This window comes from Alosa alosa, chromosome 11, assembly GCF_017589495.1.
Source record: "Alosa alosa isolate M-15738 ecotype Scorff River chromosome 11, AALO_Geno_1.1, whole genome shotgun sequence".
Lineage (NCBI taxonomy): Eukaryota > Metazoa > Chordata > Actinopteri > Clupeiformes > Clupeidae > Alosa > Alosa alosa.
In genome coordinates this window covers 320,299-464,477 of record NC_063199.1, presented here as the reverse complement: position 1 = coordinate 464,477, position 144,179 = coordinate 320,299, and the positions used below count along the sequence as shown (strand labels likewise).

The 144,179-nt window shown below is 40.4% G+C and overlaps 2 protein-coding genes and 3 long non-coding RNA genes across 10 annotated transcripts; 3 read left to right on the top strand and 2 right to left on the bottom strand.

Annotated features, from left to right (window-relative positions):
* Positions 1 to 40,409: 40,409 nt before the first annotated feature.
* snupn (snurportin 1) lies at positions 40,410 to 102,731 on the bottom strand. 2 transcript variants are annotated; one of them, XM_048257080.1, is made up of 9 exons: positions 102,648 to 102,731; positions 75,555 to 75,719; positions 68,296 to 68,479; positions 67,567 to 67,671; positions 67,275 to 67,371; positions 49,981 to 50,078; positions 43,526 to 43,603; positions 41,468 to 41,548; positions 40,410 to 41,174 (listed from the first exon to the last, which is right to left on the bottom strand). In XM_048257080.1, the coding sequence occupies exons 2-9, from the start codon at positions 75,710 to 75,712 to the stop codon at positions 40,845 to 40,847; spliced, it is 1,131 nt and encodes a 376-aa protein (XP_048113037.1). In that variant the 5' UTR covers positions 75,713 to 75,719; positions 102,648 to 102,731; the 3' UTR covers positions 40,410 to 40,844. The 2 variants fall into 2 exon arrangements, with proteins under 2 accessions (XP_048113037.1, XP_048113036.1); XM_048257079.1 differs by lacking the exon at positions 102,648 to 102,731 and adding an exon at positions 76,118 to 76,518.
* Positions 102,732 to 111,891: 9,160 nt separating this feature from the next.
* Positions 111,892 to 115,916, top strand: LOC125303784. 3 transcript variants are annotated; one of them, XR_007195107.1, is made up of 3 exons: positions 111,892 to 112,325; positions 115,016 to 115,060; positions 115,504 to 115,916. It is a non-coding gene; the product is annotated as an uncharacterized LOC125303784 (long non-coding RNA). The 3 variants fall into 3 exon arrangements; XR_007195105.1 differs by having other exon boundaries at positions 115,016 to 115,076; XR_007195106.1 differs by having other exon boundaries at positions 115,016 to 115,080.
* Positions 115,917 to 119,095: 3,179 nt separating this feature from the next.
* On the top strand, positions 119,096 to 120,197 carry LOC125303742. Of its 3 annotated transcripts, XR_007195092.1 has the most exons (4): positions 119,096 to 119,240; positions 119,320 to 119,373; positions 119,458 to 119,519; positions 119,722 to 120,197. It is a non-coding gene; the product is annotated as an uncharacterized LOC125303742 (long non-coding RNA). The 3 variants fall into 3 exon arrangements; XR_007195090.1 differs by having other exon boundaries at positions 119,458 to 120,197; XR_007195089.1 differs by having other exon boundaries at positions 119,320 to 119,519.
* A 769-nt stretch (positions 120,198 to 120,966) lies between these two features.
* LOC125302913 lies at positions 120,967 to 123,138 on the bottom strand. The gene is made up of 3 exons (XR_007194983.1): positions 122,964 to 123,138; positions 122,301 to 122,400; positions 120,967 to 121,043 (listed from the first exon to the last, which is right to left on the bottom strand). It is a non-coding gene; the product is annotated as an uncharacterized LOC125302913 (long non-coding RNA).
* A 4,917-nt stretch (positions 123,139 to 128,055) lies between these two features.
* On the top strand, positions 128,056 to 139,219 carry LOC125303610. The gene is made up of 2 exons (XM_048257447.1): positions 128,056 to 128,656; positions 137,424 to 139,219. The coding sequence occupies exon 2, from the start codon at positions 137,448 to 137,450 to the stop codon at positions 138,651 to 138,653; it is 1,206 nt and encodes a 401-aa protein (XP_048113404.1). The 5' UTR covers positions 128,056 to 128,656; positions 137,424 to 137,447; the 3' UTR covers positions 138,654 to 139,219.
* Positions 139,220 to 144,179: the final 4,960 nt, after the last annotated feature.

The following is a 144,179-nucleotide window of genomic DNA, read 5'->3' as shown; positions in this document are numbered from 1 at the left end:
AAAATTATGTCTGCATTTTTTTTTACCTGTTTCAACCCTATTTTTCTGAAATTGTATATTTCACTGTAATTAACACCATACATTTTGCCTAAATCACTGGCTATGTTGAATAAAGTTCACAAAACAGTTATTTTCAACAGTATTGTTGTATGTCAGTATTATGATTGTATGTCAAACAATAAGAGATAAGATCAATAACCAATCAGTTTCACCAAATACACATACTCCATTGCTGAAAGATAGCGAAAACAACAGAATCACAGATGAGACCTCGAACAACATTTAATTCATTTACATATACACAACATATTAGATCTCACCTCCACAATTTCCTCATCAAAATCTACAACTAGTCTACTAGACCCTATTCATACTCACCTTCTTAAGACTGCTCTCCCCTTCCTGGATAATGTTTTGCTCTAGATCAGGGATTCCCAAACTGAGCTGCCACTAATTCAATGCTATCAGGGCATGTACCGCAGTCGTTTAAGACATCTGTTATTAAGCCCTCCCTCAAAAAAACCTAGCCTTGTATCAATAGATAGATAGATAGATAGATACTTTATTGATCCCCAAGGGGAAATTCAAGGTCTCAGTAGCATACAGACATCACACACAACATGTGTAACGGGAGCAGGAATTATGCTACTGACCCTTGAGGTACAACAACAGACACACTGGATATATATAAAACTCAGTTTTATTACAACATTAAAAAAAAAAGGCATATAAAAACACACACAATACATATATGTATAAGTCACTAGGTCCTGATGCTTCAAACCAGTGTGGAAGATCTAGAGAAAGTAGCTAGTTAACTACTTCAAACCAGTGTGGGAGATCTAGGGATGGCAGCTAGTTAAATGTCAGCAGCTACAAAATACTGTTTAAAACCAGTGTGGAAGATCTAGGGCTAGTAGCCAGTTAACTACTTCCAACCAGTATGAAAGATCTAGGGATAGCAGCTAGCTAGGTGCAAGTGACTAAACACTACTGCTTCAAACCAGTGTGGAAAATCTAGGGATAGCAGCTAGTTAAGTGCAAGCAGCTACACAATACTGCTTTAAACCAGTGTGGAGGATCTGGCGCCCTCTAGAGGGGAGAGAAATCATATAGTCACAGTTACTCTAACGCAGGTAGGCCTATTACTAGTGATTCACACTCGTGCACAAAATCACATCACACGCACCCACAAAAGATCACACTATTGTGAAAACAAGGGCAGAATAGCCACAAATGTAAATAGTAGAAGTATTCAATCGAACTAGCACAACACGTTAATCCAAAGGGTGACACGCACACACAGTTAATTGCTACTACGTTAAAGTCCTGTTTACACAATGGATTCCCCCACCCTGCACACACTTCTAAAGAAACTGTAGCGAGCAGCCTGACATTCTATCTTAACTATAGCCAGCCTAGTAACACACAATTGTTTGTACAGAGGATGAATGAATAGCCCAGCAGCCACTCACGACCCAGCCCACAGTTCCAGGAACACAGAACCAGGAAGTCGCCGCCGCCTCAGCCTCCTTGCCTCTTGCACTGAAACAGGGTAGCTTGCGCCTCTCGTCGCCAATGCTCCTTCTTGAATGTCAACAGTCGGCACTCCACCAGGAACTGCGAGGAGGAGGAAGTGAATCAGCAAAGTAGCCACAATAAATCGCGGGGTAAAACCCACTCACAAGACAACGGCACAATTACTTTCCTTCACGTGAAGAATCGGGTGCGTTGGATAATCCTTTCGCGGCCCTCACGGTGTCCGAGCGGATGTTTGGTCAATTCGCCGTTGTAGCTGGGAAGTCAGAGGCGGTAATCCTGACGTCTCGGCTCTCGTGGGTTGCTGTGCGTAAAGTATCCGGGCGCCTGTTGCAGATAAAGGGAACGCACCGATGAGAGGGCCCAGTCAGCTTTTATCCCCTCCAGCCACCAATCACGGGTCTTGTCAATTGTCTCCATTATCGGCAGCACCTGTGGAGGAACGTCTCACAAGCATACACACACACATGCACAAACCCCGCCCCCAGACAGTTCATTCAACATTTTGACTGTAGAGCCCCGCTACACATGCACTTACAGCAGAAAGGGTACATATAAGTATATACATATAACAAAACTCCACTGTACAATAGAAACAGTAGAAGATAAGAAAAACTAACAAAACCAAATACTAAATATACTCAATAAATGAAATAAAAAAATTCCACAGTGTGCTTGAGGGTGAACAAGCATGAGACGCTTGCAGTGACAGGGCCGGGACTGGCCTGTAGTTCTGTGTGCATGGTAAGGTGCTCAAGAGAGTGAGTGTCATGGTGAATACTCGTCCTCCTGGACCTCAGAGCTGCCTTTGATACAATAGACCATGACATACTACTTAGGCTTGAAAATTTGATAGGCATCAAAGACTCAGCACTCACTTGGTTTAGATCATACCTAAACAATTTGTACAGGTCCATAATAAACCATCTACCCAGAATATGGTAAAATAGGGAGTGCCTCAAGGCTCAGTACTGGGCCCCCTGTTGTTTTTATTATTCTTATGCAGATGATACACAACTATACCTCTCCATAAAATTAAATGATGAATTAACCCGTTAGCCAAACTTGACACATGTATAAGAGATATAAAGACATGGATGACGAATAATTTTGTGCTTTTGAACTCAGATAAAACAGAAGTCATTGTTTTAGGTTTTAAAAAGATGAGGGATATCCTATCCACATCACAGGCTACATATAGTGATCTTCCACTGACCTCATCCACAAATGTTAAAAACCTAGGAGTTATAATTGACCAGGACCTAGCACTAAATAATCACATAAAAAACAGATCACCAAAACTTCATTTTACCATTTAAGGAACATTTCAAAGATAAGGAAGTCCGGTAACACTTTATAACTACACACAATTCATAATTTATTAAGCCTGTTACTTATTAGTTAATGGTTTGTTCATCATTAGTATTTTTTTGTTCATACATAATTTTTCATCAGTAAAGCATTTGTTCAAAGCTTGAAAAAAGCTTGGTGAACAATGGGGGGGTCTTCTGGACAGCAAATGCACCACTTGCACAAAGTTGTGAATAGCTAGCCAAGTGTGGCTGCAAATGAGAGTGCCGTGGAAGATGTAATTGTTTTAGATTGGGGTTTACTTGCACAGAACTGTTCAATTGCAAATGTGAATAAAAAAGTATGTTTGCAGTGGGCGAGAGCCGATTTCCTGATTCTGGACCGTGATGTAAATGTACACCGTCCTGGATATGTTGCCCCCAATGCAACACTTGCTGACTGCCAAGCAGGGAGGCATTGGCTACCATTTTTAACAGTCTTTATTATGACTCGGCAGGGCACAACCTCTCAATCTCAGGCTGGACACTCTAACCACAAGGCCTTAGAGCTGGTAAAAATGTGAATAGAACTTATGTTATTTTTTCAATCCTTCCTTTTAACTCAGTCCCAACAGAGTATACTATTAAAGCAACACCCACCTTGAAAAATGCCATGAATTTTTGCGATTGCCTTTTTCTAAAAGTGTGGCCGAATATTTTTGCTAACATGCATGTGTGCATCAGGGTACATACTACCGAAATGATGGCCATCTTGGAAAAGGTCTCCATCTTGATTTTTCTATTGGCCATCCAGTTTTTCCAAAAAGTGGCCTTAACAGAATATTTGTGGCATATTTTCTGTATCACTTTTTGGAAACAGTGGCAATGAACATAAGACAGGAATGGCAGCCATCTTGAAAAATGGTTTCCATCCTGAATTTTTGAGTGGCACATACCTTTTTCCAAAAGAGTGTTCCTTGAAGAGTATTTCTGCTTAAATTTAGGCTTGCATCACCATTTGAACAATTGAAATAATTAATATTCCACAGGAACAGTGGCCATCTTTAAAAATGGCGGCCATCTTGATTTTTTGAGGGACAAACATCTTTTTCCATTAACATGTCCTTTAGAGAGTATTTGTATCAAATGTTATGCTCGGATCACTGTTTGAGTAGTTGATATAACTAGATGTACCGCATAGAAGTACAAAATATGACCGCCGCTCAGTCCTGTACATCCGTTCCGCGAAAAAAATTACACTAATCAATTTGTTTCTTTTACTCCATCCCCCACTCTTGAAACTTTTGTGTATGCTTGTTTGGCATGCCTGTGTGTGTGTGTGCGGCTGCACAGAAAGTAGCCTACTGGCACTGCAAAGGTGAATAGATTGTAGAATAGCCAAAAAAGTTGTAGCATTGTTATAAAACCTTTAAAATCTCTAAACAATCACAAGTAGGGCAGTTCATCACAGTTCATCCATTGCAACTGGATTGATGGAAGGTCACTTACACCTGTAGGCTAAATTTTATTTGGGAAAAGCAGAAGGTATCAGCATGATGTTATATTTTTATTTATTTCTTCATTTATTAATAAACAAAAACATCTCTGTCAGCTCCATGCAGTTTTCAACAGCTATCAAAAACATAGGTCATTTTTGGATGGATGGATTTTTTGTGAATGTTTTGGATGGATGGATTTTTTGTGAATGTTTCTTCTTCTACATAAGATTTTAGTCATCTTTAGTTCATGTGATACTTTATTGTCAATGCACAAATTAAGTACCAGTAGTCTGAAACGAAATGCAGTTTTACATCTAAGTATATAAGTATAAGTATAAGTATATATACTCTTTTGATCCCGTGAGGGAAATTTGGTCTCTGCATTTATCCCAATCGGTGAATTAGTGAAACACACTCAGCACACAGTGTACACACAGTGAGGTGAAGTACACACTAATCCCGGCGCAGTGAGCTGCCTGCAACAACAGCGGCGCACGGGGAGCAGTGAAGGGTCAGGTGCCTTGCTCAAGGGCACTTCAGCCGCTTCCTACTGTTCGGGGTTCGAACCGGCAACCATCCGGTTCCAAGTCCGAAGCGCTAACCAGTAGGCCGCAGCTGCCCCACGAACAAATAATGGTATGGCAGTCTCTGTGCCACGGCCCAGCAGACAGGCTCCAGCGAGGAACCAGTGGTGCAAATAACTAACATGTCCAAATGGGCCTTCATAAAATGCGTCGCTAGACTGTTCATACACATTTTAACGGGCCAAGTTGAAGAGCTGTTGTCCGTTATTGTTCGTGCAAATATAGGCTGATTCATGTTCCCTTGCATTGTGTAACTGAGGTCCATGGCTAGTCTGGCTTTCACCATACCAAGCTCAATCTTTTAAGAAATCAAAAAATAAATCGCCGGCAGATCTAGTCCATGGTAGGCGCCCGATATTGTTTAATTTTCCGATTGAGATATCCACGCTCTGGCTATTCTAAATGCAAAAATGCATCAGGGAGTTATGACAAAACCGTAACAGTTAACAAACTAAAACCTAATAGAAAACTGTTAGCTTCCCTAAGCTACAGGTATATGGTAGGCCTATTTACAACATAAATTGTCAATAGGCTATGTTGGCGACACAAATAAAATCGCCTTTGGAAACCAATGGCTTACGACTTACAGTATCAAGCGGACTTAAGCTGCCACATCGTGGCAAACAGTTGTAATAAAATTCACGCAGCTCCGTGAATCACGGAAAGCGTGAATGAAGTAGTCACTTCTAAATGGGACCCACTACACAGTAGCTTAAGGTTTGTTGCTAAAGCAGCCATAATGAAAGCCATAATGAAGGTGTCATTGTTTGGATAGGCTACTTCACACACACATGCTTTTTAATCTCACAGACTACAACTACCAGGCTGGAATCAAAGCACATCGATTCCCCTCTCACACCCTGCACGCACTTAAAACAAATAAACAGGCGTCTCAGTCTCACGCATGTATAGGCAAAACTGTATCAGACCGGTGTAACGTTAGTAAATCTTCCATTGCACAGAATGATTTTTGTAGCACGTGCAACAAATAATATTACGATTATGTGTACAGCCCTGCCTTGGATACATCTCTCAAAGTGCGCTCTAAAATATTTGGTTTAGATGTAGATCATCACGGGTGCATTCATTTTGAAAATAGAGTATTGAAGTAGCCTAGTGGGTGTTTGGGAATGAACGTTAGCTCAGATGCTTTTTGAGACTTTTTGTGGTCTTCATGCAACACTTTACACAGCTCTGACAGGGCCACCAAGGACTGTGACCAAATCAACAGCAGAAAAAAAACTATTTAGCAAGCAGAAATGTCCCAGCCCGGTGTTTGCATCATAGACAGGTTATCTTTCAGGTATATTTTCCATTAGAAAACCATCGCGTTAGGGAACGTTGTGGCTAACTTACTTAGCTTGTTAGTAGGCTAGAATGAGATGACAGTCGAAAGATACAATTACAGTGCTGCTATCAATTTGCTTGGTATAACCGCATTTACAGTTTTCTACAAATGCAATCAAATTGGCCTCCATCACTCAGCCAATGCCAACGGTAACATTATTGTACCTAGGTCCTTATTGATATTATAAGATTAACGTACCTGCAGTAAAAACCAAGCATGTCCGATAAACATTCTCAGATTTATTTCGGCTTCAAGAAAAAATGGGAATTACATTTCATGTGAAAATCGTCCTATCCTTATTAGACGTTCTCTGCGGTAAACTACAGTCCATTGTTTTTCCAACCCTCTTTTAACTTCCAACAAAGTTACGTCTCACTGCAAGGATGCGCCATCTAGTGGACAAACAACTACATATCGCCAATACTGGAAATGCAGCCATGATGATGATGATGAATATTTGTCTTTCCTTTAATCCTACTGAATTTGTAATTATGTATCGGCCGTTCTAATTGCCGATACCGATAGTATGTGCGTGCCTGTGTGTGTGTGCATGTGTATATGTGTGCACCGCCATCTATAGGCCAATGAGTGTGCAGATTAAAGCAGAATGATATTACATTTTCATTTTTTACCGGGGGAGGGGGGGTGCAAATCACAAATGAGTGATTATGGGCCAGGTTGCCCTTGAGACCAACATACCATGAAAAATTCTTCATCCTCAGTGCCACGGTTCAGGTAGTTATTTAGGAAAAACTGCATTTTTTGGGTGGGCCCACAAGGTGGGGGAGTGGCCCCCGGGGACCAAACAAAATTTTTCCGTAAAAGTCTAATGGGGCTACATACACACCAAATTTCATGTGCCCCGTTGTTTCGGTGTCCCGGGTATCGTTGACCAAAATTTCAGGAAGTAGATGATGGGGAAAAAAAAAAAAAAAAAACGTTGACAATCCCTAAATGACTGCTTCGCTAGCGGCGGTCATAATAAGCATTGAATAGCAATGGCGGCCATCTTGAAAAATGGCCACCATATTGAATTTTTGAGAAAAGTGATCCTTTTACCCTTTCTTTTCTTCACACTTACATAGGCTACGGAAGGCCTTACAGACTTCAGCTGGTACTAGCTATGTAAAAGTGTATTAAACTTGATTTAACAGACATCTCTGCTCAGAGATCTCAGAGATCTTTGTGCTTTGAATGGGTGTAGACAAAAACTGGCAGAGCAGGCTAGGCCTACACTCAAGCATAGGCATGAATTGATAGTATTGATATTGAAATATTATTTTTTTAAGCTGACAATTTTAAGAATTTTAGGCACAATTTCTTGTTAAAGAGATCAATCATCAGCCTAAAAATGTTTTATAATGTTGTGTTGTTTATGTGGTCCACTTTTGCACACTACCTTGTAGAATATCATTGTTTTTGGTACCAAACCCTATGCTATAATACCAGCAATGTGAGGTTTATGGACAAAACACCAAATTTGACCTTTTCTGAATTTGACCTCTGATTTGGGTCCTTCAAACCAGGGCTCCGAACCGGTTCAAGGAACGAAAACGAAAACCGAAAACGAACGGAATTTTACGAGGAGCGGAAACAGAAACGAAAACAAAATGGTCTTCAACTGTTCCGGAACAGAAACGTTGTTCTGAAATCCACAAAACCGGTTAATAACGTTTTTTTTCGTTCTCTATATATTTTATAAAATTTCACAAAAGCATATCCTATGTCAGGGAGACTATTTCCGGTTGTGCGTTATCTACACTGATAATGTGAGCTAACAAGCCGCTATGTAGCCAACTACTGTAGGCGAACAGCCTAATAATTTGATTTCTGCAGTTTGAAAAAAAAAAAAAAAATAAAAATGGACCTTTGGTCCAAATGTGTATATTTTGTCTTGCTGTTGTAATGTAACCTATCCGTCTGCCACTTCGGATCTTAGGCCAGCTCGTAGCGTAGGCTACTGAAAATGATTTGGAAATTGTTTGTAGCCTATGCGTAATAGCCTATTTTGCCTGTCCACGCCTTTGTCGTTTTAAAGTCGGATTTGAAATGTTAGCAATTATAGCCTATTCTATGTAGAAGAGTTGAGCGGGGAAATTTGAGATAGGCCTTGTCAGTAACAGACAGGTTCGTTTATAAACAGGGTTGGAATTATAGCGCAAGCCTTTGAAGATCTCCATATGGATAAAACTTAGGCTACAACCAGGTAAGGAGTTTAGAAATATTTTTGATCCAGAAATATTTTTGATAAGAAATTATTTATAGGCATAGGTTAGGCCTATAGTAAGTCTGTAGGCTATGGGATGGATAGCCCATCTGAATGTTTTTGGATGCCGCCTGTGATTTATTATTTTTGGGCATAGCTACGGTATAGGCTAAATCAAGGGGAAATAATGAGTATGTCTATTCTAAGTCCACAAAAATAGACTTGATAGGCCCGCCAAACACTGCCAGAACTTTAAGAACGAACGATATTTTGCGTTCCGAACCGGTTCAGGACCGATATGTTGGTGGCGGAACGCATGCAAGAACGAAAACGTTAAACATAGGCCTACCTGAACCGTTCGGAACGGAACGTTTGAAAAATAATTTCGTTTTCAAGCCCTGCTTCAAACCCTTCAAAAAAATGGAGACATGTTTATTTTGATTTTAAGAACCCCTAGAACAAAGATATAATACTCTCCAAAAATTAAAATGCAAATCCCACAAGCCCCCAAATTAGACATATAGGCCCCCCTACTACTGTTCAGCTCAGGATCAGGCAGAAAATCTGCATTAGCTAAGACTAATTACGGTTTGCGGCCCTTGGGTAACAATGACGTAACAGTGCATACCTTGACAGCTCAACATGCCGGTCTATTAGCTGCGCCATTTTTCTGACCCCATGCTGCGCGCACACCCAACCTAGGCTTTGGATGATTACAAACATTGAAGGGGTCTATAGGACAACTGAAACAAGACAAAATAAACAGGGTAACTTTATTGCCTGTTTCTGGAAATATTCCTGTAGGCTATACTACCTACCTATTCTGGTACATTGAACAACATGAACATACAACATGAACTTAAACTTATTCATTACATTACATTACATTACATTACATTAGGCTGACACATTTTTTACCAAAACGACTAACAACATGGTTGTTTAAGTTTTAAAGCAATTCTCTCAACAATTATAGGACAATTTAAAAAAGGTAGAGTACAGTAAGAACTAGAATTGCAGTTCCGAGGAACTGCAAGAGTGGGTTTGATCAGGGGCATGGAACTCGGCCTCATCCAAGGATTCCAACGGTACCTCATTTATAAAAAAAAATCGGACATACGGGTCAAAAGTTACATGCACACACCTTCATATACACAGACAGCCCAGCCCAGCCCATTAGACATTGCCAGATGGCTTAGAACTCTATCAGGTGCAAGCTTAAACAATTAGAGCTGTAATGTCATAATCGAAATTAGAATCCTGAACATTCCGCCATTCATTTCAATGGGGCCGAAAAATGCAGAAAAACGGGAATAACGTGAAAACGACAAGGGCCAGCGACACGAAAGTAACAAGCTCCCTACACCGGTTTGGGCCTGAATTTTTGGAGTTTGAACCGCGTCGATAGCTCAAACGGTCTAGGAGCAGTAGTTAGTACAAAAAGTGGGTGAAAAAGAAGATATAATAAGTAAACTTAAGAAGAACAATAGTGGTCTTGCTGGTTCAAACCCACTAATAAGTGCATCATTGAGTGCTGATTTTAAACAGTTGAGTGATAGCTCTAGACGGGTGGTAAGTAGGATCAGTATGACTATTTGTAAGTAGTGCTATGAGAGGAGATGTTCTCTAAAGAGCTGGGTCTTCAGGAGTTTTTTGAAGATGGAGAGGGATGTCCCTGCCCTTGTAGGAACTTGCAGTGCGTTCCACCAACGAGGAACAACAGATGAGAAAAGTTTGGATTGGCCTGAGTGTACTGGTGGCAGAGCTAGACGTTGTTCGTCTGAGGAGGGCATTCAAGTAGGTGGGAGCAGAACCGGAGACTACTTTGTGGGCAAGCGTTAGAGCCTTGAATTTTATGCGGGCAGCCATAGGTAGCCAGTGTAACTGGATGAGCAGCGGAGTAACATGTGCCCTTTTGGGTTGGTTGTAGACCAGGCTCGCCGCCGCGTTCTGGATCATCTGAAGGGGTTTCACTGTGCAGGCTGGGAGTCCTGTCAGGAAGGCGTTGCAGTAGTCAAGTCCAACTGAACCAGGAGTTATTCCCCACTGTCTTCCAGTAGCCTATTGTATAGGTTATAGCTTAGTTAGCTTGTGCATGAATATGACTTGATGTTTTGTAGCCTACATTTCCGTCAGTCTTTTATCCCATCTTTACCAAGAAAACCCTTTCGACACCCTACTTTAAGAGACCAACCACCACTCATGCTGTTGATGTTGAATTATGGGTATCTGACAGAAACTGATCAATCTGACCAACAATTAACGTCGATTTGACACTTTTTAGCTGTCCGGGTTTGCAAATCTTTTAATTATAAAACTTAAGTTGCGCTATTTGTTATTATGATCACAGCACGGCCTTACTATGATATCATTACATTATCACAATTAAAAAGTCATCATAATCATCATCGTCAGTATGGTATGTCACACATACTGCCCCATCATTTCTTGTTATCATGTAGACTCAACTAGACTACACTCTCCACCACCTGCTCACTGTCCCTCTGCTCTACATGCTTGCTTACTGTACATCTCCTCGTTCAAATTCAACGAACTTCAACATGGGTCGGCGTTGTAAGTGTCAGATTGTCTGTAGTAGCGCAAGTAGGTAGATAATAGGTTATCATGAAAGCAGTTTAATTTAGTAGGGGTTTGACACCCAGGTGGAGTTAATATTAGGCTATTTAGGTATTTATTTATTTGGTGGCATATTCATGGTCCAGTGCATGTAGCCTACTACAGACAATCTGACACTTCCAATGCAGACACATCGCCAGACACCAGACATAATTTCACTGCATTTCTTACTTCCAGTAACTATATGCATGTGACAATAAACTTCCTTGTATCCTTGTAAACCTTTATGAAAAGTGGAGCATCACAAACATTTCCACTTGAACTGGAGTTAAACAGACAAATCTGTGAACAGGCATTAGAGGCTCAACCATCAGCTGAACACATTTGCAAAAAAAGGGGGCAGTTATGTTAACTCCAGTGCCAAAGTCAGCAGTCCAGCCAATTAACATGACAGCCAAATACTGTATAACACTGGCACCTGCCACAATTTCAACATGTAGGCTACTTCCATTAACTATTTTGTTGCGCTCACATAATCCTGGCTCTGAGTCAAAATGGTAGGGGTGGGGCCTGACAAGAGCTGTTATTAGATCAGTCCAGTGTCAGTATTGAAAATGAACCAATTAGCCGCTGACTGTCCTTCCTTTAGTCCGATCGTTGGCCAAATGAATCATAGCCTATTCTATCGGCCCAAAAGGTGTGTTGGCCCACCGGAAAAATGCTAGAGCCGGTATGCCAGAGCCGTTACACTCTCAGACTATGCCCATTCTGTATATTCGTTTAGAAAGACAGGGCAATAACTTCACAGAATCCCCCTTTGCCCAGTTAAGGACAGCAATAGTACTACAAGGAACAATAGTACTCACCCGAAGAGAAAAGTTTGATCTTGAGTCTATATTTGAAACTAGCTACAGTTGGGGCAACTTTGATGTCATCTGAAAGTTGGTTTCAGAGCTGAACTGCATAACAACTAAAAGCTGCTTCACCATGTTTAGTTCTAACAGCAGATTTTACTAAGAAATATTTCTCCTGAAACCTGAGAGGTCTGAAAGGTGTGTACTGCTGAAGCGTGTCTGCTAGGTAATTTGGTCCCATTCCATTTAGTGATTTATAAACAAGCAGAAGCGCTTTAAAGTCAATTCTGTGACTTACTGCAAGCCAATGCAGTATTGGAGTAATGTGGTCAGTCTTTTTAGGAAGGCCTGTGAAAAGGCTGTTGCAGTAATATTGGAGATTAATGCATGAATACGTTTTTCTACATCATGTTTTCACATTAGACCTCTAAGTTTGGTTTTTGAATTGGTATAAAGAATCAGGGAACTGTCCCTAGTAAATAGGTTACATTTCAAAACTTTATACATATGGTTACCATAAGGGCTGCTATAGACTCCAAATGGAATATAAGCAGAATAATGAGAAAAGCCTGGTAAAGGTAATGAATAATAAGTGCAAAGGGGAGTTAAAAAGCTTTGCTGCTTGGCCGCTAATTAAAGAAAATGGTCATGACATTAGTTAGATGGTAACGATTTTTGACAAACATATAACCGATAAAACAGATAGAATTGAACAAAATGAATGTTATATTTATTACATTTTTACCCTCCCACTAACGTAATAACTTTGTAATTATTAGATGATAATGTAAGAATGATTAGAAATTAAGTTATTGCGTTGGTGGTAGTCAACAGTTATTATGTTTGTAGGAAATTATTACATTGGTTCTAATGTAATAATTATAATAATAATAATAATAATAATAATAACTAGAAAAGCATTTCCTGAAGGAAATACAGTGCATGAAAATGCAAAAATATGATGTAAAATATCATACAGAGTAAAAACAAACTATATTGGTTGCTAGGTAGATGAGGTTTAAAGGGGTACTTGGCAACTATTTCAACGTAATAAACCCATTTAGAAATCATTTGGATGGTTAAATGACCTGTTCCGGTGAAAATGGTGACTTTTCCCGCTGCCCCTAGCGTCCCCAGGTGAAAAAACCAACCTTGCAACATTGAGACTACCGTCCCGGAAAGAGAAGTGAGAAACAAGAAACTCGTTTTAAATCGTGTTTCTTACCTTGTAACATCCACATTGTCTGCCGAACTCATGCTAACCGTTTTGCTAGCTTGTAAACAAATCCATGTGCTTTATCGTTACCTTTTTCCAAAGTTTCAAATAGCATAATGCACAATTTCTCCAGCAGAGGGAGTGCCAAGACTGCCAAGTTTCCCTTTAATATAGTTGGAATGACTGAACAGTTAAATAGGTGGATAGTTTATATGGTTAAATTATTTGCTTGGTAGATGAGGTTTAATATAGTTGGAATGAATGAACAGTTAAATAGGTGGATAGATTAAATGGTTAAATTATTTAGGTAGATAGTTGACGATAACTGACAGTTAACAAAGATAATAATGCTAACCAAGTTAGTTAACTTAGTTAATTTAGCTAATGTTTTCTAGCAGTTTTTTAAAAAATTTTAATAATGTTAATGCTGTTAACTATGTTAACAATGCTAACTATGTGACTTAGCTAACTTTGCTAATGATTTATAATAGTTATGCTAAAATATTAAAAATGCTAACATGCTAACCATATGACTTAGTTAACTTAGCTATTCATTTTTAGCAGTTATGCTAACAATGATAACTATGTTAAAGGAGAATTCCGGTGTGATATTGACCTAAAGTATCTTGAAACATGATACCGAGTGTGAACGTATGTCTCATAGCCCATCTCGGCTTGTCCCCTGCACTCCAAAATCTGGCGCTAGTTAGCCGATGCTACCATTTTTTGAATTTAGTCACGATAAGTCGAGCAACGAGTAAGAATGAACAGGTATGATAAGGGATCAGATTCCAAAAATAATTCAGTGGAAATGCATGGATTCCAGTTGCTGCTACTGGAAGAAACTGGAATCCATGCATTTCCACTGAATTATTTTTGGAATCTGATCCCCTTATCATACCTGTTCATTCTTACTCGTTGCTTTCGACTTATCGTGACTAAATTCAAGATGGCTGCAAACGCTAAACTTATTGAAAGATACTGTCTGTATAAATCGTCTTGTAAGTAAACTACCAGTGCTTTTTCAAAGTTCTCAATGTCTCGTTTTTAAATGTCAGGGCCCTCGGAAGTCTACCAATGAAGTGTGGAGATACATTGAGCCTCGTAAATGGGTGTAAAACAGTGATTTATTTGCATGGCTAGCCCGATGCGAAGCACCACTATTGAAAAAAAAATTGGTAGCATCGGCTAACTAGCCCAGATTTTGGAGTGCAGGGGACAAGCCGAGATGGGCTATGAGACATCACGCTCACACTCATTATCATGTTTCAATACACTTTAGGTCAATATCACACGAATTCTCCTTTACATTACATTACATTACATTACATTACATTTGGCTGACGCTTTTTAACCAAAGCGACTAACAACATGGTAAACAGTAAGTTTTAGAACAATTCTCACAATTTTAGGACAGTTTAAAAAAACACATTAGAGTACAGTAAGAATAAGTGCGTCGGTGAGTGCTGTATTTTAACAGTTACTTGTCAGTTTAACGGCTGGTGAGTGCTAGGATCAGTAAGACTTGTTGTAAGTGTTGCTATGAGAGTAGATGTTCTCTAAAGAGCTGGGTCTTCAGGAGTTTTTTTGAAAGTGGAAAGGATGTCCCTGCCCTTGTAGGAACTGGCAGTGTGTTCCACCAACGAAACAACAGATGAGAAAAAAGTTTGGATTGGCTTGAGCGCACCGGGTGGTAGAGCTAGGCGCCGCTCGTCAGAGGAGGGCAGCGGTCTGGAGGTAGTGTAAGTCTGTATGAGGGCATTCAAGTAGGTGGGAGCAGAACCGGAGACTACTTTGTAGGCAAGCGTTAGAGACTTGAATTTGATCTTGGGCTGCCATAGGTAGCCAGTGTAGCTGGATGAGCAGCGGGGTAACATGTGCCCTTTTGGGTTGGTTGTAGACCAGGCGGCGCCCCCGCGTTCTGGATCATCTGAAGTGGTTTCACTGTGCAGGCTGGGAGACCTGTCAGGAGGGCATTGCAGTAGTCGAGTCGTGGAGATGACTATTGCCTGAACCAGAAGTTGGGTAGCATCTTGAGTCAAGTAAGTCCTGATTTTCCGTTATGTTGTAGAGTCGCGAAACAGCATGACCGGGCGACTGAGGCAACATGATCTGAGAAGTTTAGTTGGTTGTCGAGAACAACTCCTAGATTTCTTGCAGTCCTGGTCGGTGAAACAGACAGGGAGTCAAATTTGATGTTGATGTCGTGGGTGTATGGTAGGTTTAGCTGGGATGACCAGCAGTTCAGTCTTTGAGAGGTTCAGCTGGAGGTGGTGTGCCTTCATCCATGTAGCTATGTCTGAAAGGCAATCCGAGATCCGTGCTGAAACCAGGGGGTCGTCAGGTGGAAAGGACAGATAGAGCTGTGTGTCGCGTCTGCATAGCAGTGGTATGAGAAGCGATGCGAACGGATAATCTGTCCCAAGGAGGTGGTGTAGATAGCAAAGAGGGAGGGGCCCAGCACTGAGCCCTGGGGGACCCCTGTGGTGAGATGGTGAGGTGCAGATAGTTGACCAAGCCATGATACGTTAAACGAGCGTCCTATGAGGTAGGATTCAAACCAGGAGAGAGCAGCTCCGGAGATTCCCATGTCAGCGAGTATAGAGAGAAGGATACGGTGATTAACCGTGTCAAAGGCAACCGATAAGTCAAGCAGAATGAGTACTGATGATCGGCGGTGCCCTGGCTTCTTTTAAGGCTTCTGTTACAGACAGCAGAGCCGTTTCGGTAGAGTGGCTGCTTTTGAACCCAGACTGATTTGGATCCAGAAGGTTGTTCTGTGAAAGGAAGTCAGAGACCTGTTTGGAGACTGCTCGTTCAATGCCTTTGGATAGGAAAGGCAGTAGTGAGACAGGGCGGTAGTTCTCGACTTGAGCAGGGTTGAGAGAAGCTTTCTTAAATAACGGTGTTACCGGGCCATTTTGAGCAGCTGTTGGAAATGTGCGGAGGTTAGCGAGCATTGATCACATGTGTGATAGCTGGAGCGATGGTCAGACTAATGGACTGAAGTAGGCTCGTAGGGTATAGGGTCCAGCGAGCATGTGGTAGGACGGCTGCATGTCAGGAGTCTGGACACTTCAGTCTCGAGAGAAGCGTGAATGCTGAAAAAGATGTTCCAGCAGTCCCTAGAGGTTGTAGGAGTCTGCGGTATCTGAGTCAGATCGTTGAGTGGGCATGTAAGAGAATTGACTGCTGATTGCCGCCACTTTGTTTGTAAAAATGAGGCGAGGTATCTGCAGTAAGGCTGGATGGAGGAGGAGGCAGCTGAGGGTTGAGTAGCGATTTGAAGGTTGAGAAAAGTTTTCAGTGTCTGTAAGCTGTTGATTTTGTCATTGTAGAAAGCAGTCTTAGCAGCAGTGATGCTGGCTGAGAAGGAGGTCAGGAGTGTCTGGTAGTTTTTGAGGTCGTCAGCTAGTTTGGATTTGTGCCATTTCCTCTCCGCGGCTCTGAGTTTGGTGTGCTGTGATCGGAGGGTATCATTTAGCCATGGATGAGAATGTTTGGATCGAGCTGGCCTTGTGGTAAGAGGGCACAGCTTCGTCTAGACACGAGGTCAGTGTGGAGCAGAAGCGAGTCAGTGGCTTCATTAACCTCCAGAGAGGAGAAGGTGTTGAGTGGAGGTGGACCGGAGGCAACCACAGAGGAGAAGTGCGTTGGAGACAGGTTCCGGATGTTGCGGGCGGAACGTGACCATCGGGCTGAGGAGCGGAGGCTGTTCTGTCAGGCTGACGTTGAACTGGATGAAGAAGTGGTCAGAAAGATGGATGCGCTGTGATCGGAGGGTATCATTTAGCCATGGATGAGAATGTTTGGATCGAGCTGGCCTTGTGGTAAGAGGGCACAGCTCGTCTAGACACGAGGTCAGTGTGGAGCAGAGCAGAGTCAGTGGCTTCATTAACCTCCAGAGAGGAGAAGGTGTTGAGTGGAGGTAGACCGGAGGCAACCACAGAGGAGAAGTGCGTTGGAGACAGGTTCGGATGTTGCGGAGCGTGACCATCGGCTGAGGAGCGGAGGCTGTTCTGTCAGGCTGGCGTTGAACTGGATGAAGAAGTGGTCAGAAAAAGATGGAGAGCGTCACCATGAGGGTGTCTGTGCTGCAGTTCAGTGAAAATCAAGTCAAGCTCTTTGCCAGCTTTGTGAGTCGGTCGGCTTTGAACCAGTTCGAGGTCAAAGGTGGACCAGGGCCAAAAAGTCCGCTGAGCCTGGGGCATCTAAGTGGATGTTCATATCACCGAGAACAAGAAGCGGACAGTCATGCTCAGGGATGGAGGATAGCAGAGTGTCAAGTTAAGTCAATAAAATTAAGCCTAGTTGGCCTGGAGGCGGTAGATGACCAGCCGCGTAGAGAGTTTTGCTGGGCGATCACTGTGATGGCATGGAATTCCGAATGAGACATATTTGTTTGAAGGCAGTAGCGGGGTGAATTTCCATTTGTTGGAGATCAGCAGGCCCGTCCGCCTCCTCGTCCAGATAGGCAAAAAGGGGTGTGGGATAGTGTAAGGTTAGTGGAGAGTGCAGCCGGGGTGGCAGTGTTCTCTGGTTTGATCCAAGTCTCAGTGAGAGCAAGGAGTTCCAATGAAAGGTGGTTGGCATAGCCAGCTATGAAGTCCGTTTTGTTGACTGGGCGGATTGACAGTTCCACAAGCCCATGGAGAAGGAGGTTTCTGTCAGTGAGGACCGTTTAAGTTCCTGGAGGTTAAAGGATTTCTGCCCCTTTGGCATAATGCCGTTTTTCTGCAATGGCGGTGATAACAGATATGGTGGAACGGCACATTTTGCCTTTTTGTCGGTGCCTGTGCTCGGTGAACTTGCACAGGTAAACTTGCTTGTCTTGACGGCGTCCGTGATAAACGATGCTGGCTGAAGCGAGGGCTGCGCTTATGCTGGCGCTTCAGCAGCAGCCACTATTTTTATGCTGCTAGGAATTGCATGCAGCTGTCCTCCTGTCTCACTAATGATGCATCAGGCGTGGGCAGCCCTCTGACGTTCGCACAGCTTAGATTGTTCAAAGGGTGTTAATTACTGTCAACTGAAAGTCCGGCTCGCTCACACCGACCCGAAACTCACAGTTTCAAGTAGCCTCCTCCCTCAGCTGTTCCCAAACGCCCAGAGTCCAATTCTAACAATTGGAGAGGATTGGCCAGTAGTAGCCTATGTGTTCTTGCTTTCTCTCTCCCAACTCACTGCAGTTGTTGCCTTTAACTATATTAACCATGTTACTTAGCTAACTTAGCTAATCATTTTTAGTAGTTATGCTAACTATGCTAACAATGCTAACCATGTGACTTAGCTAATCATTTTTAGCAGTTATGCTAACTATGCTAACCATATGACTTAGCTAACTTAGCTAATCATTTTTAGCAGTTTTGCTAAAAATGCTAACAATGTTAGCAATGCTAACTAGCTACAGTGGGTAGGAGTCATAGTTGATGACAAGTAACAGTTACAATGGCTGAACAGTTAAAAAGTTCAGTAGTTTAAAGGGTTAAATTGTTTAACAGTGAAATATTGTAGTGAGGACTTTTATTTTGAAACAGTTTTTTGGCAGAGGAAGCAGTTGAACAGGATGTGTAGTCTTAATAGGGCCAGTTTGTATGCTTAAAGATGAACTGAACTGAAAGAATCAACATTGATAATGTGTTGATTATGACAATTAAAAATAAATTACACTAATTTTTAAAAAAAAAAAATCAATACGTAGCCTTTTTTAAGCAACACCAAAATTGTGTTTGTTAGTATTAGAACGCTGCCAGTTTCAAAGTTTCATAGTTAAACTCCCTCGCATCAACAATCTGCCCTGAGACGGTGAACAACTGGCTTCAGGGTGAGTAGAAAGGGACATTGAATTCTGTTTACAGACCCGCTGTGGTTTAGTTACCAGCTAGTAAAAGCATTATTATCGATCTGTGATATCGTCGGAGTCATGGTTTATACTCTCTATGGTCGGAGTGCTAGCTTGTGGAGTTTGACATAAGAGTGTTTCCAAGGTGTTTAGCTGCTAGCCCTTTCCTAGGTTGGATTGTATGGTAGCTTATCTAACACTGGACCTCATCTGAGGCTATTTCGAGATATTATTCCAAAGGGGACAGATAGGCTACTGCACTTAAAACTTTAAACGATTGAACGAACCTGCCCGGACTTTGTAATTGCGACCAGTGACTGCATTGGCTGAACGAAGCCGAAGTTGAAACTTAGGCTCCATGGCACATAGACTGTGGGCTCGCCCTTCTATGAATTGAAAAAGACTACAAGCTGCCCCACCAAGTTTGCGATAAAGTAATCAAGAAAAGGGTTTTTTAAGTCAGGATATGGCAAGTCAATGGCATTTATTCGTCCAAAGTTACAGACCAGTTTCCATAGTGCACATCTTATCAATAGTTTGAATGTCGTGTGTGTTTCTGCTCATTGACAAAATAGCGTTCAGTATGATTCATGCCCAATTAATTTCCCCTGTTAAAGTGTTCGCCTTTGTTTCACTAGTTTGCTTTCATTTTGTATGAGATTTTGTGATGTAGGCTAGCCTATGATAAATGGCTTATGGCCAATATGTAACTCAGCTAGGCCTAATGTTAGTTTCCTCAGCCATGTCCACTAGCCTCAGACTCATTATCTGCTATGGCTGCTAGTGCTAGTGCAGAGTAGCTTACCATGCCAGTGACGTAGCCGATTGTTGAAATCCAACATGGCGGCGCCCGTGTAACAACACCACCACTTTCAACGCATAATTTTATCCCTTTTAATAAATTCAGCCATTTTAATCATTGTACCAATGAGAAGAAATAAAATACATCTGCTATATCACCTTTACTTCAAATTCCAGTTCAGTTCATCTTTAAAGCCTGAGGCTGGCAGTTGATCCAGGTGGCCGGAACACCTGCCATAGGATTCTAATTGCTTAACGGCTCTATTGTGATGTCATCAGCCAATGTTAAGTCTATGGGGAAATTTTGAGTAGTTTTTAATTAATAGTTTAAAAAGTATAAAAGTTACAAAGATGAAAAATACATTGCCCGGGTGTCCTAAGTAAGATCTACGTGACAAAGTTTGAATGAAGTTTCTACGTTAAGCGGTTGAAGCTGCATTAATTGCGTTAGAAGAAGAAGAAGAAGAAGAAGCCTAGGAAGAACAGTACAGTGCATTTTCATGCACTGTAACTAGAGAATGTAATTCCAGGGAATTACGAGTGCATGAAAATTAAGCTAGGACAGACATAGCATAGCTTAATAAAAGTTGATAGTTTAGAAGTAGACAGTTTAAAAGTTGAATGTAGATAGTTTAACAGTTGTTAATAGACAGATAGTTTAATGAATGTTGAAAGTTTAAAAGTTAAAAAAAGATAGTTTAAAAGTTGTTGACAGACTGAAAGTTTAATGCATGTTGATAGACAAATAGTTTAAAGGCTCTATATATGTAGATAGTTGAATGGCTCTAATGTTTGCTAGCAGTTATGCTAACAAAGCTAATTATTCTGACTAAGTTACTTAGCTAACTTAGCTCATGTTTTCTAGCAGTTTTGAAAAAAAAAGGCTAACAATGCTAACATGTTAACTATGCTAACCATGTGACTTAGCTAAATTAGCTAATGCTTTTTAGCAGTTTTATTAAAAATGCTAACATGCTAACTATGTTAACCATGTGACTCAGCTAACTTAGCTAATCATTTTTAGCAGTTATGCTAACTATGCTAACCATGCTAATGATGCTAACTAGCTAGTGAGGACTTTTATTTTGAAACAGTTTAAGGCAGAGGATACAGTTGATGGGAGTCATAGTTGATAAACAGTTACAACAGTTGAACAGTTGATAACAGTTGAACAGTTAAAAAGTTGGATAGTTTAAAGGAACAGTTGGATCGTTTTTGAAACAGTTTTGGGCACAGGAAGCAGTTGAACAGGATCTGTAATTAATCTGTCTTAATACAGCCATATTGTATGCTTAAAGCCTGAGACAGTTGCTCCAGGTGGCCTGAACACCTGGCATAGGATTCTAATTGCTATTGTGATGTCATAATCTAATGTTAAGTCAATGGGGAAATTTTAGTAGTTTTTTAATTAATAGTTTAAAAAGTATAAAAGTTAGAAAGTTGAAAAATACATAGCTGAAGTCACATAAGTAAGACCTACGCAACGCAGTTTGAATGAAGTTTCTACGTTAAACAGTTGAAGCTGTATTAAACGCACATAAAGCGTTAGAAGAAGAATAACTAGAAATGCAATTCCAAGGAATTAACAGTGCATGAAAATGCTAAAGTTGTGATGTAAAATATCATGTATAGTTAAAACAGATAATACAGAGATGGTTACTACGGTGATGCTAGGATAGACATGGTGGTTGCATAGCTTAATAAAAGTTGATAGTTTAAAAGTAGACTATTTAAAAGCTGAATGTAGATAGTTTAAAAGTTGTTGATAGACAGTAGATAGTTTAAAAGTTGTTGATAGGCAGCTAGTTTAATAGATAGTTTAATGATAGTTTAAATAGATAGTTTGAAAGTAGACTGTTTAAAAGTTGAAGGTAAATAGTTTAAAAGTTGTTGACAGACTGGAAGTTTAATGAATGTTGATATTCAAATAGTTTAATGGCTGTGTATAGGTAGATATTTGACGATAACTGAAAGTTGGAATGGCTCTAATGTTTGCTAGCAGTTATGCTAAGATTTTTAACTATGCTAACCATGTTACTTAGCTAATGTTTTATAGCAGTGTTAGCAATGCTAACATGCGAACCATGTTACTTAGCTAACGTTTTCTAGTAGTTTTGCTAAACATGCTAACTATGCTAGCAATGCTACTTAGCTAACTTAACTAATGTTTTCTAGCAGTTTTGCTAAACATGCTAACTATGCTAGCAATGCTTTACTTAGCTAACTTAACTAATGTTTTCTAGCAGTTTTGTTAAACATGCTAACTATGTTAACAATGCTAACATGCTAACTATGTTAACCATGTGACTTAGCTAACCTAGCTTATCATTTTTAGTAGTTATGCTAACTCGCATGCTAACAATGTTAACATGCTAACTATGCTAATTATGTGACTTAGCTAACCTAGATAATCATTTTTAGTAGTTATGTTAACTATGCTAACTAGCATGCTAACAATGTTAACATACAAGGTACAAGGAAGTTTATTGTCACATGCATATAGTTACTGGAAGTAAGAAATGCAGTGAAATTATGTCTGGTGTCAGCCTATTTGTGCATTAATGGGGGGTAGTAGAAAGTGCAGTAGAAGAGGGGTTTAGTAGATTAAGTGGCAAGGGCTGCATAAAAAAGGTGGGGGAGGATTGGGATTGGGTGGGGGGGCACCAACAAGGAGCACCCAAGAGCAACAGGGGCAAGGAAAAACTCCCTTACCAAGGAAGAAACCTTGGGCAGATCCACGGCTCAAGGGGCTAACCCAACTGCCAGGGGTCTTGGTGTGTGTGTTGGGGGGATGACAGGGGAGATGGGATAGTGTGGTGTGTATGTGGGGATAGGGCAGTGTGCAATATGTGTATTGGAGAAGCTTCCTCATGAGACAATGTTCTGTGTATTGGGGGCAGTGTGCTGTAAGTATGTTGGGGATGTGTGTTGGAGAAGCTTCCTGATGAAATAATGTGCTGTGTATGTAGGGGGCAGGGACTTACTATTGCAAGCAGAGTACTGTATGTAATGTATGTGAGTGATGACAGTGAAGATGTGTGTGTGGGCGGGAGGGGAGTGGAGCAGTGACTGTGTGTGTGTGTGTGTGTGTGTGTGTGTGTGTGTGGGTAGGTGGGGGCAGTGTGCTGTAAGTATGTAGAGGATGTGTGTTGGAGAAGATCCTGAAGACAATGTGCTGTGTATGTGGGGTGGGGGGGGCAGTGTGCAGCAAGTATGTAGAGGAAGCTTACTGTAGCAAGCAGTGTGCTGTATGTATGTGAAGTGATGACAGTGATGATGTAAGTGTGTGTGTTGGGGGTGGGGGGGGCAGAAAGTCTAGGCAATCAAGGACATGGGTAGATGGAGGAGAAATCAAAAATAATAAATAAAAAGTGTGCAAAAGTTGGAGAAAGTCAGATATGTGTGTGTGTGTTTTGACGTGTGATGAAATAAGAAAATAAATAAAAGGTCTGTAGCATAGGGAGAGGGATGTAAAAGTGCTAAAAGTCTTGTAGGTGTGTGTGGGTCATGAGTGCTGAGGAGTGAATGAGTGCAAAGTCAGTATAGTGTGAGTTCAGAGTTGGGAAATGTTTGAGAGTGCTGAGGAGTGAATGTGTGCAAAGTCAGTATAGTGTGAGTTCAGAGTTCGGATGGCCTGGGGATAAAAACTTCTCCTGAGTCTCTCAGTTCTGGCTTTGTGACTACATAGGCGTCTTCTTGATTTCAGCGGTAGGAATAATCCATTGTTAGGATGAGAAGAGTCCTTCAGAATTCTTTTGGGCTCTTAGGAGTACTCTTCTGGAATAGATATCTTGTAGAGCAGGGAGTTGAGTTCTTATAGTACGTTCAGCTGAGCGCACTACTCTCTGCAGAGTACTACAATCTCTAACTGTGGAGTTCCCATACCAGGTGATGATGCTACCAGTTAGAACACTCTCAACCGCTGAAGTGTAGAAGGCCTTCATGATGGATGTAGAAACTTTGAATTTCCTTAGCTGACGAAGGAAGTAGAGTCGATTGTCTGGACTTCTTCAGAACATATTGAGTGTTAACAGTCCATGTTAAGTCTTCAGTAATGTGGACACCAAGGTATTTAAAACTTGTGACTCTCTCTACAGGTTGCCCGCTGATCATTAGTGGGGTGTAACTGTAGTTCTGCTGCTGCCTTCTGTAATCCACTACCATTTCCTCGGTTTTATTGATATTCAGTGTCAAGCTGTTAGATTGACACCACTGTGCCACCTCATCAACCTGATCCAAGTAGAACTGTTCATTGTTGTTACTAATCAGGCCCAAGATCACTGTGTCATCTGCAAACTTGATGATGGAGGTATGACTACTGTTGGCTTTGCAGTCATGTGTGTAGATGTTGTACAGCAGTGGACTCAAAACACACAGCCTTGGGGAGCACCAGTGCTGATGGTTAATGAGTCAGATGTCAGACCCCCCCCCACTCTAACCACTTGTGAGCGGTTGGTGAGGAAGTCAAATATCCAGTGACACAGGGTGGTGTTCAGTCCTAAGGCCTTCATCTTTGTGACCAAGGTGAGAGGTACTATCGTGTTGAATGCTGAACTAAAGTCAATGAACAGCATCCTCACATAATTCCCATTCCCTCCTCCAGGTGAGTTAAGGTGGTGTGCATAAGGTTTGAGATGGCATCCTCTGTAGACCTGTTGGCTCTGTAAGCAAATTGGAGGGGGAAAGGAGGCAGGGAGGGATGAGCAGATAATGTTTTTTCACAAGCTTCTCAAAACACTTCATCACTGTAGGCGTCAGGGCTACTGGGCGTAGTCATTCAGACATGATGGACTTTTGTTTTTAGGTACTGGAACAATAACAGACTGCTTGAGGCAAGTAGGAACTGTCTCTTGAGCCAATGATGTGTTAAAGATATAAGTGAACACAGGAGCTAACTGAGCAGCGCAGGATTTCAAAACCCTGTTAGAAATTCCATCCGGTCCAGTAGCTTTTCTACAATTTACCCTCCTAAAGGCATTGCTCACATCGACCTCAGAGACACAGAAAGGTGCATCCTCATTTGCTTCACATGCTGCAGCTAGTCCAATATAGTCTGTGTTTTTCATGTCAAAGCGAGCATAAAAAGCATTAAGTTCATCAGGGAGGGCTTTACTCACATTCATCATAGGAGGGGACTTTCTTTCAAAGCCAGTGATGGTTCGGAGTCCTTTCCACACTCGTGCTGGATCACCCTCCAAGAAATCAGCTTCAACTCTGTCTCTATAGCGCCGCTTAGCATCTTTAATAGCTCTACGTAAACTATAAGATGCTGCTTTGTAATCCGTCATATCCCCTGAAATAAGCCCAGCATTATAAGTCATGGTGCGTGTCTTTAATGCCGTTCTCACTTCTCTATCCACCCATGGCTTCTGGTTAGGGAAGCTTCGGATCTTTACAGTTGGGATGATGGAATCAGTTAGCATATTGATGTAACTCAATGATACTTCCGTAAACTCATTGATGTCAGCAGAGTTCGTCTTGAACATCTCCCAGTCAACGTTGCTAAGGGCGTCCTGTAGCCTGGCTTCCGATTGGTCAGTCCAGCGCTTGACCTCCTTCGTCACTCCAATCGGTCCGTCCGACTTCTCTGTTTGTACATAGGCAGTAGGAAAACAGCGGCATGATCTGATTTTCCGAAAGCTGGTAGAGACTTCGCTTTGTAACTGTTCTTGAACTGTGTGTATCAGTGATCCAGTGTGTTGTCACCACGTGTAGGGAAGTGAATGTGTTGAATAAATTCAGGCATGGACCGGTTCAGATGTACTTGATTGAAATCACAGACGATCGCTAGATGTTCTAGATGAGGCGAGCAGGACTTTGACAGAACGGTGACATTTCTAGGATCACACCACTTGCTGTTCGTCATGATGCAAACACCGCCACCTTTCGATTTTCCAGATTCCTCAGTCCTGTCAGAGCGAGCAGCAGAGAAAAACTCCACCGAGTGATGGCACTGTCGGTACAAGTTCAGTTAGCCATGTCTCAGTAAAGCATAGAATGTTACAGTCCCTGATGTCTCTTTGAAACTGTATCCTCGCTCTTAGTTCATCCATCTTGTTCACAAGAGACTGGACATTGGCTAGGAGAATGCTAGGCAGTGGAGGCCTATGAGCTCTATTCCTCAATCTGTTCACGGGCCCCGGCTCGTTTTTCCTCTGTGTTTTTTCCTTCTGCGCCGAGATGCGTCTCCATGGTTCCCTGATGCATCTCGGAGAATCTCAGTCGGCCAGGTAGAATCGTCAATTAAAACATCCCGAAACAAAAAAGGCAATTCATTTGCACGTAATCAGTGCAGTGGAAAAGTGCAAAAAATTAGGGGTTAATAAAAGGTAAAAGAGTAAATATAAGCACAAGTTAGGCGGAGCAACCAAATAGGCGTCCGAACGCGGCGGCGCCATGGCAACCACTTCTTAACTATGCTAATTATGTGACTTAGCTAACCTAACTAATCATTTTTAGTAGTTATGCTAACTATCCTAATTAACATGCTAACATGCTAACTATGCTAACCATGTGACTTAGCTAACCTAGCTAATCATTTTTAACAGTTATGCTAACTAGCATGCTAACTATGCTAACCATGTTACTTAGCTAACTTAGTTAATCATTTTTAGCAGTTTTGCTAAAAATGTTAACTAGCATGCTAACAATGCTAACATGCTAACTAGCTACAGTGGGTAGGAGTCATAGTCGATGACAAGTAACAGTTACAATGGCTGAACAGTTAAAAAGTTCAGTAGTTTAAAGTGTTAAATTGTTTAATAGTGAAATATTGTAGTGAGGACTTTTATTTTGAAACAGTTTTTGGCAGAGGAAGCAGTTGAACAGGATGTGTAGTCTTAATAGGGCCAGTTTGTATGCTTAAAGCCTGAGACTGGCAGTTGAACAGTGGCCTGAACACCTGCCATAGGATTCTAATTGCTTAACGGCCGTGATATGATGTCTGTCGGCAATGTTAAGTCTATGGGGATTTTTAAAAAGTTTTTCTTTAATAGTTTAAAAAGTATAAAAGTTTCAAAGTTGAAAAGTCATACCAGCCCGATCTGTTTGAAGACCTACGTTACAAAGTTTGAATGAAGTTTCTAAGTTAAACTGTTCAAGAGAAATTGCGTACGGAAAAAGTGGTAAGCGGAATAATAATAATAAGTTGTTGAAGTTGCCTAGGAAGAACATTACAGTGCATTTTCATGGGCACAGAAAAACGCTTTGTCATCTCTGGGCCTCTCCCCACCTACAGAAAAGGTGCTGAGAGATGGTCCAGACTGTTCGATCTCCACACCTGGCTCAAACGCTACTGCGCTTCCCTAAGCATCCCCTATGTCAACAACTGTTCTGGGAGAGGCCCAGTATGCTGAAGCGTGATGGTCTCCACCCAAACCAACATGGAGCCAGGCTACTCTCTGACAACATAGTGTCCACACTGAGGCATTGACATTCTGTAGAAAATATTACAGATTCACGCCCCCCAGGTATTGATTCGAATGGCATTATACATGTGGATGGGTCTGAGAATGTTTTCTGCAGGGTAACATACAATACTACTACCATAGATCAAGCTGCGTCATGCAATAGCATGACTTATGCTTATAGTTCTATTCCAATGTTGATTTCTACCCAACGTATAATAATAAGAAAAGACAAATTTAAAACTAGAAACCTAACAAATATTCTTTCCATACCTCAGCATATTCCTCAAAAGCCAGAGGCATTTTCAGCTAACATGGGTTTACTAAATATAGGTGCACTTACTACCAAAACCTTTGCAATCAATGATTTTATTAGTGAAAAAAAAATTGGATTTTCTGTTTCTTGTTGAAACCTGGCTGACTTCAGACAGCTAAGCTGTTCTTGTTGAGACTTGTCCCCAAATTATAATTTCTTCCACTCAATTAGACAAGGCAAGCGAGGTGGTGGAATTGCCTCCATTCTCTCAAACAAATATAGTTGCACTAGAGTCAACTTTGGCTTAATTCGCTTCCTTTGAGTATATTGCCCTCACTCTGACGGGCTGACCCAGCTGTACTTCTATTAACCTTATACCGCCCTCCTAAACTATGGACTGGCTTTCTCGACCAGTTTTCTGAACTTATGTAAGCTCATCATCACTAGCTATGATCGGATAATTGTAAATGGCGACTTCAATATTCATGTCAATAAGACAACTGATGCTAAAGCCAGTAAGTTCCTTAATGTGTTGGACAGTTTAGAGCTAAAGCAGCATGTTACAGGACCCACCCACAACCTTGGCAACACCCTCGATCTAGTCATTTCTAGAGGGATAGAAGTCACAGACTTATCAGTAAATGATATAAATATGTCTGATCATCATTGTGTATCTTTTAATATAGTACTACATACTCCAAAAATTCATCCCGAAATTGCAATCAAATGTGACTCTTGGACATTAGAGCAGAACAGCAGTTCATAGCTCTTATAGACTCCATAAATTTAGATATTTTACATCATCCCATTGATCAAATGGTAGAGGCTCTCAATGTCGTGAATTAGGCTCTGCTTGACAGAGTGGCACCCTTAAAACCCTGTAGCAAACTGACACCTTGGATGAACGAAAATATCCATGATCTAAAAAGATCATGTAGGAAAGCTGAGAGAACATGGAGAAAAAACTAAGTTACAGGTTCACCGTGCCATTCTAAAAGAAAAAATAGCAAATTATAATAGAGCTATTCGAATGAGAGGAGGAACCACTTCTCTAAGGTAATTGCTGAAAACAGTGGAAACTCTAGGGTGTTGTTCTCTACCATTGATAGCCTATTGCATCAAACACCTTTTGATACACTCAGTCAGGCATCCTCTCTAAGATCTTTTGAAGAATTTGCAGACTTCTTCAAAAACAAAGTCATTTCTATAAGGGAGGCTATTGGTAACACAAGTAATATGTTTGATAGTACACCCAAAAACAGCCCCCAAAATTAAGGTCCTTTAGCACTATTACTCAATCTGAGTTTGGTAAAATTATAACTCAAACCGGCTCCTCAACATGTGTTTTAGATCCAATCCCTACTACATTCCTCAAAAAGTATATGATAGCTTAGCTCCTTTTTTTCTCAAGGTAATAAATACCTCATTAGAAACAGGTATATTTCCAACTGCTTTTAAAACCGCTGTTGTGAAACCTTTACTTAAAAAGTCAAATCTTGACCATACCAATCTGAGCAACTACAGGCCTATATCAAATCTATCGTTTTTGAGCAAAGTACTTGAAAAGGTTGTTTGTAATCAGTTAAATACCTTCCTCCACGAAAAACAGTATCCTTGAAAAATTCCAATCAGGTTTTAGATCAAATCACAGCACAGAAACGGCTCTAGTAAAAATAGTCAATGATCTCAGACTAGCTACTGACTCAAACAAAGTCTCAATCCTTATTCTTCTGGATTTGAGTGCGGCATTTGACACCATTGATCATAGCATCCTAATTCACCGCTTTGCTAAGTGGGTGGGTCTCTCTGATAATGCTCTAAACTGGTTTCAAACCTACATTACTGGCAGAGATTTTTATATCAGTCTAGGAGATCATGTATCTGAAAAACATGACTTGCCTTTTGGTGTGGGCCCAGGGGAGCTGCCTTGGTCCCCTGCTATTTTCTCTATATATGCTTCCATTGGGAAACGCCATAAGTCAGCATAATGTAAACTTCCACAGCTTCGCAGATGATACCCAATTGTATCTTTCTGTGGAGCCAACTAACCCAGATGGCCTTTGCTCCCTCACTGCATGCCTAACCTCCATTAATCAGTGGATGAGCAAAACTTTTTGAAACTAAATGATGACAAAACAGAGGTACTTCTGGTTGGACCAAAACTAAAGCGAGATATTATTCTTAGTAATCTGGGGAACTTGGCACACCAGGTCAAACCAAAAGTAACAAGCCTCGGTGTCATCTTAGATGCAGAGTTAAGTTTTAAGCCCCATATCAGTAAAGTTACTCAGACAGCCTATTTCCACTTGAGAAACATTGCCAAAGTCGCGGCCCTTTTAACTCAACAAGATGCAGAAAAAACTAATTCACGCCTTTATCACTAGCAGGTTAGACTACTGCAATGCACTTTTTCACTGGTCTTCCCAAAAACATCTAAAAGAAATTGGCACTCATACAGAACTCTGCGGCTAGACTTTTAACTAAGACTAAGAAGAGAGAACACATCACCCCTGTGTTGGCTGAACTGCACTGGCTCCCTATTTCCTATAGAATTGATTTTAAGGTTATGTTAATTACTTACAAAGCTCTGAATGGCATAGCACCTTCATATATCTCTGAGCTTTTAATATCTTATCAACCACAAAGGAAACTTAGATCATCCAATTCTAATCTTTTAATCGTTACCCAAAGTGCTCCACAAACAAAGTGGAGAAGCTGCGTTTATCCATTATGCCCCAAACTATGGAACACCCTGCCTCTGTACATCAAGCAGGCGAAGTTCAGTAAATATTTTAAAAAAGATCTGAAAACATACCTGTACAGGAAAGCTTTTAGTTAACTCATCTTATCCTGTAGACTACATTTTCAGATTATTCTACATCTGCTACTATTGGAGGGTGCAGCCAGCCAGAAGCAGATGGGCTCCCCCTATTAAGTCAGGTTCTGCTCAAGGTTTCTTCCTGGAATATGGGAGTTTTTCTTGCCACAGTTGCCATATATGGCGGCTTGTGGGGGTAAGAGGGTTAAGGCTGCCAGTCTTATGACGCCATTTTCTATATTTTTGATATGTTGCTGAGTAGATCATAAACAGCAAAGAAAAGTGATTGATAATGACTGACTGACTATTATTGTGTTACATGCTTCAAATGTAAAGCACTTTGAGCTGCATTCTGTGTATGAAAGGTGCTATACAAATAAAGCTTATTATTATTATTATTATTATTACTGTAACTAGAGAATGTAATTCCAGGGAATTACGAGTGCATGAAAATGGCTGCTGAATGAAATATTGTTGAATATTGTCTAAAATATAATCTAAGTAAAAAGATGGAGGTCAGATAGAGAAAAAAGCTGTTGAGTAGTTGAGTAGTTTAGATAGTTAAATTATTTTATAGCGAATTATTGTATTGAGGACTTATTTTGAAGTTGAAGTTGAGGACAGAGGAAACAGTTGGCGGGAGTTGTAGTTGATGACGACTGACAGTTGGAATGGCTGAACAGTTAAATAGTTGGATAGTGAAAATGGTTAGGTTATTTAATAGGGAATTATTGTAGTGAGTACTGTTATTTTGAAACAGTTGTGGGCAGAGGAAACAGTTGGCGGGAGTCATAGTTGATGACAACTGACAGTTTGAAAGGCTGAACAGTTAAATAGTTGGATAGTTAAAATGGTTACATTTTTTAATATAGAATTATTGTAGTGATGACTTTTATTTTGAAACAGTTGTGGGCAGAGGAAACAGTTGGCGGGAGTCATAGTTGATGACAACTGACAGTTTGAAAGGCTGAACAGTTAAATAGTTGGATAGTTAAAATGGTTACATTTTTTAATATAGAATTATTGTAGTGATGACTTTTATTTTGAAACAGTTGTGGGCAGAGGAAACAGTTGAAAGAATACTTGGTCGGATCCAAGATCGGATCCAAGATGGCGGCGCGTACACACGCAGCGACCTCTCTCTGTCCCAACCGTACGGTGTTTTGTTCGTTTAAAAAGTGTTTGTCCGAAAGTTTTAACGTGTCCGTCTCTTGCCTTACTACGCCGTACTACAAGTACAGCAGGCAGTTTTAATTGACATCTGCAAAAGCAAGTTTTGCAGCGCTTCTGGACTTTGCAACAGAGACGCTTAAAGGAACTCGGACTACTCCGGCCTGCAACAACACCGGACTCGCCTGCTACTCCTCCCCCGGAAAGAAAGCGTCGGAAGCGGTGTGCGAGGAAGCAGAAGAGGGGCAAGCGCGGAGGTGTCCGGGCCAGTATACATCCCGCCTACCAACAACAACAGCGATAAGAACGCGGCTCTTAGTGAACTGTACCAGGCTGTCAGTGAACAACAGACGGCACACCCAGACGGTTTCACCATCTTCACTGGAGATTTTAACCATGCTGATCTCAAAACTGTACTTCCAAAGCTACACCAGCATGTTGATTTTCCAACAAGAGGAGATAACATCCTGGACCTGGTCTACACTACACACAAAGGAGCATACAAAGCCACCCCCCTCCCCCACATTGGACTTTCAGACCATATCACTGTTATGCTAATGCCCGCATACAGACAAAGGGTAAAAGCGAACAAACCGGGTTCGTAAGCAGGTAAAAGTGTGGCCTGAGGGAGCCTCCGATGCTCTTCAAGACTGCTTTGACACAACAGACTGGGAAATGTTTAAGCAGGCAGCCACTTACAACAACCGGACAGACATAGAGGAGTATACAGACACTGTAACCTCTTACATCACCAAGTGCATCGATGATGTGACCCACACAAAAGACATCATCACTGGCTAACTGGAAGCCATGGCTGACAGGGGGATGTCCTCAGGCTGCTGAGGGCCAGAGACAAAGCCTACAGAGCTGGGGATGAAGCTGGCATGAAAACAGCGAGAGCCAACCTGTCCCGCGGGCATCAAGGAAGCAAAAAGGAATACACTCACAAGATAACCACCCACTTCAAAGACAGCAGGAACGCACAAAGCCTATGGCAGGGCATTCAGGCCCTCACGGACTACAAGCCCGGCGCCACAGAGCTGTGAGAGCAACATCCCTCTGCTCAACAACCTGAACCGCTTCTTTGCTCGCTTTGAAGCACAAAACAGCACCTGCCCACAGAAGACCCATCCCCTCTACATGAGCAGCCCCTGTGCCTCTCTGCCGACAGCGTGAAGAGGACACTTGCTGCTATCAACACCCGTAAGGCAACAGGTCCAGACAGCATCCCAGGTCGTGGCGCTGAAGGACTGCGCGGGGAGCTTAAGGATGTCTTCACAGACATCTTTAACACTTCCCTGAAGCAAGCCATCGTCCCATCATGTTTCAAAGCTGCCACCATCATACCTGTGCCAAGAAAACTGCTCCATCCTGCTTCAATGACTACCGCCCTGTGGCACTGACACCCATCATCATGAAGTGCTTTGAGCGGCTTGTCATGTCACATATCAAAGCCATTCTCCCCCACCCTGGACCCCTTCCAGTTTGCATACCGAGCCAAGCTGGCCTACAGAGGATGCAATCTGCTCTGCCTCCACCCAGCCCTCACCCACCTGGAAAAAAGAGACTCATATGTGAGATTGCTGTTTATAGACTTCAGTTCTGCATTCAACACCATAATACCACAACAACTCATCTGCAAACTTGACAAACTGGGACTCAGTACCTACCTCTGCAACTGGCTACTGGACTTCCCTCTGTCAGAGGCCCCAAGTAGTAATGTGTTGGCAACAATACCTCAAGCAGCATCACACTGAGCACAGGGGCCCCCAAGGCTGCGTGCTCAGTCCGCTGCTCTTCTTCACCCTGCTGACGATGACTGCACTGCAACCTACAGCAACAATCACATAGTGAAATTTGCTGACGACACAACTCTGGTGGGTCTCATCACCAAGGGCTTAATTTGTGAGACTCAATACAGGTTGGAGGTCGACCATCTGACCACGTGGTGCAGGGACAACAACCTCCTGCTGAACGTCAGCAAGACCAAAGAGATTGTTGTTGACTTCCGGAGAGGTCACACCCAACACCTGCCACTGACCATCGACGGTGCTGTGGTGGAGAGAGCGAGCAGCACCAAATTCCTGGGGTGCACATCAGTGAAGACCTCTCCTGGACCACCAACACTGCATCACTGGCTAAGAGAGCTCAGCGCCGCCTGTACTTCCCTCTAAGAAAACTCAGGCGAAGCAAGTGCTCCACCAGCCATCATGACCACATTCTACCGAGGCACCATTGAGAGCATCCTCTCCAGCTGTATCGCTGTGTGGGGCGGAAGCTGCACTGAATACAACAGGAAAGCCCTGCAGTGCATAGTGAACACAGCTGGAAGGATTATTGGTGCTTCACTCCCCTCCCTGAAGGACATTTACACCACCCACCTCACCCGCAAGGCCACCAAAATTGTGAGTGATGCAAGTCACCCCGCTCACAATCTGTTTGATCTACTGCCCTCTGGGAAGAGGTACAGAAGCCTGCGCCCCCGCACTACCAGACTCACCAACAGCTTCATACACCAAGCTGTAAGGATGCTGAACTCTCTCCCTCCTCTCCCTCCACCCTCAGCTACATAACATCCTGGACATTGAACCCACAATGGCCTGCACTGCACTCCCACTTGCACACTTGAACACTTGCACACTTGTACACTTTACAACTTGGTGTTGTTGTCCTGAAAACACAACACTTCTGCTGCTCTTACATAACTTGCACCACTATGCCACTTTCTTTATTACTTAGGTCAAACAGAACTACCCAAGCCTTTTATTGGCCTGACTTTGCACTAGTATTTTATTGACTGTCTATGCACAATTTCAACCAAATTTTGCTGCTCTTATTTTTTCATTATTATATGTGCCCTCTTATTTACTTATTTACTTACTTTTTTGTTTACTTGAATGTTATGTTTGTCTGTGGACTTAAATTGGTAAAATATGTCTTGTCTTCACCGTGGGATAGTGAGAAACGTAATTTCGATCTCTTTGTATGTCTGGAACATGTGAAGAAATTGACAATAAAGCTGACTTGACTTGACTTGAAGAAGTCAGAGTTGACAACTGACTGTTGCTAGAGTAGTTATGGTGGTTGCTATGCTGGTTGCTAGGTTAATGATGTTGGTTGCTAGGTTTTAACTGTGAATATGGTTGGAATTATTGTAGTGAGGAGTTTTATTTTGACAGTTGTGGGCAGAGGAAACAGTTGACGGGAGTCAAAGTTGATGACAACTGACTGTTGCTAGAGTAGTAGAGTAGTATGGTGGTTGCTATGCTGGTTGCTAGGTTTTAACTGTGAATGTGGTTGCTAGGCTGTTGCTAGGGTACTTGAAGTCGTTGCTAGGTTGTCCATGGTGGCTACTATCAGAAATAAAGGAGTTACTACAGTGGTTTGCTAGTATAATCATATTGGTTGCTATGGAAACTGACATAGATGCTTAATTTCAATGGTTGCTAAATTGGTTGCTAGGTAGGTGGTGGTTTAATATAGTAGGCTAGAGGCTTAGTTGATGATAACTGTCAGTTGGAATAGTTGAACAGTTAAATAGTTGGATAGTTTAAATGGTTAAATTGTTTAATATAGAATTATTGTAGTGAGGACTTTTATTTTGAAACAGTTGTGGGCAGAGGAAGCTGTTGAACAGGATCTGTCGTCTTAATAGAGCCACATTGTATACTTAAAGCCTGAGACAGACAGTTGCTGGAGGTGATCGGAACACTTGGCATAGGATTCTAAGTGCCCTACTGTGATGTCATAATCGCCAATGTTAAGTCTATGGGTAAATTTTTGTAGTTTTTAATTAATAGTTTAAAAAGTATAAAAGTTACCAAGTTGAAAAATACATAGCTGAAGTCACCTAAGTAAGACCTACGCAACGCAGTTTGAATGAAGTTTCTATGTTAAACGGTTGAAGCCGCATAAAACGCACAAAAAGCGTCAGCGGAATAATAATAACATATAATAAGAATAAATCGGATAACAGTAGAGTGCATTTTCATGCACTCTAACTAGAAAAGCATTTCCTGAAGGAAATACAGTGCATAAAAATGCAAAAATAGCATGCTAACAATGTTAACAATGTTAACCATGTGACTTAGCTAACCTAGGTAATCATTTTTAGCAGTTATGCTAACTATGCTAACTAGCATGCTAGCAATGCTAACATGTTAACTATGCTAACCATATAACTTAGCTAACTTAGCTAATTTTTTAGTAGTTTTGCTAAAAAAGCTAACTAGCATGCTAGTAATGCTAACATGCTAACCATGTGACTTAGCTAACTTAGCTAATAATTTTTAACAGTTATGCTAACTATACTAATTAGCAGGATAACAATGCTAACTATACTAACCATGTGACTTAGCTAATCATTTTTAACAGTTATGCTAATTAGCATGCTAGCAATGCTAACATGCTAACTATGCTAACCATGTGACTTAGCTAATCATTTTTAGCAGTTTTGATAAAAATGCTAACAATGCTAACATGCTAACCATGCTAACTAGCTACAGTGGGTAGGAGTCATAGTTGATGACAAGTAACAGTTACAATGGCTGAACAGTTAAAAAGTTCAGTAGTTTAAAGGGTTAAATTGTTTAACAGTGAAATATTGTAGTGAGGACTTTTATTTTGAAACAGTTTTTGGCAGAGGAAGCAGTTGAACAGGATGTGTAGTCTTAATAGGGCCAGTTTGTATGCTTAAAGCCTGAGACTGGCAGTTGATCCAGGTGGCCTTAACACCTGCCATAGGATCCTAATTGCTGTGATGTCATAAAGATCAATGTTAAGTCAATGGAAAAATGTTGATAGTTTTTAATTAATAGTTTAAAAAGTATAAAATTTACAAAGATGAAAAATACATAGCACTCTTGTCTTAAGTAAGACCTACGTAACAAAGTTTGAATGAAGTTTCTACGTTAAACGGTTGAAGCTGCATTAAATGCGTTAGAAGAAGAAGAATAAGAAGAAGCAGCCTAGGAAGAACAGTACAGTGCATTTTCATGCACTGTAATAAGAAATTTTGGAAGAACAGTATAGTACATTTTCATGCACTATAATAAGAAGCCTAGGAAGAACAGTACAGTGCATTTTCATGCACTGTAACTAGAAAAGCATTTCCTGAAGGAAATATAGTGCATGAAGATGCAAAAAATATGATGTAAAATATGCAGAGTAAAAACAAACTATATTGGTTGCTTGGTAGATAAGTTAACAGTTAAATAGGTGGATAATTTAACTGGTTAAATTATTTAGGTAGATAGTTGATGATAACTGACAGTTGGAATGGCTCTTATGTTTGCTAGCAGTTATGCTAACTATGTTAACAAAGATAATAATATTAACCAAGTTACTTAACTTAGTTAACTTAGCTAATGTTTTCATTTTTAGTAGTTATGCTAACTAGCATGTTAACATGTTAGCTATGCTAACATGTGACTTAGCTAACCTAGCTAATCATTTTTAATAGCTATGCTAACTAACATGGTAGCAATGCTAACTATGCTAACCATGTGACTTAGCTAATCATTGTTAGCAGTTATGCTAACTAGCATGCTAACATGCTAACTATGCTAACCATTTTACTTAGCTAACTTAGCTAATAATTTTGAGCAGTTTTGCTAAAAATGCTAATGATGTTAGCAATGCTAAGATGCTAACCATGCTAACTAGCTACAGTGGGTAGGAGTCATAGTTGATGACAAGTAACAGTTACAATGGCTGAACAGTTAAATAGGTGGATAGTTTAAATTATTAAATTATTTAGGTAAATAGTTGACGATAACTGACAGTTGGAACGGCTCTAATGTTTGCTAGCAGTTATGCTAACCAAGTTACTTAACTAAGTTAATTTAGCTAATGTTTTCTAGCAGTTTTTTTTTAATGTTAATAATGCTAATGCTGTTAACCATGTTAACAATCCTAACTATGTGACTAAGCTAATCATTTTTAGCAGCTATGCTAACTAGCATGCTAATATGCTAACTGTACTAACCATGTTACTTAGCTAATCATTTTTAGTAGTTATGCTAACTATGCTAATTAGCATGCTAACAATGCTAACTATGCTAGCCATGTGACTTAGCTAACCTGGCTAATCATTTTTAGCAGTTTTGTTAAAAATGCTAACTAGCTACAGTGGTTAGGAGTCATATTTGATGACAAGTGTTGACATAGTTGATGACAAGTTAAAAGTTGTTGATAGACAGCTAGTTTAATTGATAGTTTAATCATAGTTTAAAAGTAGACTGTTTAAAAGTTGAGTGTATATAGTTTAAAAGTTTAAAAGTTGAATGTAGATAGTTTAAAAGTTGTTGACAGCTAGTTTAATAGATAGATAGATAGTAGACCGTTTAAAAGTTGAATGTAAAAAGTTCAGTAGTTTAATGGGTTACATTGTTTAACAGTGGATTATTGTAGTGATTACTTATTTTGAAACAGTTTTGGGCAGAGGAAACAGTTGAATAGGATGTGTAGTCTTAATTGACCCAGATTGTATGCTTAAAGCCTGAGGCTGCAGGTGGCCTGAACACCTGCCATAGGATTCTAATTGCTTAACGGCCGTATTTGGGGGCAGCCATGGCCTACTGGTTAGCACTTCGGACCTGTAACCGGAGGGTTGCTGGTTCGAACCCCGACCAGTAGGCACGGCTGAAGTGCCCTTGAGCAAGGCACCTAATCCCTCACTGCTCCCCGAGCGCCGCTGTTGATGCAGGCAGCTAACTGCGCCAGGATTAGTGTGTGCTTCACCTCACTGTGTGTACACTGTGTGCTGTGTGTTTCACTAATTCACGGATTGGGATAAATGCAGAGACCAAATTTCCCTCACGGGATCAAAAGAGTATATATACTTACTTACAGACTTATGATGTCACAATCGGCAATGTTAAGTCTATGGGGATTTTTAAAAAGTTTTTCTTTAATAGTTTAAAAAGTATAAAAGTTTAAAAGTTGAAAAGACATAGCAGCTTGGTCCGTTTGAAGACCTACGTTACAAAGTTTGAACGAAGTTTCTAAGTTAAACTGTTCAAGAGAAATTGCGTACGGAAAAACTGGTAAGCGGAAGAAGTTGTTGTTGAAGTTGCCTAGGAAGAACAGTACAGTGCATTTTCATGCACTGTAATAAGATGAAGCCAGGAGATTTCAAAATAGTGGATGGAATCCACTATAACAATGACAAGCTGGAACCCGTCACTCGTTTTCTATCCCTCTCATGCGCGCTCAAACGCGTTCTCAATTAAATGGAGGAGCATAAGTTCCAGTTTGATCTTAATGGAGAGGACCCAAAAAGTATCATCTTTATGCAACATGCTGTTGGAGCATTTTGACATTGTAAACGTTGCCTACCAAGAGTGAAAAGCAGTTTGCAGTAAAGCTACAAATTATTGGCAAAATGTTGGTCCCTCCTGTCTCTTGGATGCCTATACGCACAGTGCGTGATGCGTGTGGTGGTAGCGGCAGCACTGATCACTGTGCTTTTACATCAGGCAACTTTTTAAACTGAAACTTTTCGCCTACAAGCTCCTCACGGTTCCTCTCCATCTTCAAACTCCATAGACAATAAAATAAACTCTCAGGCTTGCGGCTTCCGTTACATGACATCAGCCCACCACAAAGGAAATAGGTAAACACAATGTGTTAATGTTTTGTAACAAGTTATGTATTTCAAAATTAATCACGGCGATTAAAGTGTTAATTTGGACAGCCCTACTATAAACATCTCCTTAGTCTTGGTAGGAGTAGGTTGCCGTCTTGGCATCAGTTTGAAAGTCTGTCCTTATTCAAGTAAGCCTGCTCATTGTTCTTAGAAATGAGACCAACTACTGCTGTCATCAGCAAACTTGACAATGATGTTGGAGTCATGTACTGCCGTAGATCCATGTGTGTAAAGGGAATACAACAGTGGACTTAACACACAGCCCTGTGGTGCTTCAGTGTTGAGGGTAAGGGATGAAGAGGAGTGGTAGACTGTAAAAGTTAGACTGGATATGGGCCTACAGTTGGATGGTGGCATCCAAGTTATTCTTTACAACAGCTGTTTTCAGGGACTTAGGAAATGTGCCGGACAATAATGATGCATTTACAATGTGAAGCACGTCTGTTGCTATGAGGTGAAGAAACAACTGGTAGATAGAGTGTCTAAGCCACATGTGGAAGAGTTGAGGTTCTGTACAGTTTTTAGAGGAGTTTCATACTAGTCTATCAAACTAAACTCTGACATCAAGTTAGTTTCACTTCCCTTGAAGCTGGCAGTTCCAGGTGTTGAGTTAGCAATTGAGAATATATGTTTATTCTGATTTTAATTTAAAAAAATCATTGCATTTATTAGTTGAGAGACGTTCTGGTGCTAATTGTGAGGGGCGGGGTTTGTTAACTTCTTGACAGTTGAATGCAAGGCCTACTTGTACTTCTACTGATGATATTTGAGAAAAAAAGACAGTCTTGCTTCTCATATATTTTAAAATTATACATGCGGAGCATGTCTTTATGGATTTCATATAGTGGATCTGAAGTTTGGGGACTCGAGTCTGAAACTCGAACTCAAGTCGGACTTAAAGGGACACCAGGCAAGCCTGATGCTTTTTCTCTACGAAACTCCCCCTCGCTCGGTCTGAAGCTCTTTTCCTTTTCTTTGAGTCTTCCGTCAAGGGTTTTTGCTGCTTCTTCGCCGGCTCTGCCATTATACTTATTACTACAGGCAGTAGGGGCGGGCGAGAGAGCCTTCATTCGCCCCGTAATGAGTCATTTAACCATATACCGACTTACGAAGATGATTAATTAACACAAAAACGTTGCCTGGTGTCCCTTTAAGTTGCAAAAACAGTGACTTCAGACTTGACTTCTCTGGAGTGTACATACACACAGGTGTATGCAAAGTTGTACACAAAGATACATATGGCCCCTAGATTCAAGTAGTCCAGTAAAATAATCAGTTTAGACACTTCCTTTCCACTGGTCTTAAAAATGTTATGAAGTAAAATAAAAGTGCCTGTACATATGACAAAAACATTACTTCCATGTACATTTGTCTGGTTACTGACATTTTATTTCCATATGAACACAACACACATGAATTAGAATATTAAAATCAATTCACATTTCCAGCCAATACTGGTGAGTATCAGTTGGATGCAAACACATTAAACCTTAGCACAACATGAAATGAAAGATTAAAATGTAAGGAACCAATATTTAAAAAAAAAAAAATGGTGCCCAGTTAAAACTTCACATTCAGATAAAACAGTGGTCCCTATAATTAAAGTATGAAGACTAAAATGTTGGCTAACAACACAATTATATCATTACCATGGGTCATTTGTGAGGATAAATATCCCGCTTAAGTCACCTCTACAAACCTCTACTCTGAGGCAAGCCTTAATTTGCTAAGCACCATCCACATTTCTGAACCTTCTCTTTACCTCAAGTTACCATGCAGTGCTTAATGGTTCTAATCTGCAGGAGTTCTGTTTGTGTTCAGATGCCCATGTGTGCTTCTCTCGTTTTGGAGGGAGTGTGTTTCTTTAACATCAGGTGTAGAGAGATGTTCTAGCTCATACCGGCCATTCTGCTCAGCTGGATGGACATCACTGTATATTGTCTTCTGCTTAAGTATTTGCTGAAGCTGGTGCTGTGCATACTCTGGCTTACATGTCAGGGGACACTGAGGTACCTCCATGCCAATAATATCACCTATCATGTAGGGTCTTAACCAACCCACTAAAGGGGTGCTGCCAGGAGTATAATGAGTGTGCCGGTGGTAGAAGAGGAAGCCATCTACCTGAGGGAGAGGGATATCAGTATTAAAAGATGCGGTGTATTTTACACCAGTGAAACCTTCTTAAAATAAGTCCACAGGGTCATATTCTTTACAAAAGGATTCCCACAACAGCCAATATCATTAAAGGTTTGCTGAACAAACTGAATGGATAATCAAAACAGCAGTGACCCGAAAACACATATGCTTCAGAACACTCGATAACAATGTTTTTTTACAGATGCTACAATAATAGTTGGCAGGTACAATGATATAACATAATTTTGTCTGAACTATTCGCTTAAGGGTTTTCTTACATTGAAGGTGTACTTTTTGACAAGTGCTTGCTCAATGGATTCTTTTGTGCACGCAGTGCTCTGAAGGTTCACAAACCGAAACTGTAGAAGGAAATCAAGATATCATGTGGTTAATCCATTATATGTACTGTATCTGACAAGTACTTTATTAGACCTTACATGGAATGATTTATTATAATCTTTAACATTATGGGCCCCATCATACAACCAGCATTTTCTTGTTTGTGACAGGAAAGCGCAATTATAGTTATTCCACCAGGCTCCCACGCTAAGGTGAACCTTGCGCAGCCTTATTGTTGAGGTAGGCCTACTTCTATCGCCTACTCTGGTAGAGTTGCACATACTAGCTACAATGAAATATATATTTAGCCTATATTTAGTCATTCTTAATGGTCCTAAGACGGTTTGTGACCGGTCGAGGCAAACCCTTCGAGCTACTCTCAGATAACGGAACCAACTTTAAAGCTGGAGAACTTGAACTGCGGGAAGCTTTTGCCTCGCTCAGCCCTGACCTATAATTTCAGCTCGCAGCCCAACAAATAAAGTTCACCTTTAACCCCCCAAGTACACATTTAACATGTGTAAATGTTAAATGCGGGGCCTGATGGTCAAGTCAGGGTCATTGAAGTCAAGGTGGGAGATCGCTCCTACACCCATCCAGTGGCAAGGATCATCCATCTCTCCAGCATACCAGATTATGTTGTATGGGCTGTAAACAATGCTTACATAAATGCTAGTGCACTTGAAAGGAGCTAAGTTTAGATATTTTTAATTATGACTTATGCAAGTTCTATTTGGGACATATAACCGTGTTTTGGACAGTTGCTGCTATATATCATGCATGTTGCTTGTGTGCTGCATGTTCTAACCTCATGGCCATTGGCGTTAGCTTAGCACTAACCATGGTAAACTACATGAGTGCCACCTAGTGGACAGATGTTGTAATTGTATCAAGCTGCATATTTAACTATTTGTTCAACAAAGCAGTGTTGATATAATCTCTTTGTATTTGTACATGACATTACAAAGTAATTACATTGCTGTAATTACTTTCACTATTGATTGACAATGGATGCACTGAATACAACAGGAAAGCCCTGCAGCGCATAGTGAACACAGCTGGAAGGATTATTGGTGCTTCGTTCCCCTCCCTGAAGGACATTTACACCTCCCACCTCACCCGCAAGGCGACCACAATTGTGAGTGATGCAAGTCACCCCGCTCACAATTTGTTTGATCTACTGCCCTCTGGGAAGAGGTACAGAAGCCTGCGCTCACGCACCACCAGACTCACCAACAGCTTCATACACCAGGCTGTTAGGATGCTGAACTCTCTCCCCCCTCCACCCTCAGCTACATAACATCCTGGACTTTGGACCCACAATGGCTGCCTTGCACTACTCCACTTGCACTACTCCACTTGTACACTTGCACACTTTGCAACTTGTTGTTGTCCTGTTGTCCTGAAAACACTTCTGAACACACTTCTGCTGCTCTTACAGAACTACCTCAGCCATTTATTGGCCTGACTTTTGCACTATTATATTGACTGTCTACTGTATGCACAATTGCACAATTTCAACCCAAATTTTGCTGCTCTTATTTCTTCATTGTATGTGCCTTCTTATTTTTACTTTTTATATTGTTTACTTGAATGTTATGTTTGTCTGTGGACTTAATTGGTAAAATATGTCTTGTCTCCACCGTGGGATAGTGGGAAACGCAATTTCGATCTCTTTGTATGTCTTGACATGTGAAGAAATTGACAATAAAGCAGACTTTGACTTTGACTCTAGACCAGGTATTTTTTGTCTATTGGGCAATCCCTTTCAGCTGCATGATGATAACAGAGCACCAACGATGCGCCACATATTTTATATTTTAACAATGTGCATGCCGAAGAGGAAAATGATAACTCTGTCAGTCACAGACTAGCAAAGACCAGGCTAAATATATCTTGAGAAATGGGACAAGACATACACAGCAATTGTAACTGCTGTCAGGTTTAAAATGGACTATTTTAATAGTGAATGCTATGAAGGATTAATAACAACTTACAGCATTTTGCTTGGTAATTTCCAACAGGCCCCCTTCTTCCTCCATCTTTGACTGAAGCCAGAAAAACCTGAATTCTGTCTGAGAAAAGAAAAATAATACATAATATTCTGGAGCAATCTTTTGCCCGTCACAGCCAACTGAAATAGGTGGCGATGCCGCCAAACAGGAAGTGACCTTATATCTCAACCAATCTTGGGTTGTTTGACATGGAACTTGCTGTGGCTGCTTATAGTTATATGTCTGATGTAACAACATTGAGTTGCCCTGGCAACTCCAGCTTGTCTACTTGGCCCCCTCATTGCTGCTTGCAGCTATATTTATTGTTATAATATTATTTTTGAATGTCATGAGATCTACCAGCACTGCCTTCGAGATCTACTGGTCAATCGTGATCGACGTAGTGGGCACCCCTGTTTTAGAGAACCTTCTTAATTTCTTATAAGGCTACCTTCTGTTTGCAACTGTAGATGTATCCTAAATTCACCAAACAAGCTAAGAATTTTTTTTTTCACATGCAATGCAAGACAAAATGTGTGCAAATTAGTGCATTTTAACGCTTAATTTGCATATTGACATTTACAGTGGGCATTACTTCAAATTGGCCGGCTTCACGCGTGATTCACACGTGACCTCACGCAGGATCACGTGACTTTTAGTGTTAATTTCGTCAGACGAGACGAGAGGAAATATGTTCGTCAACGACCTTTTTTTTCATGACTAAGACGAGACGATGACGAGACGGCAGTAATGTCCTGAAACACTGACTAAGACTATCTTAAGATGCATTATTGTTGACCTAAAAAGACGAGACTAAAATGTTTTGCATGAAATAAAAACTAAGATAAAATCTCTTCATTTTAGCCTACAAAATGAGAAGACAGAATATCTAGCTGTTACGCTTTCAAAATATTCGAATGAGTTCATAATAAACAGCTTTCCTGTAGGCTGGTCTACATGCTGTTGCTGCAACCCTGTGGCTGCAACACTAAAACTACATGGAACAAGAACACTGGAGATTTCTGCCAGAGTTAGCAAGCTAACTACCTAAGCTTTATGCCACAAAGCTACATACCCATAAGTTGAAGCTTCTCTCATACAAATTAACATCCCCCAGAATGTCCATAATTAAAATGTTCATCATGTAATGTCAACTATTTAACTAGTTAGACTGATGATGCAAAGTTTGCTAGCAAGTAAGCTAATATGGAAAGTTCATAGCAAGTTAGCTATGGCTAAGATGGAGAGTCTGTTTGGGGGAATGTGTTGTGTTTGGGCTTATATCGCCATCTAGCGGGAGAGTAAAACATTAATACTTTGGCCTACTTACAGTGTTTCTCAAACTTTTTCAGTTTCAGGACCACATAACTAACCCTAGCTAAAAAAAAAAAAAGATTAGACCTACTTCAACAGTAGCCTATAATTAGTCTACACAATAGGCCTACTCACTGAACCACCTTGCTTATTGTCTTTGCACTTTTCTTATTGTGTGGATTTATACTGTATGATTTAAACTGGCATATCTTACATAGACAGTGTTGCAGAACTGTTTTTACATACAAGTTGGTTCAATATTGCAAACAACTCATCTATATTATATTTTACCACGCCTGCTCACGGACCACTTGGGATAGCTTATGACCACCAGTGATCCCCTGGACCACACTTTGAGAAACACTGGTCTACTTAATATGACAGTGGTCCAGTCAAATCTTTTACTGTCTATGGTCAAATCCCAGCTGAGCTATAACTGTAGCTCGACTTACCTGTGCATGTAAACATACTGACTGACAAAAAATCAGAATGAGTAATTATAACAGACGAGTAGCCCTGTGGACACACAATATTGTTGGAAAATTGAGATGTGTGAAACACTATTTGACTCAAATGGTAATCAGAAATAATTTGTTATAAAAAAGACTAAAATGTGTTGACTAAAACTGACTAAGACTAAGATACCTTTAGTTTTCTTTTGACTAAAACTAGACTAAAATGACGGAGACCTCTAGTCTACTAAAAACTTGACTAACAAAAATGATATTTGAATGACTAAATATGACAAAGACTAAAAAGGAAATTTCATCACAAGACTAAGACTAAGACTAAATTAAAAATAGGTGACAAAATTAACACTAGTGACTTTAATTTGTATTTCTCCAGTAACGCTGCAACAACCCAAACAACCGCCAGATGGCTCTTGTGAGCAGGGTGTCTCGTATAAAGAAATGGAGCCTGGAAAACCCTACACAGACTTCACTACAGATGTTAGCAGACTGGTTTAGAAATAATTTAATAGCCAGAAATATGCCTGCCGTGCCCTATTAAAGAAATATTTGATTAACTGCGAGTGAATCCCGTTTGCAGCCGTAGAAGAAATGTATACGCCCTGGCTGTCAGTAGACGGAGGAGGAGCGCACAGTCTATGAATGCGCGACGCTGCAGCTCAGCGATTTAAAATGGCTCAAAACCACTTTGTATTATTGACTCAAAAATGACGTTTTTTACAATCAGAGAATGAAGAACACGTCAGGTTAATTAAAAAGTATTTTCTATGTGTCAGGAAAGGCTTCAGAGGGTGGGTTACCGTTAACACGATAGTACCCAAATTTCAATAGCCACAGAAAGAACTTCGTTGGGTATGTTTTAGGAATCATTAGCCTACATGCTTTGTCATGTGTACTTCAGCAGATTTCGTTATTTGGAGCTCCTTAAAATAGGCCAATTGTTTTTCATTAGGGTTATAGGTTTTCAGAACAGACAAGTCACATACAAACCACTGGGGCAGGTAAGAGCTAGCATACCCAAAATATACAACCAGATACGGTGGAATTTATATAGGCCCTGACGGTTAAAAATAATAAAGTGTATCGGACAGATCATGTAATGTGCAGTAGCCTATAAGGATAAATCGCGCTGATTTGAAGTGACCTATAATAACTAGTGAGCCGCAGTCTTCACTCTTTGACACTGCAATATGCACACATTAAGTGCGTCCAAATTCACCCATTTTTCTCTGTTGAACTCCTCGAGAAGTAATCACACGTGTCACATGAAAGAGCCTTTTCTCATCTTTTAAACGGTGCTAGCCACTTGCTGTGATAAACGGTTCACGAGGAAAATAAGTTTTCAAGAGATTTAATAATTATTCTCTGCGCCCATCTCCACATCCATTCCTCTTGGTGGAATGTGTCACACACTCGCAACACATGACAAACCATATATCAGAGTAAACAGCAGACCTACCGGACACAAAGGTGTAATGCATTCCCGTGTATAGTTAGCCATTCCAGAGTAATCCGGTTTTGAAATAAATTGTAGCAAAATTCAACATGGCCTTTAGGCTTAAAAGCATTTCTTAAAACGGATCTGTGCTTACATCGCCTAGATATCTGTAAATATTAGAATCAGAGTATATACAGCTCATGGTTAAGAGTCTGTCAATGTAGCCTCAATTATTTATTTTACTGAGCTGTGCTTAAATTAGTCAATGCATTATTTCATAACAGACCAAATAGAATTTATTTTTTAAATGTTAAATATAGCCTTTATATCTGTACATATTAAAATCAGATTATGTAGGCTACACAGTATAGTTACTGTAGATCAAGTTAGACAGCTCCAGAACTCATGCCAATGATTGTCTTAAAGGAGCCACACCACTTTTATGACACTATGGCATATGAATGCTGTTCTGTTGACTAATCATGATATCACATTTTATACCGTATCTATAGTGGCTGGTGAAAGAGTTGAGTGGCTTTTTTTCCGGGGACCGCAGTAAGCTACAATGCATGACTAATGTCCAGCTTATTATTTTTACCCTGTGTGGGTCTCTTAAAAAATGCATCAAGTATAATTAATAAATGTGGTTTTCTGTACAACATATAGATAGATTGTCTATCTATCTATATATATATCTATCTCTATCTATCTCTAATTAATAAATGTGGTTTTCTGTGCAACATATGCATAGCTTGCTATTGTTTCAACCAGCCTGTTGTCCATAGCCTGTCAAGAGAGTGGCGCCGGAACGATATTTCGCATAGGCTACTCAATGGTGCTATTTCACGCTCATTATAGCGACCCTCACTCACCGGGGCTAGGTGGAAGGTGTTAATAGCCGATTGGTGTAGCCTACAGTGGACAGTCACTTGAGATCAGATCTGCATTCTAGAATGTTAAGACGCATCAAGACGCATTGCCTGTTACACACATTGTTACGCACACCTGTTGCGCATTATAATTCGCACTGCTGCGTAAAGAGCATAACTATCTCAGTGACAGGTGTTAATCGTGTTAATTACACGTTAATCACGATGTAGCCTAATCAGTTCTGATAAAACAAAACAACTATTTGTGAACACTACTGAAAAATACGAAATACCAAAAATTTCTACTCAATACATTCAAGCCAGCACCTAGACACGGCTATAGGCCTGTAAGAAAACTCTGACACAAACTGCCTGTCATTTCAATTGTTTTTTAAAACGTGGACGGGTAAATTTTGACAGCTATATGTTGTAATAGGCTTGAACAGAAGTGGCAATCGAATCCCTTTTGCGCTCCGCACAGGTGCGAGAGCGGGTCACAGTCAATAGCCCTTTTCACACAGAGATCACGCAAAATTTGCGGGAAGATGAGACGTTTTTTTGCCGCATAGTGTGTCTGAAAACGAGGTGAAAATTTGCCGGCCTGCTGATCTGTTCACATGAGGCATTTTGGAGGCAGGACCAGCTAGCAAATTAAAACGTGACGTGCAACAGGGGGCGTGTAGAGTGACACTCGTAGGCCTTATGCGTGCACCATCAGATGCAGCAGGTGTGTGATTTTCAAAACCATGGCGGGAGAACCGTCTGCACTTTGGTTAGCTGCTGCGCATATTTTTAGTAGCCTACCCTATAAATGCAAGTGAAGTTGCTTTGCATTATAGTGCAGTATGTGTTGATGCTTAGAATGTTGGATTCTTGCGATTGCGTCTTTGGACAATAAAAAGTAATTTGGAAGGGAAATTGAAGAAAAGCAGGGGAAATTGAAGAGAAGCAGGGAGCAGTTCAGATGAAAGACTCAATGATCCTAAACGCAGTAGACAAAGACGTTTGGCTCTTCTTGGTCAATTTGCGTTGGGATCGCAAAGCGAATTTGATTGAACATAAGAGAGGCCTAGATAAGATACACTATATATGAATTATAGGCATGTTATATTTATGACATAAAAGTGGAATTTACTGAAGCATTTGATCACAGCTGACAAATTAGGACCCATCCCAGTAACTGTCTGTTCAGTTTGTTGAGGTCAGGCAAGCGCTTCTGCAGTTTGATGGCCAAAACTGACAGACTAAGAAAAAGCTATTTCCCTCAGGCCATACGACTCCTCAACATGGACATGCCAACTCTTATTAATACCATGGACTCTATCCCATTTTAATATTATTTATTATTATTATTATTAATTATTCATGTCACTTTACTATTTGATGGAAATATTTATTATTAACTTCTGTTTTTAATTGTATCTGTTTTACTTAAATTCTTTCTATTTTACACAGTCATTAAGCTACCAGGCTTACATTTCACTGCTTGTTATATACTGATATAACTGTGTATATGATGAATAAATCTCTCTGAACTCTGAAAGGAGTGTTGAACTCTGATCTGTCCATTATCATTCATGTTGCATGGGCATGAATGAGATATTTCTGTTCAAGGACTATATACACGGAATTGAGTCAAATGCCGTGACTTCTTGGCTAAATGACTCCACTCCAATGTTCACACTATAACCCCTTCTGCCATACATGGGGTTACATTTAGAATGATTATTTCACAATAAATCACTGATTTTATCTGGCAATGTACAGCATTTCTGTTTTTTGCATGTTGTTCCCAGTCACAAAGATGTGAAGATTCTGAGAAGTTAGCACCATAGATATAGCTACAGGGCTGGTTTTGTGAAAGGTTAATTCCCTTGAGCTGGCTAATGATTGGAGCCAAAACAACTGATATCATGCACACAGCTATTACATAGCAATACAGAAGACAAACATTTTAGAATCAATGATGGCATTTCCATGGAAAAAAAAAAACAATAAAAAAAAATGTCTCGATTTAAAATATTGTCGTCACACTGTGAACAAAAAATGGCAGGCCTATTTTTTAGATCATCATTTGGGCATTCTTCTTTATAGACAAATTGCAACCAACATTTGGCGCATACAGCCTTCTATTGCAAAGGAGTGTGTCATTTAATCATCTTTGCTTTGCTCTCTTTTTGTTTTACAAGGATTGGCACTTCACACTACATAAAAAGTAGGCTATATAGGCGCAACTGAAAGAGTCACCTCTCTCAGAAAGAATGTTTCTGGACCTCCCACAACTGTCCATTTAGTTTAACATTTCCTCAAAAATGTGCTACCTCAAAAAAAAAGAAAGACATAAAAAATAAATAAATAACAACTCACTGAACAGTCATACACTGGGTGACCTCTCCAACACATTACATCCAGGATGTAGTAGGTCCTGTCAACTTCACTGAAAATGCAGTCAAGGATGGTATAATCTACAAGGAAAAACACACACAATAATAACACAATTAAATTGTTACTCTTTTAGAAGTGAAAATGTAGTGTGTGTGTGAGTGAGTGAGTGATTGAGAGTGTGTGTGTAAAAAATTATGTAAGGATTTTAAGGTGAAAAAAAGCCCTAGAGACCAAACGAGGTCAGAGGAATACAGGATAATGTGTTGTAGCTTGTTGTAGAGACATCTTATGGATGACTTGTTTGTAATTAGGTAAATAGCTTATGCAATTATGAGCCACTAAATTGTCATTTCACTTTTTCTCGATTGCCAAGACACATTTCTTGAAATTATCCTCAATTTCATAAAACTTTAAAGAGATACACTACACTCCCCAAACCAAGTTTGGACTTCAGTGGAATCAGACATAGCAAGGTTATTTGCACATGTTGAACTTTGCCTTGTTTAGTTATGCATTCAGTTTATTGAAATCCAAGAGGAAATCCATTAACCTGGCAATAGCCAGATGAATTTCGCTCCGCCTAGCTCCACTCATCCATCTGGAACCGATCCATTGAAGTGTTGCTTCAGAAGGCTGGGCCTAATAAAAAAAAATTGCATATGATTGAATAAGCCACTTGTCCGTCATCTATTGGACGCTGCTACTTCCAACCACTCACATCGAAGCCAACCCGGGCACTAATAACAGACTCACAGTCGCTTCTACGCTATGTCACATCTATGAAACTCCCGCCCTGCGTCCTGATTGGCTAAACCATAAAGTTGGTTGGAGAAATCACTCTCAATGGAAGAGGTCCCAGATGGATGTGAGTGAAGCTAGGCGGAGCTAAGCGGAACGACATTCATCTGGCTAGGGTCAGGTTAGAAATCCATAGCCTAAATAGCCAAATGTGTAACTTCTCACTAGCTTCATTTACATATACAAAACTGACTGACTGACTGATATTTGTAGTGATTCTTCATTTCAGTCATCTGAACCATGCATGAGGGAGTGTTCCTATCAATCATTTTCCCTTGCCGAAATACAGCCAATATTTGGAGCGTTATTTGAACCCATTCCCAACAAGCTAGCTTGTAATGGTTGGTAACAATGAATTCCTTGACGTCTTGTGAATTTATGTGATGTCTGCATACAATAGGAGTACAATAACCTCTGAAAGACACTGAACCAAAATCGCAGGGTTCTACATTTACATTTACTCATTTGGCGGACACATTTGTCCAAAGTGACTTACAGCAATGGAATAACATTTGGGGTATTAACATTTAAGCATTTTCAGATTTTTAACTCTGAAAAATAATCCAAGATGGCATAACTAACTCAAACGCAGTATTTCTGTATTAACAAATAACTTCAGCGTTTGTGCCCTTATATCTGTAAAAGTTAGCGAGAAATCTGAAAACAATCTGAGGTGATATACAATACATCTTCCAGCCACCTACGTTACACTAGCATGTTAGCAAACAACTACCTGCAAAGCACAGCCTTGTTTACAAACTCGTAACACCCACTCTACTCAGAGTTGCTCTGTCTCTTGTAGTCTCTAGGGTGAAATTTCCTAGCAGATTCCTCTTGGTTGGAAGAAGGCAGTAGGCCAGGGCTATTCAATTAGTTTGTAATGGGGGCCAGTTCATGAAAAGCATCACAACTGAGGGGCCGGAGAAGTGCGGCTTGAAATAAGAATAATCACATTAACAGCTGTAGATACAATGAAGTACAACAGCAGCAATATGGGTGTTCAAGTGTTGTATTTTGTACATGCATAACAACATCATTAGCCGGTTGTTGGTGGCTAATATGGAATGAAATCTGTGATAACAGATAACAGTAATGGAATCTGAGCTTTGCGCAGTAACTGCTAGGTCCAAGATTTCCAGTGAGTACAAACAGGATTCAAACACTGTTAAGGTTAATTAAATGTGTAATCAGTCGCATATGTAGCTATTCTGACGTATAGGCCTACTTGTTACATTTGACGTTCCCACCATTTAAATGAGATGACCATGTTCCAGTGTTTCCTCTAGATTTGTTTTAGCAGTGGGGGCAGGCCAGTCATAATAGCCTAATAATAATAATAATAATAATAATAATAATAATAATAATAATAATAATAATAACACGGGGGTCTGGGGGTGTCTCCCCCGGGATTTGTTTCTTTTCTGGTTGCTAATCACACTATTTTAACATGTTTTGAGAGGGACAGGCCCATCTTTTTTCTGACACACGTCACGTTACCCCATGTATTAAACCAAATGTCACTGCTTCAATATGGTGGGAACGTCAAATGTAACAAGTAGGCCTCACCCTTGAATAAATGAAAAACATAGCCTACTGAACATGGGCATCGTCATAGTTCACGATGACAATGAAAACGTTTAGCCTACTTGGTTTCTTTTTTTTTTTGTGCCAACATATTGTAGAAACACAACCACGGCCTTTATTTGGTAAACGGAGGTGCAAATCATCTCCTTTAGGCTACTTTCTTTGGTTATTATAGCCTAGTCTACGATTCACTTTAACCACAAAAAGTTTTGCCGTCGCCACATTTACAAATATGCAATTTATCTTTGTTAGGCCATCAGTGATACTTTTTGCTTCGAATCGCAATTGAGTGCGCATTTAATGTAACATGCCACATGATTTCCAAGAGGCCTTTAGACAGGCTCATTGACTATTATTGCATTTGTTTATGTTGTAAGACATGAGGAATAGCCTAGGCTACGCACAAATTCATCATTCACTAAGGGGACACAGAGAGACTCCAAGTTTTTCTTTCGCTATCGTTGCGAAAAACATAGCCATGCTACTATATAGAAATACTTTGAAATTCCCTTTGAGTCGGATCTGCTCCACCTTTCCACCAAGTTTTGCAGAAATTGTGCCCGTGTCGTTTTGGGATATTGTTGACAGAAACTATTTGTGTGGTGCAACCTGTTAAATATTAGTAGTTCATAAACTCCAATGTAGTGCCTAAAGCGAACGAGAGATGCAAGAGTGGAGAACAGCTCATGCGCTTGCTAGAGATTACATTTTTTTAAAAGGGCCAGTACAAATGACCTCCGCCAATTAAAGAGCCCTGCAGTAGGCTTTCAGTAGAAAAGCCTACTGATTGCAGTCTTTTTTTCTTCTCATTTCTTGTTGATGAGAGGTAAGAAGCTATGAGGTAAAGGATTCAGGCTCCTCAGATTCCCCTTAACATTGACTGAGATTGCAAACTTAATTCAGAGACTGTTCGTTATTTATAAAAGGGGCCACCGGAGGGATTTTGGGTGCTTCAGACAAAAGTTGCATGACCCTCCCTTGCATGCAATACATTTTTCCATGACCCTCCAACTGAATTTCAATAAAAGACATGACCCTCCCTGGCCAATTGGGGGCCAAGCAGCGAAGCTGCGAAGGCACCCATTGTGTTTCTATGTTTTCTTATTGGGGGCCAAGCAGCGAAGCTGCGAAGGCACCCATTGTGTTTCTATGATTTCTTATAATTATTATTTAACATCTTTCCTCTGCCATTGAAGTCTATGGCAGCCCATAGAACCGCCTCTGGTGAAAAGTTCTGAAATTTGGCACACTGATTGGGGATAGTCTCATGATTAATTTCACCAAGTTTCATACCTGCACCTCGAGGGCTCTAAGCGCCACCAACAGGCCAAAGTTTGATGTGCGTTCCACGCCGCGTAACTTTTGATCCGTTGATCCGATTTTCAAAAATGAGGTATTGTTGGAATCCTTGGACCAAGCCGAAGTTCAACGCAACCCTATGACGTCAATTTCCGCCATGATGGATTTTCCGCCATTTTGGATTTCATCAAAAACAAAAAAAAAATTCAAAGGTCACAAATTTTGTCCGATCGACACCAAATCTGACACACATGATCTTCAGACCAAGCCTCACAAAAGTTATTCCTTTTTGTCTTGAACTCAAACCTTAAGCCCGTAACAGCCAATCGAAATATGTGGCCGCCAAACAGGAAGTGAGTTCATATCTCAGCAACCCTTTCATCTATCAAAGCCATGGTGCATGGACTCAGGACCCAATCAGGGGGCGCTCAAGAAATCTGGTGACCTTTGACCTCTAGGGGGCTGTAATTAAGAAACATGCCTTTTGGCCTGTAGCTGCTGTTGTGCTTAGAATTAAAAAACGCACTAGTGGTGTCTGGTAATACTGTCCTTAGGCCGACCCAGGCCAACTTGTGACGATGTCATCGTAATTGATTCGGCCGCCATATTGGATTTAATCAAAAACACGCATTACAATTTTTGCAGGTCACAAATTTCAGCGGATCCTCACCAAAATTGGCAGAGAACATCTTCAGACCATGCCTTATCAGTGCATTGCTTTTGGAACGATTGACAGTAGCATTTGGCTGTAACAGCCAATCGAAACTTGCGGTGAAAGCCACCAAACAGGAAGTGAGCTCATATCTCAGCAACCCTTTCATGTATCATCACCAAACTTACTACATGTGTTCAGACCCCATTAGGAGGGCGCTCAAGAAATTTGGTGACCTTTGACCTGTAGGGGGTGCTGCAATTAGCAATGTTGCATTTTGATCTGTAGTTGCGATGTGTTTTATCGATCTTTTATTTTTGGATGTGAAACAGATGACAACATATTCCATCCAGTCATTCTAATGCGTGCGTGGTAGGGCGGGGCGGGACGGGGTGGGACGGGCAGGGGTGATTAGGTGGGGGGGCTGGCTGGCGGAGGCGGTGGCAGTACTCAGCCCTGTTTCAGCCCTACAAAATCAGTTATGTTTGATGTGACACTTGTTGAAAGTGTTGATCGCGAGTGTCTGCTGAGTTCTATCTTGTCGCCGTGGCTACTCCGGCCTATACTGCTTGGCCCCCTCATTGCTGCTTGCAGCTATATTTGTCAATGTATTCCGCCCGCGCTCCTTAACGCTTAGCAAACACGCTGACATAGTCTAACGTTACAAGCTCAACCTGCTTTCTGATCTTACACATCACACTCCACCAAGATAGTGGCCATTTCAGTAGATTTACTCACTAACATTGTTGTGGAAACACAATAAGCATGGAAACTAAATGCACACTTCCTGCATAACTGCATTAGCCTACTTGAAATAAGTTACTTCTCTAGTAAATAGTATTCACATGAAATAAAACAATAAAACATTGAGACCATTCAACAAAGGACTCTGGGTAATAACAAATTCAACACATGAACTGGTTGCTGTGGACTCATCTCTAGGCTTCCTCTCAGTCATTGTAAAGCTGCCGAAGCTGACATTATCCAAAGCTCCACTTCTCCGACGAGCGTCAATTTGGGAGCTTGCATGCTACTCCTTCCTTCTCAAATGACTTGAAAAGGCTGTTTGCACAATTTCACAAATAATCACAGGGACCAAAACATACCTAACATGCCAACTTTTTCCGGGTTTATCACATATTTTAACTTTTCCCCCGCTGTCTTGCCGTTTTAATATTTTCCCGTAGAATATGCCATAATACTCTCATAACATTAGTCCTGCCATCTGGCCTGTCTCTGTGTTGTCCTGTTGTTACCCCCTTGCCCTTCCAGCGATGGGCAGAAATCAACAATCAAACAAGCCACTTTGATTTTTTGCTGTTTTCATGAATACAAAAGTTGGGTGACCCCCCCCTAGACAAAAAAAAAAAAAGTTGGGTGACCCTCCCCTCAACAAAGAATAAAAAGACATGACCCTCCCCTATTTTCCTCCGGTGGCCCCTTCAATAAATAACGAACAGTCCCTAACTTCATATTTTTACTTATGTAGTTTCATTACATATAAAATAAATAGAAAACAAAAACATCAACCCACGAACACACAAATCTGGATTGCCTTATCATTACAATTTCTTCCTGTGACATACTGTATCAGTACTCATCATGTCATTGGCATATAAATACGGTCCACTTTCCCCATTTTTTTCACATTGTTCCTTCAACCATTCAATTATATATTTTTCACTCACTATTTTTCAGCCATTTGTCTCGTGTTGGTGGATCTGGTTTGTACCATCTTTTTGCAATGGCCTTTTTACAAGCTGCTAACAAGATCTTAAACAAGTATGTCTTCTTTTGATACAATATTCCCCGTCATATTACCAGAATACAGCACTGTACATGACCGGTATATTTTGACATTAACCAAGTGAACATACTCCCAAAACTGAATAATGCCAGGGCAGAGCCAAAATACATGTGAACGGTTTACATCTACCGCTTCACATTGTCTGCAACATGGTTGGGTACTGACCGAAATTTGCTCTTAATTTTGGGGGTTACACTTAAAAATAAAAACATCTTATTAAATTCTTCCAAATACTTTGTATTTCCTTGAATTGTTGTTCCTATTATAGTTCTAATTATTCCATTTTTGTCCAAGTTTACATTTGGTTATTACAATACTTCCTTCACATACAAAAATTTTAAGTAATCCTGGTTGCACAATGTTTAGTTTTGAGTCATATCTTCACTCATGAACACTCAATTCTCATCCTTTGTTACTGTGCACAGTGCTGTCATTCCACTCTGTATCCATTGTTTGAATCTCTGGTCTGAAGTATTTGGGGTGAAATGTTTGTCATACACTACCCATCTAATTAGTCTGAGATCTGCCTCTGATTGTATTTTATTATTCTATACCTTAGATTTATTCATTTGGCAGACGCTTTTATCCAAAGTGACTTACAGCAATAAAATAACATTTAAGCTACAGTTACAGCTACCACAATAGAATAACATTTAAGCTACAGTGCAGAGGAAACCTTAGCTAGGAATTACCACTGCATCTGTAGTACTAGAGGATAGGAGTAGAAGAGGAGGTAGAGGAGGGAAGTGGAGAGGATGGAGGTAGAGGGAAGAAAGGGAAGAGCATGGTAAGTGTGTATCAGGTGTCTGAGGTTGTCAGAACCGCTAGGAGAGGAGGTATTCTTGGGAGAGCAGTGTCTTCAAGAGTTTTTTTTAACACCGAGAGGGACCCCCAGCTCTGGTTGGACTTGGCAGATTGTTCCACCATCATTGTTCCACCATCAGGGCCCACAGATTTTTTTTAAAAAGTCTGGATTGCCGTGGGTGTGGAAATTTATATATTTTTGTAGTACTATACCATACCACAATAGCAAAAATAAGATTGGCAGAATAGGCAGTGACTGAAACAGGTAGGACTTGTGTAAGAATATTCATTCGTGAACTAAAGTACAATGAAAGGAAACTTCAACTCTATTTAAATCTATCAACTCGATTATATTAATGAAAACTTCAACATAGAATAGAATAGAATAGAAACTTTAATAAATGTCACATCATACAGTGGGCAGTGCTTCGACTTGGCCAGCTTCACTTCATGATCAGCGTGGGGATCCTGCGGTATCCGCGACATTAATTTGTATTTTCCCAGTGTGGCGCTGCAACAACCCAAACAACCGGTAGATGGCTCAAGTGAGCAGGGTGTCTCGTAAAAAGAAATGGAGCCTGGAAAACCCTACACAGACTTCACTACAAACTTTAGCAGACTGATTTAGAAATAATTTAATAGCCAGAAATATGCCTGCCCTGCCCTAATAAAGAAATATTTGGTTAACTGCGAGTGAATCCGTTTGCAGCCGTGGAAGAAACACAGGACAAATTAAACATTCTGGTTTTCTCCAACGATGATAGACAGCGATGATGGACATCATTTGGACAAAATATTCCTGTTACGTCCTGTTATCACGGGTTACAGGCGATAAACGATTTTGATGGTCACAAGTTTACTTCATTAGCGGTTTATTTTTTGATTATTAAAGAGTGTTTTTCATTTAAAGGTTTGACTTAGTGCTTATTCAGTAGAGCATTTAGTGCTCTTCCCAATCCCAGACGTTCACATTGCATGTTTGTTTGTGTAATGGATGCAACCCTTGAGATCACGCTTGTCATAGGCCCAATACCGTGGATGCTCCGTCTCTCGGCACTGAAAACATCGAGCACCCGTGTGACAGCTTACAGTCCCGGCTAAATTTACATTCATTTAAAATCAAACATCACAGTTTATGTTAAATTCAGCATCTCTCATAATGTGATTGGATATGTTGCTGTCAATTCCCTACTTCATATACTAACCACCAATGAGGCGTCTCTCGTATGAAAATTCCTGACACTTCCCACCTGAAGAATTAGCATAAGGCTTTGTCGGTCTTCAGCCCGAATGTTTAAAATGTATATAGCCCTGAATATCATTTTAAAAGTAGTCTGACAAAGCTTATTGTTTTGTGACACAGCTAAACACTGGTACCTCATAGAAAGTCTATAACATAGCCTAGGTGGTGCGCAACTCACAAAAGTAAGCAGATAGAAAAAAAACTCACGCAAAATCTAGCCTACAACACGCAGACAGCTTTATGCTTGGGGGGGGGTGACACTGTGCTTTATGATTGTTGCCTTCTGATGGTATCTTGCTAATTCACTGAACTGCATTAGGTGACACAAATGGTATTGCCTTTATCTTATAACTCCTTGTCTGAGCGACTACCAGGACTATGGTTATTAAAAGTCAGATGTTCCCTGACAAAGACATTGGAAAATTAAGAATGTTTATTGACTTGAAAAATACACTAATTTTGCAAACTCCCTTCATTCAACCCTTGAAGACATTGCGGTCTGGTGCGCTATGTAGATCGTTTTCTCATTACCATTTAATTTCTCAGAATTTAGGTCTACTAAGCCTACAATAACGTCATCACCAAATACATCTTTTATTTTTAGTTGATCAACCACAAAGAGTAGCATAGGCCTACTGTGCACAGTGCACTGACGACTGTAGCAGCCCAACGTAACCAGTTGTTGTAGATGAGAGGCAACCCCTTGTTTCAGATAGCCTGGACAACATGTTACCTGGGTGTTGCCTACATTATTAATTAATGGTAGCCTACAATATTGATTCGCGTAACATATTAGTTGGCTCAAAGAGTAGGGAATCAGGATGGAGAGTGTCACAGCGTGTGTTGCTTTTCTTGAGAATCGAATCCAGTTTAATGCAAGTTTTCAAAACATATATTTTTTACATGTCTTTTGTCCGAGTGGCGGCCCTCATGGCGAAAAGCGGCGACTTCAAAACACCTCAACTTGTTTTAGTTGAAAAGAAGTCTAGAGGACTCCTAACTCACTAGACCTACTTACTGTAGGCTGCGCAAACCACAAGCCTGCATTCGAGGCAGGCCTTCTGTTGAAGAATTTTATATAAATCCTCGCTAACAGTAATCCTCCTACCCCGCTACCACAGCTGTGGATAGTGTGGCATGCTCACGCTTTATGTCTCCTTCTTGCAAACTAGGCCTATAGCCCAACCATTTACGTCTTCAAAAAATAACAACTTGCCAGATATGCCTTCATAAATTTGGGCTTAATTCAGCATTTTGTTCTTCCACTGGAAATGACTCTTCTACATTTGCTGCCTGCTGCATCCTTTCTGTTTGTATTGTTTAGAAAATGTTTGACGTCTTGAGTTAATACATTAAACATTGTTTGCTGGTAACCAGCCACAAATAGCCTACAGATTCTTGCGTGCGTTCTCTCCAAAATGTGCCCATTCTATAGGCTATCCAAGTGCATAATTCTGCGGCATAAAGCAGATGTATTTGTGTATTGTACAGAAAAATAAAAATAACCTGTCAAGCAGTCAATTGACTACATTGCAGTCAATAAGTAGTGCAAATTATGAAACCTGGGTCATAGTTGTCTAAGCCTCTGCTGTGAGGCCAAACCCATGAACAAAGACGTTTGGCGAAACAAGCTCACAGCCGAACAAGTCATACTGAAGGGAGAGGCAACTGGCATGTGATCTCCCCAAAGGCCAATGGATGTACAAGTTTTAACGAATTTTTATGATGGTATGAAGTACTTTTTGTATAGGGTACTATCTTAATTGCTTTATACTCAATACTTGACCAATGGCTATTGCATCTGTCTGTTGAAAGTGAGAATGTGGCATGTGATATACTGTGTAGGCTTCATAAAATGAAATAAACAGATTGCTAATGGCCTACAAGCTGATCTGGGGGGCGTTTCCCGTACAACTACGGAGGTTATAGCTATAGCTTTTTACTAACCGGATGCATCGTTCAACTAACCAACATGTAAGTTACGACTGTTTCCCAAAACTGTTGCACTTACATAGTACTGTAAGTTTGGACCATGATAGTTTCCAAACTTCAGTAGTCTGGACTAAGGTGGTTAATGAAGTTTATTAGCACGTGAACGGGCACCTGCACATACTTCTGTGGCGCATTGCGTTAAGGCCGGCAGATGACAGCCGCCGTTGCACAGCAGTTGCAGTCCCCTGTCCAAGAGTTCGAATCTGGGTTAAGACGTTGACAACAATATTGACATCGTTGTTTACCTAAGTTTATCTTTTGTGCAGATCATATTATCAAAATCAGAATCAGCCTTCTTGGCTTGGTTTGCGTAAACTAACAAGGACCCCCCTCTCCATGAAAATCAAAGGCTACATATTTCTCAGCTGACTCGTCAAAAAGTGCGCACCACCTTATTATTATCTGCAAGTGTGTGACTTTTACTTACGTGCACATGGCTGCAAATTGACTTTAATTTATGTATTTTCTGCCTTGGGCATTTTAAAATATGGATGTATGGTGGTTAGAAGTGTAAATATCAATTAGAAACCTAAACATATTTATAATTATTAATTTGCTAACAAATAACTGGCGTCAGTGACGTCTTTGACATGAAGATCCCTGGAACTATGCTTCTAGCATTCTACCACAGGTCGATAGTGGTTGTAACTAACGCTTACGATTGCTACTATGGTTTTTTGGGAAACACTAACGTGGTGGAACGATGCATTGGACTATGTAAGTTCCAAATATGAATGTAATTCTGCGGCATAAAGCAGATGTATTTGTTTATTGTACAGAAAAATAAAAATGACATGTCAAGCAGTCAATTGACTACATTGCAGTCAAGAAGTAGGGCAAATTAATTTCTGAAACCAAAGCGTGGGTCATAGTTGTCTAAGCCTCTATTAAGTAGCCTGTTAAAAAAAGTAAGCCAGATAGTATTAAATCGGCAACAACATTGTTTTCTGCAGAAGCCTACCCAAGGCTACAGATTAATTCTGAACAGTTATTTCTCTACTGGCTCAATTATCACACCACTGTTTTGATTTATGAAGTTCGTTAACCCCAACACTGACAATAATGTAGACAGCAAATTTCGATTTCGATTTTCGTTACCACCGTGTAGTCAAGCCTTAAGCCATACCCAAGTAGCCTAAATCGAGGTAATGTTTAATTATGCATGATTTATTTTGTTATTGAATTAAGTAGGCTGGGATTACTCTCGCAACAATTATGTTTAATGGTAGATCCTGCTTTTTCAGAAGGGACCGCAGGCAGAGCGATGTACAGTGGTAGAGCGGCGCACAGTGGCTGAAAGTGGTACTAAAGCTTCCGCGCTTCACGCCCAGCGTAATCTTGAATGAATGAAGTGGTCATTTGAAAGCAATGCCCACTGTAGGCTTTCTGGCGATATGATTGGTTAAAGGATTTGTGCCGCTAATTTCTTTTACTACATGAAAGACAAAATCAAGAGTTGACGTCTCATTCCACTGGAGGAGAAACAGCAAGAAGCACTATGCACCGTTCATATTCACATTGTCTGAAAGGGAAACTGCTGGATCTACTAAGGTAAAAACAAGTTTTTTATGCTATTAAGTATAAGTATAAGTATATATACACTCTTTTGATCCCGTGAGGGAAATTTGGTCTCTGCAATTATCCCAATCCGTGAATTAGTGAAACACACACAGCACACAGCGCACAGTGAGGTGAAGCACACACTAATCCCGGCGCAGTGAGCTGCCTACATCAACAGCGGCGCTCGGGGAGCAGTGAGGGGTTAGGTGCCTTGCTCAAGGGCACTTCAGCCGTGCCTACTAGTCGGGGTTCGAACCGGCAACCCTCCGGTTACAGGTCCGAAGTGCTAACCAGTAGGCCACGGCTGCCCAACTACTTGTAGTGTTAATTTAGTCAGACAAGACGAGAGGAAATATGTTCGTCAACGACCTTTTTTTTCATGACTAAGACGAGACGATGAGGAGACTGTGCTAATGTCCTGAAACACTGACTATAGGCGCGTCAATATAGGGTTCAACGTCAAAAAAATTGATATAAAAGGTTTTTTCATGGATTCTGGTACTGTTGGACATGCTAAATAACATACTAAAAATCTAGTGATATCTGACCTTGGGAAAGGGGTCATTTTCAAAATGGCCACCAAAATGGCTGTCAAGAGGTTAACATGGCTATATCTCAATTACTATTCAGCCTACAGGGGTGAAGTTGATGTCAAATTGTGGTCATATTAAACAAGAATATGATTTTAAATGGTAATATTGAAAATGTTTCAATGCTCTACCTTTTTCAGTTATAGTCACAGGATTATGAACCATCTCCATGGCATGGAGGAAGATAAGACATGTCTTAACTGGTGTTATACCTCATCTAGAGGTTATATGCTTTAAGAAAATATATAGTTTTGGGTGTTTAATCTGTTTTGCCTGGACAATATAGGCTAAAATGTATCCCCTTTACACTAGATTCACCTATACAGAATAGAGGGCAATGCATTGTTCATGGCATGGAGGAAGATGGGACATGTCTTAACTGGTGTTTTCTCTCATCTACAGGTTATATGCGTTCAAAAAATATATAGTTTAGGGTGTTTGATCTGATTTCCCTAGACAATATAGGCCAACATGTATGCACTCTACACTAGATTTGCCTATACAGAATAGAGGGCAATGTATTATTCATGGCAAGGAGGAAAATGGGACATGTCTTATCAGGTGTTATATCTCATCTGCAGGTTATATGCTTTCAGAAAATCATTGTTTAGGGTGTTTAATTTGTTTCCCCTGGACTGTACATACCAAAATGTATCAGCTGCACACCAGATCTGCCTATACAGAATAGAGTATGTATTATGCAAAGTGTGGTAGAAGATGGGAACATAAGTTGATTGATGTTATATTTCATGTACAGGGTATACGCTTTTAGAATATATATAGTTCTGGCTGTTCTATGACTTTAGAACCATAACCCATGCATAGGCATGCATATATTTGTGTGCATCAAATACATGTTGGTATCTATCATAAGGGGGGAGCTAATTACACTTAATATTAAACTATATTTATTAGTATATCAGAAATAATTACTATATCATTATTCATCATCATCATCAATCATCCTCCAGTCCTCTGAAAGGAAGTTGTACAGATTGTCACATTGTTCATTTTGATATGTTCCACAGGCAGCAGTGATGCATAATCCATATCTACATTAACAGAAGAGTGTCACACAGTTACAGTGGATAACTTTCAAAAGCTGTGAAGCTTACTAGCAGATTCAGTTGGAGGGAGACGTTCTGGAGTCACAAATAATGACGCAAGGACAACCTTCCTACTCAGGGTGTTGTGCCGTAATGTTGTAAGAGAGTCTGTGGACTTCCCACCAAAATGTACAGCCATCACTTGGCATCTTAATTCACCAATCACCTCTGTTGTTTGATTGGGAGTAGTGAAGGCATTGGCACATGACTGAAGGACAAAATCTCCTCTTCTGGAATGCTGTATTTTGCTGACACCAAAGATCCTAGAGATTAAAGTTGACATGATATTTCAACTTTATTCTCAAAATGTTGTGTTTCATGTTGACATGCCGACTTTAAACAACATGTTGGGTTTGGCTTCTCATCATGGCAAAAATATTTGTTTTCTTCATGTGTGGCCCTAATAGTCTGTCGTATGTATGTGACTGACCTGACAGAAAGTCGTGAAAAAAAAGGAGAATGAAATGATGTCTATCGTTCTCTATGCTTTAAGTAGACTGAATTGGCAGCATGGTTGGAAAGTTGTGAAAAAGGAGGGACTAATTACAATTCAATAGATTATAATTAATTCATGACCTCTTGTTATGCCACAACCATATTTTTAGGGTGCCATGATTTAATGAAGGATTGTGTGACATATGATTCAGTTGTAACAAGCTCAGCTCGAGTTGTCACCAAATTAACGTAATCGGTTCATTAAAACGCACATTCAAAGATAATCTCTAGCAGCTTAGATTTATTGAAGTGTTTTGGTGAGGGTGAGAACGTGAAAGAGAGAGAGGGAGATAAGCCCATAGGCCAGAGTCTATAATTGTCCAAACACGCGCCGCACAACAAAAAGGAGAAAAAAACGCTAGAACCAGCTGTTTCAGTCCATTAAACAGAACGAAAAAGGTAACGAAAAAAACTCTGTATTTTCAATGTCAATCAGTCCAAAAATGAAAATAATCTACGGCAATAATAATCCATAAATCCGAGGATGTGTTAAGAGAGTCCTTGAAACTCCGCAAGCACAAAAAAAAGGAAAAAGGATAGATCTCTCCTCGAAATCATCTCCAGGATACGCGGAAAAACCAGTCAATTATTCCTTATATCGGGTGTGAAGAAGAGGATCAATCCAGTGTGAAAAGTAGGCTAAAGGAGGTTATCAGAAGCGCCGATCGCCTTCTACCCCTGTCCATTCATTCATTCTTTCTGGCTTTCTTCCTGCGTCCCATTTAAAAAACAAACGTGATTCTCCGAGAGCGCAGCCATAGGGCCAGAACAGGAAAAGTGGGTGAGAGTGAGCGTGGAAGGGTGTGACAGTTCTAGACCCTATCGTCTGTTTTGACTATACTCGCCCGGGATCACTGACTTACGCCCATAGTCATCAGGATAGTTAGCAAACTATAAAGATGGTTAGAGAGAAACGGAGCTTATAGAGCTCAATACTACCTGGCCAGGTTTTTTTTAAACAGTACATTAAAAGGAAACTTTTACAGTGAGAGAGTTAGGCCTATTCCACATGAAGAAACAGTTAACAAATATGTTATATTTTACAAAAATAAATAAGACTTGTTTTATATTATAATATGGCCATTTATGTGCTACACAGGATGCTACACAGTGACCTCTAAATCTGATTAAACACAGATATATCTGCTTCAGATATAGCCAAAATTAGCTTGTGGTGGCCATATTTGGTGCCATCTTGAAAATGACAAGTCTTTGAAAATGATGAACTGATACTTTAGTGTGACATATATGATTCAGTGACCGCTAAATCTGATTAAACATGAAAAACACTTTCCTAAGCTGAATAATGCGTCAGATATAGCCAAAATTAGCTTCTGGTGGCCATCTTGGACGCCATCTTGAAAATGATGGACTGATACTTTAGTCTGACATATATGAATCAGTGACCTCTAAATCTGATTAAACACAAAAAACACTTTCCTAGGCTGAATAATGCTTCAGATATCCCAAATTAGCTTCTGGTAGCCATCTTGGACGGCATCTTGAAAATGACCCCTTTACTGGGGTCAGATTTTACTAGATTTTCAATGTTATTAAGTACATCTAAAGGCATCATAATCAGTTGAAAAACCTTTTGTATCAATTTTTTTGAGGTTAGGTGTTTTTTCTTTTTCATATATTGACCCGCCTACTAAGACTATCTTAAGATGCATTATTGTTGACAAAAAAAGACGAGACTAAAATGTTTTGCATGAAATAAAAACTAAGATAAAATCTCTCTTCATTTTCACTCTCTTCAAAATCAGAAGACAGAATATCTAGCTACGTTTTCAAAATATTCCGAATGAGTTTAAGTGCAGCAGCTTTCCTGTAGGCTAGTCTACGTGCTGTTGCTGCAACCCTGTGGCTGCAACACGAAACTACATGGAACAGGAACACTGGAGATTTCTGCCAGAGTTAAGCAAGCTAACTACCTAAGCTTTATGCCACAACTCTACATACCCATAACTTCATAAGTTGAAGCTTCTCTCTTATATATACAAATTAATCAACTATTTCTATAACTATTATCTAACTAGTTACACTGATGATGCAGTTTGCTAGCAAGTAAGCTAATATGGAAGGTTTGCTAGCAAGTTAGCTAAGATGGAGAGTTTGTGTTGCGTTTGGGCGCATATCGCCATCTAGCATGACTGAGTAAAACATTAATACTTGGGTCTACGTACAGTGTTTCTCAAACTTTTTCAGAAGGACCACTTAACTAACCAATACAAAAGAAACGCATGGACCACCTAGCTAAAAAAAATTAAAAAATACACCTACTTCAACAGTATATTAGCCTACACAATAGGCCTACTCACCTTGCTTATTGTCTTTGCACTTTTCTTATTGTGTCATATGATTTAAGCTGGCATATCTTACATAGACAGTGTTGCAGAACTGTTTGGATTTACATACAAGTTGGTTCAATATTGCAAACAACTCATCTATATTATATTTTACCACGTCTGCTCGCGGACCACTTGGGATAGCTTGCAGACCACACTTCAAGAAACACTGGTCTACGAAGATCATGACAGTGGTCCAGTCAAATCTTTTACCGTCTATGGTCAAATACCAGCCGAGCTATAACTGTAGCTCGACTGACCTGTGCATGTAAACATACTGACTGACAAAAGATCAGAATAAGTAATTATAACAGACGAGTAGCACTTAGGACACACAATATTGTTGGAAAATTGAGATGTGTGAAACACTATTTGACTGAAATGGTAATCAGAAATAATTTGTTACTAAAATGTTTTGACTAAAACTGACTAAGACTAAGATACCTTTAGTTTTCTTTTTGACTTTTGACTAAACTAAAACGTGACTAACAAAAATTAAAATGACTAAATATGACAAAGACTAAAAAGACTTTTGTCAGACTTGACTAAAAATTACTTGTTATCCATGTGTTTGTTTCAAAATAAATAATGATAGCAAAAAGGTTATATTTGAATGACTAAATATGACAAAGACTAAAAAGCATGTTCCATTAACCCAATCATCAGCTTAATACAGACACATAAATACACAATACAAACTCATACACAGCCATAAACCTGGAACTGAGTGCAGGTGAGTGCGTTTGGTTACAGTCCATGCAGGTGTGGCACAAGGGGGTAGATAGGACTAACAAGAATGTGACACTTGCTTCAACTCCAAGCTGTTAATATATCAGCCACTTGTTAACAGTATCACAAACCTGGGATTCCAGTGCAATATAATTGTCCTTGTGTTTGGGAGTCTTTGACATGTGCACAAACTTGAGCTAGGACGTGAGCTAAGGAAGCCAAATTTACACAAAAAAAAAGGTGAAAAACTTCAAGCAATTTCTCAATACCTTTTCCTACTGCTGAATTATGTTTGTTTCCACCTGGAAGTACAGAGGCGAAGCGGTTGACACAGTAGCCACTCTTTGTATAAGCAGCTGTCGATCCCTGAAAGAGAAGTATTCAAATTAGTGTGGGGTAAGAAACTTTTGTTTTATACAGATTGATATAGATTGCTTTATTGAAAAAGATTATTTATTCTGATGGTACCATTGCTACATGAATAATTATTATTGGTTGCAATCATTTGTAATGTTCTGTGTATCCTTTGTGTACATTTAAGATTATTCAATATTTCCAAACCTTGGAGGCAATGACAAGAGATCGCTTTCCGACTGGACAGACCACCAACAACCAGTCTGAGTCCAGTTCTGCAGGCACTTCTACTAACCATTCTGATAACATCAGCTAAAAAAAAAAAAGTCATGCAGAGACAATTAATAACAAAAACAATGTGACAAACTAAATTATTGCATTAACATGCATGTCCAAATATCTCACTTTGAATGGCTATTCAAATTGCTAGGGATGTGGAAAATAATCATTTACACGATGCATTGTGATGCGAAAGTAAACTCGAGCCAGCTGCATCTTGTTATATTTTGTTTTACAACGGAATTTACATTTAGGGCCTCATTAGGTTTAATGTGAAAGTAATTGTGAGTTATAGCCTATTTATAATGCAAGAGGCAACACAATATTAAGTATAGACATAGGCCTCCTTGATAATCCTTGAAAAAGGAGAAAGCTTATTATGTAGTGTTTCTCACCTTTTAATAACTTCCAAAGGAAAATTAGATGAAATCTGTAGGTGAAGATTACACCTCTAACGGAACTGTAGCCATATGCAGTAATATAGAAAATTGAGGATGTGACTAATTGTGATGGATCGTGATGCATCGTGAAATGAAATTGAATCGTTGACAGGATAATCATAATGGAACCGAATTGTGAGACCAGTGAAGATTCACACCCCTACAACTACAAAAATAAAAAAAATAAATGTCAGGTTTGGAAACTTGTAATGGAAACCTGGTTAGCGTAATGCTTGGGCAACTTTTTTATCCTCTGGATCTCCATGTTCTGATCTTCGGCATCCTCCTGAGACCCCTGTGGTTTCATGTCCATCTCTGCAGTCTCCTCCTCTTCACTGTCTGCTCCAGTCCAGTCCCCATCTGCCAAATGTCGGGCATGGTTGACATAGTTCAGCCTTTTCCTATAAATAAGAAAACATGCACATCAATTTATCTTTCATCAGGATGTGCCAGTTAAGTCAGCCTTTGTATTGAACCAGAGTTACAGCACAAGGTTAGGGGTGATAAAATGGATCAAAAATCTACATCTACTGGACAAATTTTGCATGCCAGTGCTCTTACGGATAAGTGATATGTAATGTGATCTATTGGAAGAGGAGTTTCAAGCGTATTTGTGCTAAAGGTCAAGGTTTACTGTTTAGGCTCTATGCTGTATGCACCATAAAGGAGGGCCTTAACGGATCCCCGGTACAGCATGCAGCACATTTGCTATTGTTGTATCCCACTAGTGCCTGTTCAAAACATGCTATTCCTGTAGAAAACCCGTAGCTTAATTAGATGCCCACAGGTAGGCCTGCTTTAACCCATTCCCACTGGATGCTGCACGACGCAACATTCTATCTTCCGCCGGTTGCTGCATAGCGCAACATTGAATCTCCCGCTGGTTGCTGCGTAGCGCAGCATGCTTTTTATTTCATGTTTCTAGGTGTACAGAGGCTTACATATTAAGGTTTTGGTAGATGTTGACAATTCTTAGTATTTTTTCAGAAAACCCTCAGGAAATAAGGTTATTTAGTCTAGAATGCCATAGGATTCTATAGGTGTTTCTAGCAGGCATTTTAGGAGTAAATGGGTTAATGACTCAAAAAACTGGTAATTGGTAAAAACTAGGGGTGTGAATCTCTCATGTAAAAGACAATACGATTCGCATCTAGATACATGGACACGATTCGATACAAGAAAAGATACATGTTCATAAAAAACGATTCAGTACGATTCGATGCAATTCAAGAATGGAAAGGATTCTGAAAGATTTTTTATCATTTTCTCAAGGTGCGCATTCATTTTATATTATCAATTATCATGGTCATGGTTGTCAATTAGGCAAAAAAAAATGTTTTTTATCTAAACTGAGGTTTGTATCATATACTGTATTGAAATGAAAAAAGAATAGTCTACATTTCAGTCAAACACAGCAGCCAAATACAACATAAAAATACTTTATAGACTTTATAGATTTTATAGAGTTATATCTGATCGTTTTCAAGGAGCTGTAGCCTTGTTGAGGTGAGACAATACCGAAATAAAATAAAACCATGCTTAAGACACTCTTGGCCTTTTCTCATATAGCCTACAAGAATAAAATAGGCCTACATATCAATGAACTGGGCTTATTTTGTTCCAACGGTAGACCTAATATGCAGAAACCTATAATGCCACAAGTCTAGGTGAATATGAACAAAATAATTGGCTAATAATTTGTGCATCGTTTTACCAGCAAGGGCCAAATTATTATTTAACGGTAAGGAAATCCCTTCATCAAACGTAAGGCTACTCTACAGACTATGGTTGCTGTGTTTAATTTCGTGCTGGATTTTGAAACAACGACCGAGTGAGAGTTGTCACGTGCTTAATTTGCAGTAGATGTATGGGTAATGAGGTCCTTTGACAACTTTGGGCAATGAATGTAGCCAAAAACGAACTGCATTACCCACAAATTCGTGCCACGTGTAGTTTCAAAACCGGAAGTGGGATGAATGCGCTGTTTGGAACGTAAATGAGGGTCTGAGAGAGCAGAAAAGGTTGTGAACCAATTTGTAACAAGTAAATCGATATAACGACCGGTTCATTTCAGTTTTATTCCGATACGGGGCTTCACATTTCGATGTAGCCGTATCTTACAGGTTAAAAATGGATACCGATACGTATCGGTTAATCTTTACACCCCTAGTAAAAACAGTAACAGTGACATCATGCTCTGTCTGCCACTCGTTGCCTGTAGCTAGACATGCTTTGCATGGGTGGCATTCTGAACCATCCTTAAATTCAGGACCATTATCGCTCGTTTCGTTTGTTGCAAAATTCGCAGAATCATTTTATGCAAGCAAACTGTATAAAGAGGCATTCTTTATTGTTGGAGGTCAGACACGATAATCATCCAAACATCTTGAATCTTGACTACCCATGCTGTGCACGGACTCAGTGCTACCAAGTGCTACCCTCTTTTCCTCTGGTCCTGCGCTGTGCTGTGTGAGAGGGGGAGTGGCCAGCTGCTGAGGCTCTCCATTACTGCCAGGTAGCGGGGATCCTGCGCCGGAGACGATATGTGCATCGCGGCCTTGGCCGTTTCTGAGGTGGGATTACCAGGTCAACTACATGGCCTGCCTTGAACAGTGCCAGTTCATTGCAACAATCTGGAGACATCTTGGACGAGGTCAATCGGAATCCGGATGATGCCATCACAGCCTGGTCCGCAACACTTCATGCTGGGCCACCGCATCTAACAACGCAGTGCATTGTTAGATGCGGTGACCACATCTAACGCGACAACATCTCTACGCGACCACAACTCAGCAAGAGAGTGCCGAAAAAGGGGAAAGCTCCTGCTCTCGAATATTCAACATCCAACAAAGTCGACAGCGCAGCCAAGACTCCCATCAAAGTAGCACTTGTCAATGCTAGATCCCTAGCTAATAACACATTTATTCTGAATGACTTTTTTACCAGCCATAACCTACACCTCCTCTGTATTACGGAGACATGGCTGAGTGTTGCTGAGTCCAGCCCTTTCTCTGAGATATTACCAACTAACTGTACCTACTTCAACTCCCCGAGAACAACTGGGAGAGGAGGTGGAGTAGCAACTATTTTCAAAAATAGCTACAAATGTAGACAATTACCACCGACGCTTTATTCCAGTTTCGAACTGAATATGTTTGTGTTTAACCGGACTCACCCACTGCTGTTTGCGGTAATCTACCGACCTCCTAAATACAACAAGTACTTCATTAATGATTTTAATTTTTTAATTAATTTTTTAAATGTCATTGATTCTTTTAATCTGATACAATCTGATACAAAACGGGCCCTACACATTTAAGGGCCATACACTAGATCTGGTACGGTCATGTGGTATTCCCGTCTATAACCTCGATATATGCCATACTATTTTCTCTAATCATATGCCCATTGTGTTTGAGTTTACTCTACCATGTATTAAACTGTGCACTTCAACACATTGTTGTCGCACGCTAAAACCCTTTACAGCCACTGATTTTTCAGCAGCTTTCAAAATTCTCATCAAAACTCACCACTTAACGGCAACACAGAGGAATTAACAAATTGGTGTGGCCTGCCCCCACTGCTAGTTCTGCCCTACGGCCTGCCCCCACTGAAGTTCAGAGTGTGTTGCAAACTATTTGTTTCTCAGCAAAAGCCACAATGAAACTGTAACAAACAAATGTAGAGACATATCATGTGGAGTTTATTTTTTTTGTTTTGGCAAATAGCCGTATAATAAGCAGGATAATGTAAAGAACGCCTTTACGAAGGGCAAAAAAAAGGCAGAGGCGCACTCAAGGGCTTGATTCTAATACAAATTTGTATTGAGAGCCGAGGTATTTTCAACAAGTCTACAGACAAAAAACTGGGAAACAAACGTTTCGGGCTTAGCCCTTTATCAATGTCTCCATTATGAAATGAGTCACGGGGCGTTCAGGTTTTTTATTTTTATTTATTTTATTTTTCTATTAGTTTTTCCTAAGTATTGTTTGTTACATGGACATGTGATTAAATAGACCACATTACTAGTAGAGCAAGTAGTGAACTGCTTGATTGTGTAACTTTTTCCTGTCGTAGAACACACAAATGATGTTAAGCTAGCCAACTATGCTACTTTGTTTACAATATTTCCAGACTTCAACCAGACAGCTGAATTAAAGAGGTAGAGTTGTAATAAAAAATAGTAGGCCTAGGCTATGGGCTAATCTGCATAAAGTGTGCCGTCATAAGTATCAGACATAGTAGTACCCTGATATAAAAAGATTTTACTGAATATTATTACTTTTATACTTTACTTTTATTATTTTTATATCAGGATACTTCCATATTATTACCTTTATTATTATATTATAGAAATCCTCTGGTCTTCTAATGTTATTTAATAAAATGTCTAGCTTCCCCAAACAAAAAACAGAAAAAATCGAGGTTAAGACGAACCGCATCAAAAATCGTGATACAAACCGAATCGTGAGGTTGGTGTATCGTTACAGCCCTACTAGTGGGTCACAACGTTGTCACACGCACACCTAATGTTTATTTTGTGCAGCGAGAGTAGCCTACTTTTGATTTTATGCGGCTACTTCTGTTCAAGTAGCATTGATGAGACGGTCATGTTTTTCCTACACGGTATTATATGGAGAGAAAACATTAGCCTTTGAGTATTTTAATAGTCAGTTGTAAACAAAGAACTAATCTCATGTAACTCTTTTTTAAATGGACTGAAGTTCGCTCTAAATATCTACGGTTACCGATTATGCTAACCGTTAGCATCTCTATGGGATTACTCATATACATTAGCCATAAGCTAACGCATTAGTTTCTATTCTGTAACTTGGAATGCTAGCACTGTAGTTTTACAGTGAATCCTATGCAAAGGTTTGAAAGGAACTTCAGCTTCAGACTTTCTCTTGGGAAACTGTTAGGCCTATTCATCCTCTCTAATGTAGCTGGCTAGACCATGTCATTGCCACACACACAAGTGGGGGCAGAACTGGAAATGTGTCAATGCATTGGCTGATTTGGTTAAAAAGTCACAGGTTAGGTTATTGGTTATTATTGTAATGATGCTATTCATAAATAATGAGCTGTAAAGTAACTCAGACTTTAACAAAATAATTTTTTCAAAGGATATCGACTAATTATCATTATCGTCAAAAATCACAAAAAATAGAGATATTATTTTTTGTCCATATCGCCCACCCCTACTCTACACACATCATTGCAGACCTAAAAGATAAAATAAAGCTGCCCCAAACGATTATTTTATAAATGATTAATCTAACGATAATTGTTTCGATTAGTCGACTAATCTAACTATTATTTTTTCGATTAATCTAATGATTAATTTGTCCATTTTCCATTCCCAAATATCAGAAAGTTTCTTATTAACATTTCAATCATTTTTTGCATTAACCTTTTTTATGTTTCATGTATGAGGCTATGACGGCTAGTTATTTTAGGGTCCAGCATCAGCATGGCATATCAGACAGAATAGCCTGACATGAGATATGTGTGATACCAGGGTTGTATGTTAACATTTTTGGCAGTAAGAGCATCTAAATATAAATATAGTGTGTAAGCACCTGTAAAATTTGACGTTTTACTACCCTTTTGTTACTGTATGAATTTACTCCATGTACCAGAATGCTTTGTAATTTACTTGCTTCTGTGATTTACGACATTCTATACATGTGAACCAATCAAATGTCTTTGTTTGTTTTGCGTTTAATTTGAATTGTTTAAGCAGCCAATCATTATCTGTTATTTGTTTATGCCCGCGAAATCGCGGGTAATGTGAAGGTTCCATCTCCTCAGTGAGGAGAAGGCTCGTGAGTCCAGGCCTAGAGTGTACAGAGAGACGGTGCTGTCGGTTAGCTGGTTTTGGGGAGACCATTGAACGGTTGTTCATAGGCCCTCATCTCCTTAGCTCGACGCTTTAGGTGATCTCCTGTGGTGGAGAGGGACTCGCTAGTTTCCTCCGGTGCTGAGCCCACCGGCGGACCGACCCTTTGAGAGGGACGCGATCGTTTTGCCTCCACTGCTGGACCCAGCGGAGCCACCCGATGCCTGTTATCTCCTGCTGCTCTTCGTCGACGACGGACTCGATTGTGTTCCGGTACTGGGCCCACCGGAGCAACACAGAGGACGACGAGTTTGCGCTCTGGTGCTGAGCCCACCGTAGCTACCCGATCTGCGAGCTCCCAAGGAGCCGAGTTTGCCTCCGGTGCTGGACCCACCGTAGCTACCCGAGCTACACCTCCCCCAGAACGACTGCTTTTCCACCGGTGCTGAGCCCACCGGAGGACCAACCGCCCTGCTAGTGCTGGTGTCGCTAGCTACGTTGGCTAGCTCAAGGCAGCTGCTTGCCTCCCGTCTGCGCCTGGATAACGGTCGTCGGTTTGGCTGAGTGGAGTGAAACTGTCCGTTCGTGAGTACACTTACACCGACACACACACACACACTCGGTCTTTGCCACGAGCGACTGGCGAGTTGGACGGGCATTGTGGCGGTTGCTACCCTGCCTTCAGCTAATAGAGCTGACTTCAGTGCACCAACGAGCTCCAACGGCCAGCGCTTGGGTTGGGTTATTGCATTATATGATATATGATACTATTTTGTGATTTGTATATTGTTGTGATTGAATGAGAGGTGTATTGTATTGTTGTCTGTCTTTCACACTGGGAACTGTTTAGCTTAAGCTAACAGTGTATTTAACCTTACTGTGAACGTTAACATTAGGGTTCACCCTGTTCCACTCAGAGTGAATTGTTCACTCGCTAACGTTTGTCTATTTGTCAGGGTGTTGATTCCTTGTTGCTTCTATTGAAGTTTCTTATAAATGACATTCCTTTCATTATTATTAGTGAATAAATGTTGTATTGTTATATTTCATTATACTTCTGGGTGTATTGGCAATTCATTTGTATGCATTCACCACTAGTGTAATTACTTACACATACATTATATACACTTTTAAATTCTGTAAGACTACATCATACACAAGCTTTAAGGTAAGTGTAGTATTTTTACAGTGGAGGCACCGCACTATTTAATTCTTTGATTGTTTTTAATTGTTTAAGAGCCTACTGGTATTCAGGAATTGTCAGCCAACTCGCCATTCAACCGCTGAGACCTTAGGATCCTGTTGCGCCACTGTTTTATAGTTTATGTATTGTAGCAAGTGCCTGTGCACACCCGTTAAGAAGGGGTTACATGTGTACTATTTTATTGTCATTACTTGTGTGTGATGTACTTGTGTGCGCCTAAATAATACTATGAATCTTAAGGCAACCACAACACAGAGTACAGGCTGGGACGCTATGTAAAATGTATATAAAACGTAATCCTATCAGATATACTCATCTAAATGAACATGATACTCTAGGAAATTTACAAGATATAAAGTTACCTCAAATTTCCAGATCCAGATAACCCTTTTTATGCCATTAGTCTATTTACTGAGGTTTGCTCACTTACGTTTTCTGAAAATCCAAGAATCTCCGTCGGCGTTCTCCCTGCTCCAGTACACTGTATTTACTTTTATATTGACACAGCCGTGGATGGGGTGCTGATATATTGTTGTGGTCTTGGGATACAGTAAAACTAACAGACAGAGCTTTGGTCAGATCATCCATCTTGGCCCTGTACAATCAAAAGACAGCTTATGATTAATGTACAGTAGGAACTCAACAAAGTACAGTGTTTCCCATACATTGACTAATCTGTGCCAGGCCACCACAAGATCAACACTGTACAAAAGTAGCCTAATGTAAGGTGTTAATCCCCATAGAGAGTAAAGAAGTAATGCAATAGATGAAGCTGACATTTTTGTTTACAGTAGCGAGTAACGTGGGCCTAATACATTACTTTTTTGAGTAACGACCCCAACACTGAGTAGCCACCTGCAGGCGCCAATGGCTACAGACGCTAATAATTTCAGATAGGAACACACACGCATTTGCCAGGGGTTCAGCCCCGCATGTAATTTAAAAGTAGACAGACAAAGCCTATGCTATTTAAAGTAAAAAAAAAAAACATACCGTATTTGAGTGCGGTTCATGACGCTGCTTATCAAAGAATACGCAGCAGGTCTCTTTCAAAATGTCCTGTTACAATTGCAGCTGCTTCCGATTATGTTGAATATTTAGAAAGTAGCCTACATGACGGCATTTTTGAGCTAGTGAGAGAGTCAGATTTTTGGCTTCTGGTAGTAACTTGCTAATTAACTAAAGCAAGACTTGAGTGATATCACACAAGGTGCACAGCAGTGAATTAAATGAAATAGGTTAACATGCTTTATTACAGTGCATGAAAATGCACTGTACTGTTCTTCCTAGGCTTCTTATTATTCTTCCACTGACTGCTTTTTCTGTGCGCAATTCAGCATGAACCATTTAACTTAGAAACTTCATTCGAACTTTGTAACGTAGGTCTTTTAAAGGACACAGCTGCTATGTACTTTTCATCTTTGTAACTTTTATACTTTTTAAACTATTAAATAAAAACTATTAAAAATATCCCCATAGACTTAACATTAGCGATCATGACATCGGCCGCTTGTAGAAACTGTCTGTCTCAGGCTTTAAAGTGGAAATGAAGCAGTGAGAACTGTCAGGGCCAAGTACCCCTGGCTGCAGCTTGCAGATCGGGGCTGGACTCAATGTGGGGCGGAGCGCAACGTTGAGCTCAGCCCCAAATCAGCTCGTCATTCCCCGTCCTCTCTGTGTCCATCTATTTACCCGGACTCGGAGTTCAATTTTTCTCAAGGAAGAATGCTTCATTAAAGCGTATCCTCCTTGAACTACTGCCCACGTTAATCACGTCCCTTCCCCCCTAGCCTTCTAGAATCTGTACACCATCGGCGTTTCTTGGGTAATCTAAGTAGGCTACACTATAAAGATCATTACATCCAGTCTGCATTCAGGCCTATATGGCAATAACATTATCAATGCATTTTATCTCTAGCATATCGGTATTTTCTTTAATAGTTTAGTAGCCTGTGCGAGTCCCAAAGGGAACATACAACAATAATATAATATAACAACATAATATTGGCCTCTATATAGCCAGTGTTATGATAGCTCTTTATGCTTATTTTGGTCCACTTGATAAAACCAGTAAATATAGTTGATAAACTGCTTATTTCTTACATGTCTGAAGCATTTGGTCAAACAGTGATATTTCAAGTTGCTCTGTTAACTTTAATTGGGTGTGATCGCGTTATTCTTCTTCTTCTAACGCATTTAATGCAGCTTCAACCGTTTAACGTAGAAACTTCATTCAAACTATGTTAGGTTAGCTAAGTAACATCGTTAACATAGTTAGCATGCTAATTAAAATAGTTAGCATAACTGCTAAAAATGATTAGCTAAGTTAACTAAGTCACATGGTTAACATAGTTAACATGTTAGCATGTTAGTTAGCATAGTTAGCATAACTACTAAAATGATTAGCTAGGTTAGCTAAGTCACATGGTTAACATAGTTAGCATTTTAACATTGTTAACATGCTAGTTAGCATAGCAACTTGGTTAGCATTATTATCTTTGTTAACATAGTTAGCATAACTACTAGCAAACATTAGAGCCATTCCAAGTGTCAGTTATCGTCAACTATCTACCTAAATAATTTAACCATTTAAAGTATCCACCTATTTAACTGTTCAGTTATTCCAACTACATCAAACCTCATCTACCTAGCAACCAATATAGTTTGTTTTTACTCTGTATGATATTTTACATCATATTTTTGCATTTTCATGCACTGTATTTCCTTCAGGAAATGCTTTTCTAGTTATATTCTAACGCAGTTAATGCAGCTTCAACCGTTTAACGTAGAAACTTGGTACACAGGTCTTACTTAAGACATGGGTGCTTTGTACATTTCATCTTTGTAACTTTTATACTTTTTAAACTATTAATTAAAAACTATTGAAAATTTCCCCATAGACTTAACATTGGCATTTATGACATCACAGCAATTAGAATCTTATGCCAGGTGGCCAGGCCACCTGCATCAACTGTCAGTTTCTCAGGCTTTAACCCTCTATACCCCAGTGGAATTCTACAACAATGCCCCAGATTCCTGGGAATTCTAAGAGAAAAGGGCAATTTGAGAAACATTTTAAATAACCAAGAATAACTAAAAATCTAATGAAAAGTGTCAATTGTAAGTTTCTTTCAGTTTAAAGATTAGAAATTGCTCTTTCAAATGATATATGATCCATTAAAAATTATATATTCATGTTTCCCACAGACAGCCATAGGCCTACTCACTTACAGTCTCAAAGATTTTCACTAACAAAAAGTTATAAATATGGTTCACATATTTCTGTATTAGAAGCTGGGAAACACGATACTATATGAGTACTGATTTCATTGAAATAGACTGGCATATCTTGCACTTATTTGGGATTTAGCTGGACAGTGAGCCTTACAGCTAAAAAATGATGAGGATATGAACTAACGAGGCCATGAAGCATAGCGTGTGAAATCGACTCATTTGATAAGCATGTCACCAACAACAGGGACTGTTAATCCTGACATGGATTTACGTTTTGTTTTATATGCACATCATGTTATATAATTTATCTAAACTTGATCAGTTGATGATAATGAACCTGTTGCACTCGTTCACTAACCTTCAACCTATCCTGTGCTAACATTACGAGTCTCAGACTAACGCTAACGTTACATCAGTGAAGGTAGCAAATTAGCAGGCTTTTTGTAATCAATTAAGATGACGAGACATTGGCCTACTTGTATACAAATACATTTTCCTGACATCCATAAGCAGAAAACACAACGGTGGTTCCCGCTTTGGTTATTAGTCAACAAAACTCATTTAGAGAGACATACATAAGTAGTAGTTTGCAATAACTATCTGTAAGTGGGATAACGATAATGTTAGCTTTCCTGTACATGCCAGAAAGGGGTAATGTTAATGTTATGTGTTAAGATATAACTGCAAATAAACCTGGCATGGGTTTATCATAAACTTTATTGTTAATTAGGCCATGACCCATCATTGAATTATGCCTATATTTTGCTGGTGCTAGCTAAACTCAAACTGACTTTCACAGTGACAGCCATACAATTTTTTTATGCCAGAGAGGCAGCTAAGTCAGTCATGACAAACGGGAGGATGCTAACGTTAAATTTATTACACTTTCATGTTTTTATTTTGTCATTTTCTTACATCAATATGATCGCCACTTACATCAAAACATGGTGGATGCACATCAATACCATCTCATCTAATGAGAAAAGACGCTGACGCTTGTTAGAAACCATAACTCCAGAGGCACCGTAAGTCCTCAGCCGGGTCAGTCAACAGGCTAAACTCAAAAAATACCGGAGAAATGTCAATAGCGACCTAGCCATTTAAGTGTGTCAAAATAAAAGTCTGGTGTTTATGTATCCACTAACGCTGTATTATTTCATGTATGAAGGTTATACTGTAGCAGATGTCTCTTTAAGAATTGCGGCCGGCCGCGGCCGTTACAGGAGAATACAGAACGGCCGTCGACGGCCGCTACGGGGTATAGAGGGTTAAGCATACAACCTCATTCTCTTAAGACTACACATCCTGTTCAACTGTTTCCTCTGTCCACAATTGTTTCAAAATAAAAGTCCTATTATATAATTCCCTATTATATAATTTAACCATTTAAACTATTCACCTATTTAACTGTTCAGTCATTCCAACTATATTAAACCTCATCTACCTAGCAACAGTCTAGCAACCACCTCAAGTACCCTAGCAACAGCCTAGCAACCATGTAAAATACCCTAGCAACAGCCTAGCAACCACTTCCACAGTTACAACCTAGCAACCAACATAGCAACAAACAAGTTTAACCTAGCAACCAGCATAGCAACCACCACAACTAACCTAGTAACAGCCTAGCAACCACCTCATGTACCCTAGCAACCATGTCAAATATCCTAGCAACAGCTTAGCAACCACTTCCACAGTTACAACCTAGCAACCAACATAGCAACGAATGAGTTTAACCTAGCAACCAGCATAGCAACCACCACAACTAACGTAGCAACAGCCCAGCAACCACCTCATGTACCCTAGCAACAGCCTAGCAACCATGTCAAATATCCTAGCAACAGCTTAGCAACCACTTCCACAGTTACAGCTTAGCAACCAACATAGCAACGAATGAGTTTAACCTAGCAACCACTACAACTAACCTAGCATCAGCCTAGCAACCACCTCAAGTACCATAGCAACAGCCTAGCAACCATGTCTAATACCCTAGCAACAGCCTAGCAACCACTTCCACCAAGGATTAAAGTTCTCCGTCGTACAACGGATTTCCTTCAATTTGATTTTAGAAATGTCTTATTTGAGATCGATGCAGATCAGATGAGAAAAAAAATAGGAGGGGAGGGGGCCATCACCTTTTCTTTTCCTTTTTTTAAGGCAACTTCAGATGTCAGACCTCAAGGCAGCATGGGAAAACCCAGGCTAAAGGCAACTACAAATATTAGATCCGATGAATTCATGTGTGTGATGGTAAATGTTTAAAGACCTAATAGTGTTCTTGAGAATTTTCTGTGTCTCAATCAGTGACTGCTCAAGAAGATATGTCAGCCATGAGTTTCGCTTTGTTTATGTTGTAGCTACGCGCTTGTCTCATTGGCCTGGGGCGTTTGCTTAAAAAAAAAAGAACACGTCTGGAGGACGGTCTAAAAGTTGGATTATAGTGACACAATCGAGACAGCTGATGAGGTTCCCAATCCGTTTAACTTTTTTGGAGATGATATTGTGAGCTCGTATATGTGCGAATTCGGAGAAGAAGCGTAGATTGTGTTCTTTCCGTGCATCAATGTAGACAATTTCTTACTACCGCGAACTCTTGTCAAGGGAGTTCATTCATTTTGGGTGTCACCTATGACTTCAACAGATAGCCTGCTATGCCACCCGATGTAGGCCTACTATTATTGTTTTTAATCAATGCAACTAACATTATGTGTAAAGCAACGCAATATAAATCGTAGCCTATGCAATTTATTATCCCGTCTGTTATGACATGTACATCAATGTTTTTCACAATTTGCAACGGAAGGTTTTGACTGAGCGCGTTAACATAAAATAATAATAATATTGTCATCATCGCAAACTGTTGAGTAAGGGCGTCAGTCGTGTTTGTGACGCACAGACAACCTTGTAGCCTATTTTGCTTAGGCCTCACTTTTAACGACAGTAGGTTGTGAGTGTATGTTGACAAAAAATAACCATGCAATTAAAATAGTCAACTTAAAACTTGCCATTCATAGCACAAAACCATAACCAGTAGGCCTACCAGAACCTCGCATGTTAGTGTCATGGTTTGTGTGCGTCTATTTGGCAAGGCCAGCTGTCATGGATGCGTTGTTGCTAAAGGAAGGCACAGGTGTCAAAAATTTTACTTGGTGTTAAATTGCATATAACAAGAAAAAAAATCTCCCCTTTAAACACTTTTGGCCTTAAGTAATTAAATAAGAGTGTAAGTTAAAGCCTTTTTACAATATTGCTGCAGTAGAAAAGAACTGCAATGGCTAATCAGCAATGGTCAGGGATGGTACTGAAATATTGTTTTGTTCATCAGGAAAACTCAATCTCAATCAAGAACACTCTCAATTCGCCTTATTTACATGGCGGCCATTGGCGACTAAAACGAGGCTACAGTGGACACAAACCATAGGATTGTTATGTTCTATGCATTCACCTGTAGGTGGCATTAATTATATAGTAACTACTCGTGTACCCTGTAGCCTCGTTTTGGTTTAAACAATGGCCGCCGTGTGAATAAGGCGAATACACCCTTTACTTTGCTGTCTGCATCTTTTTGTACATTAAAAAAACAATAGGTCGCGACCGCAAAAGGGGTGCTATCTCTATAGGTAGACAGGGCTCTACAGTGCGCTCATTTCACTCGCACATGCGAGTAAAAATGATGCCGTGCGAGTGCAAAAAAATATTTAGGCGCACTGGTGCGAATGACTTCTAACCATGTCAATGTTTGTCTACAAAATACACCGCAACATCGAGAAACATTACTGGTGCAAACCATAGAATCACGTCGCCCGAATGCAGCATAAAAAACTACACCTCCCATCAACGTTAGCAGTTTTGCGTTGTGACTCGCTAGTAGTCGCTTCTATCAAATCCAAGAGCGCGCAGAAAAAGCGGAAAGTTAGACTAGCCAGCCAAGATGCAAAGATTGAAGAAATTAGTTCTTCTATCCACCGAATTCATTGGATATCGGAGGAACAGGATGAGATTCTGAGAATGCAGTGAGAGAAGGAAAGGTAACCTAACATGCCTTTTAGCCCAGTTGACGTATTGGCTGCAATATGCAAAATATAGCTGTAGCGAACCGGCACAAAAGTAGCCTCCCGTAATAATCCCATTTTATTCAAAGGTAGAACACTACTGACAACTCCAGGCTTCCACGCATGCTTGTTTGTTTACACCGAATACAAGCTGAAGTGCAAAACGAAAGTAGGCCTAACGTTTGCCTACTGCCCCTATCAATGCAGATATTTCAAATAAAAACTAAAAGTATATAACATATATCCTTGATTAGCCTATGTTGGGTTTTGTGGAAGAGAAAATGGACTGTTTTAGTAGTATTAGGCAGTATGCAGTCATTCTTAATATTCGCAATTGGTGCACTGGCATGTTTAACTGTTAGCTGCAGTATAATGTTAGATTATGTGTAAGTTAAATACAGAACTGACTGTGCGCCCAAATTTTTGTCTGTGCTCCTAAATTTTTTAACTTGGGCGCACAAGTGCTCCTGAAAAAAAATGTTAGTGTAGAGCCCTGGTAGATATGAACAACATATGACTTATGGCCTGAAAAAAGTTCAGTCAAATGATTTTTTTTTCACTTTAATCCCTGACTTCCACAGTTACAACCTAGCAACCAATATAACAACCAATGAGTTTAACCTAACAACCAGCATAGCAACCACCACAACTAACCTAGGGAACAGCCTAGCAACCACTTTAAGTACCCTAGCAACAGCATAGCAACCACCATTACTACCCTAGCAACAGCCGAGCAACCACCACAACTTCAAACTAGCAACCAGCATAGTAACCACTTATTTTGGCATAACAACCAACATATGTACCCTAGCAACACTATTGCAACTTTATCTGCATTATTTGTTTTTACTCTGTACGATATTTTACGTCATATTTTGCATTTTCATGCACTGTATTTCCTTCAGGAAATGCTTTTCTAGTTGCATTTGATATGACAATATAAATGGCACTCATGTTAACTTGAAACAGAAGGACTGAAGATATCAATGACATGTGATTGAACTCCACACGCTCAAATTTCACGAAGCAAACTTAAACAGTTTAAACAAATTTTGCACAAAAAGAATGCTGCACCTTTTTATCTCTGGTCGTATTAAGTAGACCGTTCATGTTTGGATGGCTGTAAGATTATACATAATTACATGCTATGATCTTTCCGTACACCATATCTTGAGAATAAAACATTGTTACATTTGTACCGCTGTTACAATTGTAGGCTACCAGTTCTCCCCTACGTAGCTACCCTACCCAGTAAGCAACTGTTAGCCTAAGAAGCATCTAACCTCCGTGTTATTTTCTCTTGAAGTTGAGAAAATGCCTTTATATATTTAAGCATTCTTCTTAGAGATTATGTTGAGAAATATAACTTGTAGGAAACCAGGTAGGCCCTACGGACATGGTCAACGTGAGAAGACGTGCTGAAGGTGGGCTGAGCTCAACGTTGCGCTCCGCCCCACATTGAGCCCAGCCCCGATCTGCAAGCTGCAGCCAGGGGCTTCTGAAATGTGACCATTTTTTGATTGCTTTTTCATTTTTGAAGATGTATGGATTTTCATTAAAGCAAAACCAAAGAGTTTTTTTGTACCTTAAAATAATGTTTCCCAAATCGTTTCAGTGGTTCATCAACTTGTAACAGAGTGAATGGCACTTTCTGCATTCGCTTCGCGGCCCTCTATCAGCTATAACCGCACTATGCAAGTTTGCCGGATCAGGTAGCGGATCTGTAGTTCAATGGAATGAGACATGAGAAACTACAAATTTGATTTGCATCTGATGTTGCAAAACATCACACTTCATCATCAAAATTATGCAACATATTCTACCTTGTCTGTGGACATTATTTGCGAAGCCGGTGCTGGATAAACAAATAGTGCGTGCGACAGAGGGAACGTTTTTTGGTGTTGCTTCAAACCTGAAATTCAAGTAGTTTCACTGGAAAATGACATGTCAATAACGATTTTTGCCACTAGGGCGCAGCCATGTTTTAAAAATGCAGGTGCTACGTCATCAGAATGGTTAGCGTTTGTTCGTGGATGTTTTATCCATTAGCGAACGTTCACTATTTCAATATGCCTACGCAAATTCTGTTGATGTTTGTTTTTGTGTTTGTACAAGAACAAGGGCCGCTGTAATGTAGCCTGTAGGCCCATCAGAGACAGTACTTAATTAAATTTAACTTCAGTCGCAATAATGTGTTTGGATGTTCTCGCACAACTTGTGGATTACCGCGACCTGAAAATGCAGTTGCATCGTTGATGAATTGGTGAATAAACTCGAGCGAACTTCTCATGTGTGAGTAAGAGGTTTCTTTTTGTAATTGAGTAGTATCGATGATTGCATATAGTTTCCACTACTACTTGAGCGAAACAAATGCAGAGACTTGCGAACCTGGTGAGAACCTGTTGTGGGTACACTAGCCTACAGTGGGCATCGCTTTCAAATGGCCACTTCAGTCGCGCATTACGAGGCGTGAAGCTGCGTGAAGCTTTAGTGCCACTGTGCGTCGCTCTGCCACTGTACATCGCTCTGTCAGTAGCCTGACTGCCGCCCCTTCTGAAAAAGCAGGAGGCTACCTTTAAACATAATTGTTACTGAGAGGAATCCTAGCCTATGAATTCCATAACAAAATAAATCATGCATAATTAAAAACATTACCTCGATTAAGGCTACTTGGGTATGGCTTAAGGCTTGACTACACGGTGGTAGCAAAAATCGAAATCTGCTTTTGATAGCCTATCGGTGCCGCTCCACAAAACGAAAAAATATCTTAATTTGCCGTCTACGTTATTGTCAGTGTTGGGTGATAACACAACTACGCAAATCAAAACAGTGTCTTAATTTGCCCTACTTCTTGACTGCAATGTAGTTAATTGACTGCTTGACAGGTCATTTTTATTTTTCTGTACAATAAACGAATACATCTGCTTTATGCCGCAGAATTACATTCATACTTGGCTGACTGCAGACGCGCCACTTCCCTCCCCATATTCCAAGATTAAGATAGTAGCCTATACAAAAAGCACTTCATACCATCATAAAACTTCGTTAAAACGAATAGCTATTTGCAATTTGACAAAACACTGGTCCTCATTTTGCGAATCACGAGGGCCGATATGAGCCTGTTGCATTTAGTTAGATGTCAGAGTCACGCATAATGTTTGAAAACCACTGGCTCGTAATCACAATAATTTAACACGCGACAGTTGGATAGCTTCCTTCATCATGTCCCCATGCCTACATTTTTGTGAGTAGCATAGAGATCGTTAAAAACAATAAAGTATGGCTCTCCGTTTGGGACATCGAAAACTTTTATTTTGAATATAGGGTAGACTACCGTCGGAGATGCTGACTTGCAAAGGCCTCGGAATAACACGTTATCTCCACTATCATCAGACATGCCCCTTGATCAAAGTGGGGAATGAAATAAAAGTTTGAGAACCACTGGCTTAACAAGTTACCTGCAGTCCAGAACACACAGAATCTGTTTCAATATTCTGATGATATCGGCGATGATATCGGCAAATGTTTGTTTTCCAAAGTAAGAATTTCACTTCACCATGCACCTTCGACAATGAATAGCTCATTATACTTGTTACTGTTAAACGTAGGCCTAACTGGCATCATTACAAACATTATTCTGTGTCCTAAAACTGGCATATTTTATGGCATTGTGTCATGTAAGTTTGTTGCAAAATCTAGAGAAATGTGTGAGGTGGTCAGCGGGGGACAATTGAGACACACATTGGATTGTGTTATTACTTGAACATTCCACACTATCCACAGCTGTGGCATCAGGGGCAGGAGGATTACCGGTACTGTTAGCGCAGGCTTTATATAAAATTCTTCAACAGAAGGCCTCGAATGCAAGCTTGCCCAAAATAAAGGCCTGTGGTTTGCGCAGCCTACAGTAAATAACAGACCCGCCACAATGTGCGGTATGATGCTTTTTTACAAGCAAGATGTTTTTGGTGCCCTACGCACACTGCATGTTCTTAAATAACAATGATCATCAGTAATATTCAACCATTAATTTGTGTAAATGGGCAAGCATGACCACCTTGATTGGCTGATGATTGTAACGCGGGCATGATTCCAAATACCTCCATTCCGATGATGAGTGACGTGACAGGTCGGAGAATGCGTGCGCTACACAAGTAGTGCGAAGGACGGAAGATGATTAATAACTGAATAAAAAGGGCTAGCCTAAATGAATAAAGAGTAAGGCAAAACAAATAGCCTAGTAGCCTAATGAAACATAGGCCTATGGATTGATGCAGTACCTTTGCAACATTATTAAATTAATCTGTCACCATATGCCTAGGCTATGTTTGCAAAGAGGAGAACATTTTAATTTGATTCACAATGAAACGTTACATTTAATTTACATGTTAACAATGAGTAGTTTTGGTTGTTGTTGGTGGCGTTATTGCATCCCTTTTATGAATGCAAAATTGTTCCCTCACGATTGGAAGCTCCAGTTGCCACATAGGCTACGCATTTCAAAACAACGTAAAATGCCACAAAAAGCTGTTTATGAATAGGTCTTAGTGAGTTAGGAGTCCTTTCGACACTTCTTTTAAGTTGTCCCAGACTTAGGTGCTACTTTTAGGTCTAAAATGCTTCGTGAATTAGTTTTTGTGGAAAAAATTAGGAGTCCTAAAGTTAGACAAGCCCATTATTTTTAGGAGTTGCTCCTAAATTAGCCAGTTAGAGCTACTTTTTTAGCCTTAAAATTCTTTGTGAATCTGACCCCTGAATAAAAAAGTCCTAACCTAAATGAATCAAAGAGTAAGGCAAAACAAATAGCTCAGTAGCCTAATGAAACATAGGCCTATGGATTGATGTAGTATCTTTGCAACATTATTAAATTAATCTGTCACCATATGCCTAGGCTATGTTTGCAAAGAGGAGAACATTTTAATTTGATTCACAAAAATGTTACATTTAATTTACATGTTGACAATGAGTAGTTTTGGTTGTTGTTGGTGGCGTTATTGCATCCCTTTATGAATGCAAAATTGTTCCTCACGATTGGAAGCTCCTGTTGCCACATAGCATAGGCATTTCAAAACACTGCAAAATGCCACAAAAAGCTGTTTATGAATAGGTCTTAGTGAGTTAGGAGTCCTTTCGACACTTCTTTTAAGTTGTCCCAGACTTAGGTGCTACTTTTAGGTCTAAAATGCTTCGTGAATTAGTTTTTGTGGAAAAAATTAGGAGTCCTAAAGTTAGACACGCCCATTATTTTTAGGAGTTGCTCCTAAATTCGCCAGTTAGGAGCTACTTTTAGCCTTAAAATTCTTTGTGAATACGGCCCCTGAATAAAAAGTCCTAACCTAAATGAATCAAGAGTAAGGCAAAACAAATAGCTCAGTAGCCTAATGAAACATACGGATTGATGTAGTATCTTCGTAACATTATTAAATTATTCTGTTACTATGCCTACGTTTGCAAAAGAGAACGTTTTAATTTGATTCACAAAAATGTTACATTTAATTTACATGTTGACAATGATTAGCCTAGTTTTGGTTGTTGTTGGTGGCGTTATTGCATGTTAGTTAAGCCTACAATGCAAAATTGCTTCCTCACGATTGGAAGCTCCTGTAGCTGCATAGGATTTCAAAACACTGCAAAATGCCGCAGGTTTGTGAATAGGTCTGTGAGTTAGGAGTCCTCTCGACTTCTTTTAAGCGGTCACAGAGGTGGGAAGGTGTGATTTGTTGGGGGCAGGGCCGGATTAACTGGGCACAAATGTCTGATGGCCTCCCTTCCCCCCAGCCAACGTGAATCGGGTGGTCAGTTAATAGGCCTATATCGTGAAGATTTTTCCTGCGATCTAAGGCACGAGCGCATCTGTGAGGCCAAGCCTCACCAAGTAGCTTGTTTGTTTACAACTAACATTCCATTTAATTAAATTGCTTTATAGGCTATGCCGAAATAGTTTTCAACATTTTGAATATATTAGTGTCGGGTGAATTGAAATGTTCTCAAAGTAGCCTTATGGCTGAAAGCTTTTACATTACATTACATTACATTTGGCTGACGCTTTTTTAGCCAAAGCGACTAACAACATGGTAAACAGTTTAAGTTTTAGAGCAATTCTCAACAATTTTAGGACAATTTAAAAACATTAGAGTACAGTAAGAATAAGTGCATCAGTGAGTGCTGTTTTTAACAGTTACTTGTCAGTTTAAGACGGCTGGTGAGTGCTAGGATCAATAAGACTTGTTGTAAGTGTTGCTATGAGAGGAGATGTTCTCTAAAGAGCTGGGTCTTCAGGAGTTTTTTGAAAATGGAGAAGGATGTCCCTGCCCTTGTAGGAACTGGCAGTGTGTTCCACCAATGAGGAACAACAGATGAGAAAAGTTTGGATTGGCTTGGCGTGCGGTGGTAGAGCTAGGCGTCGTTAAGATCTGAGGAGTGCAGCGGTCTGGAGGTAGCGTATGTCTGTATGGGGGCATTCAAGTAGGTGGGAGCAGAACCCGAGACTACCTTGTAGGCAAGCGTTAGAGCCTTGAATTTGATCGCGGGCCGCCATAGGTAGCCAGTGTAGCTGGATGAGCAGCGGGGTAACATGTGCCCCTTTGGGTTGGTTGTAGACCAGGCGGCCCGCCCCGCGTTCTGGATTATCTGAAGTGGTTTCACTGCGCAGGCTGGGAGACCTGTCAGGAGGGCATTGCAGTAGTCAGTGTCGTGAGATGACTATTGCCTGAACCAGAAGTTGGGTAGCATCTTGAGTCAAGTAAGTCCTGATTTTTCCGTATGTTGTAGAGTCTTGAAATGGCATGACCCGGCGACTGAGGCAACATGATCTGAGAAGTTTAGTTGGTTGTAGAATAACTCCTAGATTTCTTGCAGTCCTGGTAGGTGAAACAGACAGGGAGTCAAATTTGATGTTGATGTAAGTGGTGTATGGTAGGTTTAGCTGGGAGGACCAGCAGTTCAGTCTTTGAGAGGTTCAGCTGGAGGTGGTGTGCCTTCATCCATGTAGCTATGTCTGAGAGGCAATCCGAGATCCGTGCTGAAACCAAGGGGTCATCAGGTGGAAAGGACAGATAGAGCTGTGTGTCGTCTGCATAGCAGTGGTATGAGAAGCCATGCGAACGGATAATCTGTCCCAAGGAGGTGGTGTAGATAGCAAAGAGAAGGGGGCCCAGCACTGAGCCCTAGGGGACCCCTGTGGTGAGATGGTGAGGTGCAGATAGCTGACCAAGCCATGATACGTTAAGGAAAGCTGCTTGGGATCCCCCGTCAAGCAATATAACCATACAAACGCGCTTTCTGCACTCATTGTTTCAAAAGGAGTAATTTCGGCTTTGTCAGAACTGAAGAGCTGTGGAAAATAAATGAACGCAATGCAACACAACACAGACCCTGCTTCTCTCGCGTCAGTCACTGACATGAACGAAACACAGAACCCGTTTCTCTCACGGCAGTCACTGACAGTAGCCTAGAATAAATGCATGGGGAAAAACACTTCCCCATGACAAAGACATCGTAAAACACTGAAAGTTAATATTTTGTCACTAGCAACATACAAAACGCGCTTCCTGCACTCATTACAGAATTACGCATAGGCTACTTGGAACATAACACATTTGACAAAGAACAGCTTTGTCAAATGTGTTATGTTCCAAGTAGCCTATGCGTAATTCTGCTTCATAAAGTTGAACAAATACATTTGCTTATTTCACAGAAAAATATAAATAGCCAGTTAGGGTCTACAGTCCAGAGTTGGTAAGTTATGGTAGGCCAACTTGGAGTGAACATACAAACAGGGGAAATTCTTTCTCTAGTAGCTGAGTAGCCTGATGATACAACAATTCTGTCGGACGGTCATTGAACAATTTCTAGCAGGCAAGGGAGGGTCATGCAACTTTTGACTGAAGCACTCAAAATTCCTCCGGTGGCCCCTTCAATAAATAATGAACAGTCCCTAGATTGCTGCTGGGCTATATGTCTTGGTTCATGTCTGTTAACAACTCATTGCCGTCAAACGCCTATTTCACTGTTGCATCCATTACAAACAAACATGCAATGGATTGGGAAGAGCACAAAATGCTCTACTGAATAAGTACGAAGTCAAACCTTTAAATGAAAAACACTCTTTAATAATCAAAAAAAATAAACTGCTGCTGAAGTAAACTTGTGACCATCAAAAATCGTTTATCGCCTGTAACAGGACGTAACAGGAAGGCATTTGGCTGAGCAAAGGAGGTTAATATGCTCTATATTTTGTCCAAATGATGTCTGTCTATCATTGTTGCACTCGGAGAAAACCAGAATGTTTAATTTGTCCTGCGTTTCTTCTCTGACTGCAAAGCGGGATTCACTTTCGCAGTTAACCAAATATTTCTTTATTAGGGCAGGGCAGGCATATTTCTGGCTATTAAATTATTTCTAAACCAGTCTGCTAAAGTTTGTAGTGAAGTCTGTGTAGGGTTTTCCAGGCTCCATTTCTTTTTACGAGACACCCTGCTCACTTGAGACATCTACCGGTTGTTTGGGTCGTTGCAGCGTCACTGAAAAAATCAAAATTAAAGTTGCGTGATTCCGCGCGCGGACCGCGAGTGAAGCTGGCCAAGTCGAAGCACTGCCCACTGTACGTCTGACTTGTGTAGGCTACTCTGTAGTAGCCTAGGTCTGTGATTGTGACAGGCATGGTGTTGTGGGTAGACGTTGTTTATGGACTGTAGGCTAGGCGTCTGAGTTTTTATTTGTTTATGTAAGCTGACATAAAATAACATGCTGTTCACTTTAAGTAAATAAATGCACGAATGTGCCGCTTGTAGCAACCAAAGATTTTAGGGTTCATGCTATGCTAGTTACAGCTTGTTATGTTATGCTATGCTAGTACTGTATCGCAGCTTCTACCATGATAATACATTGGAAAACAACTGAGTATATGTAAAGATTAGTGTAGTCCCAGTGTTTCAGCTCGGATGTCCCTCAGCGACTAAATTGCAAACTCCAACGTCTCGCTCTAATGACAGCATTTGGCACGTAGGATTGGACGTGATGTATCTTATTTTGGATGAGATGTCCCAGGTTCATTTCCTGGCAGCAGACACTCTCCATGTGTGCCATGTCAAACCCCACATAAGCACCACTGATTGTTTTCTGTACCCTCAGATACACTCTCGATCATCTATTTCTCCTCCACAGTCAGGCTCTGTGGGGGGCACTAAAACTCCCACTGCTCTTACTGGCTCAAAAGCATAGGCAATTGGATGCCTGCCCTCATTGGTGGGTCTATTCCATTCGTCCATATCCATCTTTTTGAGGCAGTAAGCCAACTGTGAGGCTATGACCGCCGCTATGTAAACAGCATAGAATGTTGTACCAACCATTCTTGTGATGTCATCATTTTCTGAAAACAAAGATGCCGGCGCACAGCTGAAATTAATGCAACTTGTTTGTGCTTTATTCTGAATAACAGGTCATATTTCTGACTTTATTTGTATTTATGGTATATTTAAATATTTAACTAGTGCTATAGACATCTGTTTTATTTGACTGCTTCATTTCCACTTTAAGCATACAATCTGGCTCTCTTAAGACTACACATCCTGTTCAACTGTTTCCTCTGCCCACAACTGTTTCAAAATAAAAGTCCCCACTATATAAATTCCCTAACCCTAACTATTTAACTGTTCAGCTATTCCAACTGTCAGTTATCATCAACTATGCCTCCAGCCTACTATATTAAACCACCAACATAGCAACCATTGAAATTAAGCATCTATGTCAGTTTCCGTAGCAACCAACATGATTATACTAGCATACCACTGTAACTTTTTTATTTCTGATAGTAGCCCCCATGGACACCCTAGCAACAACCTAGCAATGACCTCAAGTACCCTAGCAACAGCCTAGCAACCATTCACAGTTAAAACCTAGCAACCAACATATCTACTCTAGCAACAGTCAGTTGTCATCAACTTTGACTCCCGCCAACTGTTTCCTCTGCCCACAACTGTTTCAAAATAAAAGTCCTCACTACAATAGTTTACAATTAAATAATTTAGCTATTTAAACTATCCAACTATTTAACTGTTCAGCCATTCCAACTTGTCAGTTGTCGTCACCTATGACTCCTGCCAACTGTTTCAAAATAAAAATCCTCACTACAATAATTCACTATTAAATAATTTAACTATTTAAATTACTCAACTATTTAACTGTTCAGCTAATCCAACTGTCAGTTATCACCCGCTATGCCTCCAGCCAACTATATTAAACCACCACCTACCTAGCAACCAACATAGCAACCATTGAAATAAAGCATCTAAACTTATGTCAGTTTCCACTGCAACAAACATGATTACCCTAGCAACCGTCAAAGAAAGCTTTATTTAGCATTGCAACAACCAGCCTACCTAACCAAAACCATTGTAACTATCTCTACATTATCTGTTTTAACTTTGTATTTTACATCATATGTTCTGCATTTTCATGCACTGGTAATTTCCTAGAAATTACATTTTCTAGTTTGAACATTGCAATACCCACCCAACAAACCCAGAGAAGGCTTGGTAGATGTTTTGGATAGATGACAGCACCTTGTAACCGATTAATAGCCCAATTCTCAGTTGTGCAATAAAAGCAGTATCATCATAGCAGTATTATCATACCATCGATAATCGTTCACATTTTACTATAGGCCAGTGGTCGCCAACCCGTCGATCGGCCTGTATCTTTAGGACTTGCCCATTAGATCCCGAGAATAACAGGAAAAATAAAAGCACAGTCACCAAATTCCCACATGTTCGCCAACGTTTACAGGACCTAGATTTCAGCGCGGGATTGCGGGTATAGCGCATGATTTATTCAAGACCCGCAACTCTAGCCACCATAAAGCCTACTACATACTCGCCGCACCCGACCGGTAGCGCGACAATGTGACGTCAAAATGACGTAGATCTCTCAGGCGCGCTAGGATTTTGGCCGGGTAGCGCACGGTAGCGCACCACTATTTTTTTCAGCTGAGCGCGACAAACCGTTAGATGGACTAGTTCAAGGGCAAGCGAGAGTTGCAGTGTTTTGTTACAGTCGCAAATTAATAGTTTACTGGATAAGTTAACAAATTACCAGCAAGAGTTGCAACACATGGAATTAAGAGGAAAGAATAGAAACAATTTATTTTAAACCAAAGGATATCTACTAAGACCTGAACAAAATCTCTTTCCACTTTAGGAAATTACACAAACGCAGCCAGCTGCTAGCTAGCTAGCCAGCTAACTAAAATGTTTAAATTATTAAAATTTCCCTCGGGATGACTAAAGCATCTAACTATATATCCATCTATCTATCTATCTATCTATCTACCTGCACACACCTTGGAAACCAGATGATAACTTAATGATGATGGTAGTTGTGAATAGCAGCAACCAAAGTCTGAAGTACCATCAGGCTACACTCTCAAAAATAGGGGTACATTTTTGTTCTTTTAGGTACAACTTTTGACCCTGTACCTTAAAGGGAACAAAATTGAGCCCCTAAAGTACTAATATGTACCGTTCCTGGATCATTAATGTACCTTTTCGCAAAGGGACCATATTTGTACCTAAGGGTACAAAAAGTGCATGGCCTGTCACTCAAAAGTTGTTGGGGGAGGAGATTCGGGACGGGAGCAACCGTTATTTTTCCCCTTAACTTTGTTCATTTCACACACCAAGAAATGGAGCAACTTTCAGTGAGGAGCTTGGTGTGAGAAAACACATGTGCAGGATGGAATAATCTTTGCGGAAGAGGAGGCAAAGCTATTCATAGGTAAGGTGTAGTTGCAATTTATCAAAATTCGGTTTGTAAATTGTAAATAGCCTACTGTTACAGTAATGGAGTCAGATTGTTGGCTTAAAGGCTAACATTAGCATTCGCTAGCAACTTAGCCTAGGTTAGCTATGAATTCAGATATTTTTAAATGGAGTTCAAACTCCTTCAATAACACATGTGTATCCTTGTCAAAGTTTTTGTGGAAGCCAACTAGCAATCATTATCCTAACTAGCTTAGCCCATAGATATATGAGCATATCCTAGCACTGTTAGCCATACATACTTGCTAACTTCCCTGAAAGGCTGGTTTAATATCAACGGTCGTGCAGGTGAAAGAAGCCTGGTATGTGCATACATGCAGTAAGCATGATCACTCTCAACACTGTCGTTTTGTTTAGGTGAAAATGAATTAGTTGAGTTGCCTATGTTCACCAGAACATCCTGTTTGTCATTGCTTATCTAGTTAGAAGCTAGAGGGAGCAACTCCGAACCATTCTATAATGTTATAAAGTTACTCAGAGCTTGATAATGGTCTAACGTAAATCTAACGTTAATCCTTCTCACAGATACCCACCAAGGCAGAATATGGCCACTTGGAATTAAGTTTACCTTTCCTAAAGGATCTAATGGCTACGTAAGTTACCCAACTTGGTGTTTTTTTGTAATGGTATTTTTCTTATTGATGTTAAATACATATAGAAAAGTATTGCATAATAAATTATGCAAATTATAATAATACAGACAACTTTTATATATATTTTTTGTCCAATAACAATTTATACAGTATATTGGTTTAGATTATCTTTGTGCTATTTCATTGTTGTGTCATTTTGTTTAATTATATTATTCTATTGCATGGCATTTGTCTCTCAAACACATAGTGGATTAGGCAGCTTTCGTTCATGAAGATACGGTGAAAAGGAGTAAGGAGAAGTTTGGGAGAGTCAGCCGGTCCATGGAACTTGTAATGACTCAGCGCTGATCTATGCCAGGTGAGCAGATTGATATAGTTACTGACATGTATTAGACAAGGTATTTTACACAATCTGTCTGAGGCTATTTATTTGTGTGGTTGAAAAAAAATCTTATTCTGAGGTTTGTGTTTGCATTTTGCTGCCAACAGATGTAAAACCCCTGCTGTCATTGGTGAGGCTACCACTGCTATTGAAAATATGTGTACGTCCTGTAGATCAAGTAAGGTTCCAGTCTAAGTCAAAGTGGATATATGCAGAGGAACAGAAGTTGAAGAGGGGAAAACAGCAGCCTCCACTGCTGTTGACCTTTACTTAGCACACTGGTGCCTTTTGAGACTCTTGCCTTTTTAATGGCTCGCCTCATGATTGGAAGGATTGGAGTGTATTTTCTGATTGATTGATTGATTTATTGGTGAGGTAATGAACATTGTAACAATATATTGTACATTTTTGCAGGCTTGCTAATATTTCCCAAAGGCTTGCACATTGTTTTCTGAGATACTACTCTAAAATGTCGCTATATGACTCATTACATCACACATATCGTTCACTCAATTATATGGTGTATGCACTGTGAATGAGATCTAAGATCATAGCTACTAAGTTACTGCAAGGACTTTATTAATTTTGCAACGTGTAATGGTTATGGCAAGCAGATACTGTATTTTCATCACTTACACGAGTATTAACATGAACTTGAAAGCATACAAGGTTTGTTGGAGTTACTACTAACTCAAATATTGGTATTTTATAGATCATATAAAGGTGTTATGAGTGCTATCGTGCAAATTAATATATTTTTTTCCTTCTGCGTATAAACACCATGTGGCTACTCAGGCAAAATATTGTAAACCAAAGTGTTTTATTATTTACACTTACATTAAGAGTCATAACATGTTTTACATGAATATGTATATTGATATGGATATAAGATACTTTGATGTTTTGATATGAATGTGTTTTTAATATGAACATGTTAACATTTATTGTACCTGTATTTATGTGAAGTATTGTGTGTAATATCCCCCCAGAATAAACATTTAAATGTACTTATTGGTTGTGCATATATTTTAGTTATACCACCTTAAATTTTCACTAGGGTTGTACCCTTGAAGTACAGAATAGTGCCTTTTAAGGGTACTATGTGATAATGATATATACAGGTACATTTTAGTCATTGCAGGTACACAAGTGTACCTTGATGGGTACAGATGGCTAGGGTACACAAATGTACCTGCATTCATGGGTACAGTATTGTACTTCAAAAGGGTACTGCCCCAGCGACAAGCATTTGTACCGACTTAGGTACACTCTGGTACTTCCATTTCTTAGAGTGTAGCTAGTGTTTCTTATGTTTCTTACTGCAGCTTCTTCTACTGTGTAACGTAGTTAGCGTTAGCCTTTTCACAACAGCGACACCTCTGTTCAGGAGAATGTTGCAACTAGTGTCGCGACCACCACGCGCGAGTATTAATGGTTACGCCGCTACCGTGACGTCACATTGTTGCGCTACAGGTCGGGAACGGCGAGTATGTAGGGCGCTTAATGCGAAAAAATTCCTGCATACATTTTAGAGCGCTGTCTGATAACGTTAATCTAATAATGGAACGGCGTGAATGCGGGACCGGACGGACCAACTTCTGACTTGAACCGAACGTAACCCCATGCAGACACACTTTGCAGGTGCGCGCTCTCTCGCTCTCGCAACATGACTCATCACCACTGAAGTCAAATTATGCTAGGTGCTTCTACATCAACTGCTAACTGACAGAAAATAAAAACGAAAGTGTAGCGATCAGGAACTGTCAGGAATTTGTTCTCCATGTGAAGAATGTAATCGATTGCAGACATGCACAGACAGCTACAGACACGGAGCGCATTGTAGACCTAGACTTAGGTTACTTTCACTTTCTAGAGTGCACATTCATTATGTGAAAGATGCTTCATACTAAAACAGCGATCAAACATTATCAAATTAATCATGACATGTTGTCACAAACACTTACTCCAATTAGAAAATCAAAACCAAAATAATGTAAAGACTATTTTAAGTGTTGTTATCTCATTGACGCCTGTATAAGGGGGTGGAGGATGTGATATTTTTGACCTGATACATTTGCCTAAATAAAACGTCTTAAATTGGAAGTATTTTAGCTTTGATTCTCTTTTGATGCTTCAAGGTAGATCTTGCCTTTGTTCAGGGCAAGGTCAGGGATCTTGGGCTCAAAAAGGTTGTTGACCACTGCTATAGGCTAATAACAACCACTGCCCCTCAGCTGGAGTTGCAGAGGAGTCTCCAAAGTACAGGGAGACAGAACGCGAATGACTTGAGTATGAATATCACAATTTTTGAAAAGGGGGAAAAAAGATGAAGACAATGAGTAAAGGGCGATGCTAGAGTTGGAGGAAGTGTGTCTTGTTGCTGTAAAGGAGAACGCGAGAATGACTGCTGCTGACTCAAGTAGGCTCACAAGTAAGAAGTATAAATCAGCCTTAAAGGAAAACTATGCAGTATTGGCAATTTCCTTACTGGTTTTTTTTTCGGTTTTTGCTTATTTTTCGCTTGCTCCGTCATTACGAATGTCTGAGAAACTCCATCGCTACCTTTTTCTAGCCGGTGCCTGGCGTGTATGTGTATTTGAATGCAGTAAAGCAATCCGTTACACTCGTTATACTTCCTGACACTGAGGCCGTCGGCCCGCCGGCCCACAATTGCAAGGGTGGTTTTTCCACCCACAGGTGCTAGGGGGAAGCGAGACGGCCACCATTCAACCCAAAAAAAGTAATATAACCATTCCAATGACTCTGAAGCTGGTAAATGAAGGTAAATCAAGCTAAAAAAACTTGCATATTAAGCTAAAAAACCTGCATAGTGTGCCTTAACTTAACTCAACTTAACTGCATTAAGATGTCCACACGAAATGCAGCCTCATTTTTGTCAGAAGTCCGCATCAGCAAATGTGGTTTGGGAAACGGGGACACAGAAGTGAAATAGGTTAACCTGGTCTATTTGAACATTGCTGGTAATCTTAAGTGATATCATACAAACCTTGCGAAGGCTTGGTAGCTTAGGCTACATGTTTCTGATCTATCACGTTGCGCATGATATTAATTGAATCTCAATGTCGCGCAATAGGCTAAATGTGGTTATCCAATAAGCTTAGATTCATAACTTCAATAATTGTCATTAGCCTATATTAATTGTAACAAACCGCTGCCTCTGGAAAATAAACGAACAGTAGGCCGCAGATACATTGAAAGCACCATTTGAAGCCATCCCGAGGTGACGGGGAGCTGTAGAGTTGGAGTCTCCGATGCACAGGAGGACATTACGCTTAACTCAGGAACTTTACAATGCAATCAATCATACCAAACCAGAATAAAATGTTATCAGATTCTGCTACAATTTAAATCCATCCCTCCACACATGTTGCATTGATTGAGAATGAACGCTCCCTGGGGGTGTAGCCTGGGCGCTCTGCTGGTGTTTTGCTCATCGGTTTTGACCCATGTGCAGAAAGTTTAAGGTTTTTCAACAGTGACGCTGCACAAATAGCTTTAGGCTATATTAGATGCGGGCTACTACCGCTTTAATGGTTAACACCTCTCTCCGTGTCCTGAATACACTGTAAAAAAACGCGATCTCTGTGGACAGCCTAGGCTCCAAAAACGGCAACAAAAACAACCAGCTAATCACAGCAGAGATGCGCGTTTAGAAGAGTTTCAATTGCACGGGAGCAGCGGGGGAGGAAGTAGCGAGCTAGCTCTCTGTTTTGTTTGAAAGTCAACAGAAGTGACGTTACCCAGCATCGCTTAGAGCACCCTTTAAAACGCCAAACTTAGATTTTTGCTACCCAAGAGCTAACTTGCAATACAACCTGCCATCTCCTTATATGGGCAAAGATGGCAGCTTTTTTGTAACTTCAGAGGTCTATAATTCTCAAGGGGGCAGGCGAATTCCCAGAAGTAGAAGAATCGACGTAGGCTGGAGGGACCACCTCTCTGCTAACTCCCATAGAAGCCCATTCCTTTTTTGAAATACCATAACTTCATATAACATATATCCTGTGCCGATATTGTAGCTTCTGTGTAATCCACATAAACACTACAAAGGCAAAACAGACTCCACTACCTCGTCCGTAACGCTGGTTACCCGTAAGAAGAATGGTTAGCTTGTTCGGGTTGGAGGGAAGCTAGCTTTGACGTAATCTCTTTCGGCTGTAGGGAGATAACCGTATTGTTTGGATAAGAAGCTCAGTCCACCTTACTGTCTATGACGGTAACTCATAAGCAAAACCTAGCATACACGACCGTATGTTAAGGTAAAGCATTACACAGAGGCAACCTAATAATAATAAAAAGTAAACCTAATTTAAAAAAAAAAACGCACTAATCATTTCAGAGGTTTTCGTTGGATTGACCGTGGGGTCGGAAAAGTGGAAAGAAGATTAGCTTCAAGGCTATAACTTTTTGTTTTGTTTTAGCATGACTGTTTTGAAGATGATCATGTATGGTAGCTTTACATTAACACGACTTGGTGAGGATGATATTAATAATAATACATAAATAAATGTTTAACTTTGATGATTTTGAAGGCGAAGGAAGTGTGAGAAGAATTTCTGTGTATCTATCATATGAGTTACAAGATTCAGTTCTATGGCTAACGTCACGAAGTTAAGTGTGAGTCTGTGCAGTACTGGGGGGACCAACTGAAAAATCGTTCTATTTGATTCAGTGCCCTCCCATTGAAAACGACGGAGTCTGTTCGTCCATAGGTAGGGAAAGTAATCTCATCGCCATCTAGTGGTTGCGTTCCTAGAGTTTAGCGGAGTGGATGGGTTTTTTTTTTAAAAAATATATCTCGGTGCACATTGGGATCTTAATTTAATGCCTTCCATATGTTAGGCACTGGGGTCACCTCTATTGCTTCAAGTGGTCATACCTTATTTTTAGGATCAGTTGAATTGTTTTGAGTTTTTGTCGTAACATGGTGATAAGGAACTACAGCTGCATGTGACGTCACATGTTTGGGCGCTTAATCTCTAACTGATCAATATGCAATTTGCTTAACTGGCTTAACATATTTTTGTAATAACGGAATGTGATGTAAACCGCGTGGTGATAACCTTTATGTCAGGACAACTTGTGTTGTGCTTCTACTCACATGAAGAGCTAGCTGTAAGTGTTAAGTGTCAATGCTAACCAGGCTAATAAACAAACCATGCTACCGTGGAGTAACGTTGAAGGGTAAAGTCAATGACTTCTTTTGTAGTTCGCTTATGAAACAAAAGGAGCAATTTCGATTTTCTTAAATAAGGCAAAATAGGGTCTGACATTTTCACAGTTAGAATATTATTACTGTATAGACACTGAAAAATATTTTTGGTGGATAACATCGCTGATTTGGCTTCACAATATTTTTTTTTAAAATAGGTCTATGGGACTTAACATTGGAGCTGCTCTTCGATAGGAACGCAACCACTTGGGGCGCTGGTTTTCACTTTCCCTCCCTATTTCTTTTACTGTCTATTATAATTCTACTCTCAACTTTGGACGAATGAGGTGGCGACACATCATCTATGATGACGTAATCGTGTATATCTGGTAAGTCATGCAGATCTAGTTGTATTGTTGCCATGGGAACTCATTTGTTTACATACATTGTCCAAGCTAATACCAAAGATTGTTAAGGCGGAGCAAGATACTTCGTCGTAGTTCATGTCTATGGGCGCGAAATGGGGATCGAATCCTGTCTGCATAAAGAGGCGTGTCGATGACGTATTGACGAGCGTACGTTGCAACCGGCCAACAGCAGCTGCATAAATAACCGGCGCACACCTGATATAACGTTGATTTTCTCTAGACTGGAATGCTCAAAAATGCTAAAAATGTACCTGAAATGTTCAGAAGGGTTTGAGGATCATGAAAACGTGCCCGAAATTCACATTCCTAACTCTATAGAACCAAGACCTTAGCATATGTGGTGAAATTCTGAGCTATGCCCATAGACTTCAATGGAGCAGTCGCTGCCTCTGCTCTGCATAAAGGGGGATTTTGACCCCCCCTCGTGCGATCCGGGTTCCCGGAAGTGGCTTCTGATGAAACATCTTGCTCCGCCTTAACAATCTTTGCTAATACGTTAGACCGGCACATCCGGGAACTTGACTCGTGACAAACGTTCCCGCCCCTTTCGGGGGGGGAAAACAAACAACCCCTCTCATTAACTCCAACGCAAATTAGGGTCAATAAACGTAATTCGTACAGAAATCGCAGGAGTAAATAATAACAAAAAATACCACAAATCAATATGACCACTCAATACATAACCACTTTGCCGGTCGTTGACCGTGAAAGATACCTACAAAAGCTTAATTCAATTAATATAAAAACATGTCCCTTCAGTCTCCCGAGTACGAAGTGGTGCAACAACCCCACTCAGTGACCAGAAGTGTCATACGGTCTTCTCTTCTTATGCCTTGTAGCCATAATTTTCTTCTGTCAGGATTTTTTTTGAGAACATGGTAGGCAAAAGAAACTCAGGGAGGGGTTCTTAGCTGTGTGGTTGGTACATGTCTACCGGTTCACTCTGACTTGTTCTGAGGGAATGTTTTCCCCTCAAAAGGGGCATGGCGCAAACAACCTGCTCTGTGTGACGCGGGTCCGTCCGGTTGTAAGAATATCAGTGTTGCTGCTCCGTCTGAGAATATGTAACAAGAGAAGCCTAATGTAAAACGAAGGTTTAGTAGATGTAACATGTTTCACGCATTTTGGGATAAACAAGACCCTCGTCAACATCAACAGATGTTAGCATAATCAACACCCCACCTCAGCTAAAACCGCCAAGCAAACAACCAAACAAACCAACCAAATGTTTTAGCGCCCTAGCTTCTAGAATCTTTGCACACAACCAACAACGTTTGTTTTGGGCACGGCAATCAACCAACACACCAAAACAAAAGAACTAATGCTAGTTCTACTGATTAGGCTTTGTGGTCCACTGAAAATGTGCCTCACTGTTAGGTCCATCTTCAGTGATCATGCATAATGTAATGTTTATTGTTGTGCTAAAATGATTAATGGAAAATAGGCTAGAATGTTAGGCCTACTTTGGCCAGAGTTGCATCATGCAAAATTTTTCAAAGTCACAAAATGTGATGATGATTAAGTTAGCGTTTTCAAGCTAATGAAGCTAACGTAGGATGTTAGCTATCGATACTAGACAAAATGTGTACCAGGATACTGCGGGAGAAATAAAGTGGTAAGGTAAATTGGACAGTTAAGTAAAACCATTGACAGCATTGTATTCAGAAACAAGCAACCCCATCTACATTTTGGATCCAGTGTTATGCTCTTGGCGTTAAGTTAGCGCTATGAATAGTCTTTCCTATGTGCTAACGTTAACGTTATTTAAGTCTCGCAGCCAGAAAACAAACTGTTGAGAAGCAATACATATAGAAGCTATGCTGGCCTAGTATTACTAGTGTTACTAACCGAACAATACGTTTGCGTTCTCCTCAGAAGTCCTAGCTCCACAGGACTCACCAGAATCAGAGAATGTCTGCCAGAATAGCAGCGTGAAACTAGCGACAGTAAAGGAAATTCCAATATGACAGCCATTCTCTAATCCTTCAAAATAAAAGTCAGACCCTATTCATTACTTTTTCTATTCATGAAGAAGAAATGTATTCATTTAAAACTTTATCGTGTTACCAAAGGTAGAGTAAAGTTTGAAAATAAGTAAATAAGACATTTAAATCGAAAATACAGTGCTATATTACTTAAGGTTGACAAGCACTATTGAATTTCAAATTGTGTGGCTGTGAAAACAATATTGTGCATATTTAAAAGGGGTGAAATGGAATCCGTATAACATGTCCTTTCAGGAAATATATAGATATATATACCAAATTCGCTTTTGTAGGTACCAGGCCATTCTAAGTTTGTACAGAGTCAATTGACAAACAATGTTGAACTTCAAATTGTGTGGCTGTGAAAACAATAAGTTGTGCATAGTTAAAAGGGGGTGAAATGAATAAAAATAAAAAAAACCTCCCGTTTTTCACGTCAGTTTGCGCCCCACCTGGCATGTCTCCGCGACCCACAGTTTGAGAAACGCTGTTTTACCCTCTCTGTCTCCACTCTGGAATATTTTGTTAATGCGGAGAAAATACGTTTTTAATGTGCAGTGCAAATGCAGAAGTTAAGTTACCAACGTGGGATAGAGAAAACGTTTGAAAAAGCATATGACTTAGATCTTTTTTCACATACCCCTGAAATCAGTCCATTACCCTGGGGTACAGCATTACTAGTTTTGACAACCGTGGCATTAAAGCATAGCCGAGATGTTAGCCCACTTCCTGTTTGGTGGCTTCATCGCCATATTTGATTGGCTGTCACAGGCCAACAAAAATGAAATTAAAAGATCTGACAAGTATCGTTTGTACGGCTCGGTCTGAAGATCATCTCCGACAAGTTCTGTGAAAATTGGATGAAATTTGTAACCGCTGAAACTTTTCGTAGAGTTTGGACTAAATCCAATATGGCGGAGGTCCAATATGGCGGAAAGTGATAGGATAGGGGTCATTGAACTCTGTATGGTCCAAGGATTCAGACACTACCTCAATTGTGAAAATCAGACAAAAGAGTCAAGGATCACGCGCATGAACGCATGTCCAGCATTGAACTGGTGGTGGCGCTATTCAATGTATATGCATATAAATTGACAGCCAATCAAATATGGCGATGAAGCACCAATAGGAAGTGGACTAACATCTCTGTGGCACTTTGAGTTAACATAACAAAACTCGATACAATTAGTCAGGACACTGTCCCAATCACTCACAGAAATGTATCAAAGTCAAAGACTTTGACTTTGCTGCTTGGCCCCCAATAATTATGTAGGAAGTTTAGAAGTTTCAACACAAATTCAACACAAATGACTCAATACACTTGGAGGAGGCCTGCGTCTTTTCTTTTCCAGATATTTTAGGATTTGGATATCGTTTCAGTATCAAGTATCAAGATATTTATGTCAGGTATTGTATCGAAGTCATAATTTTGGTATCGTGACAACACTATGTCGGAGCCACTCTGTTTTCTAGATGCCGAGGATCGGAGGCTCTACCACCAACAAGTGATGCTGCTCAATGGCATATTAGAAGAGAACATTTTCAAGCTCTAGTATGGAGGCAGGCACACATCCCAAATCCAGTGTTACAAGAAGTAAAATGTTTTTTACTTGTCGGTTGTTGCTGACGGTAGATGCAGTTCTGCATTAGGCTTATTCCCGCTATCTAAGTTCATATGTACTGTAGGATATATTCTGAGTTGAAGGTTATCTGTGCAACTTGTTATTGTGATGAAATGCATTAAACACCACATGAGTGACTCACTATGTTATAGCAATAAAAAATATGGTTGTGTTTTGATTCCGAGTTAGAATTTCCGAGTTTATTAAATGTTAACTGCAATCATGTTCATAAATACGACACCTCCAGCTTATATATATAGTGCATCTAAAACGTACAAGTTAGTTTGTTGTACAAGAGAAACACAGCGAGTAGCCTATTGCTCGCTGTGCAGCGTTGTGATCTCTTTTCATATATTTATAAGCTTTTCTACATCTTCCTGCCAGGTACGCTTTCAAACTCCCTTTTCTTTTCCTCACCTTTTAGTAACTTTATTTTTCATTCAGATATATAATAGGGTCTCATAGCAATGCTTGTTAACTGTTTAGGTAACATAGCTAAGTCTGTTAACTTTTTGAGACTTGAGCTTTTCTACATCTTACTGCCAGGCATTTTTCCAACTGTTAGGCTAACGGTTTTAAATCTGATGCCATTGCTACTGTGTGGTGTGTGTGTGCCCAAGTCCAACTGTCTCCTCCTGGAATCTCCTGGTGTGGTCTGCGTGCCTGGGTTCTAGAAGCCAACAACCAACAGCTCCTTCTGGAACTCTGTCAGGGATGGATTACTGCACGGGCCTACCGGGCCCAGGCCCAAGGGGTCAGGGGGCCCTGAAGCCCAAGCCTTTGCATGGAATCATTGTCTCAATATCAACAAATCAGGATGTAGGCTATGAATCTGATTGAATTAAAGTACTGGCCATCCCCAAAATGCACCAGAATACAGGAAATCACATCAAACAAATTAAAAATGTTCTGGGGGAGGACCCCCAAACCCCCCTCCCACATATGCGACAATTAGTGTGGGGCCCTTAAGACATCTGGGCCAAGGGGCCCGAAAGCTCATAATCCATCCATGAACTCTGTGCCTTGGTGGTCGTCACCCCAGCATTTGAGTATGCGTCTGTAGAGCCGGCCGCGAGTCACAGGATTACAACGGTTTGAGTACCAACTGCGAGTCACAGGATAACACTGGTGGGTCATTCCGTGTCAAATCACCCAGTGGCTGGCAGGTCACCCTCTCCCAAAAAATCTGAAAAAAATCACAGGTGTTTGTAGACCAAACCCATGCATAAATCTTAAATAGTATATCTGTATCACTAATGGTTCCAAAACTACAGCCCTTTGAAGTTTCAAGTCATTTTAAGCATCGTGGTGAACAATCCTTTTTGTTCAACTTCCAACATTATTGGCTCTTTTGGTATTTCACACACATTAGTGAAACTATGTGAATAGAAGTACATTTTCCTGTTGAATTAAACAATCCAATCAAATCAGGTGTATCTTGTGTAATTCCCCCTCTGCAAAGCTCTGAAAATGGCTATAAATTCATTATGTTAAAAAACATCACCACCTTTGAGGGCTTGTCATTCAAAAAGTATGTGACACAATTTCATCAGATTTTTTTCCCACTCATGTATGGATTATAAGGTCATGTCCATGCATTAACTTTGGTTGTGCCAACCCATGCCGACTGAAATGGAGTGTTTATGCTGTGCAGAGTGGGATAAAATACTGCCATCGATGGTGGGCAACGCTCCCGAAGAGGAGCGTGACCGCACTTGTGTCACTGCTACGACGACTTCTCAGCAATGATCCATCCTGCAGTCCTCAGTTTTTTTTCCACACTCCACACCACCAGTTCGTGTTTGCTCTCGTTCTCTCATCCGACTCGCCTTGACTAGTCGCAACATCCTCTCTTCCCAGATCCAAAGCTCGCAACTCCTCTTCAGTGAACTCAGGTTCGAAAAGGTAGGGTCTTGGATCTTGGTAGTCGCAGGCCCGTCACTAGAAGGCAAGCAAAATTGCTTGGGGCCCCGAGCTGGCCAGGGGCCCCAAGACAACGACTGGTTAAGAATAAAATGCAACGACAAACTGTGAGCGCCCCTTTGATAGTCAATGCTGTAAAGTGCATTCGCCCCTCTCAGTATTAGCTGACAGCAGCCAGCCAGCCAGGTTTGTGGTCTCTGCTGCTGCCGCGAAAATATAAAACCTCGGCAGTCATAATGAAGCGGAGTTATGCGTCCGGAAGCCAGAAGAGAAAGGAAGAGGATGACAAGAAAAAACAAGATAGTGGTAAGTGATAAATTACACTGGATAAAATAGCTCTACTTGTCTTGTACAAATGGTGTAATGTCGCAGCAGGAAGGCTAGCCTAGCAAAAAATGTTTATGTTAACTACCTGCCTGACGGCCCATGCTGCTTGTAACAAACTAGAACAGTTAGCGCTTTTTTTCCCCGAACGGACGGAATATGGTTACATACTGTAATATGTTTATTATCGGGATAAGGAAGACGCAGATCTGTTCCAGAATCACTGTTTATCATATTTAATGACATATAGCTTTGTAATAGGTTTTGATGAAAGTGGCATAGCTTCTCTGCTATAGGCCTACTAACTATTCGACCGTGATAATCTATTTACCAAATGGGGTTAGGAAAACCACCGCGATAAATTCCGTGCATCAAAGCAGACTGGAACTTTCATGTCTAGTAGTATTCATACACGCCAGCTGTTTACTGTCTTTAAAGCACCAGGTGCGTCTGTCTAATTCTCAAACAGCAGAATGCTTAAATGCTATGTTAAGCTACAAGTAGGCCTAGGTCAATGTATAACATTAGCTTGGGATGTTTTTACAGTAAGCATTGGTAGTTGTGAAAGCAGCTGCATCCCTTCTAAATATCAAAATATGGAAATGCTAACATATCTTTTCTTTCTCTCTCAAGGTGCTTTGCTTAAATTTCTCAGCCCTCAGGCTCTTCCTAAGGATACCTCCACTGATGAAGATGGCCTGAAAGGTTAATCTTATGTGTGTGACTGTGTGTGTACTTGTATTTATGCTGGATTTTTAAATTGCTATACAACCTGCACTTTTTATAGTTTGAACAATGCATCCTTTTTCTGCATAAGATGGCAGTGTTTTATTTTCTCACTTTGTGATAACTGAAAAATGTTAATGTGAGTGTGTGTGTGTGTTTAAGTATGTTGGATTTAGTTATTGTGCACTTTTTTACATTTATATTGGATTTTATGGTACGGTGGTGTTTTTGCAAATGTTCAAAATGTTCAAAACTAATGCACCGTATATATATGCAACTGCAGTATTTGCACTGTCAAAATTTTGTATTTATATAAACTGTGGGTGAACTTAAACTGTATGGCTATGCGGTGGTTCCTGTAGGCTTTGCGTGCAGTGGGGGGGGGGGGCCTCCATGTCCATTTTGCTTGGGGCCCCCAAATTCCTTGAAACGGCCCTGGGTAGTCGAAGTCATCATCTTCGTCTATCGTGTAATCTTCCATATTCATCGCCATCACGCTGGTGTATTGCCGGAAGTTGAGGGTTTACAGATGCTGCGTGATGTCTTTGCGCCTGGCAGCGGTGCTTTGCCGGTGCTATGCCCGAAAATAGTTCCAAATCTAAATTGGTCTAGTAAATCCCTTCGTGTTAATTTTTTTAATATTTTTTGGGCTTTTTATGCCTTTAATTTGATAGCAACAGTGGATAACAGATAAGATAGATAGATAACAGTGGAGAATGACAGGAAGTGAGTGGGAGAGAGAGAGTCGGGGTGGGATCCGGGAAGGACCACGGGGCGGGAATCGAACCCGGGTCGCCGGCGTACGGTGCAGGTGCCCCAGCCAGTTGCGCCACAGCTGGGGCCCCCTTCGTATGAATTTGCATTGATATTTGTACTCGATGTGAATGTACAGGTTACGAGAAATAATTATAAAAAATCTTGAGTTATTTGATTCACTTTTGCAACGACATGCTAGCTGGAATCTCCGGATTACAGCGACTACGCTAAGATAAAGATAACCAGGCCGTTTCTAGATTAGGACAATGGCTGGGTCGGCTATAAAACGCTTTGGCTCTCTCATCCAACTCTAGGGACTGCGGGGAGTGACCCAATTTTACCTAGGGGTGGCGTATTCCTTTAATAATGTAAACACACAGCTGGGTCTCGCGGACACTACGAATAAAAAAAAATGTGCCCCCTTGGTAACCGCAAATGCCCCCTCTGTCACTGCAGCTGGGTCTGAGTGAAGCCGACTATACTCTGGTCCATTCTTTTTAATTATCATTATAATTAATTGTAGTGGATTAATGCAGTAAACCCTATCAAAACTCTATGGCTCTATGAGCCGACCTTAAATTCTAGCACATAGAGGTTACAGAAACCCTCAGATTTTATTCTATTTTTCGCAAAATAGATATGGATTATCAATCAAAAGTGAAATAATCCGGGAGTCATGTCCTTTCGTTTTCTTACAGGTTGGGTCGTTGTTGCCCATAACACGCTAGCATTGTGCTAATGAATGCCGTCATTGACATGTTTGAAAGGCTTTTTAGAACAATTAAGTGACTTATAAGTAAAAATATAATACTAAACCAAGTGTATTTTCTTTGCCTCCCCTTTCGAATACAATATTCAAATTACTTGAAAATAAAATTATATCCCGAGAAAAGTGGATTTTGAAGGGTACAGCTCCATAGACCTCCATTCATTCTGGACTCATCTGCGAGCGCCCTCATGTGGAACCACAGAAGGAACTGCAACCAGTTCAGAAACCGGAAGTTTTCCGAGAGTGGAAGTTAAGTCATTGGAGAGGGAGTTAAGTCATTTAGAGACGAGTGACCGTCGCAGGAAGTGCATCATAACAAAGGGACGCCAGACCCTCTTGTAACAGCTGTTTTACTCGGTGATACTGCAGACTCGCAAAATTAGTTGGAACATAAGGCAGAAAAACGACAAGTTTCCTCATGCTGCTTCCTTATGTTGGAATGTGCAAAAATGTACAAACAATCAAGAGGATGCCTTCTTGTATGTGATTTCTGCAACAGTGATACTGCAAACGTGTTGATAGCCTTTTGTTGATTTTATGCTGTAGTGTAAAGCATGTCACACAGTAGCCTAGCCTAAACACTTAATTGATGTGATATAATGATACCTTGTTAAATGTATGCCTACAATGGTTTATTAAACATCATAGTCATTTATTTCGTCAGTCATCATGTTCATGTTAATGAATAGGAAGGACATTTAAACCATAGCCATAAACCAAAATTTCCTAGTCCCTATGCGTGAGTCACGAGCTCCTCCCAGCTGACTCTGGCAGATCACGTGGACAGTCAGTCGCGATTGGTTATTTAAAGGGACACCAGGCAAGCCTGATGCTTTTTCTCTACGAAACTCCCCTGCCGGTCTGAAGCTCTTTTCCTTTTCTTTGCATCTTCCGTCAAGGGTTTTTTTGCTTCTTCTTTGCTCTGCCATTATACACCGCGTTTGCAACAATCGCAAACAATCGCTCCCTCTGTGCTGTGGATGCAGGATGGAAACTGAAACTGCTTCGGTCGCCGGGTACGATACACTGAACTTGCAAGCGGGATATTCTTCCTACAGGCAGTAGGGGCGGGTGAGAGAGTCTTCATTCGCCCTGTAATGAGTCATTTAACCATATGAAGACTTACGAAGATGAGTAATTAACACGAAAATGTTGCCTGGTGTCCCTTTAATAAATAAATGTGAATTACGAATAATAATAAAAAGCTTCTACCTAATGTGACTATTTTTTATATAAACTGTAAAAGAAAATACGCGTTTTTCCGCTGTATACTCCATAAGGAGTAAAGTAAATTATGTACTTATTTCTGGAATTGACGTCACTTCCTGGACTCGTCGGGGTCATCCCTATGTTCCCCGGGTCCTATATGTTCCCCGCTCGGGGTTAGGGTTAGGGTTATGGTTATGGTTAGGGTTTTAAAAAAGGGTCCTATGATCCCATACAAAGCGGGGAACATAGGACCCGGGGAACATAGGTACGCTCCCGACTCGTCTGAGGCTGGTCTGTATGGGTCTGAGGTCTCTCAATGACGTAACCCCTACTGAGTTCTCCCCTTTAGACATTCTCTGATATACTGTAGCTCATCTCGGCTTGTCCCCTGCACTCTGAAATCTGGCGCTAGTTAGCCGATGCTACCAACAGGTTTTCAAAGGGGGTGCCTCGGGCATTGGCCTAGCCATGCAAATAAATCACTGTTTTACACCATTTACGAGGCTTAAAGTAGCTCCACACTTCATTGGTAGACTTCCGAGGGCCCTGACATTTAAAACAAGACATTGAGAACTTTGAAAAAGCACTGGTAGTTTATTTACAAGACCTTCAGGAAGTTTACCGTTCGCCGCAATCTTGAATTTAGTCACGATAAGTCAAGCAACAAGTACGAATGAACAGGTATGACAAGGGATCAGATTCCAAAAATAATCCAGTTGCTTCCAGTAGCAGCAAATGGGTCCATGTAGGTCCGTGTATCATTCGTTCATTTGATATTCAATTGTACGGAGCCCCGGATATGTCATGGGGGAAAAAATTATAAGTTGTGGCCACGAAATAGCAATTCGTTCCCACAAAGTACTAATTTGTGGCCACGAAATATTAATTAGTTCCCACGAAATAGGTCATTTGTGGCCACGAAATAGGTAATTTGTGGCCACAAAATATTAATTTGTTCCCACGAAATAGTAATTTGTGGCCACGAAATAGGTAGGCCTATAGGCTGTGCACTGGACAGCTGGATGAGCAAATCAAGCGCAACTCCTCAAACAGGAACAGCTGCTGTCACACAATGGACAGGGATAGTATGGTAGAGTGCTATTTTAGGCTGGGAATGAAATACAAAGACATTTTGAAAAGCCTGGCATTGGAGGGATTCATTATTAGCGAGAGGCATCTCCACAGACTATTAAGAGCCAGGTCGCTGCACCGGCGTAGGTACAACTTGAACGTGTCTCTCTCGTTTGCGTTTTTTTATAAGGCGGCCGTGAACATTTCCATTAAAACATGCATCAGATAGCTGGAGGTGAATCTTCATTCCCCCCCTCTCCTCACTCTCACTTTTCCCCCATAGTCCGGCAGCCAAATGCCATAATTTAGGTGAACCTGGTTTTGTCGGTTAAAGTTTTTTTTTTTGCTGTTTCTTGCTGTCAAGGGGTAACTCAATAAGATTAGAGAGGGTGCCCGGCATGGGCGTAGATTTAGGGTGGGACGCTCATGACTAGTCCTAACCAATATTTTAAGATGACAAAATTGTCCCCACCAATATTTTAGCGAACTCATTTGTGCTGCTGATCATTTCGACAGCCAGCACGACAGTACAAGAAACGTCGTCATTTGATTGGCTGAAAACCCGAGGGGGAGGGGGAAGGGTATCTGACACGCATGCTGCACACACATAAGCCTATCTCATCTAAAAATGGCGTCTCTTCCGTTTTGCTACTTTAAGACGGATCGCTACTTCCTGTCATTCGGAACACCTTTCACGGAATGGCAATTGCACAGATGATTTGCACAAGGCAGTATTATGTACCTCTGTGTACCAACAGCAGATAAAAACAACCATATTTGAGCTTTCATAATTTTCCCCGCAATGTGGACCATCGAAGAAAATGGATTCAAGCCATCAGGAGAGAGGAAGGCCCACTGTTTAACGTCTCTAATAGCACAGTCGTTTCTAGTATGCATTTCCATAGCAGTGACCTGTACAAAACACCTAGTGGTTTTAACAAACCAGAGTTAAACAAGACGCGGTACCTTTTGTTTTTTCATGGGTCTCTGACACAACCCAAGCCAGGAAGTCTGTTTTTGAGAGGACAACTGAAAGACTGGGGTTTGATGTTCATGAAGTCCAACAACCTTGTGGAAACGAAGTTGGTGTTGCTAGCTAGCTAAGCTACGGACCACGACTACGACGCACGACCATCCCCTGGTAAGATTTGATCTGAGTAGATGAACTGGCAAGGAGATAAATAGCCAGGTGTACATTTGCATATACATTATGTTTATTTGGAGGATTTTACTGGCTCTGTGCACTAGATAATGAGTACTTAAATTGTACCAAAAACGTAAGAAATAACGTTACAATGTGCAAAAGCTTCTTAAAACCACGGGTGACTGATTAGCCCTGATGTGTGCCAGTCTGCTCGGTTTCAAGTTGATATTTAAACACAAATTTAGCTTCCACCTTTTTCCTAAATACACCAGCCTACGGCATGATATGAAAGACGAACTTCGTGTTTGTGTTATGGTGGGTGAACGGCACACGTTTCTCGCTCGTTGTAATCGCTTTTAAAAAGCACCTAAAGATGAATGCTTCAGTTGTGCCAAAATGTATGAAATACAATGTATGCAAGTGTTTTACACTTCTTAAACCCGTGGGCAGCTCCATGAAGCACTGCTGTGTGCCAGTCTGCTCGGTTTCAAGTAGATATTTAAACGCAATTTTAGCTTCCACCTTTTTCCTAAATACACCAGCCTACGGCATGACATGAAAGATAGTGTTAATTTTGTCACCTATTTTTAATTTAGTCTTAGTCTTAGTCTTGTGATGAAATTTCCTTTTTAGTCTTTGTCATATTTAGTCATTCAAATATCATTTTTGTTAGTCAAGTTTTAGTCGACTAGAGGTCTCGTCATTTTAGTCTAGTTTTAGTCAAAAGAAAACTAAAGGTATCTTAGTCTTAGTCAGTTTTAGTCAACACATTTTAGTCTTTTTTTTTATAACAAATTATTTCTGATTACCATTTGAGTCAAATAGTGTTTCACACATCTCAATTTTCCAACAATATTGTGTGTCCACAGGGCTACTCGTCTGTTATAATTACTCATTCTGATTTTTTGTCAGTCAGTATGTTTACATGCACAGGTAAGTCGAGCTACAGTTATAGCTCAGCTGGGATTTGACCATAGACAGTAAAAGATTTGACTGGACCACTGTCATATTCGTAGACCAGTGTTTCTCAAAGTGTGGTCCGGGGATCACTGGTGGTCCGCAAGCTATCCCAAGTGGTCCGTGAGCAGACGTGGTAAAATATAATATAGATGAGTTGTTTGCAATATTGAACCAACTTGTATGTAAAAACAGTTCTGCAACACTGTCTATGTAAGATATGCCAGTTTAAATCATACAGTATAAATCCACACAATAAGAAAAGTGCAAAGACAATAAGCAAGGTGGTTCAGTGAGTAGGCCTATTGTGTAGACTAATTATAGGCTACTGTTGAAGTAGGTCTAATCTTTTTTTTTTTTTTAGCTAGGGTTAGTTATGTGGTCCTGAAACTGAAAAAGTTTGAGAAACACTGTCGTAGGGCCAAAGTATTAATGTTTTACTCCTCCGCTAGATGGCGATATGCTTAAAACACAACACATTCCCCAAACAGACTCTCCATCTTAGCCATAGCTAACTTGCTAGCTTAACTTTCCATATTAGCTTACTTGCTAGCAAACTTTGCATCATCAGTCTAACTAGTTAAATAGTTGACATTACATGATGAACATTTTCGTATGGACATTCTGGGGGATGTTAATTTGTATGAGAGAAGCTTCAACTTATGGGTATGTAGCTTTGTGGCATAAAGCTTAGGTAGTTAGCTTGCTAACTCTGGCAGAAATCTCCAGTGTTCTTGTTCCATGTAGTTTCGTGTTGCAGCCACAGGGTTGCAGCAACAGCATGTAGACCAGCCTACAGGAAAGCTGTTGCGTGCATGAACTCATTCGAATATTTTGAAAACGTAACAGCTAGATATTCTGTCTTCTCATTTTGTAGACGAAAATGAAGAGAGATTTTATCTTAGTTTTTATTTCATGCAAAACATTTTAGTCTCGTCTTTTTTTCGTCAAACAATAATGCATCTTAAGATAGTCTTAGTCAGTGTTTCAGGACATTACTGCCGTCTCGTCATCGTCTCGTCTTAGTCATGAAAAAAAAGGTCGTTGACGAACATATTTCCTCTCGTCTCGTCTGACGAAATTAACACTAATGAAAGACGAACTTTGTGTTTGTGTTATGGTGGGTGAACGGCACGTTTCTCGCTCGTTGTAATCGCTTTTAAAAAACACCTAAAGATGAATGCTTCAGTTGCTGTAAGTGTTTCACGCTTCTTAAACCCGTGGGCAGCTCCAAGGAGCACTACTGTGTGCCAGTCTGCTCTGTTTCAAGTAGATATTTACGTGATTTTAGCTTCCATCCACCTACATGCACTACGTGGAGTTTGTCTCTAGTGCTGCACAGAGCCAATAGCCCTAGGTAACAAAGCAAAGATATATAGATAGTAATGTTAGCTAGGTTTAGACAGCAAATTGTGTTAGTGTGTCTGTTTTAAACTAAACGAGAGATTATTTCATACATTTATATTTCATACACCTTTTACTAAAAAACAGATTATTGGGATGTTATTTTGTGTCACAGCACTCATAACTTACTACAGTATGTCATCATTGCACACTACAGTAATTGTAGTGTACCGTAATTAATTAATAAGCATTGTTGTTTACAGTTTAGCAGGATGTCAGCATCAGGAAAATAAGCTATTCTTGATATGGACTGAGTTTAAAGAGGTGCTGTGATCCGTTTCATTATTTCTCTACTTTTTCTCTACTTGTCTATTTGTTTACATCAGGTAGGTGCATTGGATGCAGCTCACACGAGGATAGTGGAACTGGAGGTGCTGGTGTTGTCACGTGAGTATTTTCACTAAACTTAATTGTAAAACTGCACTTATATATGCATACGCACGCACCCATACACTCCCACATGCTAAGTTGTTAATAATAATCACTGAATCCGAAATCAAGAAAATACATCGAGAAATATGTCACACACACATGCACGCCCACATGCTGATCAACAGAATAATTGTAAAACAGACAAATTGAAAATTTAACAAAGCACGCACGCATGCACACACACACACACTTATGTCTTGTCTCCACCGTGGGATAGTAGGAAACGCAATTTCGATCTCTTTGTATGTCTTGACGTGAAGAAATTGACAATAAAGCAGACTTTGACTTTGACTTTGACTTTTGACACACACATACACATATACTATTGAAGAAATACGTCCATAAATGTGGAACGATAAAAAATATCTAATTTGTCTTTCAGAACTTCAATGAAGGACTCGTCTCACCAAATCCTCTCCTCTACACGGAAATGTCTGACTTGGTGTCAGTGACTGTCACACCAGGGAAGGCCAGTGACCGCAAGCTGACCTTGCACCTGGGTGAAATTCCGGTGACTCATTTTTAGTTGAGGTTTCTCCCCAACGAACTTGATGTGAGGTGCCTCGTGATGCTGGTGATGTCTGGCCATTTCACCTCCATTAGTACAAAGTGGGGAACCTGCAAAGGATCAACCACCTGACAATCTAGGCTTGCACCCAGATGTATCATAACGATGCTGCAGTGGGAGACCTTGACCTACCAGAGATCCACGTAGTGGTGGAGCACTTCTGGCTCCAGCCCCTGCCGCATATCTGCGGTTTGCCACGTTCCCTTGAAGATCCTCCCTGCCAACCACTTGTTCCTTTATTTATTTATATATATATATATATATATATAATTGGTTTATAGTTTGTTCATTGTGTTCATTTTGGGTGTTCATGTATTGTTCCATGTTGTGTATTTCTATGATGTCCACAAGTTTTTCAATAAAATGTTTCTTGTTTACTTGTTACTTTGACACTAACCTTTTATAGGGCATATATAATGTGGATTTTACTCTGCAGCGTCCCAATGTTTTTGTTTTTTTAATGACCAACTGGTTAGGTTACGTTTACCTGAGTGCGTGGCATGTGCAACAATGTGATTACAGAGTCCTCTAACAACACACAAAACAACATATCCCCGCAGTCTTGCTGGCCGAAGTAGTGTTAGTAATAGCACGGTGAGTGGAACATATTAGCAAAAGTTTCTGAACCTTAACTTGTGGAACAACAACTAAAACTTTTAGGAAAGAAATAAGAGCTTTGTCTAACATAGTGTTGCAACAATTTGCTACTTATGTGTGTTTCTATGGGGAAATGTTTTGGATATCATAGAAATGATGGTCATATGAAGGACACATACACACAAGGCATTTAATCAATGATATACCAGCTTGGCTTTTTATGTAAGATTGCCTTTTACAATGTACCTACATAAAAGGCAAGCTTACATAAAAAGCCAAGCTGGGATACTGTATCATTGATTAAATGCCTCGTGTGTATATCTGTCCTTCATATGACCATCATTTCTATGATATCCAAAACGCCCATAGACATAATATACATAGACGCCGCATCGACCGCTACTCCTTACTAGCGCTGACGAGATTTGGAGCCGCCATCTTGGACCGGTCATCCACTCCACTCAGTGTAATCTGTTTGGCCGGTGAGATGAGCTGTCAGCGCACTTAATTAATCATATCTCACTGAATACCGAACAGATTCTCACGCGGTTTTTTTTGCTGCAAAGGTCATACATGTAGCTATGATACAGGACACATGATTTAGCGTATTTTAATATTCATAGTGGGTTTAACAGTAATAGAATATTCTGATACGATATAAAGTGACCTGACGTCCGATATCAAAACTGGGAACATAATCCATGTTTGACAGCATAGACAAAACTAGTTTGATACAAGTTTAATGAGTTAAATATAGTTCACAGTTGACAGAAAAGTTCCATCAACAGCATTATTCACAGTCCACAGAAAGGTTCCATAAACATTTAAGTGAGATCAGTGCCATTCAGACATCTGAGGGGTATTCCAAGTAGGCCTATGTGGTTTAGTGACAAACTTGGGTAAATTGACTCAGAATAAGCTGTAAACCTCCCAGTAGAAAAGCTGTATGATACAGGAAACACGGTTGTGTGTATTTTAATATTCATAGTGGGCTAATATTCATAGTGGGACAGTAATAGAATATTCAGATATATGATATATTATAAAGTGATGACATCCAATATAAAAACTGGGAACATAACTAATCCACGTTTGACTGCATAGACAAAAACTGGTTTGATACAAGTTTTAATGAGTTAAATTTACAGAAAAAATCCATTAACATTTTCAGTTCAGTGCCATCAAAAATAAAGTGATGAACAGATATTGGTGTGGCATAAAGGAAATGGAGTAACTGGGTTCAATATCAACAGCATTTGTTAGACAAGTTCCATAAATATTGTAAAGTGCAAGTTTGTAGGTTTGTTTCTGATCCTTAAAAAAACAGACATTGGTTTGGCATAGTAAGTGTAACAGTTCATCAATTCAAGACAAAAAGGTGACTTGTCACTTGTACAGTGTCAAGGGGTTCATCAACAGCATCTGTTATTTACAGTTCACAGAAAGGTTCCAGCCCCAATGAAGAGATTAAATAAAAAGGAATTAAGAAACATTTTAGAAACTGCCAAGATCAACCCGTTCATTGCAATCAGTAAAGAATCAGGGAGTGTCTTCACAGGCTCAGTGAGACAGAGTTACCGTGATGAAGTTGGTTCTATGATTTCGACAACTGGTGCATGTCATTTTGTATGTTCCCACCTTGCTAAAATTGCTTGGGTACACTTTGGCTGAGAACAAAAGTGCTTCAGACAGCAGGTGGGCAAATAAGATGGCATAGTAAACTGGGTACTCCATAAAAGAGGACTGAGTCAACCAGGCGATGGGAAAATGGGACACAGAGTGGCGAATGCAGGTGATGAAGGTGGAGCTCATAAATCAAACATTCAGTCACAGTGTAGCAGATGCCCTGCAGTACTGCAGTGAAGAGCTGCACCTTCCTCAGTTCCAGGGGTGTGAGGAGACCGTTCAGTTAATTCACAGTCTTCTTGAACAAGGCAGTTGTTCTGGAGAGATACAAAATAATAAATAAATGAATGAAAAGGAATTTGAGAGGCATCTTATTCTTGTTAGGGTAAATGACATGTGAATAATACAGTGTTGGGCAAGCTACTTCGAAATTTTAGTGAGCTAAACTATCAGTTACTCTGCCATGAATAAAACACTACACAAAACTACCACCCAGTCAAATGTATTAGTAGCCTAACACAAACACAGCAGTAGGCTAGTTCACTACATAGGAAGCTACTTTAAATTGTGCTAATTTCACATGACAAGAAAAAGTGTAGCTTGTCTGGCTAAGCTACTTGATAAATAAAGAAGTTGAGCTATTGAAAAGTTACTTTATTCAGGAAATAGTGAGGCTACCACCAACACACTTATGCTACAAGTAGCAGCTAGCGATTGCCCAATAGGCTAGTCTGTGCCACTTGTGTAAAATTTGCCAGCCAAATCTAGTATGATTTATTTCTACAATAGCCTTCTTGTGTCAGTTGTAATCTAAGTCAGTGTTATGGAATATGACTTATCAAGTCTCAGTTCATAGCCGGGTGAACACCGAGTAAACATAGCCTAGCTAGATGGCTCTGATTTTCATACAGTAATATCAAAGATTGCTCCTTCTCAGCTCTCTGGTAATATTCTATTCACAAAATACAACCAATAGTACGGTTATGTTAAATCTTACTTGTGAAAAGTAAATCCCCCCAGTATGGTCCGCCCGATTTGAGAAGGAACATGCTGCACAGTGCTGTCATCTTGTGTCTTCTGCTGCAACACAACGAGGGAGTATGACCGGTCCAAGATGGCGGCCGCATTTCTTGTTTCCAGCAGCCAATGCGGCGTCTATGTATATTATGTCTATGGTCACGCCCTCCAGTTAGCTTGCAGGTGGCTATGTACTCATTAGCGTCAATGGCACTTTCTATAAGACCGGCACCGGAGGTGGGCTAGTAAGTGATCCCTAGGCTCCGTACGTCCTCCCTACACTGTGTTCGCTGTGCTGTCACCTATGAAAGGTATGTGCCAATGCTCCTTTTTCACTGCAAACATGTTATTTTAGCCAGCTGTTTTTAAAGTGCAACTGTTTGACAACAGGTATTTGGCTGTGTACCAGACGCTTCCGGTTAGTGTTTTGTTGATCTACCGAAGGTATTTACAAGCACTCTACACCGTAGATGATTGAACTGTATGGTCCTTTGGTAAATGCCTTCACGCACATTGTCTTTAACGTAGGTCTTGACTGAAAAGACGCCGTGTACGCGCAGGTTGCACTGTCTATTGGGAGATGCGTTAAGGTAACATTGGCTGTATAGCTTAGTAAGGTTTGCCATGTAATGTGTGTGTGTGTGTGTACATATGTATGTTTATATGCATGTTTACAGTAACTGGATCTACTATAAGGTGTCATGTTTCGCTGTAAGTCCTTGTGATTTAACTAGCCAATAACCTTTTATTATGTGTTGTATGTGAGCTATGCTTGTGTGTGATTTTATGTAGGTTTGCGTACTGGAGAGCTACCAGGGAGTCCCATTTCCATTCATGTTGAGTGGTGTATTCCTAGAGGTAAAAGGAAACCTTGTTGTATTGTATCTGTATTGGTTTAGGCTGTATTTACCATAAACAATGGATTTTAACTGTTTGTTTACTCCTTTAGAAAGATTGCCACTGCTGCTTTGCCTCCTGTAGATTTAAGTAATTGTAGCTCTTGCCTCATTTTGTTTTCTTTATTTTGTTTTGTTTGTCCGATTGATTTGGCCTAAACATAGGCGTGGCTGGTTTCATTTATCTGCCCTCCGTCGTGGTGTGTCGGCAACAGGTGTGGTATTGGCTGCCCCAGTATTTTGCTGTGGTAAAGTGTGATGGTAATAATGCTAACATCTAGCTTTCTTGACCCAGCCAGTTATTGCCAATAGCAACCATATCTTCCCTTCTCCCCTCCAGAGAAACAGTGTTGCAGCTGTTCCGCGGGGCAGGTCGCCCGGATCTGAGTCCTCCTCTTAGGTGTACTTCACACAGTATTTGTAGTGGTAACGTGCACCTCACTATTTGCAGTGATCACTCTTTGTAGTACCTGTGCCTATCTTTTGGCGTGTGTGTCTGTGAATAGGCAACAGAATCCATGGCACGGGTGGTGTGTCGGTCTCCTCCTCTTCCAGGACAGGTAACCTCTCCCGAACAGCTGATCAAATTAACCCTACTTGATTACATGTAATATTCCTGGTGGCAGCCACTACCTTCCTCTTGCTGGCCTATTGGGCCTAATATGTACTGCACTCCATCCTGAGAATCAAACCCAAGACTGACTTTTTACTGAATTGCTTGTGAATAAATATTGTTTATTTTTCATTGAAATACCACGTCTCTGTCATTACTTGCTTATCTGTGTGCGAGAGCCCTCTTGTCTAAATCAAGGTGTTGGAGGTCTAGCTAAACTACATCTTGGTGTGAAAGGCCCCAAGTGGCGTAGTCGAGCACTCTAGAGTCAAGACTCTTGTCATCTGACTCCTGTGGTCACACATAGAATCCACAAAATCTAGTCACATTCATATACCTGCCTTCTGGCTGGTGGCTGTTGCTAATGTTGACCCCAAGCCTATTCAAGACAGCTGCACTAACAAGTATCAATTTATGACTGCCACGCACAAAATCTAGTTGAGAGCCTAGACAAGCCACATTCATATTTTACCTGCATTTTGACTGGCTGTTGCTAATGTTGAGCCTATTCAAAAGAAAAGACAACTGTACACTAACATTATATTTTATTTAAAATAATGTGGAAATTCAATTTTGTGGTCTTCCACCTGCTGTTCCATCCGACCCTGTGAAGAACAAATAAAAGAGAACAGGTGAGTGCATTTATATTAATTTTACATTCAGTCAAAACTTAAATAGGATATGCCAATAGCTGGTTACGCTAGACTTTTTTGCTGCTGCTGGGTCATTCCTTCGCCCTTGCACTTGTAGCCTAGATCAAGTGTGAGGATGCCGGCGCCGACGGTAGGCTACCAAGTCGCGGGAATAACGGAGCAGTGGACTGGAGATGCGGATGGTGTTTCTGTATTATTAATATTATTATTATAACTGTGCGTTCAGATAGCCTACCCGGCCGTAAGTATTGATACTGCTCCTTTGTTAAGTTTAGTTCAAACTGTTATCAGTCTGTGCTCGTTAGAAGCATTATTGAGTATTGCAAATGCGTTGATATAACGCGAGTGAGGGTGAAATGGTCGCGGTATAATCCGGTATATGGTATGCACATTTAATGTACGACGTCTGACAGTTACTTTATAAAGATGGAGATAATCTTGTGTTGATTCACCAGCATATTGCAACTAAACTGTAGGCCTACAGTTTACATTGCTGCTATAGCTGTAATGTTAGTGAACCATGATTTCATGCGTTTTTGGCTATAAGCTTAATTGTTGTGGAGTTTTGTAGCTTGTTGCACAAAGATGTCTCGCCTAGAATTGGGCTATGTCTACACAAAACCATCGGGTGTATTTCCTCTTACCGCCTTCACACCTTTAACGATAGGCCTACCGGTAAGGAAAAAACTTGCATGCACACAGAGGTGAAAGCGGCTAAAAGTACAGTAGTGCATATGCCAGACCAGTCGATGGCGCCGCGGGCCGTGCAGAGGCTTCACATTTAGGCCTAATTTGCGTAGAAGACAAAACATTGTTGAAACGGTTTGTTAAGCTGTCACTTGAAAAAAGGAGACTACATGCAATTTGGTTTTCAATTCAGCTGTTAAAGCACTAAAGTTCATTTTCAAGGTATGTGACTTATGTGGAATTTCAAATGCTTAGGCCTACATATTGCATTAGGTCTGAGCACTATTGGAGAAAACATTAGCATGCGTCAGTCATAGGTTGTAGTAAGCTTAGCTAATGGTGTGCTTCAGTAACTTGGCTACAAAAGGCTGATACTTTGTGCACATAAATCATGAGAGGGGAAAATAAAAAATAATTCACTTCCTACTTCAGCTGCCGTGATAAAGGCCTATTGTTCCCTAATAGTCAGCATGTTCGTATAATTGATTTAAAGGGATATTTGCCTCTCTCGTTTCAACTCACCTTAAACTTTTGGTGTGGGCTGCAGGGGCATGTTTTAAGACCTCAGCTATCAGGAGCTCCACCTCCTCTTCTAGCCCTGGCTTCCATTTCATGATCGCTTCTGTAATAAGATTGAATTTGTGATCAAATTTCAGGCAAACGCTTACAGATATTAGACACTTTATTTTTCTGAAAGCATACGAGTCCATAAACCACAGGACAGGCCCAAAAATGGGCGTGTTACCAACACTCAGGGAGAGATGAAGCTCACAGCTAGCATCTAACTGTCTGTATCATAGAAAGAAAACTGAAACTCACCTGCACAACAGGCCATAAAAGTAAATAAAACACTCAGTAAATAACGTTAGTACATGCCATTTCCCTCGCCACTGACTGTATCGCCATGGCAACACCAAACTGTCTCACAAAACGCTAAATTAACGTAACGTTATTTAACCGTAAAATAATCCACGAAATGTCAAAAGATAGGGAATAATCTTAAACACATTTCCCTTTCTAACATAAAAACATCAGAAAACAATAAAAACACTTACAGAACTGAGCTGTATTTGGGTAATGGTGATGGTTTTATACAGTTAGCAGCTAGCATGTTCTGTAATATCTTCATTGAACTCACGTTATTACAGATATAGCCTACACTTTAGGAAATAGAGTGAAACTCACCAAAACAGTCATACTATTGAAAGCACCACGAAATTGTCGCTTAGATGTGATGGAACAGACTCGGTTTGGTGATAGAAAAGACGTGAAAGTTGTTTAATTCCTATATAGTTCGGTGCTGTATGTTGTCCCATGATGAATGATTTTGCGTCTTTTCGTTTTTTCCATTAGGTGAACTTGCTCGCGTCTAACTCATACTAGCTCGTGGCTAGGAAGGCGTCTTAAAGGGGCAGTAACATTAATTTAAAAGTGGTGATCATACAAATTATTAAAGTTGAAGGCTTTTGGTAACACGTGTATTTATTAAGAAATGTCTTACAAATTAATATATAGTAATAAATATATATGTTAATTTAGTCTGTTTATTATTCTATTTTGAACCATTCAGTTGTGACCAAGCATGGAGATTACTTGGTCACACTTATCTGTGAGCTACAGGCATAAAAACAAGACCAATTTGTCAAACCCAGCTAGTTAGACACAATTGTTCTTTTATAGCTGCCCTCGCACACTTTTTCATTTCGCTGGATATTTTATTCAACTGTTTCTCAGCATAATGTATGTATGTGAACAGAAAGTAAGACATTCTTACCTTTTTTTTCCTTTTCCAGGAACCGAACTGAAGATGCTGGGATCCACCATTTTAAAGACGACTTGAGGCAAAAGGACATCTTGACAACCCTCAGCTGCAACAGCAGAACCAGCCCCTCTGCAGCTTAAGGACAACGTCAGCTTGATAGAAAACTGGGGGGCAGTTACCTTTGGGGTCTAGTGTTTCCCTGTCCCTTATATGCCTTGTGAATCACTGTTTTAAATCGGCGATGCCGACCACAGTCTTTGTTTGTTGTTTCCGATAGTATTTTGAAATAGCCTCTTATATAGTTCTGTTAATTGGGCAAAATGTCCTGCGTGAGAGTGTGATTAGTAAATAATATACCCATGGCTGTATTACATTTGTGCTGCACCTCAAGCCTTGTCCATACAGCCACCAGCTTGTTCAAACGATTTCTTGTCAGGCCATTATTCCTAGTCTACCTGTTCAAGTGGAAGCATTTGATGGGTTTACTTTCTTTCTATGTAGTGCTACTCTGTGTGCTACTTTGTGTGTTTTGTTGGAAGGTCTGTGGAAAATTGTGTTTATAAGGCTTAGCTTGACCTAGGACCTTGGACCAGGGTGAGTTTTAGGGTGTGCAAGTGAGTTTATGCTGTGTAGTCATCTTTTTTTGGTGGTCTTGGTCCTTTGTAAAATAGAAACTTTTATGTTGCCCTCTGTGTGTGGTTGTTGAGGTGCCAGTAGCTGTCCTGAAATGGAAAACAAAAACAAACAAAAAAACCCTCACAACAGCATTGGTGTTTTGCAGAACTTGCATAGAATTTGTGACCTGATTAACATAAAGGTTTTTAGCATGTATTCAACAGTAGTCGGAGTACTAAAATTCAAGATCAATGACTGTTTTGAGGTGACTGAAACAAAGTACAATCAAGATTCCTGTTCATGGCCATTCTTCATGACATTGCAGTACTGTATGTTGTCATTTGTGCTCTCATCAGAGTATTATCATTGCAATTTTTCATACAGACGCAATATTTTTTACTGTAATTTCTCTGTTTGATTACAAAATTAGTATTGTGGAGTTTTTTGGGAGAAAGGACTGTTATTGTGGCCAGTAATTGGATAACAAGAGGGAGATCTTAGTCAAAACTGCACTAGACAGCATTAACATTAGGATTGGATTCTGATTAGCAGTCACTGTTTTAGCTACTCTCCACCTCAGCCGCTCCAAGGCCTTCATGCTCTGTACTGGTTGACTAATGCCTACCCTGCAATGTGGTTTGTTAGTACATCAATTCAATCTGTGAATTTGACTTCAAATGTTGTTTTAATAGAAATAATTGTCGTTGTGATTTATTTATGTGGTCCCTGAATATGCATTTAAAATAAATGCTTCATCAATTCAGTATCTGAATATATGTCATTGCGATTTTTTCAACTGGGTCAGAGTTTGTGGAACTGAGAATTGTTATGTAGTTCTGGATTAATCCTAGTTGAGCACAAATAGTTTCTGTGGGAATTGAGTCATCCCTAGGTAGTGAATAAACAATGCAAACCAGTGGTTAATTTTTCCGGCTCGAAGATAGTTTGACTTAGAAAAAAATCTGTTATTTTGTAGCATGTTAGCCTATGGGTTTTGCTTTGCTGTCTGAAGGTGAGCCCTTTATTGTCACTATAAAATGGAAATACAAATTCTAAACTAGAAATTGTCATACATATCCAGCATAGCATTCAAACCTAATCTTTGTGCTGGACATGGAAACAACCTTTAATACTCGTATGGTGTAATTCTGAACTTTGACGTATCACGGTAAGTAAATGACCACAACACTATGTCGCCGCAACATTACTTGCGTTACCAAGTGGCAACGTTATCAAAATTACCAAGCCACTACGTTGCGGCAACGTAATTTGTTTACTTAATGGCAACTTCCTGTAGGCAACGTTGTGGCAACGTCACTCACAGTACCAAGAGGCAACGTTATCAAAATTACCAAGCCACTATGTTGCGGCAACGTAATTTGTTTACTTAATGGCAACTTCCTGTAGGCAACGTTGTGGCAATGTCGCCATGACCAAATGGCAACTTATAGGCAACGTTGCCATTTGGTCGTGTGTTAGCTGGGGTAGCGTTTGTTTGTCAATTATTGATGCATACTCTAGACAACGTTTTTGTTGACAAACCATAGCCATTTGTGTTGAATCTTTTTAATATTATTTGGCCAACGCACCCCCTTCAAAAAGACTGTTGTAAACAATAGCTATTTCGGCGTACTTGTTCATTTTGCCCCTAACAGATTCAATGTTCACTACACCTCGTTTGTGCGACTCCTCGTTTTTTCTAAGAGATTGGTAGCACAGTGATCTCACAACGACACTACCATCTAGGCCTACTACGTTGGAGACTATACAAAAACAACATGCATGTAATAATTTCAAAATAAAATACTGGATAATTTCTTTACACAGCTTTATTGAAGTGCATTTACAAGCTGTTTGGATCTGATGTTAGCCACCTAGCTAGCTGACATCAACATTACCTTCACAAAACATAAACTGTTCATGGAACAATCTTTATCTACAATCCAATTCTGATGGTTTAGTAGAAGTAGGCTACAGGATAATTTTGTTACACTGCTTTATTGAAGTGCATTTAAAAGCTGTTGTGTCTTATCTAGTATTATCTATCTAGTTATCTGGTATTAGCCATCTAGCTAGCTGACTTGACTTTACCTTCATATTTATAAACTAAGCGATCCTAACTGGATTCCATGAACAATTTATATCCCCGCTTAGTTTTCGTGTGATGTTACAAAATATCTGCCACCTGTGACCGATTAGTATTTGGCAGATGCCGCAAATTCCTTGTAAACTTGTAGATAGCTCCGATAACATTAGTTTCTCCAGAGAAGAATGTCTAATAGGAAGAGAATTGGCACTGTCTGGTTACTTCCGGTTTCTGGACTGGTTGCAGTTCCTCCTCAGATTCCACTTGAGGGCGCTCGCAGGCGAGTGCAGAATGCATGGAGGTCTATGGAGCTTTACCCCTGAATATCCACTTTTCTCTGTATATAATTTTTTAAGTAGTAATTTGAATGTTGCATTCGCTAGGAGAGGCAAAGAAAATACACACTGTTGATTCTTATATTTTTTGAAGTCACGTAAGTCTTCTAAAAAGTCTTTCAAATATGTCAATGACCTCATTCATTAGCACAATGCTAGCGTGATATAGGTAGGGAAAGTGAAAACCAGCGCCCCAAGTGGTTGCGGTCCTATCGAAGAGCAGCTCCAATGTTAAGTCCCATAGACCTATTTTTTTTTTTAAATACTGTGAAGCCAAATCAGCGATCTTATCCACCAAAAATATTTTTCAGTGTCTATACAGTAATAATCTTCTAACTGTGAAAATGTCAGACCATATTTTGCCTTATTTAAAAAAATCGAAATTGCTCCTTTTGTTTCATAAACGAACTACAAAAAGAAGTCACACGGACTTTACCCTTCCGACGTTACTCACGGTAGCATGGTTTGTTTATTAGCCTGGTTAGCATTGCCACTTAACACTTACTGCCAGCTCTTCATGTGAGTAGAAGCACAACACCAGTTATCCAGACATAAAGGTTATCACCACGCGGTTTACATCACCTTCCGTTATTACAAAAATATGTAAGCCAGTTAAGCAAATTGCTGTATTGATCAGTTAGAGATTAAGCGCCCAAACCTGTGACGTCACATGCAACTGTAGTTTGTTATCACCATGTTACGACAAAAACTCAAAACAATTCAACTGATCCTAAAAATAAGGTATGACCACTTGAAGCAATAGAGGTGACCCCAGTGCCTAACATATGGAAGGCATTAAATTAAGATCCCAATGTGCACCGAGATATATTTAAAAAAAAAAAAATCCCATCCCCTCCGCTAAACTCTAGGAACGCAACCACTAGATGGCGATGAGATTACTTTCCCTCCCTATGGGCAACAATGACCCAACCTGTAAGAAATGAAAAGGACATAAGTACTCGTTCATTCAACTTTTGATCTAAAATCTATATTGAACTTGCATAAACTACAATCACTCGCCCGCGATCACCCCCAGTGGAATTCTAATGGAACTGCAACCAATTTCCATACAATGGGGCTTAATAGGAAGTGCCAAGGCTCTCCGTAGACGGGCTCTGGTTTCTCCATAAGACATTGTTAACCGGAAGTGGGTTTACGGCTTATCGATATTGAAAATGGCGGCGTGAAATAGGCGAATTGCTTTATTCTTGCACTGGTAGTCAAGCGAGCGGGTGTGTCAACGACAACGGTAAGTTACCAGGGCTGTCTGTCAATACATAGGCTTACCCCATAAAAGGCCAGAGTGAAACATTTTAATATTCCCTTTTCCCTTCAGCATACATACAAACCCCTTTTTGTGGTGTGTAGATCTATGCCACCCAAGAAGAAGAAAGGGGACATCACGAAGCTTTTCATAAAGCAGAGTGTAACTAAGCAAAATAACTAGCCACACAAGCTAGCAGTGGTAGTGACCAGGCTTTCAAATTATGCAGATTCTATTATGTGGAAAAATAGTATTAACTGGTGATGGCATATGTTACCCAGGATATTGTTAAAGATAAACCTAGCTTCTGTAATCTTTCAACCAAGGTCAGGAGTATTGATTAGGGGTGTGCAGCACGGTATCATAGAAGTCGCGTTATTAGATGTTATTACCAAGTCACTGAATGTTAATTAGCCTTAGTTAGAATCTTGGAAGTCACAATAAACATTGGATCTGGACATTTTTCGTTTCTATTCTGTTTATGTTATGTATTTCTGAGTGTAGCCTACACAATGCAGAGAAATAAAAGGGAGACCCAAATTCGTTTGAAGGACTGTCATTGCATTGTTATGACACATGCTGTAAAAACGTGTTGGCAATGTGAATAAGTTAACACTGTTGGTTATTCAAATATAATGAATCATTATTTGATAAATAATATCCAAATAACACTATCATATACAATATGGTAGGAGGGTTAAACTCGCTAGCCAAAGGATAGGCTACAAAATGAATTAACCACTTTGTATGCAGGAAAGACAGCATCAAACCACTACAGATGGATGGCAGGTTGAGGAAACAGCATCAGGGCTTCAGGTGAGGTTCTAATTATTAGCCTATGTCAAATTGTCAATTCAGTTGGAGTCAGTTTCTGGAGTCTCAATATAATGAGATGGAGTAGATTCACTTCTGTATTGTGATATTCTGTATTGCCAACAGTCTGAAATAACAAAGGAAATCGCCATTAAAGGAGAATTCCGGTGTGATATTGACCTAAAGTGTATTGAAACATGATACCGAGTGTGAACGTATGTCTCATAGCCCATCTCTGCTTGTCCCCTGCACTCCAAAATCTGGCGCTAGTTAGCCGATGCTACCAACAGCCAAAAATAATTCAGTGGAAATGCATGGATTCCAGTTTCTTCCAGTAGCAGCAACTGGAATCCATGCATTTCCACTGAATTATTTTTGGAATCTGATCCCTTATCATACCTGTTCATTCTTACTCGTTGCTCGACTTATCGTGACTAAATTCAAGATGGCTGCAAACGCTAAAGTTCGTGAAGATACTGTCTGTATAAATCGTCTTGTAAGTAAACTACCAGTGCTTTTTCAAAGTTCTCAATGTCTCGTTTTAAATGTCAGGGCCCTCGGAAGTCTACCAATGAAGTGTGGAGATGGATACATTGAGCCTCGTAAATGGGTGTAAAACAGTGATTTATTTGCATGGCTAGCCCGATGCCGAAGCACCACTATTGAAAAAAGCTGTTGGTAGCATCGGGCTAACTAAGCCCAGTTTTTGAGTGCAGGGGACAAGCCGAGATGGGCTATGAGACATACGTTCACACTCGGTATCATGTTTCAATACACTTTTGGTCAATATCACACCGGAATTCTCCTTTAAGGCACTGGTATCTTACAGCAAAAGAATTCCAATTACAGTTAAGCAAATACAAATATAATTTAGAGTCGCATAAATTTATAGACATATTCAATCCTAAACTATGGTGCATTTCCATACTCAGTAACATAAATAAAATACTATATATATATACTATATTATATTATGACTATATAATCTGGGCAAATTTTAAATTTAAGATATGCTTAGCTTCTGTTATCTGAGAAACAAAATTGGCATCTAGTGGTCAAACATTTATTTACGTTTAAACAATTGTTTTCGTCTGCACATATATCTCTCCAATCGGAGATGCTAGTTTAACTTTAGAGTACTATAAATAATGAAAGAGGCTATTGTCTATTGACAGTCTGACTCTTGTCAGTAAAAGTTAACTTTTCAGCCGGGGGGGGGGTTTGGGGGGATTGATGTCCCCACCAAAGCTGAGACCAAACCTACGCCCTTGGTGCCCGGTGATATCCATTGGGCAATTCTCGATATTAAGCCTTTCTTGTCAGGTGAATAGGGTAAAAAAATTAACTAGCAGATATCACTATGAAACTTTCCCATTTGATTACTTACATTAATATGGAAAAGAAATGTATTACAAGTTATCTGTAATATAAAGTTTAAATATGCAAATTAAGCATAATCTAATTAAATATGTGCTGATTTGCATAAACAAAAAAAAAACTAAATCGGAACATTGGATGATGCCAGGTTCAAAATTACTTTTTCATTGTGTTGACATATTAGATGAAAAGTCTTTTACACAGGGAATTTTAGATATCTCTTTTATTTATTCCGTAAATCAGAAAATACTGCCAATAGCCTTTAAAAAAAATACATTTTCGCCATGTTTTTAGGAATAAAATGTAATATAAAAAGGCTAGGAATAACATCAACAAACCCCTCTGTAGAAGCCTTCTAAATATAGTTAGGTATAAGACTGGAAAGTTTGGTGTATGTAGGTGCTTCTGAAGTGCCGATTTCATTCTCAGAGTGGGAGAGGAAACTAATCCACGGGTGCTACGTGCTAGCATCTCTCAATAGCACGTCTCTTAGGTGTGGATGGAGGTTTACCAAAGACTTTCTAATGAGGAGTCACAACACTCAAAAAATCCTCCATAGAAATGCATGGGGTTAGTTTGTAACGCCAATATGGCAGTTGTCTACACATATCCCACCCTTTCATGTGTTGTGATCTCACTGCTGGAGCAAGGTTGGTGTTGTGAAGTCTTGCTTGCGCTTGAAATAGATGCCCGATAAGTGCCCAAAAAAGTGCTACAATATGGCTGCTGAGTGGAAGGACTTACTGCATGTATGCTATGTAAATGATTACTGTTAGCCTAAACTGCCCTCTTTTAGCTGATTTCTACAGGGTGTCTGTTCTACTGTTCTAATCCTATGTATAAAATATACATTTATTTTTATTCTTTATTGCAGTAGTAGTCTATGCTCAGAGCCTAAACTCGTCATTCAAAAAGAGAATATTCATTTTTAAGTAGGCTATTGAAGTATATGGAGCCTGAAGCGAAGGAATACTTCAGTTGGAAATTCAACTGCCATTTGAAGAAAGATTCATTGATTCGTTACTAAGCCCAACCAGTCTACCAGAAAATGTCAAACTTGCACCAAACTACATTTTGGAGATCAGATGTGGCTGCAAGAGTGAAAATCCTTGTAGCTCTAACAGATGCAGTTGCCAGGTCAATGGTGCCTTGCACAATATTCTCTGTGTGTTTTAGGGTAGGATGAGCCAGAACTGGACAATTATCAGAACTAATACTAGGAAAAGTGTACATATTCAGAATTATTACAGGCAATATCTGAAATTATAAATTCATTATTTGACATAGAAAAGGGTTACATTTTCCCAATTTTAATGCATGAAGTATTGTCTGAATAACTACCACACTGCAAACTGTATTTTAGTACATTCTATTTGAGTTGATTATTTGCTTTTCCTATTTTTTTTTCCTTCATGATTTCGGCACATATGGCTTTAATGGTTAATGTAGGACATTGCCCAAGGGATATCACACTGGGCACCCTCCTAAATATTAAAGAGCCACCCCAAGTCAACAAGTCTAAGCAAAAATGAATAAATAAATAACCCACAAAAACAGGTCTCCCTGACTGGCATTATCTGAAATATAGAAATTCATTAATTCACTTAGTAAAGGGTTAAATTGTCCAAATTTGAATGTACTGTCTGAAAAACTATCACACAGAACATTGTATTTTAGTATATTTTAATTGAGTTGATTTGCATTTAATATGAGTATGCCTACTCATCTTGAAATTAGAGGTATATCCTATTTCATGATTTTGGCACATTGGGCTTTTTCATATTTAAACATTAAATTACAGAAAACTTGTAATACAAATTTCCTGTGTAAAAGACTTTTCATCTAATATGTAAACACAATGAAAAAGTAATTTTGAACCCGGCTTCATCTAATGTTCAGATTTTTTCTTTTTAAACTTTATGCAAATCAGCACATATTTAATTAGATTGTGCCTAATTTGCATATTCAAACATTACATTTCAGATAACTTGTAATACATTTTTTTTCCATATTAATGTAAGTAATAAACTGGGGAAGTTTCATAGTGATATCTGTTAGTTATTTTTTTTACCCTATTCACCTATAGTGTCTTACCTTGAATTCAATACATTGAACAAGAAAGGGTTAATATACAAAATTGCCCAAGGGATATCACTGGGCACCCTCCTAAATCTTAAAGAGATACCCCTGGTCTACAAGATTCTGCAAAAAAAAAAAAAAAAACTTTAACCGACAAAACCAGGTCTGACCCCATGGCTGCCGGACTACAATCCTCATCTCATCTCACGCCTTCTACCCACACACCCATCACTGTTCCATTTCTTTGTTATTATTTGCATACGCCGCGCGCTGATGAAATCATATCTCGGGCACTTCTATCTTTTGTAAAACGTCGCGTCGCAGAGGTGCGCTGACCCGAGGATCTGTGCCTAGATGGACGGTCAGGAGCAACGCCGAGGCTGATGGAGAACCGGGACAAATGAAACACTTTTTAATGAAACGTAATTTACAAAGACATTGTAAAACACTGAAAGTTAATATTTTGTCACTAGCAACCTACATCTGTCCTCTGTCAAATACAGTTGCATTTACAGCTCTGAACAAAACCGCTCAAGAGTTATTTAAGGAGAAGTCGAACGTATATGTTATGTTTCATTCGTCCATCCTGGCTGGGACAAATGAAACAGCATGGGGGACGAATGAAACATACAGCTTAAATTATGTAAACTTCCCACAACTTAAATATTTGACAACATACCATGAATGGTACTTCAAGTATGTGTTATTTTAGATAGATTGCTGCTGGGCTATATGTCTTGGTTCATGTCTGTTAACAACTCATTGCCGTCATGGTGATGCGCGTATTTCGCGATTATGGAAATAGCATGCACTATGGCATTAATATAGCTAGAATAATGCATGCTTCGAATTATATGATGTTTCTATAGTACAAAATGTTATTTCACTCTGTTTTTATGTGGTTAAAGCCACCACACATCCAAATAAGTGCCCTTCATGACCCACAGGCCGTCAGTCTCCATAGGTTAACATGGCAAAACTCGACCCCCTACCTGATAGCCCCAAATATATTTGCATCTTTCTAAAACTGCTTTTCCATGTCTCACCTGCATAAAATATAGTATAAACACAGATACGTGTGCATTGACTTAGAATAAATGGGGTTTACTGCCTGGTCGGGACAAATGAAATGGGTGTTTCAATCGTCCCCACATAGACATTTAGCATTATAGGCTGTTTTGCATCCATTACAAACAAACATGCAATGTGAACGTCTGGGATTGAGAGCACTAAATGCTCTACTGAATAAGCATGAAGTCAAACCTTTAAATGAAAAACACTCTTTAATAATCAAAAAAAGGAATCGTTTATTGCCTGTAACTCCGTGATAACAGGACGTAACAGGATGGCATTTGGCTGAGCAACGGAGGTTAATATGCTCTATGTTTGAGAGAAATTCTATGAGAAATTGGGCAACTTGCGCAACGATGGCAAACTCGGTTTCGTTGAATTGACAGAAAATCATCTCCCTTCTCATGCCTGTTTCGTTTATGAACATCGCGTTCGCCCAAAGCGTTGCCCCATGATTATAGAAGTAATGACTGGCCTAGGCTATGTAGTATCAGCCCATGTTAGGGAAGTAGGCCTAGATGTTAGATCTATCAGCTCAGATCGTCATTTGTCGCCAACGTCATTGGAAGGTAGCCAGCTGCCGTAGCCTTCTGGTGAGATTACACCAAAGACCGTAGCTATGACAGGGAAACTAGGGACACACATCGTTCAACAAGCACATTGATCAAAGGAAAGAGGGGCTAGAACTTCATTCACAAACAGAGCAAATAATTCAAATCGAGCCATAGGCATAGTCACAGGCGGGCCTAGGCCCATCTACTTGTCAGTTTTGCCCGTCCAATTACGTTCACCATCTAAAAAAGATGCGCAAGTCAGCTCTGAGAGCTCAAGAATCAGTCAAATCGCGAACAGGCGGCAGTTCCGTTTACCATAAAACTTCAAATAATCGCCGAGTCCCTAAGAGACGCCTGTCTCTTTTAAACGCCTGGCGTGGCTACAGGTTTGGGTTAAAGGCCGGTCTCCAGTAGAGGCCTGGTCTGTTTTTTAGTTTCGGGTTGTATTTAATCTTCTAAAACCCGTCAGATCGTCTGTTTAAAGATTCACAATGACACGAAACCGTTACAGAAAGGAGGTTACAGCAGTGTGAATTAGATGTTGCACGTCGTTGCAAGCCGTCGCAAAGCATTCACCTTGTCTGGTCACAGTTGCAAGGTTTTAGAATGTTGCATCAAGTTGCTGCTCATCTCGTCACGAATCTTGGGTGTGATTTGGCCTTAAGTATGGCGCAGACTGCGCACGTTATGATTATGGCATTAAAAGACTACGGTGGGGAAAAGCTAGAGTTCCAAATTGTATAATAATAATAATAATAATAATAAGCTTTTTGTAAAGCACCTTTCATACACAGAATGCAGCTCAAAGTGCTTTACATTTGAAGCATGTAACACAATAATAGTCAGTCAGTCATTATCAATCACTTTTCTTTATTGCTAGGGGCCGTTTATGATCCACTCGGCAACATATCAAAATATAGAAAATGACATGTCATAAGACTGGCAGCCTTAACTCTCTTACCCCCCCCAGGGCTCTACAGTGCGCCCATTTCACTCGCACATGCGAGTAAAAATATTTAGGCGCACTGTTGCGAATGACTTCTAACCATGTCAATGTTTGTCTACAAAATACACCGCAACATCGAGAAACATTACTGGTGCAAACCATAGAATCACGTCGCGAATGCAGCATAAAAACTACACCTCCCATCAACGTTAGCAGTTTCGTGTTGTGACTCGCTAGTAGTCGCTTCTATCAAATCCAAGAGCGCGCAGAAAAAGGGGAAAGTTAGACTAGCCAGCCAAGATGCAAAGATGGAAGAAATTAGTTCTTCTATCCACCGAATTCATTGGATATAAGAGGAACAGGATGAGATTCTGAGAATGCAGTGAGAGAAGGAAAGGTAACCTAACATGCCTTTTAGCCCAGTTGACGTATTGGCTGCAATATGCAAAATATAGCTGTAGCGAACTAACCGCACAAAAGTACCCTCCCCGTAATACTCCCATTTTATTCAAAGATAGAACGCTACTGACAACTCCAGGCTTCCACGCATGTATGTTTGTTTACACCGAATACAAGCTGAAGTGCAAAACGAAAGTAGGCCTAACGTTTGCCTACTGCCCCCATCAATGCAGATATTTCAAATAAAAACTAAAAGTATAAAACATATATCCTTGATTAGCCTATGTTTATGCTTGATGTACAGAGGCAGGGTGTTCCATTGTTTGGGGGCATAATGGATAAAAGCAGCTTCTCCACTTTGTTTGTGGAGCACTTTGGGTACGTAGCCTGGGTGTTCCCATGCTGCCTTGCGCGCGATTTGATTCACGCTGCTAAAGCAGCGTGGAGACCATGGAGCAAATTTTCGCCTGAGATAGGGAACCAATCACAGAACAGGGGGGAAAGCAAGACGATGATGAGCTATGCACAGACGCATTTGATAGACATCCGTGGCACCCAATAAACGGATCTGGGCATTTTTTTCAAATACGAGAAAATTAACGTTTGGTTCCCAGACCACGTCTCATTGAGAAGTGGTGGCGCTAGCCAGGCTAACTAGAAACGATGTGAAATATATATTACCTCAGTTTATCCAGCTGTGTGGTTTCCAGTCGAGGTAAACTCCAACGAAGTGCAGGTGGCATCTGGCGGTCCATGTTAAAATGTACGACTCATCTTCAAGTATCCAAAACATTTCGCGCCATAAACCCCTTAACCAATCATATCAAATTGAAGCTTATGCTGTCAGCATTACGGGGAAGATTTCAGAAATAAAATCAGTCATTGGACAGCTGAGATATTAGATGATTGGTCATCGTTAAAATTTTAACGAAATTAGAACGGTCGGGTTTGTAAGGGTTAACTGCTGAATACCTGATCTCAGGCAAGCAGGTTCATAGAAATACAACAAAGATGAACTCGACAGAGACGTGCTTCCAGTATAAAAATAACAGTACTTTATTAGACAATAATGTAATTAAAAGAGCCACACCATCATGACAGAGGCACAATAGGTGCAAACGGGAAGGATGGGCCTAAAGGGGGAGACCAGGACTGGTATTGGCTGCTACCAGGGACAATATCATTAACAATGTAACAGGACAATACTGATTCGCTGTTAAGGTAGGTTACCTGTCCGGGATAAGTGTGAAGTTCACCAACCGTGCTCTGGACTCTGGTGCCTACAGTCAAATGCATACACACACACACACGCACACATATAGGCACAACCACTACAAGCAAGTGATCAATCAATATTGTGAGGTGCAGGTTACCACTACAATACGCGGTGCAGTGCGCAAAGGCGGATACAGGAACCTCTGCTCTGCTCTAGTACTCTGGAAAAGGGGGACAAGGATGAGGAGGTTGTTATTACTAACAGGTTAAATAGAGTATACAGCTGGACAAAATTTCAACAGGACAATGTACACTACTGGAACAGCCAATACATCAGTCGGAGGTGGGGCACTAGACGGAGGTCACGGCAAAATAACCAAAGAAAAGAAAATATAAAGAAAGGCAACTATACACTTAATTTGGGCAAGGCAAAGCAGCAGGAGCAATCTGCTTCAAGGTGACTTGGAAACCACACGAAATGACAGTAGAAAAGCAGCCCTTGCATCAGTCTTCACAATCCTTGTAGATGTCGCGTCTTGATGCTGTACAGCTACCCGGCAGGTGCCTTGCCCAAGACCTTCGGTAGTACACAGAACGACTACCCAGAAGCGTCTGCCAATCAGTCTGACAACTTGGTTGCACAGGGGAACGCGTATCCAAACCGTAACAAGGCTGTAGTTTTATCTGGACGCCAGGGAATCTCCCTTAGCCCGACGCTAAAACTATTTTATAGAAGCTGGCCTAGCCGCCAATGAATGTTAGCCACTCAGCAGCTAGCTGGGCACAATGACGTCAGGGGGCTACCGTAGCTGCGGAGGGACACACTTCACACAGACCGTTGTCACTCTGCCGGTTACATAGACATTCCACTTTGTTTTCTAATTTGTAACCTCCATTTTCACATTTTTCAAATGTTCTTGTTCCAAGACTAAGACTTGTCATCTTTCTGAAACAAGATTTTTACATTTCCAATCTAGTGGAAGCATTACACACTGCATCACAAATCATTTATTCTCAAATTCAACTCAACTCAAATCATTAACTATCTTGATAATGTTGAGTCATTTTTGTACAGGAAGCATTAGCCAAGGATTGTCATGTGTGCTGATTGCCTTTTTTGTCTCAACAGGGGCAGTAAGGACAAGATCACTGGATGATGGCCGCGCCATTGTCTATGGCTGCTTGTCGTCGCCGGTTGTTCCGTCTGTTTGTTCTAGCTTTGCTTGTCTCGTCCTATGTGCATGTTGTGCAAGGCGTTATTGTCTATGATCGACAAACGCTACTGAACATTCGAGCTTCTATTGTGGATTTAACTCTGAACGCTGAAGACGGGAATACCCACAGTTGTCTGCTCCCTTGTCTACCTCGTCTACCTGGAGAGGTATGGGCTCCCCGATGCGACGGTCACTGTAAGAGGAGACCCAGGAGGCGGAGTAAACGTGCAGGCGCCTTGGTTAAACTGAGAAGCCTAGCACGTTCAAACTCTGGTTTCCCAGACCACCAACCCTCCCAGCTTAATGACGATGGACCCGATCGGCGCTCCCATTACGTCCACCGGCGTTCCTTGGAGCCCAGATATACAGCACTTCACCCGCTAACACCGGTCACAAACCTGGAGGCGCTAACCCCACCTGCGTGCCCCAGGCTACGTGTGAAGCGAGGCAGGGCAAATCTTCTCAACCTCCGGCCTCTGGTCTGGATGCCGTCGCCTTCGGTTTGCGGACCCGCTATTGCTCCAGACCCAGTTGAAGTCAAAATGGCTTTAATCAACGCGAATCATATATCTAACAAGACTTTCATCCTGAATGACTTTACGATCAATAACGGATTGGATTTCCTACTGGTCACGGAGGCTTGGCTCAATACTGGTGAGTTTGCCCCCCTTGTCGAAATGTGTCCCAGTGGCTTTGACTTTCTTAGTACACCCAGATCATCTGGACAAGGTGGAGGATTAGCCGCGCTGTTTAGGAACACTTTCAACTGCCGCGTTATTAACTGCGACCAATTTTCTAGCTTCGAGGTACAGTTGATGTTATTGGACATGGATATTCCTCTCTTGATTGCGCTTGTGTACCGGCCGCCCAGCAGCAAGAAGTTCATTTCTCAATTTTCGGACTTCCTGTCAAACATAATGTCTAAGCATGAAAGAACTCTGATCCTTGGTGATTTTAATATTCATGTGTGCTGCCCCTCTAAGCCTATGGTGTCTGATTTTATACAACTGATTGACTCGTTCGGTTTTGTCCAGCATGTAACCGGCCCCACGCACAGACTAGGCCATACACTTGATCTAGTTTTAACATCTGGTGTTCCAGTCAGCATTCAGCATTCAGTCAGCAGTCAGCTTCCATTGGGCTGATGAGCGCCTTGGCTAGCCTGCCTTATGTCTCTGAAGTCCCTCATCCATCCGTGACGCTGCACATCCAATGTCTGGATGGAGGGATTGCTCAGCAAGGGTGCCTAACGTCAATCTGCAAGAGATCTGCAGCTGCCACGACCACCGAGCTGCGGCTGACATGCGAGCTGCCATGCTAGCATCTACCGGTGCCTGGAGTCTGGATTGAGTGCTAAGAAACTCTGATGACAGCGTCAACCATGAAACAACAAACAACAAACGGTCACTGTCTAGGGCCACCGAGCTGATAATCAGCAGGGTCGTCCATCACAAATTCGGACGGTCTTGTCCTTCCAGTGCTCTCCAGACTGCCAGTGAATTCTCCGGGTTGGTCAGTTATAAAGAACTTTGTTGGTGTTGCATTGTGAAGACACAGCTGTGCGCAGTTTTCACACGGGTCATCTTTGCCCTTGGACCTTTTCAGCCGGTTGGAAATTGGACTAATTTTATTTTTTATTTTTATTTATTTTATTTATTAATTTGTTTGTTGTATGTCTTGGTGTTCACGGGTACGCTGGCGACTACGCCGCTCCGTCCGGCATCTTTTGTGTTTGTTATTTCTTAAATGTATGTCTTGGTGTCACGGGTACGCTGGCGACTACGCCGCTCCGTCCGGCTTCTATTGTCTTTGTTAGTCTGTGTCAATGACAATGTCTTATATGTGGAGCGCTTTGGGTTGCACTCTGCATGTTAAATGCGCTATACAAATAAATCTGTAATTCTGGAGATAGTAAACGCATGTTCTTCAGACCATCATGCTGTTGTGTTTACATCATCTCTGTCCCCCTCCCCCTGTACCTCTCTCTCGCAGTATTAACCCTCTGACTGCCAAAAAGTTTTCTTCTGCCTTCTTAGCTGCTTTTAACACCTGTACTAATGAAGCATCACTATGCCATCCTGACACAGAAGAGCTTACATCCTGGTTTAATTCCACCTGTCTCTCCATCATGGACTCTGTAGCCCCTCTTAGACAGAAAAGATCTAAGTCTAGAGGTGGACCTTGGCTAAATGACACCACCAGAGCCCAGAGGAGAGAATACAGGAGAGCTGAGAGAAAATGGAGACACGACAAACTCCAGATCTCACTAGAAATGCTCAGGGACAGTCGCATGAAATACCAGGAAGCGGTTAAGGCAGCGAGAGTTACATTCTTCTCTACTCTCATTAACAACTCTCACAATCCTAGGACCCTATTTACTACAATCAACTCCATTATCAGCCCCCCCTCCAGTACCACCCTGGACACATCCCCAACACATTTCTGAAATTTTTCATTACTAAAGTTGAAGACATAAGAAGTAACATCTCCCCCCCCACACTAATCCCTACTGTCTCCCTCAACTGCTCCTCTTCCCTGGCCTGCTTCAATCCCATCTCTTTAACTTCCCTCTCTGAGATCGTTTCTACCATGAAACCTACTACCTGCCCCCTTGACAGTCCCCACTCCCCTTCTGAAAGATGTCCTTGTCACAATTGGTCCCACCATCCTCTCCATCATTAACAGCTCCCTAGCCACTGGTACCGTCCCATCCTGCTTCAAACATGCAGTGGTCCTTTGCTGTCGCAGCCCCCAAACTGTGGAACAGCATCCCTACCTCCATCAGATTCGCCCCTTCAGTTGACTCTTTTAAATCCCAGCTCAAAACATACCTTTTCTCTCTAGCGTTTCCCGATTCATCTTGACCGGAGCCCTGCTTGTACTGTCATCTCTTTCGTGTATTTGTATCGTCTGCTTTATGATGTGTTTTTTTTGTATGGCCTGCCTCTGTCTTATTTGTTATATGTTATGTTTGCTTCCCACTGGTCTCTGTAAAGCACTTTGGTGCAAGTCATGTTTAAACGTGCTATATAAATAAATCTGATTGATTGATTGATTGAAGATCCACCCACCACCCAGTGCATGCTACATATGTGTGTAATAAATTGAGAGGGAAAGTGTGTGTGATAAATTAAATTTAATAAAAATAAAATTTTGAATTTGTGCTTCTTTTCTGAAATACATTAGTACAAGGTTTTGATTTTTAGATAAATTATCAACATCTTGGAATAAATTAACACGATCAAACTACTGGCTACTGAGTTCAACAAGGGGTATTGGATGTTACTGTTTAAAAAGCTTTATTAGTAATCCTTTATACATTTGACAATCTTAACTTTTTAAAGCTTGAAATTCTGAACAAATACTGTAACTCCTTGATTTGTTAGTGACATTGACTATATAGTACAAATGGGTGCCAGACTGGCCCAGATCATGACGATAATTTGCACATTTGGCCCGGATCCGCCAAATAAAAAACACATCCGGTTCAGAGCTGGACCAGATCATGAAAACGGATGCGGAACGGTATTGGCCCGTTGTGCCAAAAGACACCGGCCCGGGTCCGTTTTGCGGATCCGACCCAGATCTGAAGGTGGATCTGGGCCAAATACATTTTGCTATCTGGGTAGGCTAGCTTACCTGTTGTTGCTGAGACTTGACGGTCGACACTCATCCTGACGACTCTTCGTTGCTTCTTCTCAGGTGGCTTCTCATAACCCAAATAAAGCGTTGGGTAAAGGTTTTCTTCAGTTGGCGCAGTGATGATGAACATACATAACATATACTACATAACAACATTTCGGGGGATGTTTTAAGTTCAGGTTTTCAGCCAGTTTCTTTAAGCCTCGTCGTTGTCATCATTCGGCAGTGGATGGCAGCTGTAGCTCTCTCTCTGGCACGAACCATGCTTTCTTCACCCAATAAATTTAGTTTTGTGCGGTTGTAAGTACATCCTCAAACGGCACACGTTGTTCCCGAGGCATAATATTATTCAGCAACAACGCGACAATACAGCGATGCGATTAGCCTGACAGCTGATCAGCAAAATACACAGCTGAGGCATCAGGTGCAGTGCACGGCCACACAATTCCACCGGAAGTGTTGCCCACAAAAGTTTCACAAACGTTTCCCCAGCAACCACCCCAGGAAACTTGTGGATAGGCCTGAATAATATGCACATGAATTGACACTTGTTAAACTCACCTCAACATGTCTTTTGCATTCATTTAACCCCCCATGGGCAATGCTAAAGTCACTGTTACAAACAGTGCAGCGTGCAAGACTAGGCCTGTCATTATTTTTTACTCTTATGAGACAATAGCCTACACTTTGAAATGGGTCTTACATTTTCCTTTTTTTGAGGCACTGACTCTGCCATGACGCTCCTGTTCCTATACACTGAAGTGATTAATTAAGTTTGGGAGAAAAGAGATAAAAGCCCGCCTACACTGAAAACTGTTTGGTTGATTTAGCGAAACAGGCCAATTGGGATGCTCTCTGTCTTGGATGCGCTCAAACATGCTTAAACATGCACCACCCCTCTCTCTCCCGTCGTGTGCGCATTACACTCAGATGCACACGCGGTCTCGCATGCGCGCTCTTGATCGCTCACTATAGATTCCGGGAGATTTTGCCTAATTTGCGGGCGTCAGGGAGCTGCTATCAATATGCGGGAGACTCCCGGAACTTCCGGGAGACTTGGGATGTCTGGTCAGAGGATTCATATGATTTAAACGGGCATATCTTACCAGTGGCAATTCTAGACATTTTTAACAAGGGTGGCACTGGTGAGGCACTGATTAATTCAAGGGTGGCATGAGGCAAAACATCCAGATAAACAGAAACAGGCTCAAGATGTGAAATTAGCACAAATACATTAGGGAAACCAGACACAAACACCATACTCATAAATTGAAAAAAAAAAAAAAAAAAAACAATACCTTAGTCTTACATAAAATGTATTTGTATTTGAATAAAATAATACAAACATATTAAAGTTAATTATCTAAGTTGTCTGTCCATGGGCTATGCTGTGCTAAAACAAATTCCATCATGGGGACATTAGAATATAATCCATTCTATTCTATTCTATTAAATGAAGATATACAAATATACTCATCCAAGACGTTTTCCCCCACAATAACTTACAGTATATCTATGCGCATCTATTTTTGTAGCTGTTAAAATAATTTGACCTGCTTTTGTGTCTATTTGTTTATTTTCTTTAAAGTTCTCAAAAAACTTGAGGGTGGTATGAAGGAGTATATTGTGTATGTGAGCACTTTCATCTTCCTAAATCTTAATATTATGATCACAACAAGTGTGGGCAAATTATTAATTACATTTTCACGTGGGGTAACTTGTTGCAGGGCAACCACATAACCGGTTCCATGTCTTCCGATTGTTTGATTAATGATCAGTTTCTTGAGAACTTTAAAGTAGTGTAGTAAAGTGAAGGAATGTATTGTGTATGTGAGCAAACATTGTTCACGTTGCACATGGGGCAACAGGGGCGTGCAGACACCTTTGAAGGGGCAGGGGCTCAAATAAAAAAAAAAAGAGCACATGGAACAAAATTTTCAAAAAAACATGTTAACTTTATTTACAACTTAATTTTGATTACAACCTAAAAGAGAATACATAGGCTACATCTTATTGATTAAATTCAAAGCTAATTTTAATAGCCTAGAAATCTAGACGCACCCTAGCGGCAGCAAATATGATATTGCCTAGTCTGGCTTGTCAGGCTATAATTTTAATGTTTATCACAGTGAACTACCACCATTAGCAAGCTGGTGTCTTGCAGATTCAAGTGCTGTGCGTGTGGCCACTGAGTGAAATGACTCGTAATGTAGCCTACTGTAAACAGAGAACGACGAGTGGAGTTGGGTTAGTTAAACAACTACAGTAGCCTATGTCGTCCGATTTAGAAAAGGTTTGCCTACTCTGTTTTATGAACTAGGTCTACTAACCTAAGCTACTATAACATAGTAACCTAAACAGAATATGTTATGAACGTTCAGCCTTAGATTTTCGAAGCTGCCAGGTTATTGAAATGGATGGACCATGACATGGTTAAAATGGGTTTGATAGCCTACTTCATTAAGCATGAAACAACTTCTTCGCAGAAAATTTCTTGAAAAACTCAGCTGAAAAACCATCAGGGCCAGGACTCTTCCCACTTTGCATAGCCATTATAGCTTCCCCCACCTCTTCTGCAGTATGTGGTCTATCAAGATTTTCAGCTGTGTCCTCTAATAGTTTTGGTATGGGAAGATTAGCAAAGAAATATAACAGGTCATCAGCAGTAGGTTGCTGTTCTGAAGTATAGAGTGATATGTAGAAATTCCTGAAAGCGTTATTCAGTTCTTGGGGGTCCCTAGTGAGGCCACTGCTTGTATTGATTTCTGCGATAACTCGTCAGGCAGCAGATCGACGAAGTTGGTGTGCCAAAAGATGGCTAGGTTTATCACCATATTCATAGTAAGAGTGTCTAGATTTCAGGATAATTTCTTCCGCATGACTTGTGCTAAGATTTTCAAATTCGGTTTTGAGGAGGAGCTTCTCTTTATACAAAGCAGGGGAGGGAGATTGAACATATTGAGTTTCTTAATTCTGAATGCGGTGCATGAGATTGGTGAGAGTAAAAGATCTCAGCTGCTTATCATATG

Excerpts from the sequence above, each read along its gene's own strand:
- snupn (XM_048257079.1), bottom strand. The coding sequence starts at position 76,137 with ATGAACCGCACTCAAATACG. Across the intron at positions 75,720-76,117 it reads ATGAACCGCACTCAAATACG|GGCCAAGATGGATGATCTGA; the intron begins GTATGTTTTTTT and ends TTGATTGTACAG. Across the intron at positions 67,672-68,295 it reads CCAAGCATTACGCTAACCAG|CTGATGTTATCAGAATGGTT; the intron begins GTTTCCATTACA and ends TTTTTTTTTTAG.
- LOC125303610 (XM_048257447.1), top strand. The coding sequence starts at position 137,448 with ATGATGGCCGCGCCATTGTCTATGGCTGCTTGTCGTCGCCGGTTGTTC.